Source organism: Sesamum indicum, linkage group LG8, assembly GCF_026168435.1.
Source record: "Sesamum indicum cultivar Baizhima isolate 11 linkage group LG8, ASM2616843v1, whole genome shotgun sequence".
NCBI classification, from domain to species: domain Eukaryota; kingdom Viridiplantae; phylum Streptophyta; class Magnoliopsida; order Lamiales; family Pedaliaceae; genus Sesamum; species Sesamum indicum.
In genome coordinates, this window is record NC_142664.1 from 19,837,844 (window position 1) to 19,955,790 (window position 117,947).

General features: G+C 34.3%; 12 protein-coding genes across 26 annotated transcripts; 7 read left to right on the forward strand and 5 right to left on the reverse strand.

Annotated features, from left to right (window-relative positions):
• Positions 1–13,676: 13,676 nt before the first annotated feature.
• On the forward strand, positions 13,677–26,045 carry LOC105168187 (paired amphipathic helix protein Sin3-like 3). The gene is made up of 24 exons (XM_011088145.3): positions 13,677–13,982; positions 14,122–14,164; positions 14,282–14,458; positions 15,127–15,282; positions 15,392–15,578; positions 15,671–15,769; positions 15,860–16,033; positions 16,108–16,300; positions 16,715–16,851; positions 18,088–18,163; positions 18,478–18,752; positions 18,831–18,985; positions 19,305–19,432; positions 19,505–19,759; positions 22,720–23,388; positions 23,496–23,554; positions 23,706–24,329; positions 24,450–24,550; positions 24,643–24,781; positions 24,880–25,032; positions 25,130–25,296; positions 25,373–25,484; positions 25,574–25,740; positions 25,822–26,045. Exons 3-23 carry the CDS (start codon positions 14,385–14,387, stop codon positions 25,709–25,711), a joined length of 4,071 nt encoding a protein of 1,356 aa, XP_011086447.1. The 5' UTR covers positions 13,677–13,982; positions 14,122–14,164; positions 14,282–14,384; the 3' UTR covers positions 25,712–25,740; positions 25,822–26,045.
• Positions 26,046–37,172: 11,127 nt separating this feature from the next.
• EMB25 (DEAD/DEAH box helicase) lies at positions 37,173–46,791 on the reverse strand. The gene is made up of 16 exons (XM_011088146.3): positions 46,191–46,791; positions 44,928–45,103; positions 44,732–44,845; positions 44,257–44,365; positions 44,098–44,184; positions 43,525–43,643; positions 42,674–42,821; positions 41,991–42,590; positions 41,638–41,916; positions 41,328–41,534; positions 40,494–40,850; positions 39,088–39,324; positions 38,208–38,428; positions 37,920–38,019; positions 37,698–37,844; positions 37,173–37,528 (listed from the first exon to the last, which is right to left on the reverse strand). Exons 1-16 carry the CDS (start codon positions 46,704–46,706, stop codon positions 37,430–37,432), a joined length of 3,516 nt encoding a protein of 1,171 aa, XP_011086448.1. The 5' UTR covers positions 46,707–46,791; the 3' UTR covers positions 37,173–37,429.
• Positions 46,792–49,807: 3,016 nt separating this feature from the next.
• LOC105168190 (pyruvate dehydrogenase complex E1 alpha subunit) lies at positions 49,808–55,259 on the forward strand. The gene is made up of 8 exons (XM_011088147.3): positions 49,808–50,667; positions 51,342–51,421; positions 52,629–52,706; positions 53,546–53,641; positions 53,723–53,794; positions 53,997–54,050; positions 54,152–54,217; positions 54,885–55,259. The coding sequence occupies exons 1-8, from the start codon at positions 49,977–49,979 to the stop codon at positions 54,927–54,929; spliced, it is 1,182 nt and encodes a 393-aa protein (XP_011086449.1). The 5' UTR covers positions 49,808–49,976; the 3' UTR covers positions 54,930–55,259.
• A 2,621-nt stretch (positions 55,260–57,880) lies between these two features.
• Positions 57,881–68,998, forward strand: EMB2758 (Tetratricopeptide repeat (TPR)-like superfamily protein). Of its 11 annotated transcripts, none has more exons than XM_088883634.1 (8): positions 57,881–58,091; positions 58,817–59,112; positions 60,077–60,141; positions 60,217–60,397; positions 64,393–66,943; positions 67,225–67,789; positions 67,987–68,040; positions 68,642–68,998. In XM_088883634.1, exons 4-5 carry the CDS (start codon positions 60,357–60,359, stop codon positions 66,842–66,844), a joined length of 2,493 nt encoding a protein of 830 aa, XP_088739760.1. In that variant the 5' UTR covers positions 57,881–58,091; positions 58,817–59,112; positions 60,077–60,141; positions 60,217–60,356; the 3' UTR covers positions 66,845–66,943; positions 67,225–67,789; positions 67,987–68,040; positions 68,642–68,998. The 11 variants fall into 11 exon arrangements, with proteins under 11 accessions (XP_088739760.1, XP_088739763.1, XP_088739768.1 ...); XM_088883637.1 differs by having other exon boundaries at positions 58,912–59,112; XM_088883642.1 differs by lacking the exon at positions 58,817–59,112 and adding an exon at positions 61,019–62,380 and having other exon boundaries at positions 60,217–60,437.
• A 4,728-nt stretch (positions 68,999–73,726) lies between these two features.
• On the forward strand, positions 73,727–75,203 carry LGT8 (glucosyl transferase family 8). The gene has a single exon (XM_020695693.2). The coding sequence runs from the start codon at positions 73,823–73,825 to the stop codon at positions 74,981–74,983; it is 1,161 nt and encodes a 386-aa protein (XP_020551352.1). The 5' UTR covers positions 73,727–73,822; the 3' UTR covers positions 74,984–75,203.
• A 388-nt stretch (positions 75,204–75,591) lies between these two features.
• On the reverse strand, positions 75,592–76,539 carry GLP7 (germin-like protein 7). The gene has a single exon (XM_011088773.3). The coding sequence runs from the start codon at positions 76,439–76,441 to the stop codon at positions 75,776–75,778; it is 666 nt and encodes a 221-aa protein (XP_011087075.1). The 5' UTR covers positions 76,442–76,539; the 3' UTR covers positions 75,592–75,775.
• Positions 76,540–78,025: 1,486 nt separating this feature from the next.
• On the forward strand, positions 78,026–82,999 carry LOC105168193 (neurofilament heavy protein). 2 transcript variants are annotated; one of them, XM_011088159.3, is made up of 8 exons: positions 78,026–78,173; positions 79,036–79,815; positions 79,927–80,328; positions 80,452–80,516; positions 81,050–81,124; positions 81,909–82,005; positions 82,101–82,169; positions 82,536–82,999. In XM_011088159.3, the coding sequence occupies exons 2-8, from the start codon at positions 79,036–79,038 to the stop codon at positions 82,581–82,583; spliced, it is 1,536 nt and encodes a 511-aa protein (XP_011086461.1). In that variant the 5' UTR covers positions 78,026–78,173; the 3' UTR covers positions 82,584–82,999. The 2 variants fall into 2 exon arrangements, with proteins under 2 accessions (XP_011086461.1, XP_020551531.1); XM_020695872.2 differs by lacking the exon at positions 78,026–78,173 and having other exon boundaries at positions 78,326–79,815.
• Positions 83,000–83,445: 446 nt separating this feature from the next.
• On the reverse strand, positions 83,446–86,483 carry FH8 (formin 8). Its single transcript, XM_011088160.3, has 2 exons — positions 85,010–86,483; positions 83,446–84,923 (listed from the first exon to the last, which is right to left on the reverse strand). The coding sequence occupies exons 1-2, from the start codon at positions 86,131–86,133 to the stop codon at positions 83,606–83,608; spliced, it is 2,442 nt and encodes an 813-aa protein (XP_011086462.1). The 5' UTR covers positions 86,134–86,483; the 3' UTR covers positions 83,446–83,605.
• Positions 86,484–93,560: 7,077 nt separating this feature from the next.
• Positions 93,561–96,072, reverse strand: LOC105168196 (two-component response regulator ARR17). The gene is made up of 5 exons (XM_011088161.3): positions 95,565–96,072; positions 95,383–95,462; positions 95,197–95,274; positions 95,007–95,077; positions 93,561–94,215 (listed from the first exon to the last, which is right to left on the reverse strand). The coding sequence occupies exons 1-5, from the start codon at positions 95,734–95,736 to the stop codon at positions 93,894–93,896; spliced, it is 723 nt and encodes a 240-aa protein (XP_011086463.1). The 5' UTR covers positions 95,737–96,072; the 3' UTR covers positions 93,561–93,893.
• A 4,186-nt stretch (positions 96,073–100,258) lies between these two features.
• LOC105168197 (zinc ion binding protein) lies at positions 100,259–104,295 on the forward strand. 4 transcript variants are annotated; one of them, XM_011088166.3, is made up of 11 exons: positions 100,263–100,427; positions 100,529–100,645; positions 100,742–100,845; positions 101,011–101,057; positions 101,139–101,239; positions 101,446–101,533; positions 102,089–102,197; positions 103,304–103,374; positions 103,590–103,624; positions 103,712–103,825; positions 103,907–104,295. In XM_011088166.3, exons 1-11 carry the CDS (start codon positions 100,323–100,325, stop codon positions 103,997–103,999), a joined length of 984 nt encoding a protein of 327 aa, XP_011086468.1. In that variant the 5' UTR covers positions 100,263–100,322; the 3' UTR covers positions 104,000–104,295. The 4 variants fall into 4 exon arrangements, with proteins under 4 accessions (XP_020551255.1, XP_011086468.1, XP_011086466.1 ...); XM_011088164.3 differs by having other exon boundaries at positions 100,264–100,427; positions 102,095–102,197; positions 103,304–103,472; positions 103,553–103,624; XM_011088162.3 differs by having other exon boundaries at positions 100,265–100,427; positions 103,304–103,472; positions 103,553–103,624.
• Positions 104,296–105,502: 1,207 nt separating this feature from the next.
• Positions 105,503–110,300, forward strand: LOC105168199 (zinc finger MYND domain protein). Its single transcript, XM_011088168.3, has 7 exons — positions 105,503–106,082; positions 107,043–107,183; positions 107,267–107,632; positions 108,375–108,617; positions 108,996–109,088; positions 109,575–109,775; positions 109,860–110,300. The coding sequence occupies exons 1-7, from the start codon at positions 105,753–105,755 to the stop codon at positions 110,070–110,072; spliced, it is 1,587 nt and encodes a 528-aa protein (XP_011086470.1). The 5' UTR covers positions 105,503–105,752; the 3' UTR covers positions 110,073–110,300.
• A 21-nt stretch (positions 110,301–110,321) lies between these two features.
• On the reverse strand, positions 110,322–112,056 carry LOC105168198 (non-functional NADPH-dependent codeinone reductase 2). Its single transcript, XM_011088167.3, has 4 exons — positions 111,580–112,056; positions 111,074–111,317; positions 110,791–110,970; positions 110,322–110,687 (listed from the first exon to the last, which is right to left on the reverse strand). The coding sequence occupies exons 1-4, from the start codon at positions 111,900–111,902 to the stop codon at positions 110,463–110,465; spliced, it is 972 nt and encodes a 323-aa protein (XP_011086469.1). The 5' UTR covers positions 111,903–112,056; the 3' UTR covers positions 110,322–110,462.
• Between the last annotated feature and the right edge of the window lie 5,891 nt (positions 112,057–117,947).

The window sequence follows — 117,947 nt, forward strand, 5'->3', positions numbered from 1 at the left end:
TATCATAAATGTGAAGAAATAAAGATGGTCGAAAATAACAAAACAATAAACACATTTATAATCAACGTGAAAAAGAAAAATCAAATTGCTAAACTAAAGATTAAAAAATATGTTGGATTGAGATTCACATATATTATTTTTTGTATATATTTTGCATTCTAAGGCATAAAACATATTGACTTGAATTTTTGTTTGGTTATAAAAAATAATATTAATTGATGTATACAATTAATATTTTTTAATAATTGATAAATTTTTATAGCGTACGAGCTTTTTTAGTTTTACTCGTTATAAAAAGTAATATTAATTGATGTATACGATTAATATTTTTCAATAATTGATAAATTATTAAAGTATACGAGCTTTTTTAATTTTACTCCTAATTAGTGGAATATTTCATTTATTTTCATCATTTGTCAATATTCACTGAATACGAGTATGAGGGAGGAGATCGGAAGAAATCAATTACGTGTGTTGGACATAAGATCGTAAATGAATCGAATTTAGTTCAATACCTTATTTTTTAAATTTATTTTGATTATTATTAAATTTAAAAAATTATATTTAAACTTAATTTGATTATTAATTCAATCAAATTTAAACGAGTTTAAATAGAATTAAATGTGTGTTGAACTTAAGTATTTTTTATATTTTACAATATATTTTATTATTTTATATTAGTTGAATCGGACTCGAATTGAGTTTGCAAGTTTATCGAATAAAAAAGTTTAGGTATATTGAAGCCAACACGGTAATGATCGAGTTTAGTATAATATCTTATTGTTTAAATATATTCTACTTATTATTAGATTTTTAAAAGTTATATTTAAATTTAATTTAATTATTATACATTCAGTTTTATTGAGGTTTGGTGCAATTATAAATATCCCATGTTTAAGAAATGATTTATATGACTTATATATTATTTATTTATTTTAATAATAGATTATTATTAAACACCATTACATAGTGATACTTATATTTAAATTGATATAATTATTAATAATTAAAATTTATATTATAATTATAGTCGATTCACAATAAATAATTTATTTGTAATAAAAAAGGAATAAAACATAGACAATTTCGTGCCATAGAAGAAAGTGAAGGTATATAATATTTATACTAATATAAAAAAAATTAAATCTACAACGATTATTAATGACATCATCATATAATTTTTTTATAAAACTCCTTGAAATTAATTATATAATTAATTTATATATTAATTAATATTTTTTTAATAATATATTTTTATTTTATAATATATTATAGCGAGGGCTCTGAATGCAGAGCATGTGAGGGGGAGATGGGGAGGCGTTTGTATTCAAGAATTTTCACCTCTTTATGTGGCAGGGCGTCACGTGACACTGCACCTCCACATTCATTGAACTCATTATTTCAGATTCCACAGTTGAATCATCCTTTTTTTATTATTAAAAAATAATTATATTTACACTTTTTTATGATTTTTTTATATAAATTATCATTGGCTTTTTTACGTAAGGGATAATCCGTTTTCTAAGATTTGATATAATTATATCTAAATTTTTTTGTAGTTTGAAAAATTACATTTATCACCCTGAAGTTTGTTTCTGTCTAATAGACAAGTGTCTCTATTAGTTAAAATTAACTGAATTTGATGAAAAAATTTAATAAAAATTGATATTTACCCTCGATTGACTTATTGTAGGTCAAATAATTTTTTTCGACTAAACTACTCTTATAACGGTTAATATATACATCCTGACACGTACTAATGCATGAAGATGTATGAGGGTTAAAAAAATTTATCTGACCTGCAATAAATCAGTAATAAGTCGATTTTGGGTAAATATAAATTTTTTTTTCTGCTTTCTTTGTTAATATCAGTAAATTTGATAAATTTTATCTAACAGAGAGACTTATTTGTTAGACGGAAGCAAACCTCAAGGGTGCTAAATATAATTTTGGAAATCACAAAGGGGTTTATGTATAATTACACCAAATCTCGGGAGTGGAGAGTGTAATTATTCCTTTAAGTAATTACAGAAATTACTCCTAACAGGTAAAAAATAGGTGTAGTTTGTATAATAATGTTGATATTTTTTTGGATTGTATGTGTAATGTTTCAAAATGCATAGATAGTTTGTGTAAATAATTCGTAGATTTGGGGGGTGAAAATGTAATTATTTCTATTTTTAAATACGATCGGCCTCATTATTATATCTTTTTTACATTCAACTCAAATACTAATTCAAGAAATTGATATTTCTAAATCAACAAGCATATCCAAAACAGATAAAGAAACAAGGCACTGTTACGAAAAATAGACTATAAATCCACATTCGTCGGACTCGAACCGACGAACTCTTGGTTGTGAGACCTCCACATCAAAAACAAAGAGATTGAGGCCATATGGCATAAAATCGTTACACAAATAAAGTCTGGTCGACTCCAATTAATTTTGTATAATAAATATAAAATATGATAAGTTACTCTTTTAGAATTGTACACCAATTATAGACCAAGTATAATATATTTACCGTACAATTAATTTAAATTTGACCTAACTCAATTTGAGTTGGAATTTCGCATATATAAGATAAGTATTGTACTAGATGTCTTTGTTTACATTCAAAAAGAGAAAGATTGAGAAAAATAATGTAGAGTTTGTGAATTTATACATAATTACGAATACTTTCTCGTTGTTTGAATAATTACCAATCTTTATGGTATTTGATAAAATTGTGTAACCCTTGAATAGATATTTGGAATTATCAACTTTATTATTATTATATTTTTTAAAAAAAATTAAAAAAATATATAAAAGAAAAAAAAGACGAAGTGGATGAAAATTTTAAAAAAATATAAAATAACCCATTACTCCATTAAAAAAATTCATAAAATAAGTAAAATCACAATTCACAGTTCAAAAATATCATTCTTATCAATTCGGCACAAAAATAAATAAAAATCCTAAAAAGACTAATAAATTGAACTAATGATTCAACAATTAATAAAATTATATAATACTAATAACCTCTCAAATAATAAAAAAATATTTTTTAGTTATACTAAAATTACATGAGAACTTGCCGTAATTTATCCTATTATTTATTTAATGCAACATATATATTATACAAGCGAATAGATGGATGGATGGATGGATGGATTATTGTTAGGACAAGACGAATTGGCTATTATGTCTGGACGTACACGTGGCATTTGCTTTTCTCTCTGTAAGAAAAAGGATAACATGGGCATGTGCAAATCACATGCTCCCAACCCATAACCAAATTGGACTGTACGTACCATACTTAACTGCATAATCCCATGCTAACATGCCACATTAATTTAAAACTCCCAAAATTAGGGAATTTTTTAATTTTTTATTCTCAATTCATATTATATTTTTGTATTACATTTAGTATATATTATAGTTATAAAATAGTTTTTTTCAAAAATAAATTAATGGTGTAAGTTTCAAATATTAAGATGGTTTGTGCTTGCCCTTCTCCATATTTACAATTTTTTTTAAAAAAAACTAAATAGCAAATAGGCGATGTACTCTTTTTCCGTGCGCGTATTTTTCATTAGTTCAACTATACTGATAATATAAACAGGCGTTTCAAATCGATTACATAAGATAAGCTAATTTTAATGACAAAATTATGAGATTCATATAAAACCAGAGTGGATGATACATCATCCAATAGAACATCGATTGCACTGCACCCCCATATTATATTAACATCATCTGTGAGAATGAGGCCATGTGTTCATCCCAAGCCCCTTATTCGGGATTGATAATATAAACAAACGTTCCACATTAAATACAAAACGAGGAGCTTGAGAGACTTATAAATCCCAAAACATCATCTTTCTAACCTAACATTTTTTAATAAAATCATAAAATCTATATGATGTATAATCGAACAGTACCTAATGCAATGGGATACCCATCACATATTACACAACATTTAATACTAACCAATTATGCCATATTCTGTCATTTGAAAGGAACAGAAAAACGACTGGGCATGTGAAAATAATAATGGAGGGTGATGAGCGAAGGTCAATGTGTGTAGCGGATTAGACCACATACATACCCTAGCCACCAGCCATACCATACCATACCATACAATCATTCATCCCCTCGCATAACTTTCACCATAATAAATTACAATGATTTTTTTTTTGACATAATTATAAATATATTTGTATTATTTAAAAAATTTACTAATACTTCTGTAATTTTAATGGCCATCAAATTGGATTTTCATATATATACTTTTATGGTGAATTGATCAAAATATCGTTGCGAACTATAATTGATGATCTAAGTGGATACTTTTTTTAATAATTTTTAAAATTTTCTATTCACCTCATTCGATTTTCTTTTATGATTAATTTTTCAGATTAAAAAGAAACAGAAAGGATAAAATTGATAATTCTAAACCTTCATAAAAAAATTACATAATTTTATTAATTTGTTTTAATAACAAAAAAAATCATAATTATAACAAATTAAACTCATTCTAATGTACCCTAAATTTGAATAAATGTCCCCCGTGACCTAAATCGCAAACGCAATAATTCCTGCGGCTACACTTCTACTACTCTTTAGAAACTTTGAGAAATATTTCATGTGTTGAGATTGCTTTATTGATTAAAATAAGACCCTGTTTGGTATATTAGATTTATGATTGCTATGAATAGTGATTTGATTTTAACATTTCGATGGAGTTGTGATCATCGGTTCATTTTTTCACTAGTAATTATGTCTCAAATTAGACTAAAAAAAAATAGTAGACTTATAACTTAATTTACAAAAATGGTTTTGGTTCATTTTGTATATTTATGGAGCTATCGTGGTGCGCTCTTCTTTTAGGGTCGTGTTTGGATTGATCTTGAACTTTATGAATTAATGCTCAATAAAAAATATTTCAAATTTAGATTTGAAATTCTTTGAATTTAAGATTATTCAAACAAATTCGACGAATTTGTCATTAAGAATTTGAAATCCATTCATTCAAATATAACATTAGGTAATAGTTATGGTTCAAATCGAATATTTTTTACAATATTAAGTACTCCTATAATCAGTTTTATAGGGGGAGGGGGGAGAGAGACACACTTCTTGAATATTTATGGAGTTATTGTAGTGTGTTCGTTCTTTAGGTAGCAGGTATGGTTGAAACGGAGCATTTCACAATAGTGATCGGCGACGATAGGGATGGCAACGACACGAATTTGAGATGGATTTGTCAAAATTCAGGACCCATCGAATTGGACCCAGTGGGCCACCCATGTTTAATGCATTAAAATATTAAAAATTTTAGAATATGTAATATTTGTATAAACAATAAAATATTTACAAACTGTTTATATTATTATTTTAATTTATAAAAAATATTAGGTTCATGTACTATATATAAGTATGCATATATTTTTTTTTTATATTTATGTACAATACATTTTATATAAATATATAAAATATACAAAATAATAATAATTGGATCAGATCCCAATCCAAACCAATAGGACATGAACTTGGTTGGAATGGGTCCGAGCCCAACCCATACCCATTGACATTCCTAGCGAGTATTCCTACAGTCAATTACATACTCTTTTAATAGTAATTATGATTCAAATAAAATATTTCACAATAATCTAAAACTGTTATAAATCACATATAATAAGTGTTGCTACATCAACTGCTATTTCCCTATTTTTTTGAGAATTCATGTTATTCCCAGTGAATTATCAGACAAATTATTGGTTGGATTATGATTGTTGATCATATGTATAAAAGAGAAAAAACATTGATTTAATGTTGTAATGATTGTAACTTGTTTGTAGTTTAATGATTTTCTCCCTTAAGGGAACATGGCAAGGAAGAGTATCTACCATTTATCTATATACTATTATTTGTGTCCTCTTATTGTTTGGATTATTTGGTCAAGTGTCCTTTCATCATTCATCATTAATGTTGTCTCAAAAAAGCAATTAAGTACTTTGAGGACGACGTGGATCTTTTATCACATATATAATTAATATGTTGGTATCACGTCAATATTTGATTAATTCGTATTTTTTTTTTAAAAAAAAATATAAATTAAATTAAAATATAATTTTAAAACGATAAATTACAATCACCTCTATTAAGGTTTGACATAATTACAAATACACCATCATTATTTGAGAAATTACAAATATCCTCTTGATCTTAACGTTCGTCAAATTCTTGTGGTTAAATGCCCTTTTGAATTATAATTTTATTTATTTTGTCAGATTTATTAAAAATATTTTTATGGACCGATATGCCATCTGGATCATTAATTTTACCCACCCTCCATTTTTTTCAATTTTTTTAAATTATTTTTCAGTAAAGGAGAGTATATTTAATTTTATAACCAACAAGGAAATATTCACGATTATGTCAAATTTCAGAAGATGCAGCCGTAATTTACCTTAAATTAACTATACTATTAATTTGAATTTTCATCATTTTTTTTTTCAAAATAAAATTACCCACTAACACAACCCGCACTGCATATAAATATCTCAATCAAATCCATATATTATTCACATTATTTGATAGAATTTTCACAATTATCATTATAAAGTTAGGAATCAAAATGTATTAAACACTCCTATTTATGCAACATAGTTAATTTAGGCCTCAAATAAGCTATAAGCTCTCTAAGTTGATACCCAAACACCAATTATTTAGAGTACAGCTGCTACAGCATATTGGGTGTCTTTCATTCTTTTTTCTGAGTTGCCAGCATATCACACATATATTCAGCTTTTTTTAAGCTGACCTAAACCATTACAGCTTGTGGGCAGCTTATCACACTAATTATTTGAAATTTCCAGCAAAGATATATTTTTAAAATTGGAGAAAACAAATTAGATAAAAAGAGCAAGCACCCTTCCAGATTTGTGTTTGCTGGATTTGTTTTTATTCAACTAATAATTTTCGAAATCTTGTTTGGAAGTCGTTCATTTTGTTTGAGCGCTTTTAATAAGTCGCAGAGCAACTTAAATTTGTTTATAGAATTATAGTAATAATATTCAGGTTTCTATGATTTTATTGGTTATAAATTAAAATTATGATAAATAATTATTATTAATCATAGTTGAATAGAATTTTGACATTGACTGACAGATTAAGACTTCATCGTTATGTAATTATATATTGATATAATTATTATCTATGAATTATTGATTTAATTTATTAATTGGTGAATAACATAATATACAATGATTGCTTCATTTTACAAATAGAAAAAAATGTTTGCATTGACAATTTTCATGTAAAATCTGGTCTCTCATAATTAATTGGCTGTTTATGATCGGACTAGACATATAAATCTTACATGATTTTTTTTTTTAAATATGAAAAATAAAAAATTAGATGACTTCACTTTCGATCATCACTACGAGTCAAAGGATGTACTCGATACTAAAAGTGGCATATAGAAGTATTTACAGATTATCCATCAACACAGTCATTATATTAATAAGAAAATTCGAAATCGTAGTCATCTCAGTGAAAATGACTTGTTTTTACTAATAAGTAAACAGATATTGTCATAAACTCTACGTGATGTATGAGGGAAATTTCTAATCCAGGTCAGGTCTAATCAGATTTGAATTGATTGTATAGCAAGTATAATACACTTGTCGTTTGATTGGTGTACATTTTAAGAAAAATAATCAATCATAGTATAAATATATTAGATTTACTGTGTGATTAATTTGATTTGAATATACCAATTTGAGTGTAAATTTTACAATGCATACGTATGGTGTATGTAAGGAGAACCCTTCATTCCAAAAGATGTCTGATTTTAATATCTAGGGCCCAAGTGCTAACTCTATGTTCGTTGACTATGAGACAGGAACGAATATTCGTGACGGAATTACATTAGTGCCCACGGATCTATTATTTATTTACATAAATTACTTATATCTTTTAAAAAATTTAATATATATCAGTTCGAAATATCAATATAATTTATACAAATCACCGATACTTTTTTAAAAATTACACCCACACTCCTAAAAAACGTCAATATCTTTATACAAATTACCCCATTTTTTGTCTACTTGAAGTAGTTTATGTAATTGTACAAATAACAGTAATAATTTGCATCAATAAACAATAAATCAGGATATGACTTTAGAGTCATGGGTTCGAATTCCACTATTTGTGTGGGAAGTTGTTTCTACTGTATAGTAAGTATTGTCTACTATAATAATATGTGTTTGTTAGAATTAATTTCTTTGATATTATTGATTAGGATACAATTGTTGTAATAATTTGATATTCGACATGAATGATTGTAATCGATTTATTTTAATTAATAATAATTTATCGCTCTTACTTAAAAAAAAATCAGGGGTGTAAATATAATTATTTTTACTCATTATTATTGAATTTTAATAGCTCAAATTGTGGGAAGGTCCAATTTTCACATGGATAGACGCAAATCAAATAAATGCATGAATCTTGATAACCAATACATAATTTATTTCCCTAATTTTATTTCTCATAAATACATTTTTGTGCAGAGAAATTAAAATTTTTGACCTTATATTAATTTAATTAATCTTGAAATTTCCATCCATATTATAATATTGTATGTTTAGTGGTGCAAAATAAATGAGATGAGAGTGTTATTTATCGATTACTCACTAAATTTTTATTATTATATAATTTAAAAATAATTCACTTATTAAATTAATATATTTTTTTTCCATGAAGCATATCCTTTATGGGATAAGGGGCCACCCAAAATCAAAACGACATTCTCTTATTTCCCTTCTCCTTCTCAATATCACGTGATGCCTTCCAATTTCGTCCAATCAATTTTATGCAATATTATGATATGTCCCTATTATAATTCTTATCCTTTTGGCTTTGAGATATGTAAATTGGCATATACATTGGATCTTGCTTCCAGATTTTGTGCTCCCCATGACATTGAGTGACCAATGAGGTGTTCATTTCTATGATTGGAATTGAGGTTTTATCAAATAGTAAAAAGTTTACCATATTTTTTTTTTTGAAATTTATCATAATTATAAATATTTTTTTAATTTAAAAATTAAGTAACACTTGGAAGTGTTAACTTTATGTTTATTGTATTTGATGCCGTGCAATTTTAGCAAGGGTCCAACGAGTTTGGATCTTGATAATGGACTTGAGTTGATTAAACAAAAGAACTTGAAAAATAGGACCTGCAAAACAACACGTTAGCACTCCGACGCTCAAGTTAGTTATGGATTTAGGAGAAAATAATTATAAAAATAAATGGTAATGAGAAATTTAGATATAAATAAGAAATTTGTGAGAAAAATATGGTTAGAATGCAAGTTGATAGCTGCAACAAGAGTAGAAAAGCAATTTCTAGATTTAGGAAGGTATCCCCATTGGGGGATGGTACTTGTATTTATAGATGGGGCGTCCCACACAGTGGGGACTCGACATATTACCTGTATTTTTGGAAAAGGGGGCAAGATACATGTGGATAAGGCATGTTTCGATCTTATCTTCAGTTGATAAACACATCTTTACTTGGGAGAGGACTCCTTTCATGTAAGGACTCCTATTTTGCACCTAGTCCTTCTAGGTTAAAGAGTCCTGAGTCCTGAGGACGCCTCCCTTCTCCTGGGCTATTTCAAATAGGCTTTGAAAGGCAAGTTTGTGGTCTGGCAAGTGTTATATTGGACTTCCCTCTTGGTCGAGTTTGGGAATCCTCTAGTGGACTGCTTTCATCATGGGCTGATGGACTTGACTCGAGCTTTATAATCTTGTTTGGGCCAAGTGTTCTTGGGCCACACACATCAGTATTTATATAATTAAAAAATATAAAAATTGTAGAAAAGTCAGACATGGTAGATGGGAAGTTTAAAAAATTGTAAAAAAAATGGTTATCCACTTTAATCCATAGAAATAATTCAGACAATCTTGAAAAATAAGAATTATAATTCCACAATAACATTTTGGTCAGTTTACTACAGAAAATGGATGAAATAGACTAGATCGGGCTAATTTTTTAGACGGTGGTTAAAATTAAGGAAGTATCAGTAATTTTTCAAATAATAATGGAATTTGTGATTATAACAAATTTAAGGAGAACTCGTTGTAATTTATTCTAAATATAACTTTTAATACTTAAGTTACATAATTGTTAAGAGGTAAAAGTTTGGAAGTATTAAATATAAAGTCAAAAGAATATACTTCATCTTTGGAGAGTGAGTGTTTAAAGGTGTGCCCCATTAAATACAATTAGGAAGTCGTATGTGGGCCTTTTAGTAATTCCACAAGTTTGACTGTGGTCACTACATCAGATTAGAGTTCGTTTAATTACACAAGTTTGAGTGTGGTCCCTACATCAGATTAGAGTTCCCAACGAATATATTAGTATTTGTTTTGTTATATGTAGATTTATTGTAGTTTGTTATTTTATTATTAATTCTCTTAAATTTGATGTAATTACACATAAATCTCATGTGGTTTCAAAAATTACATTAAAAGCCTCTAAAGTTTGCGTCTGTCCAACAAATAAGTCTATTCGTTAATCAAAATTCACTGAATTTGTTAATATTAACAAAAAAACTGAACGAAAATTGATATTTACCCTCGATGGACTTATTAATAACTTATTGCATATCAAATAATTTTTTTTCCCCGACTAAACTAATATAACAAAAACGATATATCTCTTCACATGCATTAGCATATACAATAGTATGAAGGTAATTTGATTATAAAAAGATTTATCTGACTTGAAATAAATTAGTAATAAGTCAATTGGAGGTAAATATAGCAATTTTTTTTGTTAATATAAGTAAATTTTGACTAATGAATAGACTTATTTGCTAGACGGAAGTAAATTTTAGAGGTGCTAAATATAATTTTTTAAATCACAGAGGGTCTACGTGTGATTACACTAAACTTCATAAGAAGGTGTGTAATTATTCCTTAATTTTACTCCTACAATAATTAAGCTTGGGCATTATTTCAACGAGTTTCGTGGTATCGATATGTTCTCATGTGATTAGACTTTAATTTTTCTTATAGAAATAAATTGTAAGAGTATTCTTACTTATGTGTTGATTCAACATTATTGTACCTTGGTTAATGCGTGACAAAATGTTAGTTATAAAACTTTAACCATCACACGATTAGAGATGTCGATCGATTCAGATTGGATATGGACTTGAATTCAGTGAGTATTGAAGTCTTAAATGGGTCTTAGAATCGGTTTGAGTGTTAGTGGTTTGGACCCAAATCCACTCTGAATCCATCTCGATTATATTTTTTAATTTATTTTGTATTTTATATATGTCTATGTAAAATGTATTTATACATATATAAAAAATATGTATAATTTATTTATATTTACATATAATATGTAAACTTAATATTTTTTTTATAAACTAATTGTATAAATAGTTTATAAATATTTTAATATCTAAAGTTTTTAATATTTCAATATCTAAAATATGCCCATATAAATTTATAAAGAAAAATCTTAACCTTTGAAGAATATTATTGTCTCGTATTTATTAAATTATGATAGTATTATTTTTTTAAACAACCTAATCTATCGAGTCCAACCCAACGGTCTTGTGTCTAGGGCAGTCCAAAATTTTCTTGGCAGGTGGATTTTGGGTTTTGACAAACCCGTTCTGTTGCCATCCCTACACACAATGAGTAGACACAATCCTCTTTTTCGGAGCCTACTCGATTTTTTCATTTTTGCCATCTATACTATATTTTTCTCTCCCAAACGGCTGTTATGACACTGCAACACAAATTTTATTATTATGCCAATAATACCCATAACTTTATTTTCTTTTTTTCTTTGTTGCTTTCTTTCTTATTTTTTTTAATTTTTCTTTTTAAAAATATGATGTGTTTGGTTTATATATATATTTTTATTCATAATATATTTTAAAACATAAAGTATTATTTATTATATGCACGTAGAGCGACGTACCATGGTAACTAATAAGAAAAAATAATAATAGTAGTAGAAATTATAATATTTTTTATGTTTAAATACACAAACAACATTATTACGCATAAAATCAAGGTTCGAACACAAGACCTTCTATAGAAAATCTTAAACCTAATCCGTTCGACTATTTCCAGATGACAACAACAGTTGTAGTTTTTAATTAATAGAAAAGTAAAAATATTCTCTTTGCCATACTCTTTCTAAAGCGGAAGTTCTCGATTAAAGCCCAAGTCTAGGCCCAAATATTTGACCAAGAGTTTAGTCCAATGTTTCAACTCTAAGCCCGTTCCCTTAGTTAAAAATATTTCTAAAAATTATACATCGAAGCCCAATTAGTTAAAGCCTCAACCTATGCATTTTGGATTGGCCCATGAAAGGCCCAATAAAGTTTACATATTTTTTTGGCAACTTTACTATCCTTGTTGGCTAAATATTACAAAAATATTGCTAATATTGGGCTTACTATTCTTGATTTAAATTCAAGGCCCACTAAGTGTTCATTCATTAATGTTAGTTATTAAACATTATTAATCTATATTTCAGAATTAAAATCTGTAATTCCTTCTCTTAGAAGTTGAAATCGAAAGACATATCGGTCGAAAATGAGATATACATCGAGTGACAAAATATCAAATGACACAAAATAACGACCATTACTGAAATAATTTCATCTTGATCCTCAATGAATAAAATAATTTTTTTAAAATTTTTAAAGTCATGATATGGGCCAGCCCAGCCCAGCCCAATTGCATAATAGAAAGATTTTAAAATTAAGTTCCCATTATAAGACCAATTTTGCTTATGTCAAGTCAAACTTTAGCTATCTTATCACAATAATTGTTTACAGAACATATATATATTTATATATAAAAGTAAATATTCAATTAAGGTATATATATGAGGCAGAGAGCAGCACTTGCTACCCACCCACAGACTCCCACTAAGTGAATTCCTCCTACTACACCACTCTCACAATCTTCCATGTTTAATCCACCACCACCACCGCCGCCGCCGCCGGCCATCCTTTTACCCTAAGTGAATTGGGCATTTTGCAACTCTAATAAGATTGTGTAACAAATTTAAAATCGGATATTTTGCGACACAGTAAGTCTGTGTGACAAATTTAGTTTTTAAAACGATGGTTATTGCTCGAATGGGGCACACGACAACCCCAATAAAAATTAATACACTGATCGACTCTCCACCACCGTCTTTTAATTATGAGAAAAATTCTAACAGCTTTACGAAATAATTCAAATTATATTAAAATTTACAAGAGGTAAAAATTTAATTAAATGCGGAACGTCTACTATTGCCATGTGTCAAATATTAATATTGAAACACAGGAAGTGAGTCATAAATACATTGAATATCCCCATGCCACATAAAATATTTTCGATAATGTCATCAATGATTACCAAAAGTATATTTACCAAAAAATAAAAATTACCTGAACATTTACCCTCAATTTTATTTATTTATTTTTACCTAAGTTACAATATGATGATACCCAAAAGATAAAAAATAAAATTTTAACCTAAGTTACAAATTACAAATGCTAATGAAGGTCAAGAATAGTTCTCTCTCTTTCTTGGTCTCCCCTAACACCCCCCCACCCCCACCCCCCACCCCTCCAATCTCCACTCTCCTCCCCCGCTGCATATATAAACGAACCACACAGTGTCTATATCCTCCCCCATAATATATATATCTCTCTGTCTCTCAAAAAAACACACACACACACACACACCATAAAACTCTCTTCTCTCTCTGGTTCTCTCTTCTGAGATATACGAAACCACTTTGCAATCTTTCTCATCAATACGATATATAATATATGATATACGCGTATGTGTGTATGAGTAATATACATACGTACAAATTATGCATACACAAACCCAACACGTTATTTCGGGCGCAGCTGGGATAAACTGTCTTCTGCTGATTCGTTCATTCATTGTAAGAGGCCTAAAAGATCTCTTGCTGTAAAAATTCTGGAGCTTTATGGATTTTTTTTCTTTTGGTGGGTTGGAGTATTGCATTCCGTATAATTCAAGTAATGTGTATTCAGTGCTTGCGATTTTTGTTTATTTTGTAGGAATTTTTTGATAATAAGGTAATTGGAGGTGATCTGCGTCGAGGTATGGATTGAGGTTGATGTATTTACGTCAATCACTGTTCGGACGTGCTTAATAGATCTAATTATCGTTGTTTTTAATGTAATTAAGTTTAGTGGTTCGGTAATTACTCTTTGGCAGGGCTGTTGGATCACAATTTTTCCCAATTGGAGTGAATAAAGCGTGATTTTTCTGAAGATTAAGGGAGGTAACAATAAGACAATAGGAATAATAGCGTATTGGGATGAAGAGGTCGAGAGATGACGCTTTCGTGAGTTCTCAACTCAAGCGGCCCGCCATTTCTCCTCTTGTTGAACCGTAAGTTTTTTTTCTTTTGCTTGTTTATCCGTTTAAGTTTCATAATTCCAATACTTTTTGTTATCGACTGTGGTTTTGTGGTTTGGTAGTTTTTTTTCTAAAATGACTATTGATCCTTTTGATTTTGTTGACACTGAAATTATCCTGCTTTACTGATTCTTTAACATTTGTTGTACTTAAACCCATTCTCATCATTGAGTTGGATGCTTTCTGCTGTCACATTGTCTCAAATTTCAGTGATTTTTTATTCTGCCAACTCCATGTTTTCCTCTATTGATATTATTCTTGTGTCAATCATCTATCTAGTCAGGTTTCTGTTGATCATTCTATTTTCCTTTTCTTTTCTGTTGCTTTAGGTTGATGGCACAGTATTATGATCATTTTACATAAAAAGTAAGCGAAGCTAGAATTAATTCTGTTATGATTTTTCTGATTACATGAAAGTTATAATCTTGTAACATTTAGGCCATCAGTTCATGGGCTTTGTCAATGTAATTTGAATTCCAGGGATATGAAGGGTTCATTCTTTTCTGTTGATTTAGGTTATGTGCCTTTGTTGATATCATTTGAATTCCAGGGGCTATGAAGGGTTCATTCTCCTTTTTAGTATCATAGAGATAGTTACATCTTCTTATTGATTTGAAATATGCATTTTGGGGATAATGAAGGTCCGGGCAAGCCCAGATGTCAACTGCAAGCAGCGCTCAGAGGCTGACAACAACTGATGCCTTGTCATATCTCAAAACTGTGAAGGAAATTTTTCAAGACAAAAGGGATAAATATGATGATTTTCTTGAGGTCATGAAAGATTTTAAGGCTCAAAGGTAGAAGTTTGTTCTTCTTTTCCTTGTTAACTGCAGATTTCCACTTATATTTAACTCATATGGTTGTATTTTTAATGTTTGTCCATTCTGTTTGCATGGTTGTTTGTAGAATTGATACATCTGGTGTTATATTGAGAGTGAAGGAGTTATTTAAAGGTAATCGAGACCTAATTTTGGGTTTCAATACCTTTTTGCCGAAGGGATATGAAATCACCCTCCCACCAGAGGATGAACCATTTCAGAAAAAGAAGCCAGTAGAATTTGAAGAAGCCATCAGTTTTGTAAACAAAATCAAGGTGCAACTGCTAAAGCATAATGCCACTGGAGTTTGCTATTCTCTACTTGTCTATTAGAATTATAGGCTAAACCACTTTAAAACTAATTGCAGACTAGATTTCAAGGTGACGACCATGTGTATAAAGCTTTCCTTGACATTTTGAATATGTACAGAAAAGATAATAAGTCCATAACAGAGGTTTATCAGGAGGTATGCTATGATGATTTCATATTCATGCATATCCTGTCATAGTCTTTAGATTAGAAATTAACTATGTGACTGGTTAATGTTTGCTTGTAGGTTTCAGTTCTTTTTCAGGAACACGCTGACCTACTTGTAGAGTTCACTCATTTTTTACCGGATACCTCTGGCTCCGCCTCAATCCAGTACCCACAGCCTGGTAGAAATCACACACTAAATGGGGATGATAGAGGCTCTCCCATGACAGCGTCAAGGCCCATTCAAATTGAGAAGGTAGTGCCTCTTTAGTGATTGTGTGGTTATTTTTCATAATGGTAATATGTGATGCTTCTCCTTACTTGCTTCAGAAGCCTGCTGTGTCATATGCTGTTCGTGACCAGTACATCAATCACCATGGTTCAGAGCAGTGGAATCATGTTGAGAAAGAAAAGGAGAAGAGAGAAGACAAAGAAAACAATGAGTGGGAACGTGATGATAGCTTAGATCACAAAAGAAAATCTGCTCGCCGAGATGATTCTATGACAGACCTGTTTCATCGAGGTAGGACAGATGTAGAGGGCAGCGTACACAACCTTAGAATCACCTGCATATGATGATTTGCGTCCTTATGTAGCTGTTTGTCTTGCATTAAGAGATCAACTAATTATCCCATTCTTGCTCTTATTCTAGATTCATTTTAGTGAAACCATCATTTAATAATGTACAAAACCTTTTTCTGTTTCTATTTTAGTCAGTTAGATATCAACCAGTTTTATCCAAAAATCCTATTAGACTTGGAAGAATATGCCCATGATGAATACAATTGAAGATCAGGAAATGAAATTTCCATTTTGGGATTATTTTGCAGAATAAATAAATGTCTATGGGCTCCAGGCTGCAGGATTAGATCCTTGGGTAAAATCAAAACAAGGCATCCTAACAAAGTTAATTAACATCAATTATCTTCTTGTTCAGGGATGCAGGACCCAGAATCAGCTTTCCTTGAGAAAGTGAAGGAACGATTACCAGATCCTGAAATTAACAAGAAAATTTCAGATTGTGTTCGTCCCTACAAGAGCAAGTTTGTCACAGCAGCTCAATTTCGGACACTGGTGATCTTTTTTGCAATTACCTCTGACTCTTATTCTATTGCTCCAAATAATATATAGTTTTCTCTATTTTTATCCAATTTTATTGTTCAAGTGTTGCCTTATCATCTCATCATTGCATTTTTTAGCAATATGAATATGGTTCAGTAGTCTACTTTGAGGCTATAAGAATGAACTCCCTTTCTCCAAGTTATTTTGCTTTTTGTTGAAATTATCCTTTCTCAAATTGAGCATGTGGATTCAATTCTTATGAAGTACCTTCCTTGAGTTTCACCCAATAATGGCAAAACCTTTCCTCTTTCCCTCTGAAAATCTAGAAACCTTTTCATCCTTGGCTGCTCCATGGGATTACATGGTCAAAGACAGAGGAGAGTTGAATCACTATGTTAATTATTACTAAACTAGATAATAAATCAATAAAAATGAGAGCAAGACTTCTATAGGCTGTTCTTCTCATTGGTACACTTTGCTCTCTATACTTGTTGATATAGAAAATGTGCTGCATGCAGTATGTTAACCTCTTGGAAAACACTTCCATGAAGACATGCAATGTCAAAGTGTTATCTGAAACACCTGCCAAATACCCATGAAAAGTTGGTTAAGCAAGTCCACTTGTGTTTCCAGAATTGCCATATGATTTTGTGATCTTAAGTCTGTTATCTCACAGTATTTGACTGAATGCTACATGTAACAGTGCTAGAGAAAAAGACATTACAGTAAAGTTTTAAGAAGACTCCATAAAAGAAAAGATCTGGTGCTCAACATGTACAATAAAAAGTAAAAAACAACGGCAAGCGCACTGTTGGAATAAACTTTTCATGATACTCCATTTTCGTTTACCTGCAAGGTTGTATTAAGCTTCTTTTTATTGCTTGATGATCATTACAAATATCTCTAATGGTTAGTATTGATGATAAAACCTGAAAAAGTATGATACTGAAAATCTGACTAATATTTCAAAAACATAGAACAGCAACATATTTCATGTGCTATGGAAAAATATCAATCCTATAGTCAAGTTTTACATGATAACCGCATTTTTCTCAAATTTGGTAAGTATCATAATCAACAGCCAGTAGAGTGAATTTCATGGTCAACATGTCCACCTATACCCCCTTCATTATTGAAACCGAGGATCAGAATTCGGAAGCATAGCTAGCCATTAGTCATTTTTTTTGGTTACTTGTATTATGTCCTTTGCTGGGCCACTAATCTGGACTGACATTTTTATCATATCAGGTAGCTAGTTTACTTGGAACACATCCAGAACTTATGGAGGCATGTGAAGATTTCATCACTTACATTGAGAAGACTGGTAATAGAATATGATAGTAACTTGTTACTAGTACTTCCTTTTTCCCTATGCATTTGTTTATCTGGCCAGCTATTCAAGTTGACTGCATCAGATGTCTTATCTTTTAAGCCTTCAAGCATGAAAGTTGTTTCTTCATACTTCTATGGAAAAATGTACTGAAAGAACATTTATCTGTCATGCTGATAGTTATTTGTTATGTCTCTTCTGAACTATATATTACTAACTCGTGGAATATATTGGAAAGTTGCGATACATTTTAACTGCCTTATGAATGATGAAATCTGTAAATTTGTAATCGATTTATCTCAATCCAGGAAGCTTGCGGAACAATAAACAAGTTTTCAGATCTTTAAAAGTGGATGGCGATGGAGAAGACCATGATAGGGAAGACAGAGAAAAAAATAAGGATCACGATAACAGAGAAAGGGAAAGACATGATAGAGGTCTGGCCTTTAGCAATAAAGATGTCCTAGGACAGAAGATGCCTTCATATGCGAGCAAAGAGAAGTTCATGTGGAAGTCCATTCAAGACCTCGATCTATCTAACTGTGAGCGCTGCACACCAAGCTATCGACTTCTTCCGCAAAATGTAGGTTTACCTATCCAATTTTACACAACTGAGTATTCAGTATTTTTTACTCATCTCATTGGTATATCCATAATACAGTACCCAATCCCATCAGCAAGTCGTAGAACCAAGATTGGTGCTAGAGTTCTGAATGACCATTGGGTGTCCGTTACTTCAGGAAGTGAGGATTACTCATTCAAACACATGCGCAAAAATCAATATGAAGAAAGCTTGTTCAGATGTGAAGATGATAGGTAAAAATTTTAAACTCGCTCAAGAGTTTCTAACATGACTTCGCTCCATTTTGAATGTCCTATCATCTATCTTTACCTCCTCTCTGACTTGTGTATGCATTTCCTCCTATAGTGTAAACCGCTTCTTCTGCTGTATTTATGTGTATTGAAATATCTTTCCTGAAATTGCATTTCCCCACATGATGTTAATAGGTTGTTAAAACCATGTCCAACGTTTGAAGCTTCTTTCCTCCTTTCCATTTTCTGCAAATGGAGACTAAACAGGGGATCTGCTGTATTTATGTGTATTGAAATTTTGGAGATCTGATTATGATTCCAGGTTTGAACTTGACATGTTATTGGAATCTGTGAACGCAACAGCCAAGCGAGTTGAGGAACTCTTAGACAGTATGAATTCTCATACAAATAAGACAGATAGTTCATTTTGTATCGAAGATCATTTGACAGGTTAGTGAGTTTTTTAATGATTCCTCATAGTATATCTCATGCAAAGTTAATGGTACATTTCCTTTTTTCCAGCGCTTAACCTACGGTGCATTGAACGTTTGTATGGCGACCATGGGCTTGATGTAATGGATGTATTGAGAAAGAATGCACCTCTTGCCCTGCCAGTTATATTAACCCGGTTGAAGCAGAAACAAGAAGAATGGGCAAGGTGCCGTGCTGATTTTAATAAAGTTTGGGCCGAAATTTATGCTAAAAACTACCACAAATCACTCGACCACAGGAGCTTCTATTTTAAGCAGCAGGATACAAAAAACTTGAGCGCTAAAGGTAATTAGGTTATTTCACTTGGCTCTTGTGTTAAAATTTAGGAGATATATTTCTCTTCATTCGAGAAGTGATGTTGAGTATTATGATTGATATGATCATTGACGCAAAATTTAGAATCCAAGTGATTGCAAAATTTTAAAGATAGCCAACCCAGTGTGGAGTCGGTGCAGAGCATAGAAAATTGCTAATTTTACTTGTCAGTTTAATGTATGCAAGACAGTCACAACATCTCATGCAGATTCTCTTTAATGCATTATCTTTTCTTGCTAACTTTGTGGTGGCGTTCATTCTCTTTGCATTTCGTGCTTGGCAACTTCTTAAGAAAATTTCTCGTGTTATGATATGTAATCTGATGGTTTCTGATGTCCTGGCATCCTGTGTTTATATTATGCGTAGTTTGGGGTTTTTGGGATAACTTGTAAGTGATGGAGTTTGTTCCCCTTCACTGTGAACTTGGTCAAACACGTCTTTACTGGTGTGCATTTGTGCTAGCTGGAGTTCCAATGTTTATTGTTGGTGACTTTTTTATGTGACTAGAAGCAGACTATGCACATCATATGGGAATGTCACGTCAAACTGTACATGCCCATAAGACCTAATATGAATGAGCCTACTTAGGAAATCTCATGGCCGGATTTGAATTGTGATAGAACAAGCCAACTTGCCCCATGTTTAACTTACATTACAACAATGTGGGGGCTCAATTTTGAGCGGAAATGGACATCAGCTTGATAGTGGAAAAAGAAATCCACTAGCGCTTGGTATCTTACCTCTGTCTGTGAAAGGCACGGGGCCTAACACACTAGACCAGCCAATTAAATGCTTTTTGTGAAAAATTTCAAGTTCTCATTCTTTAAGACAAGGTCCATCTCTAGCATCGATAGTAGTGTCAAGTTTTTCTGGTCAATGTAACGTATGCTGCTTTAAATAGTTGGTAGCATCTTGTGCGGATTGCCTTTAATGCATGCTTTGTTCACGCCAATTTGAAGATGGCTCTGTCTCTGTATGTTCTAGAACTTATTGTTTTGGTGTTAGAATACGTATACTGACGGTGTTTGATTTTCGGGCTTATTTTGAATCTTTTTGTTTGTAGCTTGTGCTTTGTGGGTCTTTTTTAAGTGACGGTGTCAGTACACCGTTAGCTGTAAACTTAGCCAGTGCCACCTTTTCCGTGGTTTGTCCTTCGTGCTGGCCGGAGTTTTAGTGCTTCTTGTTGGTGAATATTTTGTTTATATTTTCATTGCACAATTACAGTGCCAACTACGTATACGTTTTCATTATTTTCCCTTTCTGTCCTTTAGATATTAATTATATTTCACCTGCTTTGCTTGCAGTTACACGCTATATGTATTTGTCGTATTCAGAGCCTTTGTCATTTAAGTTTCTCTCTCTGTCTTTGTTTTCATCGCCTTCTTCTACCACCACCACCTCCTCTTCTACCTTGTTTCTCATTCTCTTCTTATCCCATCTCCTCTTACTTGGTTGCACTGGCTCTCCCTTTCTCATTATTTATGGCAATGCTATACATCCTCGCCACTGATTTCTCAGAATCAGGTAAAAGTGGTACATATAGTTGTTATTTCTATCTTCCAGTTGTTTCCCTCTTTGGTTTCACCGTGATTCCATAGTAACTTACCTTTTGTTTTGGGTTTAACTGGAGTTCTTTTAGATTATTAATTGACAATCTCTGAAGAATCATACACTGCAATAGTGTTCCTGAATGTCGTTTCTTTACTTACCTATTACATGGATTTGAAACATCTTGATCTGCACTGTCATTTCTTTCTAACAAATAACTGTGTTTTATTGTAGTAATGTTATTATAGGTTATGTGAAAAAGATCAATTTTTACCAAAATATTTAAATTTATTTTTCTCTATTTGTTTAAGTGTCATGTTTTTGTATTGTTTTTTATTGAGTAAAAAGATTTGATCAAGAATATATCATGAGTTCTTATTCTGAAACTCGAATGAAACGGAAGGAGCTTTGAAAACTGTATTAATGACGCCTACTTTTAAATTTCCACCACATTTTCAATTAAATGGCAGAAAGTGCCAAAGTAGTTTCATAAATTGATGAAATTTAATAGAAATGATGTGATATATTCAAGTACTTGGTTTATTATATTTTGAAACGGAGTAGACTTATACTAATTTTTCTTCCTACACACTAAATCCTTCTTAGGCATGCTGCAATCATATATTTGATAGTGATATCACTAACATTTTGCTAGGCCCATGTAGAGGTTATCTTAATTCTTTTTAATGGTTCAATACAATTGGAGTTACTACTGAGAATTTGCTCAACAAACATTTAATGTTTATAGATTTACAGTTGTCTTTTTGCTCTGTACCTATGAAGAGTTCTTTTCTTTTTACTTTTCCTCTCCTTTTTTATGTCACCTAGATGCATCAGAGTCAATTTCATATACTTTTTGTATTCACGAATTTATTTCAAAATGTGGAAAAAAGAACCTCATTTAGCAGGGGAAGCTGTAGCTGAGGTTTCTTATCTCATCAGGGTGACTAGTTGATTTTTCTCTGGTTGCTGCAGAAATCATTGTGTTTGTATTTTCTGTTTTTATATGCTTACTCGCAATTGGTGTTGTTGATGCTTTCACTTATTTATATATATAAATTTACTTATGGATACTTATTGATTTGTTTGTTTTAATAGATACTTCTTCTATAATATTATGTTTTTTTTTTTTTTTGATTCATAATAAGTATAAATACTGTGTGGGACACGTCAGCCACTGAGTGGCCGTCAGAGGACCTCTCTTGAATTGCAGCATGAATAAGTAAAGTAACTATAGTATTTGGCCCAAATTGTTGAATTTCTAGAGAGAGTAGACTGTGCTCGTTTCTATTACCTTTGTTATTTGTTTCTCTTATAATTCATAGAAAAGTAGTAGGTGTTTCCTGTCCATTTATCTAACTTTATAATTTTCATCGTTTCAGCATTGTTATCTGAGATCAGAGAAATGAGTGAAAAGAATCTGAACGAAGATGAAATGGTCCTCTGTGTTGGTGCTGGATATAAACAGCCCATTAGACCTCATATGCAATTTGAGTATCCTGATCCAGAAATCCAAGAAGATCTGTATCAGCTCATGAAATACTCTTGTGGAGAAGTTTGTACACCTGAACAGCGTGACAAAGTCATGAAGATCTGGACAACCTTCATTGAGCAAGTGCTTGGTGTTCCTCCCCGTCCTCCCAGTTCAGAGGGCAAAGAAGATGCTTTCAAAGCTAAGAATCAAACACCCAAAAGTGTGGATGATATTGGTGAAAAGAATGGTAGTCCTGTTGATGAGGCTGCTCACTGCAAAACATCAGACTTGTCCAAAGCCAGAGATGAACGCCTTCCGAATCCCTGCTCCAGCAGAGTGAGGGCAGCACATGGTAATTATGGGGTTAATGCTGATGGTTCTCCTAGTGCAGATAATATTGCTAGTAAGAGTGAAATATTATGCAACGTTCCCCAAAATAGACATATGCAGACTGATGCCAGTATGATGTCTGCTAAGTCATGGGCTAGCAAACAAGCTGGTTTCTTAGAGGAAGTTGCTCAAAAAGCCTCAGGACAAAAGAGCATCAATGATGAAAATGCTTCAGCTACATGGAAGGGTAATATTATTTATTTGTTATATAGCTATATCTGGTCCTTCATCCAGATTTTTCTGTTGAACTTTTAGATAATTGTCTACTTATGGAGCCCTTTTCTCCTCTATCAGGACCTGACTATGCCACTGCTGATTGCGGGATGGAGGCAATGCCTAGTCAAAAATCACAGGTACGTTGGAGTTTTTGGGTAATGTTGACTTGTTCACATTCCTTAAGAATTGTCTTAAGGGATATTGTGAACTGTTACTTGTCATCCTTAAGTTTGTCCAAGATATTTATTTACTGTTATTTCATTACTGTAATACTTTTTAATGCTGCAGGACGGTGTTATTACAAAACCGACTTTATCTTCGATTGGCACAGTGCCCGAAGAGGTCAGAGCTCAGAAATGCCATGAAGAAATTATAGCTCGCACTAAAAGTGAACGAGAAGAGGGTGAATTGTCTCCTAACAGAAATCTTGAAGAGAACAGTTTTGCAGCATTTGAAAATACCGGTACCAAAACAGAGCAGACTCCTCGTAAAAGTACTCCAAGGACCACAGTAATTGGAGAAGGAATGTCTGTTGAGGAGGTAGGGGAAGAAACTGATGCTATTGCTGATGATGAAGGTGAGGAAAGTGCTCAGGGCTCCTCAGACAGTGAGAATGCTTCTGAAAATGTAGATGTATCAGCAAGTGAGTCTGCTAATGGAGAAGAGTGCTCTCCTGAAGAGCCTGATGACGACGGAGATCACGAGAATGATCACAAGGCTGAGAGTGAAGGTGAGGCAGACGATGTGGCCGATGTCCACGACGCTGAAGGAATGATGACATTATCTGACAGATTTCTGCAGACAGTGAAGCCTCTTACGATGAAAGTCCCAATGGCACTACATGGCAAAGAGAAGAATTCTCAGATCTTTTATGGAAATGATTCCTTCTATTTGCTTTTCAGGCTTCACCAGGTGAGGTGTTTCTGCACTCGATGTTAACTTAGGGAATAGGCTTATACTTCCAGCTGAACTTTTGCGGTTTCTATTACAATCATTAAATTCGATCGCCTAACTTATTGTCCTCATTAACAGATGCTGTATGAAAGAATGCATAGCGCCAAGTTGCATTCATCATCTCATGAAAACAAATGGAAGATACTGAATGATGCAAAACCAACTGATTCATATGCTAGGTAGCTTATCAAGATGTCTCTTTACTTTCAATTGTTGGGATGAGACTCGTATAAACACTAGCTAATAAGCTTGAACTGATGGTTTTGAACAGATTTAAGGATGCACTACACAGTTTGCTGAATGGATCCTTTGATAACGCAAAGTTTGAAGATGAGTGCCGAGCTATTATTGGTGCTCAATCGTACATCCTTTTTACGTTAGACAAGTTGATACATAAACTTGTCAAACAGGTTGTTGCACAAGATTATTTTAGTTATCTTTTCCCTTTTCTGAGTACTTCTTTGTTGTTCATGTTGACTAAAGGGTCTCTTGCTATTATTTTCTACAGCTGCAAACAATTGCAACTGAGGAGATTGACAACAAACTCCTTCAGCTCTATGCATATGAAAGATCAAGAAATCCTGAAACATTTGCTGATGCAGTTTACCTTGAGAATGCCCGTTTTCTTCTTCCAGAAGACAACTTGTATCGAATAGAATGCGTACGTTTTTTTTGCTTTTGTCAAAAATTTGAAAATGATCATTCTCTTGGGTGAAAACAAATGGTGTGCTAACATATGAAGATGAACTCTGTTGCAGTTGCCTTCTCCAATGCGTTTGACCATACAGCTCATGAAAAATGAGCATGACAAACTTGAACCAACTGCTGTCTCCATGGACCCCAATTTTGCAGCTTATTTGAATGATGAACTCCTCCGCTCAGTTGTTCGTGAACGAAAGGATAAACCTGGTGTATTCTTGAAGAGGTACGACATAACAAAGAAAGTTATCTTAAATTCCTGTGTGTCCAAAGATATGTTAATAATCCTCCTCACTTTGCAGAAACAAAAGAAAATTTTCAACTGGAGATGAAATTGCCGATACTTCCAAAGCCATGGAAGGACTCATTATTCGTAATGGCGTGGAGATGAAGGTGAATTGCAGTACATTTAAGGTAACTTTTCCTGAACTACATATTCTCCCTTTGCTTATAAACTTTGTTGCTGGAATCTAAATAACCTTCCAATCCCTTGAACATCATAGGCTGCTTATGTTTTGGACACCGAAGACTTCTTGTATCGGAAAAGAAGTAGGAGAAGGAATTTGTATCAAAATAGTGGTCCTAGTGGAACTTCCAGCAGGTCCTCCCATAGAGCGAAACGTTGCAAGTTGTTTACTTGATGGTGAACTTTTCCAGTGGCAGTGTGGAGGTACGTGTTGCAGGCTCGTCTACTCATTATCATGCCTAGCTACTTCTGGTTGGTGGTGAATGGACTTTATTTGATATGCAGGGGTCGGAAATGAGTAGTAGTTGGACCCGTAAGATCGACTAAAGTTCCGTTCAAGTGATGCAGTGCGCTCTTTCCAGTCTAATAAAGGTGATGAAAGGAGAGAATTTGAGCATCATTGGAGTAGACTGAGTTATTTTGTAATGTAAAATAGGGAAGTGTGTTCCTTTCGTTCACTGTAATGAAGACCAACCTTTTGTTAATGCAGTTCAAGTACTCTTTCCATATCTTCTCTGCTGATCTGAATGTTGTTTTGCTACTGATTCCCTTGTCTACTTTCCTGTAAGTCTGGATTTTAGATTTTTGCAGGAATATGCTAAAGAATGAAACACCAAACAAGAAGTATGATTGGGCTAAACACCAAACAAGAAGTATGTTTGCCTTCATAAAGAAATATCATATTTTGGTATTTTTATCTCATTTGGCATAAATACATATATATAATATACACACATATATAAGTATATGTAAAAGAAAAATGAATTGACTATGAATAATCATTTTTGTCTCCTAAAACACAACATTAGATATACACTTATATATATACATATCTATATATAAGTATATATTAATAATTTAACAAATGATCAGTAATTTTTGTCTCTCAAAACACAACGTCAAATATATAATACTTATTTAAAATTATTTTAAATTAGCCCAAAAAATAAATTCAATCATACACAGTTTACCTCCAATACATATTTATTTATCTTTTTTTCTCTTTCTATCTCCACAAAACATTCTAACAATGAATCCAAACATAATGTTAAAGGTTTCAAAATTTTCACACAATAAAAGGACAATATATGAACTATAAAAAAAAAAGATAGTTACTACTTATAACGTAACATGACTAAACTTGTATTACACGTCATTTCTAACTAATGACAAGTATATTAAAATTCATTTGCTAAATTCTAAAGTAAAAAATTCTACTAAGTATCTAATAAAATACTATATTTATCAAAATAATTCATAAAATTTTTAATGCTCTTCTTGAACGAACATCAAGCTTGCAATCAAATTTTCTATATTTGTTGAGAGATAATTTTTTATCTTTATTATTTTTATAACACAAGTTGTAATATAAAATAAAAAAAAAATCACATAAAAATATCAAGTAAATGACTAAATAATTTTAAATAAAAATAATAAACATGTGAACTTGTGTGTGTGCGCGTATGGAGAAAGAGAATTATGGGTGCGTCCGACGGGGATACAGTGAGTTTCTTTTATTTTACTTTTTGGATTGAATCTATTAAAAACTCATGTTGGATTCATCAATAATTTACATTGAGCTTACAACAATTCATACCGACCCATCTAAAATATAAATTTATTTAACTTCTACCCCTATAACTCCATTTTAAAATATAACCCATTGGTCTTAACCCACCTTGACGCTCCTACTGACAAAATCTAAATCATTCATTTATACTAGTATTTATGGCACACAGTGTGTGTAAATTTTATAATACTGTTTAAAATAAAATATTTTTAAAATATTTTTTATTTAATAAAATATATACAAATTGATAAATTTATAATAAATTATTGTTAAGAAGAGATGGATGGAAAAAGGAGGAAGTAAATATAAAGAGCAATGGGATAGTAGGAGTTATAAGATGAATAAATAAAATAAATAAAAAATAAAAAACAGACAAAAAAAGGAGAGATATCAAAAAAGTATTCTCTCCTAATAATAAAGTATGGATGAGATGAAAATTAACGGTGTATAAATAAGGATAAAAACATCATTTAATAGTTAAAAAATAAAAAATAATAAAAAAAGGACACGTGTGATACACCTAATCCAATAAAATGAACATGAGGGAGAATTTTGAGAGGGTGACATATTTTAGTATAACTCATTAACTCTGTGGTAAGAGCCCAGTGGTCATAGTCATAACTTTAGTCTAAATTGTCCATTTCAAATTCTTATTCCCATGCAATTACTTTTATGTAAGAAGTCCATCGTTTCCTAATCAGGTGAAATCTATAGCACATGAAATGCAAGCACCAATTCAGAGTCCACAGTTTGAGGGAGCCAACAATATATATATATATATGTGTGTTGATAGGGATAATACCCATTTATCAAGGAAAAGGATAAAAATACCTTCATTTGGGGCAAAAATATGAAAAATACCACAGTATCTGCACACATGGCTTTGGGTCGGGTTGTTGAACGTGACCAACTCCAACAAACAAACTCGGAAGACGTTTCTGTTGTATCATCACACGATCTTTGACAACACTTCCTTCAAGATAACGTGACCCACTTAACACAGTACACTTGGGCCTATAAATACTCCCATTTTGGAACAGTAGAGGTATGTTACATTTATTGCTTTCAGCCTCATTAATTACTTGAGATCTTTTCCTTGCATCTCTAACTAGAAATAGAATTAACTTGAGTGCCAGAGGATCTTAGTTGGGGACGCATCCGACGAGCCTCATATTCTTGTTTCTTCTTAGGGACCCCTTCGATATTTAGGAAGAGTAAAACGAACTCAAGACCTACTCAGAGGGATCGAATATATCGACCCAGATCATCTAGCACTACATGTGGGAAATTCCTGTGAAGCGCCTGTTGAGTTGAGGCAGAGGGAGCCTCAACGGTGAAGTGTCTATGAAAGCAATGGAGGATACACAAGGACAGGGGGATCAAGTGGTGCATTTGATTAGAGGTGAATTACAGAGGGTAATGGAAGAAAGGGGTAGAAATGCATTGATAAAATAAAAGAGGAAGATGGCTACACCAATTGCATGAGAGATTAAAACACAGTTGTTTAAGGAAAAACGAAGTAGAAAGAGAACCCCAAGAGGTACCAAGTAAAGAGGAGCCTAAGAAAGACCACAAAACTGAATTTTCTGAAGTAGGATCTAGTGAGAAAGTAAGAAGAGAAGAGAACCAGGCATCTCAAGAGTTGAAGTCAACGATGTAGGAAGGCGGATCAAGTAGTTGGGTAGGCAGATCGATGAGCTGAAAAGGAAAGGAGAAATGGAAGGCCAAAATAGAAATTCTCCTTTTTCAAACAAGATACTAGATGTGGTGGAAGACCCTAGTTTAGAATGCCTGACCTACCCAAGTATGATGGAAGGAAGGACCCTCAGGAACACGTGGTTGCATTCGAGTTGGTAATGAATTTGTATGGTCAGTTTGATCCTATTAGTGCTACATTGTTTGTTGCCACCCTTACAGGAAAAGTGCAGGAATGGCTCACCAGCTAGCCGAGTGGGAGCATAGAAACATTCAAACAGTTGGTGAAGATCACTTTTCATTTCGCAAGTAAAAGAAAACAGAATTACTCTACCATGTACTTAGTCAATATCATGCAAAAGGAAGATGAATCTTTGAAGAGTTTTATAGGTGGATTCAACAATGAGAAATTGGAGGTGCAGGACCTCAGGATAGATATAATGGTTAATATCCTTACTCATGGTTTGAAGAAGGGACCGTTCGCATCGGCCTTATCAAAGGACTCGTCAGAAGATTTGAAACAGTTAATGAGGTTGGCCGAGAAACATATCACTGAGGAGGAGATAAATGCAATGAGAGATAGAGAATAGTAGCATGCAAGAGGTCGAGATTGCTTGAAAGAAGAGAGAGATAGACACGCGCGACCAGAGAATGACCGTGAACTGCCATACCAGCCCAAGTTTCACAAATATACACCTCTAGCAACCACGAGGGCTAGGGCGTTGATGATGGTAGAAAATTTAATTTACTCCAATGGTCGAGACATACTAGATTTACACACGAAAAAAAAAATTCTAGTAAGTATTGTAAGTTCCACAGAGAGAGGGGTCACGATACGGAGGATTGTTATCAATTAAGAGACGAGATAGAGAGGTTAGTTAGACAGGGATACTTCAAAGAATATGTGCTTGAGTCGGGAAAAGAGGAGAAATATTATAAAGTGGATAATAGAGGGATGAGAAGTACGTCGGGAGCAAAGAGAGATTTAGAAACAAGGAAGAAAGGAAAAACATGGGAGCTAGAAAAAATGCGCCTGTAAAAAGTGTGATACATGCAAATGCGGGAGGACTGATAGAAGGAGATTCCAGAAGAACAAGAAAAAATATGAGAGGAGCACTCGAGGGGATCGACGAAAAGAGTTAATAATGAATATGGAGCCCGAGGAAGAAATAACGTTAGTCGAAAAGATATAAATGCAGAGGTAGGATCACAACGACCCAATGGTCATAAGGATGGACATAGCAAACTTTTCTGTGCATAAGGTGTTGGTGGATGATAGCAGTTCAGTTGGTATCATATACCGAGATGTGCTGAGAAGGATGGGACTGGAGGACGCAAATTTGAACCCAGTGCAAACTCCATTAGTAGGGTTAAGAGGTAGCGAGGTCACATCACTTGAAACTATTGATCTTCCAGTATCAATAGAGGATGAACCAAAAAGAACAACCACAATGGCTAAATTTTTAGTAGTGGATACCCCATTTGCATATAATGTGATTTTAAGGCGACCAGGTTTAAAATTTTTTTTAGCTATGGTATCTACTTATCATCTGAAAATGAAGTTCCCAATCAAGAATGGGAATAGTGGAAGTGTCTTATGATCAGAATGAAGCTCGGCAATGTTATAATTTGTCCTTGAAAAACGACATGCAATAGGAGAAAATGAAAAGACAGGTGAGCGAAGAAGACAAGATCGCAAATGTTGATGATCAGAAAAAATTTAAAACAGATCAGATCGAGTGAGCGGAAAAACATAAGACAATATAACTGGTAATTGGAGAACCTTATAGAACCACAAGAATAGGGTCGCACATGAATAGAGCACTGGAACAATGATGTTCGAGCTCTTGGAGGGAGAATGTGGATACGTTCTCATGAAGTTACTCAGATTTCAAAGGTAAATATTCGGAGGTGATTGTCCATAGGTTAAACGTTGACCTAATGGCACAATCAGTAAAGTAAAAGAAGAGATCATTTGGTGTTGAACGGAACTGCATCATTGAAGAAGAGGTGAGCAAGCTCTTAGAAGCAGGGTATGTATCTGAGGTGCAGTACACTGTATGGTTGTCAAATGTCGTGGTCGTGCCCAAAGCTTCAGGAAAGTGGCATATGTGTACAGATTTTATTGATTTAACTAAAGCTTGTCCTAAAGACCGTTACCCACTGCACTAATTGATTTGTTGGGGGATTCTACCTCGGGATGTGAGCTGCTTAGTATGACGGATGCGTAACAAGGATACCACCATATATTCGTGGAGAAAAAAGAAAGAGATAACACTTCTTTCATCACCGAGAATGGTATTTATTGTTATAACATGATGCCTTTTGGTCTAAAAAAATGCAGGTACAACTCACCAAAGGCTCGTTAACAAGATGTTCAAGGATTAGGTCGGGATATCCATGAAAGTCTATGTCGATGACATGCTCGTAAATACCAAGAGAAAGGACGACCACTTGCCCCATTTGAAGCAAGCGTTTGAGGTGATGCGAATTTGTGGAATGAAGTTGAACCCGACTAAATGCACCTTTGGAGTTCGAGGTAGAAAGTTCCTAGGTTACATAGTCAGTGAAAGAGTAATCGAAGAAAATCCAAAGAAGATCGAGCAATTATGCAGCTCCCATCTCCGAAGACGCTGAAAGAGGTGCAGAAGTTAACAGGTAAGATCGCATCACTTAGTTGCTTTATATATAGATCAACAGATTGAAACTTGCTATTTTTTAAAATGTTGAGTAAAACAAAAGATTTTAAGTGGACAGAAGAATGCAAGCAAGCGCTGAAAGTTTTGAAGCAATATTTGACTTCACCACTGTTGTTGGCAAACCCCAGAGAAAATGAGCCACTATATCTGTACTTAGCGGTGTAAGAAGATGTTGTGAGTTCGGTGTTGGTCTACGAGAAAACAAAGGTATAGAATCTGGTATACTATGTTAGTAAAATGCTCCGCGGGAGGGGGGTAAGAAGAAACACGTAGATAGAAAAATCAACACTAGCATTGGTTGTCACGGCCCGAAAGCTATGACCATACTTCCACTCCCACAAGGTGGTGGTACTTACAAACCATCCTCTAAGGCACATCATGGCTAGGCCAAATGCATCTGGTCAGTTAGTTAAGTGATCTGTAGAATTGCGTGAGTATGACATTGAGTATCAAAGCAGAACATCCACAAAAGTGCAAATCTTGGCCGACTTCATTGTGGAGTTCCCAGGCGAGTAGGTATAGGAGAAAAATGAGGATAGGTTACTGCATGTGGATGGATCTTCGAACTCGAGCAATGGTGGAGCTGGAATTTTATTGCAAGGACCAAAAAAGATCGAAATTGAGGTAGCAACAAGATTGTCCTTTTCTACCACTAATAATGAGGCAGAATACGAAGCACTAATTTTAGGGTTAGAGTTAGCACACAAGGCATGTACAAGAGAATTGGATGTATATACCGATTCCCAACTAGCGGCAATGCAGATTGAGGGTGCTTATGAGATTAGAAAATGGACTGTGGTGCAGTATCTAAAAAAGGTGAACGAGATGATAGCAAAATTTGGCAGATGCGCGATTCAACAAATCCCGAGAAGTGAGAATGAAAAGGCTGACGCTTTGTTTAAGTTAGGAGCGATGGCTGCAAGTATTAAAGACAGGAAAGTGAAGATAATCATAAGAGAAAACCCAACAGTGATGGAGGTTGCAGGTGTACAAGCCTTGGAAGAGGGAAGGTCGTGGAAAGACGACATTCTTAATTATCTAAAGAACGGGGTCGTCCCTAACGACCCAGTGTGGGCTAATCGAATAAAATTAAAGTAACAAGATTCACAATATTGCAAATGAACTTTATGATAGAACAACGGATGGGCCATTGTTAAAATGTCGAAGCGAGGAAAGAGCTCAATATGTTGTAAGAGAAACCACAAGGAAAGTTGCGGAAACCACTTAGGAGGGAGGTTGCGACCTTGGTTAAACATGCAATGGAATTCGCAAAAAGGTGTGAAGCTGCCAAAGATATGCAACTTTGATACAAACACTAGCGACTCCAATGGAGCCAATTAAGATAGAATGTCCCTTAAACCAGTGGGGAATTTATACTTTAGGGCCATTCCCTCCAGCACCAGCTAAGAAGAAGTTTATACTTATGGCGGTTGAATATTTTTCTAAGTGGGTAGAAGCAGAGGCCTTGGAAAATTTTTTGAAAAAGGAGGTGATAAATTTCATATGGAAAAACATAAGTTGCAAATTTGGTATTCCAAGGGTGTTGATCTCGGACAATGGCACCCAATTTCAAGGAAAGGGGACCGTAGCTTGGTCCAAAGAGCTCAAAATACAACAAAATATCACGGCTATAGGGAATCCCCAAGCGAGTGGACAAACGGAAGTGATGAACTGTACGCTGCTCCAACACCTGAAGACAAGGCTAGAGAGAGCTAAGAGATTGTAGGTCAAGAAACTACCAGGAATGTTGTGGGTTTATAGAACGATCTTGAGGTTGGTGACAGGTGAGAGTCCTTTTGTCTAATTTATGGAACTAAAGCAATTATTTCTGCAAAAATTGGAAAAAAGACACAAAGAATATCCCAGTACTATCCTACAAGGAACCAGGAAGAGAGGGCATTCGACCTTACAATGATTGAAGTGAAGAGAGATCGTGCATATGCAAGGATCTACACCATAAGGGGCTTAACGATGAGAAGCTATAATAGGAAAATAAAATCGAGACATTTCCAAGTCGGGGAGTTAGTTTTAAAAAAAGGTGGAAGTATCGAAGCATGTGGGCAAGCTAGACCCTGGACAGGAAGGACCATACAAGGTGGTTGAGATTAAAAAAGCTAGGAGCATACAAGCTTCAATATGGAAGGAGAAGATCTACTGCGAACTTGAAATGTTCACAACTTGAAAAAATTTTATGGCAATTAGAGGTGTGAGGTCACTTGTAGAGGAGATTAGAAACTTTATTTTGATTTTTTGTTGATCGGAAAAGATCATGAACATAATTGAATGTAAAGACGTGGTTAGGGATCTAGAAAAGATCACTTTTTGAGCTTACGAAAGGCATATTAAAAACCTGAAAAAGGTTTCTACATACGTGCATTTGAAAAATCTCAATTAATCAGAAGAATTTGATCTAGAAAAGATCGAAATTAATTAGAAGAATTTTATCCGAAAAGATCGCAATTAACCAAAAGAATTTGATCTGAAAAAAATCACAATCAATTAGAAGAATTTGATCTAAAAAAAATCGCAATTAACCATAAGAATTTGATCTGAAAAAAATTGCAATTAATTAGAAGAATTTGATCTGCAAAATATCGCCCAAATTAGATCTGGAAGAGGCTATATATCTGTCGCGCCAATCAAAGATTCTAACATGCGAGAAGGTTGAAATAAAAATGCGTTGATAAAAATAGAGTGACTAAATGCGTAAATCTGGAATTATTCTTCTATCCAAAGATTACATGAAAAAGATTGAAGGGCCATCTACTTAGCATATTCTTTGAGTCTACCGCAGGAGGTCGTTCGATATTGGAAAAGGGATCATTAATAGTTTCTAGACAAAAATTACTAAGGGGATCTAAAAATCAGCCCATATTCTCTACTTCCTCTATCAATGCAGCAAATTCATCTTCTCCTTGGTGCAGTGGGGGTATCTTCCTTGGGGTTGAGGCGATTCTGATCAAAACCATCAACAAATCCATGAAGTTTGGCCACTTGAGACTTGCATTTCCCAATGCCGTCATTTACAAAGTTGGCTGCTTTGATTTTGATGGGGACCTAGAATGCGGGAGCCTTTAGAAAATAGCTTGTTCCTTGGAGATGTGTAGTGGAGATCGCGGTTCTGAACTCCTCAAAATGAATATACCCTTGCTGATCTTCAACAATCCCCTCGAGCCTACTAGTTGCTCGTCCTGCGGAGAACCCTTCATCATTTCCCTTCTTGAAGTCATCGCCCTTCGCCTTTGCAATTTTAGCTTGAGATTGTGCTAGCTGGCTCTCTAGGCTCGAGAGTTTAGCTTCTGGGGTCGCCTGGCGATCCTCAAGCTCTTTCTCACGAGATGCAGACTCAGTTATCTTCTCACGAATTTTGCGATCAGATAGAATCTGCTTCCGACGAAAACCAGTACACTTTAGGGAGAGACTACGATTGAAAGCAGGAGCCTATGAAAAGAAATAAAATCAATACACGAGCAAAAATCAATATGCGAAGGGAGGAAATGAAGATCACCTGCATTAGAACATGGGCGTGGTGTTCCTTGAGACGAGTGTGCGGAGTTTTCAGAAGTGCAGCTTGATCGCAAGACAAACAACAAGCATTATACAGTTCCCACGAATCTTGCTCGGCGTTAGTGCACAGTACCGAGCTGTTATTTGAAATAGGCCAATCGAGAACTAACTTGTCACCCTCATTTCTACAGTTTGACTAGCAAGAGTTAATCATATCACCCTCCAGCCCCCCTTATTTTGTTATAGGTTCTGGTTTCGAAGCGCTCCAATCGCAGTGGAAGGGCCACTCTTGGCTTGAAGGGGGTCGAATGAAGATGAACTTTTCCCTCCAATGACCCATATTGGATTTTAACGTATTTAAATCTAAAATCCTTGCAGGCAGACAAGTATAAAAAAAGAACCCTAGCGCCTAACCTCTTCAAGGTCATGAAGGAATATAGCGACCAAAAATTATCGAAGCTAAGCTCGTGGTGGAGAGCTCGCATTATTATGATAAAAAGAATGATGTGACTGATGGAGTTAGGGGATAATTGCATGGGATAGATCTAGACCACGAAGTATACTGGCTACAGGGATGGCTAAGGGAAGACACAAGCTAGCCTCAAAATGTAAAAGAGAAAAAGGGCAAAATCCTTGAGGATGATGATGCATGCAATCAAAAAACCTAGGAACTATTATTTCATAATCATGAGAAATTAAGTATCTCTCTCGGATACGATAAGTAGGAATTTTTATAGTACTAGTAACACTGGCCCAAGGATTCTTATTTAACATTTCTTGGTATTTAACATGTGTATGGATTTCCTCGCGAGTTGCTACTCCTAAGGAAGATCTAAGTTTGCTAATCTTAGAGGGACCTGCCATGTTACCAGGTTGAGGAGCATCGTGAATAACTACATACCCAGATTGAGGAGAGGTCGCTGACGACCCAGAAGAGGAATCGGAACTAGAGTTGAAGTCAAAGGAAAACTTGAGTACCTTATGGGTGGTGATCGAGATCGAGACATATGGGAATGCGAACTCGTGCGGAGAACTCTGACAGCGACGGTCAAAATTCAAAATGACCCATATTATAGAGGATGTGCATGAAAAGGAACGCCAAGCAGATTCCCTAGATGTGGACACGTGTATCAAAACTAATGGATGCGATAGCTCGGGCTAAAGGTAACGACTGTTCCACTTCTCCTAGTGCAAATTCTTACACTAGAAGAAGTGGGGGAGTAATAATAGGGATAATACCCATTTATCAAGGAAAAAGAACAATATACCCCCATTTGGGGCAAAATTATGAAAAATACCACAAGATCCGCGCAGGTGGCTATGGGTCGGGTCGTTGGACTTTACCAGCTTCGACAAGCCGGTGAACAGACCTAAAAGATGTGTTTGTTGTATCATCATATGATCTCCGACAACGCTTCCTTCAAGATTACGCTACGTGGCCCACTTAGCACTGTAGGCTTGAGCCTATAATACTCCCATTTCTGAATATTAGGGGTATGTTATATTTATTGCTTTCGACCTCTTAATTACTTGAGATCATTTCCTTGCATCTCGAACTTGAAGTCGTACTAATTTGAGCATTGGGGTCTTAATTGGGGATGCACCCAACGAGCCTCACCTTCTTATTTCTTCTCATGGCCTATTTAGATATTTGAGAGGAATACAACGAGTTCATGACATACTCGAAAAGATCGCATATTTCTACACGAATCATATATATTAGGTTTATGATGCCACATTAGCAGGGTTAATTAAATTTTTAATTAGATTGGTCACTGCCGCACTTAACTATTTATTAAGGAGAAGACTCCTAAAGTAAGTGTTATGATTGCAAATATGTTTTTGTTTATACTTACTTCTTTCAACAACAAAAAGCTATTTTTTCCTGATTCATTAGTCTTGTTAATAATTTTTTTATTTGTACACATTTTGTTAGTTTTGTAATCAATTATTCATTTTATTTTTTTGACTCAAGTAAATAAAAGTATGATAAAACTTTAAATTTGTGCTTCAATTACTTGACGCTGAGTCCCAAGTAAATCTTTAAATGATGTTCGTAAGTTTTTGTGTGCCTACTTCATTTGGTGTGTCTCTGTATTTGGTTCATTTGCTTGCATTGGATTACAACATCGCTGATAATACGTAACCAAATTTGTAACAGAAGATTAAGGCGTAACCAAAATTGTAATCGATAAATGTTATCATTAAATTACATGATGTAGCCCAGATGATTAGCTTCACTTTGGAAACAATGATATTCCTTTATCTGCTATACAAATATTGGTATCTTACTTACATTGCTTTGAATAAATAAAACTAGTTCTCTTATCAGAAGAGAACAAAAAATATTGTATACCTTACGGTATATAAGAATTTGGAAGTTAATACCAGTGGATTCGGCAATCGTTTGGAGGTAAAACTTTCATCCTACTAACTCACTTATGGGTGGTCGGTCCATGACGCTGGATGCTTTCACTGCATTGCTCTGCAGCAGTGGGTCAATATCAGGCAGTTTAGGTACCTGCAATCGGTTAAAAGGACAAGCATGAGGAGAAGTTGGAGATGAGATGTGCGGAAATATAAAGAGTACAATTGAGAGTTCTTGATAGTTTAATAGGAAACATAAACTAGAAGGCGTTTAGGGTGATCAAATTACTACAGGGCATGCGTAAATCAACAAACATGCCTACCTGTGCTAATAGGTCAATTGTTCGTCGTAAAAGACGAGCTAAATCTCCTTCATCCATGGCACAATCCATCATAATCTCTCTCCAAGTTAGACCAGAAGCCCAGGCTTCAACCATGCCTGAGAATTGGCTATCCAAGCAGCACGGGATCTACATGAAAACGCATATTTCAGTTTAATTATGCAACAGAATTGCATGTAATTCCCTTCAGTCCATTAACAATACCTTCACCCCATGTTTTTCCTGGAGTTGTAAAAGTGAGCTCCTTTGTTCCTCCAAAAAGGCTATCGTATTCATAACAGTAGTGGAGGCTTCATATATATAGCTGCCAAGAGAAACGAGAAAATGCTTAGCATCTTATAATTGGAGGTTGGAGTATTTGTTTTGTTCACCAAATGTGCGGTTAAGTAATATAACTCTTAGTAAGTGGAACTTCAGAGCAAATCTAACATTACTGATTACCCTATAGAAATTGGGAAAAGAAAACTACTAACAAAAAATAACTACATGTACCTATTATTTTTCCACGGCCGAACTTTAATTCCTTCAGAAACTAGACTTCCACAAACAGCAGCAAGCTGTGCAGGTTTCAAATTAAAGAGAATTTTATTTCGAAGAACCATTGCTAGCCAGAGTTCGTTCTCTCCTCGAATTGCAGCAGCAGTTTCACCCAGGGGAAATATAACATGGGAGTTGATATCCAATGCCCTAACTTCACGTATGACATTGCTGATCTGGTAGACAATAGAAATTGGTTGGCATTAATTCAGGTCAAAAGGCAGATGAGAATTTGTTGAAGTACCCGAATCAGCACTGTTCAGAACAACTGGTTTTTTTCTTTCCTAAATATCAATGTTTTCACCTAATCATTATATCCCATCAAAATGATTACAAACCCACTTCCAAGCTGATCAAATATAGGAGGTCGAAATTCTTTCTAACACATAATGGTTGACACCCTGTGCTGTGACTTAGTGTGCGAAAACATATTTGTACACACCGACATGGACTGATGTTGACATATATATATATATATGGATATATGTGTATGAAACAAAGAGAATGTAAAATGCAGAAATCTTGAAGTAGAAACTCAGACTAAGAGTCAGCAAAAGGAAATTGTCTTTTGGATCTTAGAAGACTCGATTTACTTTGCAATATAAAAATTTCTATTCAAGCTTGGAAAAATTTGGAAAGCAGTAGGAAGAAAAATCTGAATTTGAAACAGAAATCAGAACAAAGGAGAGTTCTCACAAAACATGATCAGAACGTCCACATTATGGAAACTACTGAGCCAACTTTAAAACAATGTTTCAGCTTCATATGCCGGATTTACTTATAAACAGTAATGGCCATCCTATATGGGAAAGTTCGATTATGTGTTTGCAATTACCTGCAGAAACTCCTTCCAGCCAGATGGTTCAATCTGCTCAATACGAGTGATCAAACGTCGTGATCTAGTCTTCAATCTCCTTATCTTCTCTTCAGTAAACTTAGCAACATCTATAATCTTCTTATATTCTCTGAAGCCTTCTGTACGTGCTATCTTTTTCTTCAGACGTGAAACCTTGTTTCTTTGGTCCTTGTAGCATTCCACAACATTTTGATATGTTTCAGAGAACTCCAAAACCTAATAAGAGAACACAGAGAAACAATTGTGAACTGTATGAGAGATTGAAACTACAAATAAACCCAAATACAATTAACCATTGATTTCACTGACATGTTACAATTCCAACATACAGCTTAGAGTGACAAACTTCCCTTGCAATTTATAAAGTACAAAGGTCAGCGGCCATTCAATGGCATTGTAGAAAACGTAAGATTGTGGCTCAAGAATGAATGAGATACTCCATGTTTGAATAATATGGAACCCAAACTTGTGTTTCTATATCACACCAATGTGCCAATCATGAGGCTAAAATATATAAGTATGGCGATTGAGACCATGAAAAGAAAATCATAGAGAAATATGAGTGAAGCCTGCTGATTTGTGCTCTTTAACAAGTAATATACCAACAAGTGTGAAATGACTTTTATAATCCAATCTCATTTCTTGTTCCACAATGAACAGAGAATAGTGAGATAGGAGGGAGGGAGGAGGGGTTAGAGAAAGAGTGAGGAGATGTGAGCTTCGACTTTTAGAAGAGCTGTAGCACCTTAGAGCATCAAGATAAATAAAGTAATAAACTTGCACGTCACTGTTTGAAAATGATTTTTGGCATAACGAAAATGATAATCAAGAGACATTCTACTGGGGAATAAATGATGAGGTAAAAAAATATATCACAAAGAAAATTCTTAGATGGGTTACAGAATACAAGAATACAATTAAACTATTTCATATCACACTGATTTTTCCAGGTACAACTCTTTTCCGCTGCTTTCTTATGTAAATATATGTATTTGATATACATAGCAAAGTAAGGTGGCACTGGGTCACTATAATAGGTGGATATTAAGGGTTTGGGACTTTGAGGCACCTTTTCTGGGCCCAACAATCGATAATGATCCGTTAGTGAACAGCTGGAAACCGCATGCCACATATCTGATAAAAATATGATGTGGATTACCCAGATCTTGTCAGAGAAATAAATTGCATATTTTTCCCTTTGCTTCAGGAAAATATTCAAGATAATTAGTGTGTTTCCACCTAGCCTGTTCCCCTATTTAAATTAAACGCTTTTGCGCTGCTTTGCCAAAGTCATGTTGGCGCACATTTACATACTAAGCAGTTAGAGCAAAATATTATGTGTTAAGAAAAAACACGAAAGGAAATGTACCAGTTACCAGGATTACCTCATCATCTTTAGAAAGACTACTCAACACTGGCACATTTAGACTCCAAGACCACGTTTCAAGAGATCCTTCCATGGACCAAAGACCACCAAGTTCTGATTCCGCAACCTTTTGCCACTGCACATCTTCCTTGTCAAGCAGAATTGTCATTATTTCACGAGGCAAAGCATCCCCCGGAGCCAAGGCAACATTGGGAAACCCAGTTTTGTAGACTGTTTTTATCCACTTCTCTGTGAAAAGGTACCAAGAGTTATCTGAACCGAGAGCTACATGGTAAGATGGCTCAACGGCATGTCCAGACTTAGCATCGCTTGAAAAAATGTCATCATTTAGTGCAAAAGAATCAGATTCATGAACCTGCAGGTGAGGTGGAAACATATTAGAAAATAGATCTCAACAAAGAGAACGAAATGCAACCAAATCATTCCAAAAAAACTTAATACTCTTTCACTCTAACTTGCAATATCATGCACTGATACCGAACTTCATTGGGTTACACCTACAAGGGAAAACGTATGCTTCATTGCAAATGATAATACAGAACTAACACTGATTTCTTCAATTTTCATCAGCTGTAGAAACCTTTTTCAGGATATTCACCCTGTGAAAAACAGTAAAGAAAAAAGCTAAAACTGGATACAGGCAAACATTGAAAACGCAGACAGAGGCATAATGTGCTAGAGAATGTCTTAACGTAAATGCCTGCACTCAAAGGACCCAGGCTGTATACAGCTGACACAGGCCAGGGCAACATGCATTTTTGTAATTAATGACAAAACTATAGATTTCCAAGTTAATAGAAATGGAGAAGAAGGATGAACAGGCCAAGCTTACCGTATTTTTTACTTTTGAAGAGTTCAAAGAATCAACCTTCCCCAGATAAACAGCAGGAATTTGATGTTGAACACCATCTGAACCAGTATGCTGCAGGCACATAAAAGGTAAATGCCCATTTCCAAGCTCCTCGAGTAAAGGCTTTAAAGAAAAAATTCTCTCAAGTTCCATCCTTCTCCGAAGTTCAGTCCGAACCCGTTTTTCTGCCTGAGAAGAAAACTTTAATTAGATCATGCAGAATAAGGATATATGAATCACAACCATTCCGCAGCGGTCTTCAACTTAAGAAAATAATGAGCAAGTGAAATACCCTTAGTTCTTCCTGAAGATCAGCAATCTCCTTGTAAGCTGATTGCGACAAAAGCTTCCTGCTCTTCTTATCAATAGCTTCATCAGTAATTTCTGAAGCCAGTATTTGTATTTCATTTTGTATTCTAGCAAGTTCCTCTTTTGCAGCAAGCATGACATTGCTCCCTACATAATTTCCAAAACTTTGCTCAACCAACTTCCTTGCTTCTTCGAGTGTCCGTCCAGAGCGTGAGACATTTGAGTCATCTGATGCGGATGAGCTACTTGTAACTTTTGCCCCCTGCATATGATATTAGTGAGATCTTTATAAATCAAGATAAGTACACCTTAAAAGCCGAAGGATTAAGACCATACTGCAAGTAGATTAAGCACCATCCCATATGAAGCTGTAAACTGTGACACTAGAGGTTCAAGTCCAGAAAAGAGAACTTTGCAGCATTCTTCAGCCCCTTCGTATGGAGTCTGAACAAGAACAACATGACCCCTTTCATCAATGCCTCTACGGCCAGCACGTCCTGCCATTTGGAGCAGTTCATTTGAATTCAAAAGAGTACGGCCAGTTTCAGTCCTTTTGCTTAGAGATGAAATAACAGCTGTTCTTGCAGGCATGTTGATTCCAGCAGCAAGAGTTTCCGTGGCAAAAACAACCTTCACAAGCCCCCTTTGAAAAAGTTCTTCAATAAATGACTTCCAAAGGGGAAGACAACCAGCATGGTGTGCAGCAACACCTCGAAGGAGGCCTTTTGCAGAGGACTCCCTTACAGCATCAGGATATTGAATGCGAAACCTCTTTAGCGCCAGCTCTACTTCAGTTATCTCGCAGTCATCCAATAGCTGGCACTCTTCAAGATACTTAACAGCCGCATCACAACCTTTTCTGCTAAAGATGAACCATACTGCTGGAAGCATATCTCTTCCTTTCAGATGCCACAATGTATCTATAACTTGAGGGACCTATAAAAAGAAAAAAAAATTGGAAAAATGGTTTTGATTGAAATATAGTTTCAATTGAAAGATCAATAAGCATCAGCTCATACTTGTGAACGACGAATAGAGTTCATGTCATTCCTTGAAAGTGTAGGCACGTCAAGCTGATGTTTTCTTGATTTTCTTCTTCTAGACCCCTCATCCTTGTAAGGACTAGTTCCTGATGAATCAAGTTGTAACTGGTTGAGAGATAGCTTCCTGTCTCAGCGAAAGATGTAAGAAAGTTTATCAGAAAACAATTCAGGGTGCATGGAGTTCAACCCATGATAGGTGGTCAATAAGTTAGCATTCGACTTACATTAACATAATGATCCAGATGTAAGAAAAATCCCAACTAAGCTCACTTCAGGTCTCTCTTTTCTTAAAGAGAAGACCTGGAAAGACTTTCTTATAGCTACTACTAGAATCTAGCTTCCAAAATAGGATCTTTAAATTCCTGATGGTAAATGCTAATCGAAAAGTTCTGAAACAGTTCACTTTACAAGAGCCTACTTGTTCCAACATCAAAAGATGGAATCTAAAGAAAAAAGAAAGCAAATTTATCAATCAGGGAGCTGCCCTTAGAATAAAAATATCCTCGATACCGAAGTTCACTGCAACCTCAAACACAACGACAGAAAGTTCAATTCATTGTGAGAAGAGGTCAGACCACAAACTCTAGAATGTGGGTTATAAACTTTTGCTTCATTTTAACAGCCCTGAATACTTTCTAGGGTCTCTACGATGGTAAGGGGAGCAGTTTACCATAATGAAATGAAGGGCATCTTGTGAAAAATTTTACAACCATGTAGACTGGTCCTGCCGTCCAGTATTTACCAGTAAATTGGTTCCGTATAGACAATGAAGGAGAACATCAGAGCCTATTATTATAAAAGGAGTTAATCCAGTTATAGAGAATCACCTGTTCATGCCAGTGCCTTTCTCATCAAGAAGTGGTAATAGTGCTGTCTTTGTCGAAAAGTGCCAAGTCAATGGAACTGGACGCTTTGATGATGTTACTAACTCAGTTTTCCCGTGAATCTTGAAGCATCACAAAGGAACAGAGGATTAGAAACAGAACAAAAAAGAGCAAGAAATAAAAGATACAGAAAGAGAGGAGAACAAAGATGGGTAATGAATGCCCATTCATCCATGGTATAGTTCTTTAAAGCAACATTGCTATAATAATCAAAACACAAGGTCAGAATTGTCAGATTAGTAAAGTATAATGACAAAAACAAAGAAAACATAATCAAACTACACATACAAACAAATTGGAACATAAAGGTGCTTTCAAATTTTTTGCTAACACCACAATGAAAAAAGATGGCACTCAATGATACTTAAGTTCACACTTTTTAATCAAAATCAAGATCTAAAGCCAACATTGGTAGCCGGATATTGAACAGTCTCAATCCATAAAATTCCAAGGACTTCAGGAAAGTTCCTTTCTATGCACCAAAGCTGCGTTACAGGGCAACAGTAGAAGCAGTACCTGGCCAATCCAACCTGCCAACTCATCTGGGTTTGCAACAGTTGCTGACAGACAGATAAGTTGCACTTCTTTAGGACAATAAATTACCTACATAAGCACCAATTAATAACATATGCAAATGCATAAACTTTCATTTTCTGTAGGTCCAGAACTACTCACAATCTCCTCCCAAACTGTACCCCGAGATATGTCACTCAAGTAATGTACTTCATCCAAAATAATCACGTCCACATGGGCAAGTGCACTTTCAGAGGAAGCCATTCCAACACTGAATGACAAACTTATGAATTAGAACTAGAAACAAAAACCAGGCTCATTTATGTAAAGCCAAAAAGAAAAAGAAAACAAAGGATCAAACGCTTGATGAGATATCAAATACTCACAAAATGCAACAGCATAAAGATTTAATTACTAAAGAGTAGCATGTAGAAAATAATGCAGAAGAAAACTATGAAACAAATCATATTAAGAGCAAGATAAGTCTTCCAAGGTTGAGGAGTTAGCTATTGGCTTACCAATATCAACAATATACAAGAACAAATTTGTAAACACAAACTTCCATACTATCCCTTCAAGTACGAATTTGAGTGCCCAACAAAAGATAAAAAGAAAAGCCATCAAGTTCTACAATCACCTTTGATACAGCATGTTGCGCAAAATCTCTGTGGTCATTATCAAAATTTGAGCATCTTTATTAACTGCAGAATCTCCAGTAAGAAGCCCAACATTACTATCACCAAATGTCTCACTGCGAAAACAATGCATAACAATTGTACTTAGAAATACCTAAGTTTTATCACTAACAACTCCATGAAACCAATATTCCTTACCGGAAATCGCGAAATTTCTGATTCGACAAAGCTTTGAGAGGAGTAGTGTAAAACAATCTCCTTCCACGGGCTACAGTGGCGACTGCTGCAGATTCAGCAATCAAAGTTTTGCCACTACTAGTTGGTGCAGAAACTACAACTGAAGAACCTCGCAAAAATGCTTGAATAGCCAGTCGCTGGAAAACGCAAAAATAGAAATTTCACAATATCAACGTGCATTGAACAAGTTGTGATACTCATTTAATCCCTAACTTACAGATATATAATTTTAAGAAAACTTGGAGCAATTTGCTACTATCCTCCTTGGTATTCCATCAAAGTACAACTCCAGCATACCGTACCTTAGATTTTTGAATGCATACTTGCTCCACAAGTCTGACTTTCCTCATACACTCACAAGCTAGAAGATCTTATGTACCTCATTGTTAATAACTGTGCATTAGTTTCCAGAAGGGCCCTTGGGTTAGAATTTCCCAAGGACTAATTGGTTCAGATTAATGACTGAAGCTGATACCTTATCTTATGTGGACTTTTCAGTCAAAACTACATACTCAGGCCCAATGAATGATCTCATGTTGATCCACATATGTATCGAAAAGCATAACATGCACGTTATTTGAAATTTGGTCAGAAAGTCGTCCAATCAATTAACTCACTACCTATATTTGTTCATTACGTACTTATACTGCTCTCAGATTTCTCATAATCAATACTTATAAACACAACCGAGCTGCAGTTCTGCATGACTTCAAATTAGGAGCTACTAATCTGTTCATTCACGGGATTATGTGCTCGACATGCAGACATCTACCAGCACTTGGGATCTGCTATCTAGTGGCAGAAAGTAATATTGAAACTCAGAAACAGTGAAAAAGGTTTTCCTTCCAAACGAAATGAGAACCAAGTTGTAAGAGAAAATAAAATGTAGATGAAAGATCATGACATGAAAACTAGACAAATGTATAAAGTAATTTATGTCTCTCATAATGAAATCGATACCCCCATCTCATTCGGGGTCTAACTCTCCTTAAAAGTTATTCAAGCAGACATTCTCATGTACTATTTTCTTCACCAAATTCCAGAGCGCCAAAGATAGCCTCGGACATTTGCTCAAACACGTAATTCGCTAATGAAACTTAGGACAACCCAAATACATGATTAATAGTGCTATACACTAGAGTTCCTTCACCAAGAAAAGAAACACTAAGTCGAAGCGAATCACAAATTCAACTTATTCCTAAAGTTCGGAGCACCAAAAAATACCTGAAATTTATCAATTCTGAAGTTGTAAATGGAGGCCAGCTCCTCGACATCAATGATCTCCTCACCAAACTCCCGCACTTCATTCCTAATCCTCTCCACTCTCTGCCACTTCAACTCCTCAAATCTCGAATCATTGCCACTAACACCAAACTTCTCACCAATACCGTCACTGTCCTCCGAAACGCCGTCATCGTCTTCCTCCTCCTCCTCCTCTCCTTCACTGTCTCCACCGATTTCACCTGAAACAGCGCCGTACTCTTCCGCCGCGACATCATCCTCATCGTCTTCCTCATCAGATTCCGCTTCGTTTTCATCTTCGGAGAGTTGAGAAGACGATTCAATAGGGAAAATTGAGTTTGGAAACTTGTAGGCAGCTGCGAAGTGAGAGTGGTTCCTGGCGTGGAAGAACTGGAATCGGAGAAATGGTTTGAGCAGAGGAAGCGGCGAGAGTTTGTCGGTGCTGTGTACTGTGAAAGGAGAGTAAGAAAGAGAGGAGAGAACAGAGAAGGCAGTCATGGCGGGAGAGGATTTGAGCAGCACTTCTTCTTTCTACTGTTCAACTTAGATACTTTGCTCTCTCTACAGATAATTCTCGCCAGTTTTCAGCTTGGTTTGATGAATGTTTGTGATAATACAAATTTGCCCTTCAAATATTCCATCTTCCAATACTAATTCTGAAAATTCTTACCCAAACTCAATTTAGTCAATCAAACAATTACAAAATAAAATTATCACGTCATTGATCGCTTTCATTCAATTGTACTTCAATCAAATCACAATTATATTACATTGATCATATAATTGATTAAAATTCAACTAAATCCCATCTGAATTATAATTTCCCTACTAACTTAAATTTAATATTATTGTTTTTTTTCATGTAAAAGTGATAATTATATAATTAAATCAATCTATAAATTTTGATTTATATATTAATATAATTGTTGACACTAAAATATTTTTGAATAAATTACAAATTATAAGTGCAAATATATTGGCTAAAAACTAATATTTTCAATTAAAATTCATAATAAATTCGGGGAGTTACATATATTCAAGATAATAAAGTTTACAATTAGTCCGAATTAAATTTGGGCCTAACGCTCCTTGATAAATCGATCCAAAATAAATATAAATTTTCTTTTTATATTTTCATTGGCTAATTAGGTCGAAGTATATTCGATGGTTCAAGTACAGCCTTTTAACTAACAGATTCATATCGAAGTCTATGATGGTCAAGCCCAAATTACCTAATCCCATGCACATCTTCTATACTAATTTAAAAAAGAAGACAAAACTCCATTTTTACTCACAATAGCCACTTTCGCCCGTAGTTTCCACGAACATGATATGATTAAGTGTAAATTTAAATAAATACATTTTTAATTAGAGTATATACAATTTACATACGCACAAATTCTTATGCTCTAATTCATTTTTGAACTAATATATCATTATTTATAGTATAGCAAATCCACTGGATATAAAATTTACTAATGACTCATAAGATAGAACAACAAAAACGACATTTAGAAATTGTTAATGTCAGCAAATTCGATGAATTTTGATTAACGGCTGGGCCTATTTGTTAGACGAAAGCAAATCTCAAGAATGTTACATGTAATCTTACAAATCACGAGATATCTACGTGTAATTACACCAACATCAATAAAGAAGAGTGTAATTATTCTTTAATATATATTATTTATCTATCTATTAAGAGAGAGCACCTATTTAGTGTCTCTCACTTTTTTTATATTTAATTTTTATCTAACTTCCCACCCACATTATCTTTCTATAGTTATCTTTTAAAAATTTCGTCCATCTTTTTTTTGTCGTTGTTTTTTTTATGAATTTGATATTAACTTGTTATTTTGTATTATTACATAATAACATTTTATTTTTAATAATATTTATAATAGTTGCACATATATAAAGCGCGCCGCAAATTACTAATATACATAAAAGTCGAAGTTGTATGATACGCATTGTTCACAAAATAGGTAATTTAGCCCACAAACTCATATATGCCATTTATGAGTAAAGAGACGTACGGGGATAGTGATGCTTTTTTCACGCAACACTCGTGCTTATTACTAGTAAATCTTGTAAACAAATTAAACTAATATCTCAAGATCTTAGTAATTAACTTTATTTATAAAATGATACAAAAATAATTACTAAATGATTTTTATTTTTTAAGTTTTTTTGTTTCTAAATACAACCATACATTCCAAGTCAATTGTAAATAATAAGCTTGATTGATTTATAAATTTCAAAATTTATTTTCTCAGCGCAGCATCTTTGTAAAGATAAAATTATAAGGTTCACATGAAGTCAAAACGGATAATATATTTTGTAATGAAATACCGCTCGCCTTGTTGCATGAGGCCATGTACCAATCCCAAACCTTTCCACAATGTTTGGTTTTGTGTTTTGTCCCATTTTAGAGATGGGCCAAAACACAAAACTTTGTTTGTTTTTGTGTTTTGCACACCTTCACTAGGTGTGCAATTGTAATTTAATTTTTTTTATTACTTTTTTTTATTATTTTTTATTCTTCTCTTATCATAAATATATATATTATATTTCACTAACAAACAAAATACTATATATACATACACATATATATTACTAAATATATATATTAAAATGCATGATTTGACAATGAACAGTAACTCCTGTCTCCCAAATTTCAACATCAAACCTACACCACTTATTTTATATTATATCAAAACACAAATCCAAACATACCATCTATCTCAAAACACATACTTACTTATCTGTATTTTTTCTCTCTCTATCTCCAAAACACCAAAACAAAAACATCCAAAACATGAATCCAAACATAGTGTTCGTCTCCCACATTGTAGATGAAGACTTTGAGTAGCTCAAAAGCCTCCACGATGTCTCATCTCCTTACAAAGACGTATTTTCTAATTTTATATAAAATTAGAGCAGACAATATCACGAAAAGACATATGTTGCAACCAAATGCCTCCTCTCTGTACAGAGCCGCCTACCGTGAAGCTCTAACAAGGCGTCCCTCTATGAGTGACAATAGCTCGCACAAATTACAAACTCAAGCTCCCACATATAGACCTTGAGACGTATACAACCGGCCATGTCATTTTCAACAGAAAACTTGAGTGGCTTATAAGTTTCAAAGTTTTAATGTTCTCTTCTTCATAGTGTTGCATCTTTTCAAAACAAAATCGAATCGTGAGACCGGCATGGAGCCAATCAGATAATATTCTATAAGAGTTTAAATGACTTATAAACCTCAAAGTCCTAATACATCATCTTTGTAATGATGCGTTTTTTATAAACAAAATCAAAACGTGAAGCTGGTATTAAGCCTATTAGATAACATTCGTCCAATGAAGTAACGCCGCATTACTTTTTAATTTTCATAATAATATAAATACAATTATTATTACTAATTTGTTATATAATCATAATATTATTATCTATTTGAAATTTAATAGTAAAACATGGAATGTGGAAGATGGTTAGATAAATTTAGCAAGGTTGGTAGTAGGAGTAATAATTGACAGAAAATCTTTTGTTATCCGCACTCAACTGCTGACTTTCATTTTGTTCCATTTAGACCCCAACACTTGACATTATTTATATATTAGTGTTTTCCTTCCGAGTATTCTCTCGGCCGTTGTCACCTCTTCTTTCTCACTCACCAAACCAAACCACCGTATCTCGCCCTTTCGCCATCTCAACAGACGCATATTACGCCACCTACCCAGCAGTCAACCAAATCCAGCGCCACGAATGGCTCAGCTGACTCAACGCGCCGCCACCTTCCAGAGAACCCTCTCCGCCGCGGCCTTCTCGGTTTCCTCCACGCGCTGCCTCAACACCGCCTCGACCTCCCCAATTACTGTTGAGACCTCACTCCCGTTTACCGGTCACAAGATCGATCCCCCGTCCCGCTCAGTTGAGACCACCCCTCAGGAACTGCTCTCCTTCTTCAGGGACATGGCTCTAATGCGCCGCATGGAAATCGCTGCCGATTCGCTTTACAAGGCAAAACTTATCCGCGGATTTTGCCATCTCTACGACGGTCAGGAAGCTGTCGCCGTCGGGATGGAAGCTGCAATCACAAAAAAGGATTGCATAATCACCGCATATCGGGATCACTGTATCTTCTTGGGGCGTGGAGGGACGCTTTTGGAAGCGTTCGCGGAGCTTATGGGGAGAAAAGACGGGTGCTCAAAGGGGAAGGGAGGTTCGATGCATTTTTATAAGAAGGAAGGAGGGTTTTATGGCGGACATGGGATTGTTGGCGCGCAGGTTCCTTTGGGGTGTGGATTGGCTTTCGCACAGAAGTACAGCAAGGACGAGAATGTGACGTTCGCGATGTATGGCGATGGTGCTGCGAACCAGGGGCAGCTATTTGAGGCGTTGAATATGGCGGCGCTGTGGGATCTGCCTGCTATATTGGTCTGCGAGAATAATCACTGTAAGATGTTTGAAAAAAGTTTCAGAAAATCTGCATTTTCATTTGTATTGATTTGAAATGCATTTTCATCTCTAATGCTTTGAAATATTGAAAAGAAAAAGTTGTACGGATTCTATTGAAAATGAAGTATACAAGATTCAACTCCGTTGATCCTTGATTCTGGGTGTATACGAGAGAAATGCATTATTAACTGTGGTACTAATTCTGAGATATGTTTTAAATGCTGTTGTTATTTTCCTATATGTTAGTTACTGCAAGAAAAATCAGTGTAAGATGTTTGACTAATGCGAGCTTTTGCATTCTCTATTGATTTTTGAGTAAAAATGCTATGAGGATGAGTGCTTGATTTGTTTTGTACATTCAAAGTATGTTTTTGTAAATACTTTGTGCATGATTCAGCCTGATTGATAGAATTTTGTTACCTGGATGTGTTGTTAAACCCAATACTTGGATACATATGACATTCCACTTTTTTCCCTCACTTTCATTTGGGATAAGGAAGGAAATCATAAAGACTTTCTTAGTGATGCTCTAAAATCTTCAGTTCACGAAACTCAATTGATTAAAGTATATGCTGTCTGTATATGTTTGACATTGGAAGTAATTCTGGAGCACACAGATATAATTGTATGCGAGTTCAGACGTTTGATTTGCTTAATTGGATTGGCACACAGATGGAATGGGCACCGCAGAATGGAGGGCGGCGAAGAGTCCAGCATATTACAAGAGAGGAGATTATGTTCCAGGATTGAAGGTAAAATGGGATTTTCCCATTCTTATTTACACAATACCCTCTGGTCCAGTTTGACCAGGCATAGATTCTTAGTCAAAATCTGAGACGAGTAACTTATGTGTGCTTTTACAAGTGTTCTTAAAAGTAGTAGTTGAAGTTACTGATATTACATTATTGCTTTAATTGAGAGGAAAATTTTGAAAATTAAAGGAAATGGGGAAGTGTGAGTGGTAACATCTAGGACAAATGGAGCATGTATTCTATTCCAATTGCTGAAATGCTTTATGGGACGACTTAGGCTTGGAATAGACTGTTAGAGAGAATTAGTCCAAATTTTGTTTAGCTTGTGCTTAGGGCTATTTTCCTGTTGCCCTTTCTGCCATGCTATGCTGAAATTATACCTCTGCACATGCTAAAAAATGATGTGTGGTAAACCAATAAACCTTTTAACACCGGTTTTTTTCCCTCCTCCATGTCTGTTGGCGTTTCCTTAATTTCTATGACATATCCATAGAAGATCGATAATTTGGAGAAGGCAGGGGATGCAATAAGCTGATAATGAATTATTAAGCCTGAGTTTGGTATATTTTACTTCTATTTATTCTGTTGCTTTCTATTTTTTGAGAATCCAAAATGTTTTCTGGTTGTTTTGCGATTCTTCACTTCATGGAAGTTCAGTTCTAAAGGTATGAAAGTACTCTGCTACAACTGACACCAATTGGGAAAAAATACTTTTATCCTATTCTAGTTGTTGATTGCAGAATGTGTGACTTCATAAGGATGGTCTCCTATGAGATGGACTAATCCATTGGTATTTGAATAGCACCATCTTTTGCTTATGGTGATAAATGGACACCTCGAATACATGAATATAAAGTGACATTTGATGTCTGCCTCTATCACCTTTTTGAAAGCCACATTTGATGTCTGCCTCTATCACCTTTTCTGAACTTTACTTCTTGTATCCCCTGTATTTGTATTTAAACAGATTCGCACATGCAATCTGTGGAAGCAGTGCTAAGATCAGATCCGCCTTACAACCTAAATTATGTGTTATCTTGACTCTTGATGAAATGTTTTGTGAAAACAAGATAACCTATATGTTAAGCTGAAAGAATGTTGACTTTTGAAAGAAGTATTGTTGATATGAGGTGATAGAAAAGTTAGTTGTATCCTAAACACATAAATTTCTTTCTTTTTCTAATGAATTGCATATTTGTATCCACAGGTGGATGGTATGGATGCCCTCGCTGTGAAACAAGCTTGCAAGTTTGCAAAGGAGTATGCCCTCAAGAATGGACCAATTGTGAGTGCACGCATTAAGATTCTTCCAATTTTAATACATTTATGTACCTTTCATATGCCTTTTTCTGTAGTCCCCATGTAACTATTCACTTCTTTTATTGGGCTTTCACAAATATTTATTTCATATACCATGTTTAATACTGTTGGCACTGATACGCTCTATCAGGCCTAGAAGCCTAGAACAGAACAAAAGCTTTTCCTAGATTAATTTTGGCATATTTAGGGGAAAACAATAAAGCTTGCATGAGTCGACTAAATAATATGTGCTGCATTATTTCTGGTTTTGTTATGATGGGATCCACGAGCGTCTTCTTTTAAGGTTTATAAATTAATATGACATGTCTGAAACTTTTCATCAGGATGTCAAGACATAATGGTGTTAGTTAGATCTTGTCTGCTTGAAGTTTTAGCTTAGGAAAGAAGTACCATCCATCTTAATGTTCGAGGACTTGCTTACATAAGGAATGGTTGAACCAATCTGGTTCAACAGGTGGTTCTTCTGGATCATTTTACATTTTTAAAGAAAGTCCTTTTTTTAGTGCGCTTTTCCTTGTTGCTAAGCAAGTGAAATTGGAAAAGCAGATGACACATTGCAGATGAATATCATCTCTTTGTAAGCATTGCCATTTTCATTCATGAGTTATATAGCCATCCTTTATACTGCGCCGTATCTTTGTTGCTGAAGCTCCTGCACTCCATAGTCATTATATTTAATGGCCTTTCTCATTGATCTCAAGTGAGCAGGTGGCTCTGTCCTTTGACACTTAAATTAGAACTCTGTTGTATTTCTTCATTTTTACTATGTAATAAAACTAATATATACCCCTTGGTTCTGTTCAGATTCTCGAAATGGACACCTACAGGTATCATGGACACTCTATGTCTGATCCTGGAAGCACCTATCGTACGCGTGATGAGATTAGTGGTATCAGACAGGTAATATAGTTTGAATACCTCTCATGATTATAAGTATTGTACTCTTCATATTATGTGTTTGTTCAATTCTCCTCTCTACAGGAACGTGATCCTATTGAAAGAATCAGAAAGCTTATACTATCTCATGATCTAGCCACTGAAAAGGAACTGAAGGTAACATAATAATATCTCTTTTTTACTTCTGTGCCTGGAGGATCCAATTTCTCCGGAATCAGCTCTCCTTTTTGTTTCTTCTGTTGCATATTTATTGGTTTTCGATTGTGGACTTCCTAACTGAATGAATAGTTTGACTGAAGCTTTTCTGCTGAAGAATGAAATCATGGTGAGATTACGTACTGTTTTTGGTTTGTCTCAGGATACTGAGAAAGAAGTAAGGAAAGAGGTAGATGAAGCCATTGCACAAGCTAAGGTTAGAACTGCTTCATGCTCATGTTTATTCAGAATGGATCTACAATAGCACTTCATGGTATCTTGGTTTGTATGACGACATATATCCATCTGGTTCTGCAGGAGAGTCCCTTGCCTGATCCGTCAGAGCTTTTTACTAATGTATATGTCAAAGGCCTGGGGGTTGAGGTACAACTGCTTTTACCATCCTCATTTATTTTTTGGGAGACACTGAGAAGCTTAAGTGCTGACATTCGTCTTTTGCCTGTAAACTACTTGGCTAACTCTTTAATTTCATAGTTTGAGCTTCTGTATAGGGCATTTACTCTACAAACAGGACCGGGACGATATTATCTTGTCTCCCATGATCTGTTTTAGTTAAGGATGAGTCTACGAACTATAGATTTCACAGACCTCGTCTGGTTAGGCTGAAAAATAACTCCTTAAATTTGTGAAAAAATAAAATCTATTGCAATGTCAGAAGAAAAAAATGTATTCCGTTGAATGACCTGTAGCTTGACCACTCTGGATTATGGGAGAAAAGCCTGCTCTGGTCACATCTCGTCCACCTTCCTGCTTACATTCCATTTGTTTATGTTATGGCGTTTGTATTTCCTAATTTGGTTGATGCCTGCTTAGAAGTATTACACATAGTATAGCATAACACGGACTCTTGGTGACGAGGTGGGCCAAAGATTATAGCTTCCATTTCGAGATGTGATATGTGAATACTTAGTGTAAAAACATGTACTGTGATACTACTAACAATTGCTGCAAACAATGTCCTGCTGCTGATATTATTCTAAGTAGCAAGCCAATGTGGTTCGTCATTTAACTGAAACATGTATTACTGCAGGCATTTGGAGCAGACAGAAAAGAATTGAGAGCTGTGCTTCCATGAATAGGAAAAAACGTAAACACACCTTCCACCAGACCCGATTCATGGACCAACAGGCAATAAAAACAAAGAGAAGTTGAGACAATAAGAGCTTCTTTTGAGAATGTCGCTGAAGAAAGCTTCCTCAGTTTTGATTTTACTATTCTTTCCCGTTTACTCACTTTGTGCATGTCAGAAGATTTCTCTTTGCTGATACTGTAACAACATGTAATTTAAGTCTGTTTTGTTGGGAGGCTCAACTTTTGCTTGTATTGTTTGTTTCACTTTCTTACCCCACTGTAACTGATTTTGCAGTTTGGTGATTTCTGATTAGATTTGCACTCTTACTACAAAGGGCAATTTGTTTTAAAGTGTGACCAATTAAAATAGCAGCAAAAGGGTCATCTAATCTTTTGACGTAAGTATTGGATAATAATTATATAGTTTAGGGGGTAAATTACAGTTAAACATACGATTGGTATAAAATTTAGAACATGGGAGTAAATTGGCAAGTTTAAATATAGTAAGATTGTTTTACTCTCAAAACTAATCTTTATGTATCTAAATCTATATGTTAAGGTTCATGGCTCAGAAAAATTACTTTTTGTAGGCAATGTATATGGATTGATTAGAGTACTATACATTTACTTTTCTCTCCCACAAATTATCATTCTTTAACTAATTAGTTTTATCAATTATATATGAATAATATATATTCAAATTAATATATCTTATCATTCTTGGTAAGCAATTCATTTAACTTTCTTTTAATTTATTTAATTAACTAAATATAATAAAAAATTAAATTGTACATATATAGTGCTTCAGTTTCCAATTTTATTTATTCTTTCTATTCTGTAATCCAAAGTTAAAAATAGTGCAATTGGGCCAGGTATGTTTACATAGTTTTAGGTTTAACCTACCCAGATCTATTCTTAAAGAACAAAAAAGAAAAATCAAACACACACACAAGGGATACTTACATTTTTTTTTTTTTTTTTTTTGGGATTTGATATAATTATAAATAAACTTCATATGATTTGAAAAATTACGTCTAGTACATTCAATTGAAAAAACTGATTTGTTGCAAATCAGATAAATATTTCTATAACCAAATTATCCTATATATTTTCATGCATTAATGCATGAGATGATGTATATTCTCACCGTTATAAACATATTTTAGTTGGAAAAAAATTATTTGACATGCAATAAGTTTGTAATAAATGAATTGAGGGTAGATATTAATTTTTTTTTATTTATTTTTGTTAATATCAACAGATTTGGTAAATTTTGACTAATAGAGGAACTTATTTATTAAATGAAAGCAAACCTCATGAATGCTAAATATAATTTGGGCCTTGTGGGGTTTTCAGTACTATACTTATTTCTTGTTCCAAAGGCAAAAGTGCATTTTTTATCGCACTCAACATAATATCTTATATTTTTGGTTCTATAATTTATGAAATTATCATATTTATAATAGAGAATTATTATTTTTTATTTTATAGAATAAAAATTGTGACAGATTTAATTCGATTAGACAAAAATTATTATATTTTATGGTTCCAAATGCTATACTTTTTTAATCTTTGGACTAAATGAGCAAAAGTACAATTTTTTTGCTCTCCAATATACAAGAAATGTACGCTGTGTGAGTATTAGTCTATTCTAATGATAGCTAATGATCTATTATAATAGTATATATTATTCAATTATACATATTTGATATCAATAATTGGAATATACTGATTGTGATTATTAAAATTAACGATTTAACTATAAACAATTCACTAAAAAAAAAGCACAGCAAAACAACATCTTAAATATTTGCTTATATCTTTATAAAACACACAATTCAACATGCTTTAACTTATCTTTAATTATCATATAATAATATAAGGGTAAATTTATTATCCTTTCCTAAAATTGGTACAATAATAAATACAAATTTCGTTTAAAAATTTACAAATATCCCCTCATTTTAATGTTCATTCAATCTTTCTTTCCTTTTTTTTATGAACCCAACAAAATGACATTTTAAATTATGAATTATAATTTTATATATTTTTTATTATTTTAAATTATTTTTTATGGACTAATATACGATATGAATTATTTATTTTAGACATCCTAAAATAGTTTACAATTGTCAAACCATTTAAAAAAAGATATATATCAACAAGGGTGAGTAGTAATTGAGGTTATATTTATAATTTTTCAAATAATAATAAATATTCATAATTATATCAAAATTAAAAAACTATAGCTATAATTTATCCTTAATATAAAATACAAAATCGAACTTTTTAATAAAGAAAATACATACACTTATCTCTATCATTCTCTCTCAATCTACCATGAACAAAGAAAGACAACTTGAAAATATAACCAAACAACTATTTATTAATTGTTTGTTTGAAAATAAATGAAAATAATATTTTTTTATTAAATTAAATTATTTTAAGCTTAAAGTATAAGTAATTTTCTACCATTTTGTACAACTTATTATTATAATTGTACATATTAAGTTGAGACGCTCAAACACTTCAACTCTATAATTTTTTTCTTTTATTTTCAAATATTTTTAGTTTTTACTGCAAATAAATTTATAATTTTTTAAGATAAATAGCAGCTACCTTTCATGAGAGTTGGTATAACTACGAGTATTATTTTATTTTAAAAAATAAATATTCTCTCAAACAAAAAATAATTATGTAAACTGTAAAGGATGAGTTAAAAATCACTATGTTAATACTTTAGAAAAAATAGTCTAAAATTTTAATTTATAATTTAAAAGGTTATTTAATTTGCTCACCATAAAAATTTGATGAATTTCAAAAAAATGAACAGAAAAAACTATGATTAAACAAACATTAAAATATTTTTCTTATAATTTTTAAATAATAATAATATATTTATAATTATATCAAATAGCAAATGCAAAAACGAGCAAAGTCATTTCCATACCCCCCCGGCTCATATAAATTACCTTTCCATCACTGCAACCAAACAGAGGATATATCTTCTCTCGTTACCATAAACCCCACTCTCTTCCTCCCAAAACCTCTTAGTCCACTGTGAATCTTGCTCACATAAAGGTTTTACATCATTTCCTTGTCGGAATCCCTTCGATATTCTTGGCCCATTCTTGCCTTTCTGGGGACTTGAGGATTCATCTCGAAGGTACATTTTAACAAACACCTAGTCTCCATTATTTTTTCTTGGGTTTGAACAGCTTGTCTTTATTACTCAATTTCTTTGTGAGTCTTCTCATTTCTCAATTCTCACGACTCGGGACTCACCATCACCACCAGTCAACTTTTTTTCTTTCCCACCAACTTTCAAATCTAACCCTAACCCCACAAACCAAGCCCCAAATCTATCTACCAGCACCGTTTGCCATTACATCTCTTAAGGTCTCTTTTTATTTTATACGAACTTCAAGCGAAGCCTGTAAAAGTTCGAAAATCATAGCTCTTAGGTTCTTCTGTATATTTGACTTCATATTTGCCCCATATTTTGTAACCCCATATTTTGCTGTCGAAAATCATGGCTCTTAGGTTCTTCTATAACCCCATATTTTGCTCTTGATCTTTTTCTGTTTTTTGTTTTGCTTCTATAAGTTTTGCAAATTTTCATATTGCAATTGTTGAATTAGAGTTAAATTTTTTATTTGCTCAACTATTGAAATTATAGTTTAAAATATGTGAGTTTATTGCTGAAATATTGCTTGCATAGTGCAAAGAATTTTAATTTGCTGAGATAAAAGTCCATATTAGTTAATTAAGTGCTGAAATTGTTAAGACATTGCTTAATTTTCTGAAATAAGTGTTACAATTTAATTAAGTAATGGCTGAAATTTGTGGGACCCAAGGTCTCCTCTTTGTAATAATTTATATTTCGCACAGTAAGTCAGTGTGGCTCGAGCCTGAACTAACAAATGTGCTGAACTCGAGCTCGAGCTCGAACCATAAACCGACTAATACCCATACTGAGAGTTCAGGTCAGGCGTCAAATTGAGATTGTGAGAACTGAGAGTTGAGTTTCTGAGACCACCATCACTTCTTCCTAAAGAGACGACAATCCCCTCCTTCCGTGAATCCGCCGCCACGGCCGAGCCCGTCTCACCGTGGTGCCCATCTCCTTTTCCGCCTTCCTTGATAGGTGCCCGCCTCCTCATCTCGCGTTGGCGTCACCCGATTAGGTAATTTTAGTTTTCAAGAAATTTGTTGGGATTTGAATGAAGGGATCACTCTGCATTGCTCTATAGTTTGATCGGTCGTCCTTCCATATATAGTTTTATTCGTGCAACAAAATATAGTTGTGACCAAAAGCCGGAAGACACCTGAAAGTTCAACAATTAGGAGGAAGTGTTTCTTGGAAATTTCTATTAGTGCTACAACTGAGAATGAAGGTTTGGGATATTTGAGACACATCATTAGATGTATTAAGTGATGGTAAGACAAGAATGTTGAGATGAAATTGCACTAAAATGAAACAAGATAACAGTAAGAATTCAACTCTCTTGTGATGCGGCCCACCAAACATAAATTGCTGAACATCATAGGAATATTGGTATATGCACTATTTGAAGTGACAGGTGTTTGATTTGATGTTAGGAAATTGCTAGATAGAACTGAAATGTTTGATTTGATTTCATCTTAAATGAAGCAGTTTACTAATACACAGCTCAGTTCATCCAAAAAGCTGAGAGGCTGAAAGCTGAAGCATTTATACGAGCTCATTACTCTTGTGCTTCATATAGTGCTGCCTTGACTTGCATCAATAACGTGTGTGGATTTCTGCCCTTTCATAAGAAAATTGGATTGAATTTCTAAAATTGTTGCCATGTATTCTCTACAACAGGATTCTCTCTTTCTCCTTTATGAAATCCATGGGTTCTTGTGCTGTATTTTGATATTTCTTTGCTTAAACTTAAGTTTGGCATCTCATTCTATATCATATATGCACCCGCATGGCCGTACTTGAACTGAAATAGGTCTGCAATGCTTAAGTAGTGATCTTTGCTTTCTAGTTCTGGTGAATCTGGTCTATATATCTAATTTTCTTCTTAATTTAAATTCAGTTTTATTTGGTCTGTATGCTGCTTTAGTTCTCCTTTGTGATTGGTTTTCTTGGTTGTGAACTCGATGTTTTGACTATTGTAGTTGTTGATAATGTGGAATCATCTGGAACTGAAGCACTGAAGCAGATAAAAGCTTAAAGTTACGAGGTTGGTGGTTGTTTTCTTTTGCCGCGTTTGATTTATATATGTTAACTACTTTGACCATTTTCACTTTCATGATAGGTGGTGATATGATATTACATGTCTGACTCTGCTGAGGCTACAACCAGACTTGATGGAACTGTTTCAACATATATACCTTGTCTTAAGAACTATAGAAATCTGCCTGATTTTGAGTGGCTCAAATCCACAAATCTGATACTATGATGATAAGACTTTGGCAGACAACATTGAGGTCTAACTTGTGAGTTTCTCGATGCAACTTTCTTGGCCCATCGAATCTTGTGAGTTGTTATTTGTTTGTCTGAAGTTTATACTCAGCTTGAAAAGTAAAATCCTGTTTGAATATCTAAAAACTTCAGACAGATATGGTAATTTTGTTTATATTTGAAAACTCTTTAAGTAATTCAGTGATGGATTGGCTTATATAGTGGATCTTTAGATTTTTTCTGAAACTGTAATGCAGCCAGATTCTTGATATTTTCCAAGTTATATATTGAGTTTCCAGAAGATCTCAGATATCAGTATTGAATTACCAAGATTGTCCAAAGTTCTAATTAAGCTTGTATAATTTAGAGAGTTGAAAAGGGAATTCAGCTGCAAACATTTGTGTTCATGAATTTGGATGACTGCATCTATTTCCACAGAAGACTTCTAGTTGGATATGGTGCATATGTGAACCTTGGTAGTTGGATATGTTAGACACGTGATAATACTCCATATAATTACTTGATGGTGCTTTTACTCAACAAAACTAAAGATTACTACTTTTATTGCTTATTCTCCATACTTTTAAATTGTAAAATAGTCCATACATATCGAATGTCTTCGCTTTTCAATTAAGTTGCTTTTAATTGTTTTTCAGGTATGAAAACTTTCACCTTATATCTTTATTTCTAGAGTAGATACAACATATTCAATCATTCAACATGAGGAGGACGGAATTCAACAAACTATGGATGATACAAATCCGTCTACCAACTTAAAAAGACATGAGCATAGACACAACTGAGGTTGATAAAGAAGAGGATACTTCATTGCCGAAGGCCAAAAAAAAAAAAAATCAGCGGTTTGGTTAGAATTTAAAGAAGTCAAGGATGTAGACGGCACTATAAACATCCCTTGTAACCTGTTGCAATACAATGTTTGCGAAAGGCAAAGGTAATCTAACAATTTAGTTGCACAAACACTTGCAACACCGCCAACCATTATAACAAAAGCTACAAAGGAGAGAGGGATTCAATGCAAACACAACTTGGTTTTATGCCAAGCAATGTAGATCTAACATTTTATCTAGCTTTGCAAGATTGGAAGTTTGAAATGGAAAATATGAAAGACTCACTAGCTCATTGGATAATAGTGATGCAAGAGAAATCTTTCTCTGAAGTAGAAAACTAGAGATTTGATTTGTTTTGTAGAAGGGGAATGCCTCGGTAGAGATGAGTTTCAAGACCAACAAGAAGGTCATATTGTGTCAATTTTTATAAGGAATCAGAATCCTTTGTCAGAAAGTTGTGCAATTTCGTCTTCTCGGCCTACACGATAATGTCTTTGTTGTTCTTGAAACTCCTCTCCAAGCATTCCTCTTTTGCAAACAAATTAAATCTCTGTTCTTCCACTTTAAAGAAAGATTTCTCATGCATCATTATCCAATGAGCTAGTGATTTTCATATTTTCTATGTCAAACTTCCCATCTCGCAAACCCCTTGATAAGATGTTAGATCTACATTGCTAGGCATAAAACCAAGTTGTGTTTGCATCGAATTCTCTCTTTCCTTTGTAGCTTTTGTTATACGATGGTTGGCACAATGTTGCAAGTGTTTGTGAAACTGAGTTGTTGGATTACCTTTGCTTTTAGCAAATATCTTATTGCAGTTGTTACAAAAGATCTTACAGTGTCGTCCGTGTCATTAAATCTAAACAAACATTTGATTTTTTTGTCTTTTGGCCTTCGACAATGAAGTATCCTCTTTTTTATCAACCCCCGTTGTGTCGGTGCTTATGTCAATATCATTTAAGTTGGTAGACTGATCTTTATTTGTTGAATTCCATCCTCCCGAGGTTGAATCTGTTGAATTTACTCTAGAGATATAAGGTGAAAGGTTATCATTTGGCGTCTCATGATCATGATCAGATATCCAACTATCAAGTTTCACATATGCAACATATCCAACTATCAGTGCAAATAGAAGCACTCATCCAAATTCATGAACACAAATGTGAGAAGGTGATTTCCCTTTTCAATTCTCTAAATTATAGGAGCTTAATTAGTACTATGGTAATCTTTGTAATTCAGTGCTGAATCATGAGTAGATTTTCTCTGGCAACTCAATAAATACACTTTGAAAATAATATCAAGAATCCATATGCTCTTCAGTGAATTACTTCAAACATAAACAAAAATACCATATTTGTCTGAAGTATCTAAAAAAAGAATGTTGGGCCTGGACCCGAACCGAATAACCGGATCTGGATACTACCCGAAAAAACGGGTCTAGTAGAAGGGTTCGAGTCTGGGACCAATTGGGTTTTGGTAGGGGTGGCAGATGAGTCGAGCCGGCTCGCGAACTCGATTTTAAGCTCGACTCGAGCTCGAGCTCAATATACTCTGTTCATAAGCTCGCGAGCTTTTTCTGTTCTTTTTTTATAAATATTTTTATTTTTCAAATTTTATATGTTTACTTCCATGTTCAATACTTTATCAACTTTATTTCCAAAATTAACCATATAATATAATTATTAATCAATATCATACATTTTAAGATACTAATAAACTATGGTACTTTTATTTATACAGTTAATCTTTTATACAAAAACAAGCATAATCAATAATTAGTAAGTTTTAATATTTTTAGAATAATTATTTAATATGACACATAAATTATGATATATTTTAATATCTATTTGTAATCTCTTATACTTTTTTAATTTGACAAGTCCTAACAATTAACTTATAATTTTTTAGATCTATTTGTGAGTTTTATATATATATCAAGATACATAGTATGCAATCTATTTTATGACTTATAAATTTATGTCAAAATTTGGTGATTCCCATGAATAATCTAAAGATCATCATCATCATCATGATAATAATAATAATAACAATAATATTAATAATAAGGATGATGATGGTTGAACAATTTTAATTATTTTTATTGTTATTTTATTATATGTATAATGAGATCAATCATTATTTTGTACTTTGGTTTAAAAAATTCAACTCTTAATTTTTTCTTGTATATAATAAGATCAACAACCTTTAGAAAATAACTTATGTTTATTTTTTTTACTAATATTAATAACTATACAAAATTATTGCAAGTAGTTTGATAATTTGATTTTTCTATACTTTTACTAATTATATTACTACTAAACTAATTAATTGTTTATATTTATAACAATAAATTAAAATATTGTACCATATGTTTAATATTTTTATAATTAATAAAATAATATTTAATATTATTTATTTATAACAATAAAATTTTATTAAAAAGAAATAACAATTTGCATAAGCTCTAGTTCGAGCCCGAGCCATAAAACATAAAATCTAGCTCGACTCGCTTACCCCCCTAGGTTTTGTACTGAGTCGGGTCCGAGTCCATACAATAATTATTATATTGGGCCTCTTAGGGTATAGGCCCTACCCATTGAAGGCCTACTTGGAAAACATATAAAAGTCGGCCCATAACGTTTTACCTTGTGCACACGTCTCTCACTCTATCTCCTGAAACCCTAACACCATCTCTCTGAACCCTAAAATTCAAAATTATTGTGTCAAAGTTACTATTTTGCATTGCATTTGATCTTAAATGAATATTCAGGTATGTCGATTGCGTTTGTGCTTAATATTTTCTATTAATTACATTGCTTTTCTTTGTATGAGTGATATACATGTCTGCATGCAAAACAATCATCTCTTGTAGAATTTTGCTGATTTTTCTTTTTTTAATTGATAAGACGATGGGTTCAAAATATTCCAATTTCATGGTGGAGATTCAGTTTCAAAGTTCAATGGTGAAGTTTAAATTTTTTTAACGAAAAGTTTGAATTGGGTGATTTGAAGCTGATTAAAGGTTCAATTGTCCTTCAAGTTCTTAAGTGGAATGCTCCTGATATTCTCATTCGGATTGCAGTAATTTTTTTTCGTTCCGCCGCTTCAAATAGTATAGATGAGTACTGTTATGATGAGATCACGCTTTGGTTATGGAGTTCAATTATTTATTTCCGATGCAGATTGTTCCCCACCTGCAAAGGTGTGCCCTTTTTGAAGCTTTGGTTGTCCACAAGCTGTTACCTCTTACATTCTCATGAAGTGAGCTGCATAGGCACCTTATCACATGGCACTTATGAGAGGAACAGAGAGATTGATTTTGAGATTCTATTTAATGCTTGCACAACATTGGAGGTTGCCAAGCGCCTTCATGCTCTTCTTATTGTGTCAGGGGAAGTCCAAAGCATTTTTGTTGCCACCAGGCTTGTCAACATCTATTCCCATCTCGGCGATGTTTCCTCATCTCGGGATATTTTCAATGAAGTTCCAAGAAAAGATGCCTATACTTGGAACTCAATGGTATCAGCTTATGTCCGGAATCGACGTTTCAGTGAAGCAGTGGAATGTGCATATGAAATGCTGTCGAGTGCTGATGCTAGACCTGATTTCCATACTTTCCCCCCTGTGTTGAAAGCATGTAATTCTTTACTTGATGGGACCAGGTTGCATTGCTGGATTTTGAAATTAGGGTTGGAATGGGATGTCTTTGTGGCTGCTTCCTTGGTGCATATGTACTGTCGTTTTGGCTTTTCTGGTAGTGCCTATCTAATATTCAAGGATATGCCAAACCGTGATATGGGATGTTGGAACTCTATGATTTCTGGATTTTGCCAAAATGGCAATGCTGAGGCGGCATTGAGCATCTTGGGTGACATGGGATTGGCGGGAGTAGAGATGGATTCGGTGACCGTTGCAACTGTTCTCTCTATCTGTGCACAAATGAATGATATATTACATGGGGCGTTGATCCATTTGTTTGTGATAAAACATGGTTTGGAGTTTAACGTCTTTGTTTCAAATGCCTTAATTAACATGTATGCCAAATTTGGTGAACTGAAATGTGCCCAAAATGTCTTTGACCACATGGATGTTCGAGATTTAGTGTCATGGAACTCCATAATTGCAGCATATGAGCAAAATTATTATCCATATGATGCGCTCAAATTCTTCCATCAGATGCAATCAAATAAAGTGAAACCTGATTTACTGACAATAGTGAGCTTGTCTTCCAGTGTTGCTCAGACCAAGGACTTTATAAGCAGCAAAACAATTCATGGATACATCATGAGAAGGTGTTGGATTATGGAAGACACTGTGGTTGGAAATGGAGTTGTTGACATGTATGCTAAATTAGGCATTATTGACTCAGCACTCAAGGTTTTTGAGGAACTTCCTCGTAAAGATGTAATCTCATGGAATACAATGATCACAGGTTATGCTCAAAATGGTTTTGCAAGTGAGGCCATTGAGGTGTTCTGCAGGATGAAAGAAAACAATGATTTGACACTTAACCAAGGGACATGGGTGTCTATTATACCGGCTTATGCTCATTTGGGAGCTCTCAGAGATGGAATGAGAGTTCATGGTCATGTTCTCAAAGAAGGCCTTGACTCGGATGTCTTTGTGAGTACTTGCCTTATTGATCTTTATGGAAAATGTGGGAGACTGGGAGAAGCTCTGTCTTTATTTTATGAGGCATCTAAGGAAACCTCTGTCCCTTGGAATGCGATAATATCATGTCATGGACTTCATGGACTTGGTGAGACATCTCTGAGGCTTTTTAGGGATATGTTAAATGTAGGTGTCAAGCCTGATCATGTGACCTTTTTGTCGTTGTTGACTGCCTGTAGCCATTCAGGTTTGGTTGATCAGGGCAAGTGGTGTTTTCATGTGATGCAGCAAGAATATGGAATCAAACCTACTTTGAAGCATTATGGCTGCATGGTAGACTTGTTTGGTAGGGCTGGCTTATTGGAAATAGCATATAATTTCATTGACAGTATGCCTTTGAGACCGGACGCTTCCATATGGGGAGCTCTGCTTGGTGCATGTAAAATCCATGGAAATGTTGAAATGGGTAGAAAGGCCTCGAGTCACTTGTTTGAAATTGATTCAGAAAATGTTGGATACTATGTTTTGTTGTCAAATCTTTATGCAAATTTTGGGCACTGGGAAGGGGTGGGTGAAGTGAGATCATTGGCTAGGAATAGGGGTTTGTGGAAGACTCCTGGGTGGAGCTCAATTGAACTAAATAATAGGATTGAAGTCTTCTATACAGGCAGTCAATCTCACCCGCAGTGTGAAGAGATATATAAGGAATTGGCAATACTAAATGCGAAAATAAAAGGCCTTGGTTATACTCCAGACTATAGCTTTGTACTGCAGGATGTTGAGGATGATGAAAAAGAAAATATCCTTGCTGGTCACAGTGAGAGATTGGCGATTGTGTATGGGATTCTCAACACACCCCCTAAAACTTCCATTAGGATATTCAAGAACTTGCGGGTATGTGGAGACTGCCACAGTGTAACAAAATTCATATCAAAGCTTACGGAGCGGGAGATTATTGTAAGGGATTCTAATCGCTTTCATCACTTTAAAGACGGACTTTGTTCCTGTGGTGATTATTGGTGACAAGTTCATTGCCATTTCTTGATTGAGAAATTGATCAACAGTATCGATGCCATTCAGAGGAAATTCTGACTGCCTGGTGTTTTCTCTGTTGGGAGTGAGGTACAGGAGCATTCCTATTTCTTATCTTCAAGTTTTTGTATAATGTTTATGCAATCGTATGCACTTGAGTTTTTGTGGTGAATTCCTTTGTATAAGTTTTATGATAGTGCATTATTAACATTGAACAAATAGTTTAATTATCTATATTAAATTGTTAAATTGAGAAGCATAAATGTTTTAGAGATTCATTTTACTTAATAGATTGTGATATTTGTTGTTATCAATAATAAATATTGAATGAAACTAGGGTTAGTATTCTCATTTTTATTGTCTTTTTTCAGCTCTATTCTTCAAATAAAGATGGAGTGTCTTGGACAAATCCCCTCTTATCTTTTTCATGTCACTAACGAAAATGGAGAGCAGAGGATGAGTGGCTGAGGATTATCTATTTGCCAAACCATGTCCACTTGATTTTGGAAATTATATGGACATACTATATTGTGGAGTGAACTTTCTTGCTAGAAGCTCATGCACTATGTGTTCTGGGAGTTTCATGTCCTTTCTCATTCATCATGTGCCAGATGGCTACATCTCTTTGATACTTACAAGAATTCTGTTTCTATTTTCACTTTTACACTGTAAAAATTCTAATTTATCTCCCTTGATTCTGTACAGATCCTTGCAATAGACACCTAATTACACACTCTTCATGTCTGATCCTGGGAGAAAATATCATCACATTGGTGGTGTTACACTGGTGGTTATATTGTGAATATTCTCTGTTGATGAACCTAAATCTTTAGGTCATGTGTAAGTGCGATGCTCTTTCCTGCTGGAGCATGATCCAACTAAAAGAATCACAAAGCTTTACAATCTTAGTGTCTAGCATCAGAAAAGAAACTGAAGGTAATATGGCAATACCTTTTTCTTGACTTCAGTTCCAGTCTGTTTCTCTGTTTCTTGAATCATGTCTCCATTTAGTTTCTTTCAGTATGTGCTTTCCTTGAGTTGAGTTCTGGAATTCCTGAATTGAATGCATGTCTAGCTAAAGCTTTTTTGCTAATCATAATGAGATATTCAACTGCTCTTGTTCTCTGTCTCAGGACACTGAGAAGAGACTACCTGCTGTGTTTCCGTCTCAGGACGCTGAGAAAGAAGTAAGAAAAGATTGCAAAAGCTAAGGTTAAAGTGTGGCACTTTCAATGTTCACTGGAAAGGAATTTTCTATGTGTAGAAATTAGTTCATCAGCTCTTTCATTGCTTACTATATCCATTTTAATGGCATCTTGTTTTTCCTTGTAGAGGTTTTGAAAATTTTCCTCATAATTAATGTTCCTGAGTAAATCGAGCCTAGATATTTCAAATATGTGGTCCTTGTATTTTGCTAAGCTGGCTATGGCATGCCTCAAATATTACTGGTAGTCTTGCATTGGACTTGCTATCTGTTATCAAAAGTCTGAAAGATTCTAACTTCATCTGGAGATATATGATATGCAAACATGTATGTATGCATTTGTTATGTGATGTGAAATCAGTTACTGCCGAAGAAATTCTAAGTCATCCTGCTCCTGCTATTATTTCCAGATATCAAGCTAACGTATGCATTTGTTATGATATGCAAACATGTATGTATGCATTTATTATGTGATGTGAAATCAGTTACTGCCGAAGAAATTCTAAGTCATCCTGCTCCTGCTATTATTTCCAGATATCAAGCTAACGTTGTAGGTAATTTGACTAAAGGTTTTACCATTGCAGGCAATTGGAGCCAGCGATGGAAAAGAGTCAAAACTGTGGTTCCATGAGGTGAAAAACCAAGAAAACTTCAAAGTGCCATCCCCCCTCCACGGACAAACAGGTAAATAAAACAGAGACAACTTGAGACAATAAGAGTTGCTGCAGAACTCAAATTGTTAAAACTTTGAATTTGTACAAGTGGTGTTAAGCTTTTCTGTATTCTGTGGATGCTGGAAAATCCTCTTGTATCAAATTGTTGGCAGAGCTGCTGCAAATATATAATTATCAGCAAATTTGTTGCTGCCTGGCTTGTACTTGAACAACTGCGTTTAACACCTTGTAGATATGAAATTATTAGTATATATCTTTGATGGAAAATTCTGATCCTTGGTTGAATCTACTCAAATTATGCTAGTTGTATTAATGTTATGGTATGTTAAAATGTTATTGCATACGGGGTGTGTAGTGACCGATGCACGGCTCACTTTAAAATCATAGGTTGTAAGCATTACATTTTTTCTTTTGCTGCATACAAGACATTGTAATTGCAAGTCTGAGCAGACTTAGTTCGGATTGGAGTTTCATATTACTTATTTTCTTACTGATGTGTTGTGAAGAAAGCCAACCTGAGGAATCAGACAGATATTGTTGAACAATGGCAATCTGCTTTTTCCCCTTTATTATTAGTAGTACATCTTAGTGTTACACCTATCCTATTAATTGAAACCACAAGTTTGGTGAATGACATGAATGCAAATTGGTGCAGATTGACAAAAAGCAATTTTAAATCATTGTCTTAGAGTTAAGATATGCATATAGTATTTATTTGTGGTCTGTTTTCTGTGTCTAAATTGTCTTTCCCAAATTATTGATATATTTAATTAACTTTTAATATTTTAATGTATTGAAAGACGTAATAAGTGATCAGTTTTATACACAGAAACAGTGCCCAACAGGGCAATTTTGCCGTTTCTTGAACGGTGGACAAAGAAATGAGACCGTCTTGACTGACAGGTTCGCCGATGGCAGTTAACTAAAGCCCGTGGGCCTAATTAATATATTGCAAGAATTCCGGTGCCGAATGTATATATATTTTCTGGGAATCCTGAGCAAGCACTGCACCGTCACTTAATGCATTTTGCTCTTCCCAATTTCTTACAATCACTTAATTGCAATAAATATAAAAAAAGGTGTTCACTGTTGTACTGTGATTTCTGAAAATATTTTATCCAAAAAAAAAAAAAAAAAGTTGGTCAGGGTTCAAGAATGCTACGATGTAGAGATCTAAATTCGTATTCGAATATGGTAAGTAACTATTTTTAATAATAAAATTTTCAGAATTTTCCATTCTCTCTGTTGAGTAGGAAAATATTGGGAACGTATGACTAAATGTAGTAAAACTTGATTGGAGGACTAAGTTTATCAATGTTATAATTATATGACTAAATGTATTAAAACTTAATAGTCATAGGACTAAATCTATTTTTACAATAGAAAAAAGGACGAAAAATGAAATTTTGCGGACTATCAATCAAGAATTAGTTATACAGTAACAATCATAATTAAATTTAAGACCCCATAATTATTGGATACCACAACTTCAACATTATGATATGATTTAGCCCTCTACAAATATACCAAAATAAGCCCTAATTGACATTGACATTGACATTGGGGCTTCCCAAAAATCAAAATCTTGGAGTTGGTTCCACATATTTTTACCTGTATATAAAGTGTCCTGCAGTTTTAGTTCAGAATAGGGCAACTTGGTACTTCTTTAAGACAACAACATGGAAATGCATGCCCTAATTTAAATAATTAATTGATCACCAGAATCTTAACTCAGAAAATAAACAACTTTAGGATTTCATCTTTCTCCATGATTTGTTGTGATAGTTCATAGTATCATAGAAGTTGCCTCCTGATTTTTTTTTAATCTTTTATTAATTAATTGTTAGGGTTATAACCACAACTAAATTAAAAAAACAATTGGCCTATTTCTTTCTTATACATGACAATAGTTCATTTGTTGCCATAAAATATTTAATTTGACACTAATAAATTACATTGATACCTCCTGATATTATATCAAAATATATAAATATTTCATATCTTTTGTGAAATTACAGCTGCACACCTGCACCCTTCGAGGGACATCAATGAATGCATCTTTTTTTATCGGACATGTCCGTTCAGTGATATTTTTCCAACTTCTATAAATAGGTTCTCTCATTTCATTTCATTCGATAGCATTCTTAAGCAATAAAAGCATTTTCCAAGCATAGTTTTAGTAAGAGCGTTCCAAAATATTTTTTGGTTCATTGTTCTTAAAGTTTGTAGTGCTGCTACTTTGAGATTTTAAATCGTTGTATATTGGGAGATAAATTTTTATTTTGGTGAGCACCAGAGTGGGGCAATAATTATTTTAAAGAAAAAGAGTCAAACTCTTGTCTCGAGTTCATAATATATAAATTCCGTATATATCCTTTATTTTTTTCTAAGAATAATTATATTAAATTGAGAGAGAGAGAGGTTTAATTATCAGTATTTTGAATTGAAGATGAAGATTTATAAAACAAATGAATCGACCCAAAGAATAGAATTTGGGTAAGTTAGGGTTTTTTGAAAATGGTAAAATGCGCTGGAGATATCATAGGGGGGATGTTGGAAGAACAGGGAGCACGTGATCACGTGGCAGCAGAGTTGTGCGCCAGCAAACGACAGACTGATCGCAGCCGTCAACATCAACTCACCACTCACACTGCATAATTCCCAGCTGGCATCTCATTCCTTCCCAGCTGGCACGCACCATTTTTTATTACCGCACCGGATAATTATTCCGGCTCCTTCATTGGTCACTCCTCTTGTTATTTGTTTTGCATAGGATACACACGCCATGATTTATGTCCACGTCAGCATTAATACATATATACTTTTATTTATTTTATTATAATAATACGTTTATTTAAATTATGCTGGATAAATTATTATATAATTATTTGCTGGAAATTTCACATTCTCATTCATTTTATATTACTATTTTTAATATATTAATTGGAATTTAGTGTTTATTATGATTAACATTATAAAAAAAAATTAAATTAATATTACTAAATTTTTGCTATTTCTTAAAGAAATAGTTAAATTGATTAATTAAAAATTTGTATCTAAATATGTTTGCAATATGATGTACAAAATTATCACAACGTGATTGATACGTCGAAATAAATTTGAGGATGATTTTGGTATATTATTTTTATATTTGGTATACCAAATGAATGAAAAAAGGAATTGAACCAAAATTTGATTTATATGATTTGTAAATAATGAAATTTAAAAAATTAAAATAGAAAAACAACATCTCATTACATAAGAAATATTATTTTAAAGTGTTAAATTTAATTATGAATTTATAAAATATATTGTTGGATGTTTTCATACATTGAGATTATTTCAATAAATACTTATTATTTACATACTTCAGCATACATATAAAAAATACAGAATACAATATATGGTATATATGCTATTATATGATACTTTTTTCCGTATAGTAATATTTAGTAAAACGCATATAAAGATGTTAATAGTGTTATATTATATTTAATAAAATATTTAAAATTTATATTTTTTTACTTTATTTTTGGTAATATATATTTAAATATGTTTTATATTAATATTTATTTTATTTAACCTATTCAAAATAATAAATAATTATTTGACTATAAATCTTGCAAGTATAATTTTACATAAAATCTATTCCGAATCAATTGGGAATAGAATGCCTAATCCCGTACTGGAAAAAGAGAATGAAATTAAGGGTAAATTACATTGTCACCCCTAAAATTAAGTTAAATTACACAAATATCTATTATTTTTGAAAAAATTATAGCTACATCGTTTGAGGGGTGTTCATGTAATATTTTTCAATGGGCGTTTGTGTAATATTTGCCTCTAAATAAAGGATATAGTTGTACTTACACTATAACATTAAGAGGTATAGCTATAATTTAAAAAAAAAAAAAGAAAATATTGACGTAATTTACCTAAATAAATAAATAACATGTATTATATGAATTATTCAAATGCATTCATATTACTACATATCAAATTTTTGGAAAAAATTTATAATAATTTAGACATGGAACTTGTTTTCCCTATTAATAATTTCTACTCATATGCATATAAAATATACGAAAAAATCAGGAGTTCTAATCGATTATTTTATTTTAATTTTGTGCTCTTTTATATGATTAATTAAAGGGTGAATTACAATCGATCTTTCATCAAGTTGAATATAATTATCAATATTTTTTTATTATTTAAAAAATTATAAATACGCTGTTGTGGTTTGAAAAATTACAAATATCCACTCGAATGAAAAATAGTTATGTAGTCCCCTCAAATGACTGTAAGTTATTCTTAAATGTATGTAATTAAAATTTAAAATATCGATAATAATTTGAATTATGTTGATCATGTAGTTCATTTTGCCGGCGTGTTTGGAAATGAAGTCTCATATTGCCTGAAATAATTTAGTCTGTAGTAGAAGTACCATGTGTCAATGCGGTCTAATTCAAATAACGAAGTTTAGGTTCCACGATTTTAGAAGTTATGGATTCGAACCCCACCAACGTGTGAGAGGTTGTTCTATTGTATAGTAGGTGTTGTCTTTTTACTGTGATAGTAGAAATTTTTTAAATATAATTTATCTGATATTGTTGATCAAAATATGATTATTATAGTTGTTATAATTTTTTTATTATGTTATTTAAATATAATTTATTTGATATTATTAATTATCTTTATTAAATATAAATATTCAAGATAAATAATTATAATTAATTTTTTTAAAATAATAATAATTCATCAATTTAACCTAAAAAATAAAAAAAATAGAAGTACCATCCAATTCCCATTAAACAAATCCACGTTTTTGCATACACATAGATAGATGCATATAGATATAGAGAGAGAAACTGCGTACATACAAATATATGAATGTTGAGTGAGTGAACTTTTGTTGCTACCATTTCATACACAGTGAAACCCAATCTCCCTTTCTTTTTCAACAAAATATACTCCCAATAATAGCTAGCTAACCTCCCCTCCCCCCCCCCACCCATATATATATATATATATAGAGAGAGAGAGAGAGAGGAAGAGAGTCCCGTTTCCATTTCCTTCTCAAGAAAACAAGATATGGGTCTTTCAAGATTCTGTTCGGCCCTAATCCCTGCCGTTGCCTTCTTCCTCGTCGTCCTTCACTCGCCGTTGATGTCCCTCGGAATCCGTTCCTTCCCCAACACTGGTGGGTTAACGGTAACGGACTCTCACTTCAGGGATCACTTTGGGTTCGCCGAGGCGCCGGACTATCGCAACGGCGTCGACTGTCCTTTGACATTGACGTCGTCGTCGTCGTCCGGCGACTCAGTGACTTCATGTGACCCGTTGCTGGTTCACGTGGCGATGACCCTCGACTCCGAGTACCTCAGGGGATCAATGGCGGCGGTGCACTCAGTCCTCCGTCACGCCTCATGCCCGGAACACATTTTCTTCCATTTTATCGCTGCAGAGTTCGACCCGGAAAGCCCCCGGGTCCTGACCCGACTTGTGCGCTCAATATTCCCTTCTCTCAACTTCAAAGTCTACATTTTTCGGGAAGACACAGTCATCAATCTCATCTCTTCATCCATTCGGTCAGCACTGGAGAACCCGCTGAACTATGCCCGGAATTATCTGGGCGATATCATCGACCCGTGTGTGAGCCGGGTCATTTATCTGGACTCCGACATTGTATTTGTAGACGATATACTGAAGCTGTGGGGAGTGAAAATGGGAGAGGGGAGGATAATCGGGGCCCCGGAATATTGCCACGCGAATTTCACCAAGTACTTCACGGACAGCTTCTGGTCCGACCCGGTTCTGACCCGGGTATTCAAGTCCAGGAACCCGTGTTACTTCAACACGGGGGTTATGGTGATGGATTTGGAGAAATGGAGGGAGGGGCATTTCCGGAAGAAAATAGAGAACTGGATGGAACTGCAGAGAAAGAACCGGATATATGAGTTGGGTTCATTGCCCCCATTCTTGCTGGTTTTCGGTGGGAATGTGGAGCCCATTGATCATAGGTGGAATCAGCACGGGTTGGGTGGGGACAACGTCGCGGGATCATGTAGGGCGTTGCATCCTGGTCCAGTGAGCCTGCTTCACTGGAGTGGAAAGGGTAAGCCATGGGTGAGGCTCGATGAGAAGAGGCCTTGTCCGTTGGATTACCTCTGGGAGCCTTATGATTTGTTCAAGGGTTTGAAAGGGAAGGTACAACATCATCAGCATCAGGAACAATACTTGCAATTTGCCTAGTCATCTGGTTCAATTCTTTGATTTGCTGTGTACAGATTGAGGGTGGGTCATAACATTTTGTTAATTCTTTTTCTTTTATTTCTCCCCCATAAAAAAATATTACCACTCATCATTTGATTGATCCACATTAAATTTTTAGAGTCAGAGGAACCAATTTTGGATTTTACATTCATTCATATTGTACCAAAGATGACTACGAATAACATTTAGTTGTTCGATATTTACTTTTGCACCCGATGGTAACATTGTGTACAACTCGAATCCTTTACTTTGCTCTAATAATTTTATTTAATATTTTAAGTATAAATGTAACAACAAAATATTTTTTTAAAAATAAATTTATTGGCAATGATTTCAAGAAGTTAACAAAAATTATATTCAAATTTCAGGAGGAGTGATGCTATTATTCAAATATAAATGAGAAAAAAGAATAAAGAAAAATAGGCACATGGTAGAACCTGTCTTTTGGTGTATTCAATTGGGCAAGTGATGAAAATTTTTAAATATTTATGGAAATGCAATTTTATTTATTTATTTTTGAATTCTTGATTTGGTGTTGCATCACATGCATTTCCCGAATAGTCACAGCAGCCATGAACACTGTGGTGTGAGTAAAGAAATTCAAACAAATTATGACCGTTGGCATGTCCATTTATACCTATTATTTATGCCTATTCAATGCACATTGTCCTACCAAACTTTATTTTCTAGAACACTAAATTACAATTATTAGACAAATTAAAACATGGGGAGTATCAATATTTCAAATATAAAGGCATAAAAATGGTTGTTTTATCCTCCTAGGTTCCTCCTAATTTTAATGACATCTTGGCCAGTTACCTTGAACCCCTTCTTCAAAACATCGTCAGGCATTGGAGGGTTCGATGTGAATGTGGCAACAGACGAAATTTGGGCACCTGGGTTTTGGCTGCTCAGCCCCGATACAGCAAGTGCTGGCCTCATAAAGTCTGTATTGTACAAGAAATGAATTAGGCCTTTTGGGAATACGAAACAATCACCAGGACGGCGTAGTTGTTGAGTGTGGAGGCGATTCGAGGTGTCTACAAAACCGACCAAGAGGGAGCCCTCGAGCAGAATGGTCACCTCCGAGGCTCGAGGGTGGGCGTGGGGTGGGACGAGACCGTTAACTGCAATGTCGATACGTGCTAGGACTAAACCAAGAGTGTTGAGCCCTGGTAGGTTGTTGGTGTTGGTAAGAGTAACGTTGAAGTTAAATTGATTCATATTACCAGGCTCGGACAAGGCAGACGTGGCAAAATGGGATGCCAATGCGTGATCTGGATTGATGCATGGTACACCATTTGAGAAGAAATCACGGGGATGTTTTGTATCCGCGACGCAATAATCATTAAGCGGCTCCGGATCAGCTCTTCCCAAACTTGAAAAAGAAAATAGGCCCAAGAGGAGTTTGAGCAAGAAAACATAGTTGATTTCCATGATGAATTTATAGACCTTAATACGAGGAAAGTAGACAATTCTTGTTTTGGGACATAAACATCATCAAACAAAGATTATAACTTTATATATAGTAGCAAAAACCAAGTTACATTTTCATGAAGTAGCTATTGATTATTAATCCACAATCATAATGTCTATTTGAGTAGCTTTAGAGCATTGTATGAGGAGGAAAGAAGGCAAGTCATTGTGGTGGTCTGAAATTGACAAAAGAACACAAAGTGAAAGTGAGGTTTAAGCACTAGATTTCAACCTTTAATTGGGTATATTTGTCCAAAAAGTTCACTTTGTTACCACTCTTGAAGAGGTTATTGGGCTATGGCCCATTGATATTTAACTGGTCTTCAAAGTTAATCTTGGGCCACACTTACAATTGTAGGCCCATAATGAAAAAGATGTTCAAAGAGTTGAAAAGTCTCTGGAACTTTCTAATTCACCTGTAAATCCACTCATCCACATGAACTGGACCCTTCAACCTCATCTCATAATGAATGAATGAAACAAAGTTCAATGAACCAAGAAATCACTCTCAATCCTAAAACTCTAATAACCTTAATAAAATCAAGGGTAAATTATATTCATATTTTTTAAAATTATGTTAAAATATATAAATATTTCTCATTTTTTATAAAATTATAACTACACTCACTAAAAATATTAGTATAATATTTTTCAATAAATATTCATGTAAGTGGTCTATTTCAATCTAATTTCAAAGATCATCAATATAATTTATCGCAAAATCAAAGTGCCAATAATAATTCTTATACTTGTAAATGATGACTTAATGTTCTTATAGAGCCAAGCTTGTTTAGACATTTATCATTTTATTATTATTATTATTATTATATGAAAATTCCATATAATATATATAAATTGAAGGGTAAAGTATATTGACATACCTTAAAGTTAGATCCAAATATATAAACATTTCATGTCCTTTGTAAAATTATAAGTACAGTCCACATAAGATGTCACTGAATGTACCTTAGGGGATATTTGTGTAATTTTTTTTCATTAAATATAAAAAATACTTGTAATTACAACTGAATCGTACTTATAATTTTCTAAAAAAAAAAGAGATGTTTGTCTATTTAAATCTAACCTCGAGTGATGCCAATGTAGTTTACCCTAAATTTATACTACAAATCTTTTTATGACTAAATGAACGAGCTTGGATGATAAAGAACCAACTGCAAGAATATGATACTTTTATATATATATATATATATATATTTAAATTTATGACGTCAGTTCGAACTGATTTTGAAAATATTTTTTATACTAAATTCTAGAATTTTCAAGATTATAACAAATTTATGCATACACAAAATTGTAGTTTTTAGCAATTGTAAAATAATGCATAGTTAGGAAGGAATATTTAGCAAATAATTTGAAATTAGTGTAATGAAAATGCCCTTTTTACCATTAGTTCCATTAAATAAATTTCCAAGGAAAAAGAAATAGTTTAGTCCAATTGAATTCCAAGTGCAAGGGGGTCCACACGTGTCCCAACTCCACCTCCATTATTGATCAGAAAGATCTCGCACGTGCCAACCCATCTCTCTGTTTTTCTCCCCTCTCTTGACTGGCACTGCACTTCACTCTTTTCTTTCCTAGTGGGCCTTGAAAAGCCATCTCTATCTACCCACCATCTCATCATTATCTTCCATCTTGACTCTCTTTCGAGTGTTTTCATTACAAAAATCTTTAGGTAAACACTCAATCCAACTCACCCATTTTTCTTTATTTTCTCGTCAGTTTAGTACACTTTATGTCGTAGTCTGTGGGTTAAATATTTTGTTTTTTTGGTGAAATGTGGCATTTTTTGTTAATCTTTTAGGCGTTTGAGGTGAACCCATCTCGTACTTTGTTCATTTTTTAGATTAGTGTTCAAAGATAGCACTTTTCGAGCTGTGAGAGAAAGATCAAAGGCAAAAAAGCCGCATTTTTTGTACTTTGTTGTATGAGTATTATTGCAACTTTTTTTACTGTGTGTGTTCTTTTGTTTTCCCGTGCACTTGTTTCTGTGCTGATGATTGAGGTTTATCTGTTTCGGACCTTCCAGAAGAACCAGAAACAGACAATTGTCTTTTTTAACTGCGAAAAGTTGTAATTTTATGGATGATTGTTGCAGTGGACAAACATAGCACATGCGTTTGTTTTCAGTGCTTGCGTTTTCGTCGTCCCCTTTTGGTCTTCATTGGGATATCATTCCTGTTCTTGATTAGTTCTGTGTGTTGATGATTTCCCCATACTTGGGCTCAGCCCATGGTTTTAACTTTGTGGTTAGATTTCTGATTGGTCTCTATGGATATCTGAAAGTTGATGGATGAATCTTTAGATTAAACATGTCACATGGAAGACGAGGTGCTCCATCTATGTCCTTCAAGTAGTTAGGATTGGCCCGTTTGGTTAAGTTTATCCTCCCGATTGGTTGTTCCTTTTAGATTTCGTCATAGATGTTTAAGATACTACATCATAGTTGCAACATTCCTGAGCTTGTCATATTCAATGCTGTAAATCTTTGTTAGTAACAGTTCTGATTAAAGTTGAGATCTCGTGTTACGAAACAGATGGGTGAATCTGTGAAATCTGGTGCTGCTAGACTGGAAGTTTCAGTTTCATTTGGTAGGTTTGAGAATGATGCACTTTCTTGGGAGAAGTGGTCATCATTCTCTCCAAACAAGTATTTGGAGGAAGTTGGAAATTTATCGACGCCTGGATCAGTAGCCCAGAAGAAGGCATATTTTGAAGCTCACTACAAGAAGATTGCAGCTAGGAAAGCTGAGGAACTGGAGCAGGAAAAGTCGACGGACCCCGTTACTCCAAGGCCAGATATATCAAGCAAGGAAGATTATGCTGAAACTACATCAGAGGTAGATACTAAATTTGGTTTGTCCAATGGAGAGAAATTAGTTGCAGTTGTGCAGGAATATGAAGCCAAATTTGGTTTGTGCAATGGTGAGAAATTAGTTGAAGGAGTTGCAGAGGAAAATGAAGCTGGTGCCGATGAGGCAAAAGATGATGCTGCTAGGTCATCTGAAGGGGATGATCAGAGTGCCTGTACCAATGCTTCAATCAACGCAATCACTTCAAAGGAGGAAAAAGAGGATGATGCTGTTGCTGTCGAGTGTGAAACCTCTGCAATCGAGGAACCCAAGGATGAGTTGAATGGTAATTTGGATGAACCGGAATTAAATGTCAGAAAAGAAGCTGTGTTGGTTGGTCTTGAGACTCCTCGGAAGGGCTCTCAACCAGTGGAAAAACCTTCAGAAAGAAAAAAGGGCAGAGAACAATCAAGCAAAGTGAAAAAGGAAAATTCTAAGTTGAATTCACGGCCTATTGCTCAAAAGGTAAAAATATGAATGTATTTGCTTCTTTTAGTTAGAGTAATCCAGTATTCAACCTCTGTAGTATTCTGTTGGTTGATTTTGGAAATTGAATTATCGGTTTCTGGTTTTTAGGTAACTCCAGCAAGAAAGGAAAGAACTTTGGCTGGGACAAAGAAGAATGCTGTATCACCTGCAGCTAAACCATTGCAAACGTCAACTCCTATATACTCAAAGCGAGCCTCAACTTCCACACCGGTATCTGCCTCTCAGTCCTTGAAAAAGAAGGTGAACGGGTCACCAATATCAAAAAGTAAGAATTCTCCTGTTGGAGAAAGCAAGAGAGCAGCTCCTACATCCTTGCACATGTCTCTTAGTTTGGATCCCGGGAAATCTTGTGGTGCTCTCTCCATGGATAGGAAGTCATTGATAATGGAGAAAATGGGAGATAAGGATATTGTTAAGCGAGCTTTCAAGACTTTCCAGAATCGTACTAGTGTATCTACAACTGAAGAAAAACCAAGTCCTGTGAAGAGTGTACGTAATTTAGTTTTGATCTTTTAACCTTTCTTTGTCATCTACTTGTGCTATTATTCTTTCTCTTCTGGGGGTGGATGTGACAAGTTCTGATGTTCTACTTGTACATGTACATACTGACAGGTGTCGTCTACTGCATCTGAGCCAAAGATTTCCACTTCCCACACTCCTAGAAAGGGGAATGAAGGGTAATCCTTACTCTCATCTGTTAGAAAACTATCAATATAGGCCATTAATTTATTAGATTCAGACTGAGAACAATAGAAATACTATATTCTACATGACAAGTTTTTCATTTCAGTTATAAGTCCATTTTTACATTTTACGAGGTTAGCTCAACCAACAGGGTTACAAGGAACTCACCCATCTATGCAATCATGATTATATCTCCTTCATTTTCGCACTTGTAATTTTTTTTCACTTGATACATTGAAAAACTATTATGATAGCAAGATGCTTCTATTAAGTATTCTTAGTAGATAGTTGTTGTTTGGAAATCTCGCGTAACTGGACCTCTTTCTTTTCTAGTGACAGATTCTTTTTTAATACTTAGAATAATTCATTTTAAGAACAAATCATAAACTTGTATTTCTGATACACATATTGATCTAGAAAGTCTAACCGTCGACTTTAATCCTATGATCAAATCATTTGGTCTTTTCCTTTGCACTGGTTCAAATCTTACTTTGGACGTGTAACTCATTCATCATTTGAACTGTAGATTGAGGAAGGATGCTGAAAAGAGGGCAACTCAAAGGAGTCAATTGGGAACTAGATCAAATCCTCTGCCCACAGGGTGAGATTTTGAGATCTGTTCTCTAACCAATGATCATGCAAAAATTCATTTGTGTTTGTTTTGGGTCAGTAGACATAATATTGTCACCTTTCTTCCCCCCTACAAGCTACTTGTGAAATTACACTGTCATTTAAAATTTCACACAAAAAGCAGTTTCTACTGACTGAAATGCTGCATCAATGAACTAATAATCAAACTTCTTTACATGTAATATCTGTTTCCTCAGTATGTAAAAGTATGTTTTCAGTATGTCTTTAATTGGCTATGGAATTATTTAAGTTTGATAAGTCCTAACTGGAATGGAATGGTCAATTGCGCATAGAGTTTAAACAGAACAGGGTTTCTCTAACTATAATTTAAAGCACAAGTATTCATTTTTCTACAGTACATGCTGCAACTAGTTTGCTCAATAATGCAGGCAATGCTACTAGAAGTACCAATTTACAAATTTTGCCTGTTTGTTTATGGTGGGGGGAGGGAGGTGTTAACTGAACTAGTTAGTTGGTGAAAATAATGCCTACAAGGAGTTGACGCCCTCAGCTACGGCATGGTGCAGTTGTTTGCTTCTTTTGTACTCAATCCTTCCTTTAGTTTCTTCTAGTTGTGTCTCAGAATTTATTTTCATGATCTTCATACTCTTGAGTTGTTGTATTATAGTTTTTCGTTCCCAGTAGAATGTTATCTTTGGTTGAATCTATTATGAGTATTCTTATCCAGAATGTATTATTTTATTCCTTATTTGGATTTCTATAATTTGATAATCAAATTTTCAAGTTAATAACAGATCACATACAGTCTCTGGACTGGAAAGGAAAAATACAAAGGCAGTCTCACCCACTACTGGCTTGAGAAATGATGAGAAAGCTGAAAAGCGGAAAGAGGTATTTCCAACAACCCTGCCCTTCTGCTTGTGGCTTCTGCATGTGAATCTGGTGTCATTTTGAGTTATTTATTTAAGTAAACAAACTTGAAGCAGTTTCTAAAGAAGTTGGAGGCAAAATCAATCGCCAGAGAGACAGAAAAAGCTCAGCTTAGTAAATCAAAGGTATGCTTTTATTTCTGCAGTAAGATCTAGAAGACTACACCATTGTCATTTACTTGACCTTTGAACATGGTAAATATCAAGCTCTAAGACATAGTTCGTACTCCTGACATAAGCTTCATATGAATCGTGCGCCATGTGTATTAACTTATACAGAAGACAAATTTAAAGGAGTGACAGAGAATTGGCGGTGTGGGGGTATCTTGGTATGGGATTATTTTTGCCAAAAATCATTCAGATCTTGAATAGTCTGACTAGATAAGAAACAAGAAATCTATTATGAGATGCTTATTAGAAAGAGACACATGCCGTTAAAGTTTGTATTTGGTAAAATCACAGATTGATTTTCTTTCTTAAATGAATCTGCAGGTGGGTGTTAGCACGAGATCTGTCAACGGCCTGTCCCTGAATCGGTGAAGATTGTCTTCAAACATTTCCAGGTTGAGGAGAATCACATCTTCACAGAGAACATTTGCTGAACATGCTGGAAAGTCAAGCACCTGACAAGAACTGGCTTCTTGATGGAATCCAGACTTACTAATGAGCAGCAGCAGTTTTTGCAGTAAGGAAGATTCATATCCCTCCTGCCGTGAGGTCATATATCTTGCTTAGGAGATTAGAGCTTAGGATGTACTAGTTTCTGCATATACCTGCGTGGAGAAACTCAATTCTGTTTATCTTATTCGTGGGAGATCGTTTGTATATAGAAGGTTATATTTGTTTGTGTATCAACAGAGAGTTTTCTCATCAAAATGAGGCACCATAATGTGTATTGTACTAGCACATTCCAACCCTATTAAATTTGATTCCTGGTAGAACATTTTCGACGCTTATTTGATGGTGAGATTGTGACTCGCCGTTGCAGACTAAAGATGGTAGAAGAGCAGCAGTGACTGCTATTGAGTAATTCTGTGAAAAGAAATGTCTTCTTGTACCACTCATCCAAGACCGTTAGATGAAAGGAGAGTAGGTGATGAGAACTGCCCTTACCAATGATATGGAATTGTTAGAACATGTCAGTTTATTGCAAATGTTGTATATTAATAAGATGCTGTGCTTTTACTATAATCTGGTAATCTGTAGGCAGCTATTGGTAAAATATGTAGGGGCTGTTTCATTGCCTGATGCAAGATCCTTAAGAGATCATCTTCAGTTGCATATTTCAAAATAAATTATCTCCATGAAATATAAGCCAAGAGAATAAAAAATTCTGACCATTGTTCTGAGATATGATCTTGTCAGGACTGCAAAGATGTAAAACAAAGCAGGTAACTAATGATTGGAAAAAAAATGAACTCTTTTCCTTTCTATACAAATCAGAATAACAATGGAAAAGAATCTTACACTTGAAGAATTAGAACAACAAATTAAAGCATTTGCAGTGTCAATTTTCTTCCTTTTTTGTCTATACAAAACTCAAACTCCTGTCGCTTTCATTATCATACCTCTGAATCATTATCCGAGTCATTAGAACTGCTCATGGAACTCTCTGACATAAAATTTGCTGGAAGCTTTGGGAACCTGAAAACTCTGGGAGATCCAGGTGATGACGATCCAGCAACAGATGATACAGGTTTTCTCTTCTGCACATTTCTTGCAATGTCTATACAAACCTGATCAACCATTCCCAGGAAATCTCTAACTATGACAAAAAGCTGAAAAGGATTCGCTCCTTTATCTTTGGACGATCCCGCTTGATAGTAATCTGTTGTTTTCTTGACGATCTCCATCACTCTTGTTTGCTCTTCCTTGAGTACTTTTACTTCTAATTCAGCGGTATCAAGAAAACCATTCATCTCGCCTGCAAATCCTCCATCAGGTCTGCATTTCACCACTATTGTTCGTGTTTCCACCACTTGAGCTGCTAATGCGGAGCTTGTTTTGACAAGGAGATCGAAGTCCAATGTGGCTGCCTTTTTCACGTTTGTGAATTCGGCGCTTAGGCCACCGATCACTGGCAAACCGAGCATCATGTATTCCCTTTCTTTATCATCTTTGGACGCAAACTGATCGAGGCTTTGGCTCCCAGAATTGCTGCTCTGACTACTTGTCCTGCTCAAACTACGGTTTCTGTTAAGCACACAGCGTTTGCCCTCTGCCCTGACGACTTCTTGGACGACAAACTGAAGCAGAGTTGTTTTTCCATCAGAGCTTTTCACATCAGATAGTTTCCTCAGAGCAGTAAGGTTGAAAGCTTGTGCATTTCCTCTGGATGTCCCTGCATTTAACCGATTCCCAGCTTTAAGCACTGCTTCCAAGAGTTTCAAGAAGAGCCCTCGAGTTCTGAGTTCTTTGCATGCTGATTCAAGAGATTGTAAGGATCCCTTGATCTGTGAAACCTCAGTGTCATAGTTTAATCTGAAGAGCATGGCACTGAAACGAGCGAAGGCAGATGGAACGGCTTTAAGGAGATGATAGAGGAAGGATTCAGCATCAGCAAGTCTTGTGGGATCTCCATCGAATGCAAGGATTTCAGATGCTTCTTCATTAGTTGGAGCTATTCTTGAGAGCTTTTCTATTGTATCGGAGTTTAGGCCATGTCCCTCTATTAGTGCATCAATAATTTCTTGTCTGGAGATGCCAAGAGACTTGAGCACAATTGCTGTGTTTTGGGATTTACGGGTGTCGAGAATGAAAATCTGAGAGGGGGGACCTGATTTATCTCCACTTGGGCTCGCTGATCTCCCGTCTCGTTGAGGAGACTTTCTGTTCGTGGCAACGTATCCGAAGAGTGCTTCCATAAGATCACCATCAAACCTGCATTCACATAAGGTAAGTTGGACCTCATATAAGAATAACAAATAAAAAGAGGTGAACAGAGTATAGTAGTTGAGGGTCATTACTTGAAAGAGCCCTTATCAATTTTGTCCCACACCATGGAATGCTCTACATTTGGATTCACCTTATCCCAATGCAACGGCTTGAGTTTCACCTGTCCATTCCCATTGCTCGATGTGTCTTCTCCAAGTGAAGACGAGCGCTTGCTAGGCTCTCCCTTAGGCACAGGTGGTGGTTTCAATGACGAAGCTGCGGAACCAGAACTAGGTGGCGGTGGTGGTGGTGGAGCAGGACCTTTGTTTGATGGAATAGGTGGTGGAGGAGGTGGTGCCGCCACTTTCCCTTTCGGAACCGCCCCAACAGCCAGCGGTATCTGCGGTGGCACCAGTGGCAATGATGACAGAGATTGTGGTGATGCTCCTGGTGGTGGAGGTAAAGTTGCATTTTTGACAAGTTGAACTGATGAATATTGTTTTCCCTCAACTCTAACAGCCATCTGAGTTGAAACTGAAGGTGTTTTCTTGAATATCTGCTCTTCATTGTCTCCCCAAATAGGACTTTGAGAAGTTGAAGACTTTCCCCTAAGCAAAGGAGCTTCTTGTACTGGTGTCCTATACCTCCTCTCTCTGTCACTAACCGTTCTCTTCTCTTCCTCTTCTTGCTCATCACTCAAGTTCTTATAATACTGTTTCTTGAAACTACTCCTGTTTTCTCCCTCTTGTAACTTCCTCCAGTACAGCACATCCAAGCCATCCTCATCAACAATCACTCCCTTAACGTTACCGTTGAACCGCATAAAATCACCATTTTGGGGCGCCACGGCGTTAGTCCCTCCATGAGCAGCAGCAGCAGCAGTGCTACCGTTCTCCCTCTTCCGTCTCGAGTACCTTAGCAGGAAAAAGAAGAGAAGCCCGGATAAGACCAGAGTGCTAGCAGCTGTCACACCGATGGCCTTCCCCACCGCCGACCTTGTTGATGATCTACGTTGCGGTTGTGGTGGTGGGATTGAGGTGGTTGGTGGAGGGATGTTAGGCTGATCATTTACCGGAGTAGGTGGCGGTGGAGAAAATGGATAGTAAGTCTGGATGTTTTGTGGAGAAGTTGATTGAGAAAAAAATTGAGGAATATCAGAAATGAAGAGGAGAATGAAGAGACAGAGAATTGTGGGTGGGTGGAAATGTGCAGCCATGATCACCAGCAGCTTGTAAAGAATTGAAGAGTTTCTGAAGTTGAACCACTTCTTTTCTGATTTGTTTTGATCATTGCTTAATGATTTTGCTTTGAGGAATACTGCTTTTCTTTTCTTGGTTTGGTTTGGTTTGGTTGCTGAAAGTGTCAAAGGAGAGCAGTTGGCTGTTGTTTTGGGTATATTTAAGCCTTCCCGGGCTTCTTGGGCCGAAATGACTAAAATGCCCTTGTATCGAGTTTTTCTTACAAAGCCCTGACGAAGAAAAATGACGAGAATCAGGGTTAATATTGGAGTTAATTCAGACCCTCTGACTACTACATTCAATATTTTGTGCACTGTACGTATGATCAAGATATATATGTTGAACGTGTATTTTACTAATTAAATTATCGTTAATACTCGGTGATTAAGGGATGTGGAAATGTTCCTCCATCCCTCTTCATGATTTAATCTTCAGTTAAACTTCCAATGGCGGAATTTGTTGAATTAGTGTGATCTTACCGAGTAATCTTTTTGTTTAAGAATTAAACATAGGATTATTATATTATTAAGGGAGGATTAAGAACACGACAGCGATGTCTTACACGGAATAAGGGGAGAAAGTCAGAAGGAAGACTCCATCAAATAAAGACACAATTCTGCGATTTTAGGTCATGAGCCATGGAAGAAAGAGTCATTTGTAGTCCACAAGAAATAGTCCAAGTCTTTTGTATGGTTCTACATTGCCAAGATGCATTGAGATGGACTTCTTAAAAATATCGCAAGCTGCTCACGATGTCTTAGACTAGTGATTAAGGTTGAGATTTTATGAACAAATTCTAGTTCCATCGAACGTGTGAGTATTTATTTGTCTTCACTTTGCAAATTTATTGTAATTTGCTCAAATGATCATAGTGATACTAATGTATTGATTGAACTGATATATCAGTGTTGCTCAATTTATTGAAATATAGATATAATCATGTAATTACCATTTCAAAAGAAAGAAAAGAAAAGAGCACAATCAAGATTATTATTAATTAATTTAAAGGGCAAAATTTGGGAAATTTTAATTTAGATCAGGCTCGATCATATTAAATTTAGTCAATTGTTGATTGTACTACACTTGCTATGTAATTGATGTTCAATTTAAAATGAGAAATAAAATGATCATTCACGTGATAGGTATAATAGGATTGGCAAAAAAAAAAAAAAATAATAATGGGGATGGGTAAAATGGTCTAATTAAAGAATTTGGACAAGATTGTCTTGTGATGATAATTGGAATTGAGTGGAAAAAGTAAGAATTGTTCTCATGCAAAAAGATGGAGGTGGTTCACCTAAATACTTGCCCCCCACCCTCTAAAAAAATACAAATGGTCAAGAATCCAAGAAAATAGTTCCAGAACAATTTTTAGAGAGAAACAAGGAATTTTTACACAAAAAAAATTTAAAAAATAGAGAGAAGTACGGAAGAAATGTACCATAATGTTTGGATTTGTTTTCTCAGTATTTTGTTGTGTTTTATGGAGATAGAAAGGGAAAAATAAAGATATATGTGTGTATGTTGGAGATAGTATGTATGTTTGATTTGTTTATGGAGATAATTTTGAATAAGTATTGTATGTTGAGTATTGTATTTTGAGAGACAAAAATTACTATTTATTGTCAAATCATGTCTTTTTTATATATATTTATGTATATGTATGTGTGTATATATATATGTAGGTATTTATGTTAAAACAATTTAAAACACCTAAATAAAGTAATTTTAAATGATGACAAACATTGAGTATGTTCTGACTCGCCCTGAAAATAACTCAAAAATGAAAACAAACATAGTGTACATATTTCAGCCTATTTGTTAGCGTATTTGTTGTCAGGTCGTTCTTGTAATTCAGAATCCAAATAATTCAGCATACTAATAAGAGTTGGACATTTCAGCAACCTCCAACCAGACTAGCACAATGCGAATACAATTGAAAACAATGAAGTGGTTGGAGGAAATGGAAAGGTTAATTTAGGCAATTTGCACTATTACAAATTGCACGATGATGATGAACGGAATTGACATTTTGGATGGTTTGAGGTTAGAGAAGTGTGTGTGTGTGTGTGTGTGTATGTGAAGTCAACCAAACTAACACAGATCTGAATTTGGAATTGGAATATGTTATAAAATTGCAAAAGTGCTTTTCCTGATTTCTCTGACTTTTTGCTTTTCTTCTTCTTCTGGGCCACATTTAATTTGTTATTATGACTTCAAATTCAAACTTTGGGATGGGTTGTTGACAATTTATAGTTTTCATAACTTTGGTTGGCGCCATTCAATGCTGTACATAAATAATTCTCATTCATCAAACTCAATTTATCTTTGGTGAAATTTGAAAAGTTGAAAAAAGAAAATCATTATAAAAAAAGAATTCATGAAAAATCTTCTTGGTATTCGAAAAATGATGCAATTTGCCTCCTTATCTAGACGGGTTTTTTGTGTTATGGTTGTATTTTCTTTTTTGTAGGGATTTTTTTTGAATTTTTCTATTTTTGTAGGGGGTAAATTGCATTTAACTCGAGTAAGTTGTAAAGAAAGCTGTAAGTTAGGCAATAGTAAGAGTTGAGTGTGTTTGAAAATAAAAGTTAAAACTGAAAAATGCTGTTTGAAAAAATAATTTAATATTTATGGTTTTATTAATGAATTGTAGCAGTTGGTCGAGGGTTGCTTAAACTTTTGACTTAAATCAACTTAAGTTAAATAATTTAAAAACAAAAACGGTAAAGAAAAGACGCTTATTTTTTTATAATAAGTTGAGAAGCGCTTATTTTAAATGCTTGCAAGCACCCCTTTTTCGTCAAATTATGAACTTGTGCAAAGATTATGAAAAGAAAGATAATCATAAGATATGAGATTTAAAAAACTCGCGTTGCTCAAAATCGATTTCTACTAAATTGTTTTGAGTGAAAAATAACAATAAAGGTCACATATCAATTATTTATAATAAAAAGTATTGGAAATTACAACTTTACCCTGACAAAGGATTTTTTTTTTTTTTTTTTTTCACGAGTGCAGAGTTTGAATGTAATGTTAAGTCAAATTTTAAATAGGAACATCCATGTCCTGATCGATTTGGATTTTCTATTTGTAAATTACAAGGGGTTTTCTTTATATTTGTCTTGATTATAAATACCTTTTCATTGTTTGAAAAATTACAAATACCCCCTTGAAATTACAAATATCCTAATATATACCTCCTGCAATGAGTTGTTCTAAAAAGGTATTTGTTACGATATTTATAATTTTATAAAAATATTTATAATTTTTCAAATAAAATCTCAAAGGAACTCATTGCAACTTACGTTGACATATAATATCATAGTACATAAATTTCAAGAAAAAGTTTTATTACCTGATAATTATGTATTAAATGCAATATAATAACAATAAAAGATCCAAATTGATGAGGACATGACGGTTGCTATTTAATTCTTCCCGTGAATTCATTTACTGCAATGGATAAGAACAAAAAATATACAAATCTATAAATATAGGGTGTTTTATTTAGGGTAAATTACAACTATTTTCCTAAAATTTGGCATAATTATGAATACCCTCGTTATTTAAAAAATTACAAATACTCCCCTCAAATTAAAAGTAATTGTGTAGTTCCTAGTGGTGAAGTGAACATTACTATTTTACCCTATTTGAATTTTTTTAAAAAATAAAAAAAAGTATTTGAAAAAATATAAAAAAAAATTAAGGATAGATAAAATAAATAATCTAGAGGGAATATTAATTTATAAAAATATTTAGAAAATTATAATTTATAATCCAAAAGGGCATTCTGGTCAGTTCACCATTAAAATTGGATGGCAACCTAACGAAATAGGTTCGTAGTGAGACGGATGTTAAAATCAGAGTATTTGTAATTGTTCAAACAATAAAAAAGTATTTATAATTATGTCAAATTTCAGGAAAAATGGTTATAATTTATCTTTTTATTTATTATATATGAGAGCGTCCATTTATTGACATGGATGGTATGATGATATATTGAAGGTGAAGTTATTACCTATGTTGTCAGTTAAAGACGAGGTTCTATTAACAAGTTTGAGTCGATAGAATTGAATTTATTAAAAAATATAAGTATTTATCTTATTTTATGTGAATTTATCGAATACAGAGGTTTATAACTGTCCTAAAACTTACTGGGAATCATCATTTTACCTATCATCAACTTTCACAATCCAAGTTTATATTTTGGGGTAGAAAAACAAACTAAAAATGTTAATTTTATTTTCATATATTTAAAAAAGTTGAGTTTGAGTTTAATTTATTACTAATTTCAGTTGAATTTGCAAGTTGTGCACTATTGGTAAATAGATTTAATTTCAAATTCAAATTATAAGTTAAGTTGCCGGCCAAATGATGAGGTTTGTAATTAATATATATGAATAATTAAATTAAGTAGAGATTATAAGTAATATTTAATTTTTTTCATTATTATTATTATTATTATTATTCAGTGAGATTGGAATGGGGCCAAAATGGGCCTATTTGAGATGGGCCAAATTTAAATAAAAAATTCCATGGATGGAGTTACATAAGTATAGGTCAAATCATACTAATTATTTTTTATTGATTTTTACTCCTCGGCCCAATATATCTTTGTAATATAATATTATCACAATTAGTTAACTAACAAAAAATATTTAATTGAAACTATATATATATGTGTATATAATCACTTATCATGAAAAAATAAAAGTAAAAATGAAGAATTGGTCAACCACTCCACAACATGCACATCTCATACCATTCTTCTTTAATTTTGTATTCAATCAATTTCAAAAATTAGATCGGAGCCCATACCCTCCCCCCCCCCCCCCTCTCAAGAATGATATAAATTATCAAATACTTTTAAGGATATATGCACTTTTTTATAAAATGGACTCAATTCGATCATATCATTGCTTGTCTAAACCGTCCAATCTGGTCCTCAATCTACAATGTACAACTATTCACATCATATTGATATGACAAGTCCAAATAAATCAAAAGCGATAAGTGCCTCGCTGCTCCATTGCTAGACTTGTTCAATTGAGTGTTTTTGTTGCAATACCGAATATTATCGGACCAAACTATCTGACCTTAGTAACATAAGGTAATAAGTGGAGCCCATCAATGTTCTTCCGATCTTAATCTTTTACTACTGGTTTTGGGGATCACCAATGCAAATTGAAAAGATACTTGAGAACAACAATCTTGATAGAACAACCTCGTCATCAATCCCATATCACTATATTTGGTGTCCCATTTGTTTTTGGTCTGCATAAATATCTTTTGGTGCTCTTTTTTTTCATAAAAAAGAAATTATGACATTTTTCTCTCTGAATATGTTTATCGTTATCTTTTTTTTATCAAAAATTTGTTATTATATATAAGGTAAAATATACTTTGCTCCCCTGAATTATTCGTAATATAACATTTACCGTCCTAAATTAATAAATGTAATACTTACTCCCTTGAGTTTGTAAAGTATAATAAATTTTCAACTGTTTAGCTCACTAATTATATTATAATCAAAAGATACTTTTTTCAATTAAATGTTTTTTTATTAAACTTAAAATGCAAATTTCTTAAAAAAAATTCTTTGAACTAAATATATATATAATATAAGAAAAATACTGTTAAAAAATTGTAGGGGGTAAGTGTTATATTTGTTAGTTTAAGGTGATAAATATTACATTAATAATAGTTAAGGGGGCAAAATGTATTTTATTCTTATATATCAACCTTACTAAAAAATAATAAAAAAATATTTTATTTTAAATAATTTTAAAGAATTCCGCACATATATAGAATTTGCCACAATCTAGTTATTGAGCTCCAAGAATGAGGATATCAACACAACATATCTTGACATTTTCCCAATTCCTGGAGGGTATATTTGTACATGTTGCCGGTTTCATTATTGGTAAGAAGGTAATAACAATAAAATTACTATTTGATCCATTTCTCCACTTTCTCTATATGATTAGAGTTTGCCCAATGAGGACCCATATTTGTAATTTTGGATCTCCATTCTCAACCTTTCTTATAAGTGAAATTTCTCTATTACCCTTAATTATTATTCTATTTCCGGGTCAACTATTTATCCTATTTCCTCAAGGACAAAAATCAGGTAAATTTCATTTTAGTCCCTTATTTTTAATTTTAACCTCAAAATAATTCATATCTTTTCAACTCACTTCGAATTAGTCCTTCCGAGTCCGATGAGTGATTTTCTATATTACCCTTATGAAACACTTCTCTCTCTCTTTCTCTCTTCTTTATACATAAAATCACTTGTCATTCACTTTTTATTTTTAATTACAATTTCATTTTTCTTTTAAAAACTTAAAAATATATAACCTTTTAATTGAAAATAATTTATTTTTGGTCAATTATTCAAATAATAAATTGATTAATGATATATTAATATAATTATTATGAATTTAATGAACTTACTGAAATTTTCAAATAAAAAAAATTGAACAAATAAGTTGGAGAAAAAAGTTTGAATAAAAAAATAGAGCAAAAATATTTAAACAAAAAACTTCTAAATTAGAACATAAATAGGAAAATAAATATGTCGAATAAAATGATGAAGAATGGGTATATAAAACCCATATTAATTCGTATTTTTCTCTCTTCTCAACTTCTATTTTTCTTTTTCTTCTCACTCTTTTTTCAATAATTTCTCATAACTTTCTTCTACTTTTTTTTAATAATTTATTACTTATACAATTAACATATATATTTTTTTAAAACAATAATTTATCCAATATTTTATATTTTAACAAACACATTGTTACAATCAGATACATAGGTACGTTGTCTTCTTTTCTAGACTCATCGAATGTGCCGGACTACTAATAAGAGAAATTGACAATTTTGACCCTGACTGGTTTCCATCCCCATCATCTTCAATATATATATATATATATATAGTCCACACTCAATGAGTGTATGGCGACAGTGAAAATGGGCAGACAATGTCATATTATCGATCCCACTAATAATGGGAGGAGGTGTTGTGAATGATGTTGTTGGGGCAGCTCAGCAACTGTACTAAAAGATGCTTTGTTTTTTAAAATGTGGGATGACATGTAATGTGTTTTGGCTGCCACCAAGCCATATTTTTGGCATGTAATAATAACATAATAAATAATTAAATTAATTACATAATAATTTTTCTATATTTATTATCTAATTAATTATTTTTAAAAAAAATATTATATAATTAATTGAAATTTAATCAAATTCATGTATTCAGAATTAAGCCCACCCCACCCAACACACAGGACAATAATAGGAAAAACCCGAAAGGGAACACATCAAAGGATGTCTAGTTCAAATCCGAATCCAATATTCCCTTTAGCAGACAAGAATTGACATTAAATAAAGACCCGTATCCGAATCAAATCAATCTAAATCCGCATATCTCCAATTCCAACCACAATGGATCTGTCATCAAAGATTTTCTTTAATTACCATATCTCAGCCACAATCATGATGACAAAAAGTCATGTATCAACAAGATCAAAAAAAAAATTAATAGGCTAATGAATTTTTGACTTTGTATTCACATTCTCTGTGGGACTTGGACTTGGTGCTGTGGTTGGATCAAGAACCATCTGTAGGGCCAAAAAATCGGGACTTGCCGATGGGCCGATTGGCTGGCTGACTGGCTCGTCCGATAGGAAGGGAACAAGGGACTCAAAAACTGTGTTTCTTGGACAGGTTTTTACTTGTCGTTGCTTGTTTTGAACCGTCTCGTGGGAGAATCTAGGGACGGAGGGGAGCACGGTCTGGATGGCAAGGACAAAAATGATCTTGGCGAACATGGGGATGAAATGGACGGTGGCGATGGACTTGAGGATGCGTTGTCTGGTGAGGATGAGGATGAGAGTGAAAAGTCGGAGTTGTCTTGTAATTTCCTCTTGTTGAAACCTCCTCCATCTTGTCTCTGCATTCGACCTTCACCGAACATACAGCTCTTCAGTCGTTTAACGTCCGACAATTTCACAGGCTTTACTATGAAATCTTCAGCTCCTTCTTCCAAACATCTGATATTGAACAACAACAACTAATCAGACACAAATACTACCGTTAGGCAATCAATTCAAGAAACGGACAGATACTGCAGGTGCTCGTCTCGAGCACAAGAATATCCAGATATAGTAACTTTTCATGTTCTTGTCTGTCATTCCCCTTCATATTGTACTCAAAGAATTGTTCTGCCTTTAAACCTAAACTAGAAAAGTGGGACAACAACAGATTAAACAATCTAAAACAGAAGGTCATTGCAAAGTCGTTCCCACGAATTTATGGACTATGGTTACTCCAACTACTTTACACATACTTTACCAAAAGGATCCTATGCTATTTCACACCAGACATTGTTTATCTTTTGACCTGGATAAGATTTAATATTGCTGCAAACTAAATTGAGTTGAATTCTTCCAAATTTGGCTTAGATATAAGTGTTGGTTGTCGATTCATTAATTGTAGTCGTTTGCGAAGGCTAGTTGCAAATAAACTATGATCAAGCATATGCTGAAGTCGTTCGCGATGACTAGTTGCAAATAAACTATAATCAAGCATCCGACGGTGACCGTCCTACCTCAACTAAATTATCATAAACAGCAACACTATTAAACAACAAAAAACAGTACCAAAAGCATATTGAAACAGAGATATTATTGTTATTTCAGCAGAACAACTTCGCAATAGTCCAATCAATATAATTTAGTATATTTCTTGCAAAGAATTTACGCGAATTGAACTTTGAACAAGCAGGAACATCCGTGGAACTAGAGGAAGAAAGGCATTGGCAGTCAAGACAAATGGGATTCACCTGTCAATCCTAGCTAAAATGTTCTCGGATGACATGATCACAACTGGGATTTCTCTGAAAGTAGATGAACCCTGTTCAAAGAGCAGCAATCAAGAACATTTTAGCTCATTCTGTCTTTAAATTACCAATGATTTGCAAGCAAAAAAATACGAAGGCAAATTAGAGGAAGTTGGGGATCAGCAATATCAACCTTGATCTTTTTCAACAATTCATAGCCAGTCATTCCAGGCATGCAATAGTCTGTAATGATCAGATCTACCTTTAAACCCTGAAAATCAAATCAAACTATCCATTATCTCAATCAACTTCACCCAAGAAAAGGAAAAGGAACCATCAAAACACAGACACAAATCAAACAAGCATTCCCCTCACTTACATCATCAAAACCAACAGAAGTTTCCTCCTCATCCAATCCCAAGAACTGCAAAGCCCTCATCCCACTATCCACTGCTGTCACTGCAACATATATACCCAAATTGTCAGAAATCACAGAAGACACACAAAAAAAAATGAAAGAAACACCCCAATTTAATTCAAGAAAAAGCCCATTTCTCTCACCTTTGCAACAAGTGATCTTGAGCAATCTCTCAATGACTTTTCTATCAACAAGACTGTCATCCACAGCAAGAACATGAACCTCATGATGGGTATCACTATATGCTGACAAATCATCCACCCCTTCACCCTTCTCCAACCTCCTCAATCTAGAAAACACTCCATTTTTAGCCATTTTCCAAGAAAATCTCAACAGCCCAGATGAAGAAAACCTCAAGACTTTCTATAACACTCCTTCACCAAGAATCTTCAGCTCAAAAGCTCACACACACACACACACTACAGCTCCGTATAAAAGGCAGAGGAAAAAGAGGAGATGGGCAGAGAAAATGTGTGTTGAAAATGCACATATAATGGTCAATCTGTCTGCATCATCATCAAAAATATATATGATATACCACACGTCTTTTCCTTCCACTTAATTTATGTAATAAGAAAAAGAAAAAATGAGTCTTCAAAATCAAATCTGAAGAAATCTACTTTTTAAATACACAAAAAGCATACGGCTGAGATTCTGAAATCCACTTTGTTGGTGATCTGATTTTTTCATATCCGCCACGAGAGAGAGAGAGAGAGAGAGAGATTTTGGAGGTTTTCAAAGCTGCAGTATTTCGCGGGATTTTGAAGGGGTGAATTTGTAATAGCGCCGTCAGAATTAAAAGTGCGGACAATAACTGACGCCGTTGGCGCATTAAATGAAGCTGGAATTAGCAGAGTTATCTCTCGTGGTAATAAATGCTTGTACTTTGCGCTAATAGTGTAGCACACTTCAATCGTCAAATTAGAATGGATAAACATACAAAAAAAATGCAATTAATACCTTATGATATTATAAATAAGTATATATTTTTATTAAAAAATAATTTATCTTTTTATATTTTAAAAAATATAGCAATTGAATCTCTTGTATTTTTTGAAATGAAACAATTTACCTCCTTGTGTTTTTCAAAATAAAGTAATTTACTTCTTTAGACAGAGAAGTAAATTGCTCGTTTTAGAAAACACATGGGGTAAACTAATATTATTTTTTTCATATAGGATAATTTGCTCATTTGAAATATCACAAAAAGATAAATTGCATTAAACTCAATAAATTATATCAGACTACATAGAGTTTGTCATAATTATAAATACTCCTTTATTATTTAAGAAATTATAAATATTTACTGAAAGTAACAATCATTTTTAACAAATACCCCTCATGGGAGCCCATTATATAAGATAATTATTAAAAGATTACGAGTGATATTTTAATTTTTCAAATATCGAGAGAGTATTTATCTTGTTTGATTGGTGAGGTTGATATATTACGGTTGAAAATTTATGAGTTCGAGTTCCATGAATGTGTATTTATATCTACTTCTTTATTAGTTTATTATTTTTTATTTTATTTAAATGTATTCGTTGATTTGTATTAAAAATATAATAAATTATATATTGTAAAAAAAAATAGTTGGAACTTTAATGACCAGACAAGCATGGTGGTGGTAAATTTGGGTTCAATTTGATTTAAATAAATTAAATAAATCAAATCATATGGAGACAGTTAAGTTTGACTTTGTTGAGTTGATTAAAATTTTGTTATATAATATAATAATAAAAATTGAGGTGCAGCACAACAATGGAAATGCATTGTTTGATTTGACTCTCTCATGTAATTCATACTTAATTTTGACACTTTCTTTAATTTTGCAAATGCGATTTTGTCAACTCTAAGACCCATAACATATTGTTGTTTCCACGCAAACACGTTTCATGGTTGCTGTTTTTGAACGGCTTAAATTAAATTAATTTAAATCAAAAGTTATAAATAGTTATTTATTTATTTTTATATTTATTAGTAAAATTTTAAATATTATGTTTTTTTTCCCTAATTACTATGAGTTCGTAACTTTTATTGTCAGATACTCTTAATTTTTGCTACTGCTTAACTTATAATATTTTTCTGTAACTTATTCTTACCACAAAACCAAAAGCTATTGCAAAACACTCGTTGAGTTATAGAGAAAGTTGTAAGTTAAGCAGTAGTAAAAATTGAAAGTGTTTGAAAATAAAAATTAAAACTGAAGAAAAACTTGAAGATGGACTGTTTAGAAAAATAATTTAATATTTTAATTTTACCAATAAGTTACGGAAGTTTATAGAAGCTATTTATATCTTTTGATTTAAATCAACTTAATAATTTAAACAATTCAAAAACAAAAAAATACTGTTTTTAACTTATTTTCAGTACTAATCTGATAAGTGCCGATTTTCGTTATTTGCAAAACACCCCCTTAATATAAATGAATTGCTATGATGGTATGATGAGTATAAAATTCAAACTTTTAGTATTATGGAAAAGAAAATCAAAGAATCAATATTTGATAATAAAGAAATTAAAAGATTTAATTTTACATAACAAAAGAAGTCTTTATTTTAGGATAACATTTAATATATGTCGTCGATTTATTCATTATCAAATGTTATATCATTTATTATAAATGAATTAAAATACAAAAATTTAATTTCAAGAAAATTTTCTAACTAAGTCTGCTTACGCTATAATCCCTTTTGCTTCGAGGGGGTATTCTCAAACGACGAACCCTTATATTCAGTGAAAGTCCGTTGTCCCCGTCTCTTTATTTATAGACGATATAGGGTTGTGAAATTGCATATATGATCACAAAAGCTTTATAAAAAGTCGACTGCGTGACTTTTTGTGTTAGAACGATTTATTTAAAACAGATCAACAAACGAAAGATAAACAAAAACATTTCAAAATAAAATAAAAGATGAAGTACATTTTAAATGTTTTAAAAATTCCAAAAAAAGAAAAAGTCAAAAACATGATATTTTATATTAAAAAAATAAACAAACAAACAATCCCCAAATTGGAAAAACTAATTAACAGTTTGCATTTTAAAACTAATAAAAATGAAAAAGAAATATTAGTTGAGAAAGAGAGAATATCTTAATTGGAAAAGACAAGAAAGAGATAGAGAAAGAGGAGAAGATCTGGGGCTCCCCAAAGGAAATCTTTTGATGGGCCCTACCAACATATACCCCCCTCCCCCTTTCTTTTAGCTTTGGACTTTTCCTCTCATCTCAATTTCTCCTCATATTTGCATCAATTTCTCATCTCCTCTCTTTCCTACCAACCCAATTTCTTTAACTCATTCTTTATTTTATTTTATATTTATAAGTTACAGTGAATTTTTATAAAATTTGGTATAATTATAAATATTTTATTATTTTTAAAAATTATAAATATTTTTAATTTTAATGATCGTCTAATATAAGTGAAATTCATTAATTTTTTTAGTTTATTTATTTATTTTTTATGATAAATTATAAAAATAATTTTTCGAACTTTGAATTATAATTTTATTTATTTTTAATTTTTTAGAAATTAAGTAGATATTTTTTATAATCTTTTAATTTTTTTGTCCACAAAACCTTTATGATTTTTTTGTTTTTCTAAAAAAAATACAGTGAGAGTGGAGTTGATAATTCTAAACTTACATCCAATAATTATATAATAAGTAAATTATATTTTGCCATATAAACTATACCTATTTTTGCACTTTGTCATCGAGATTTTTTTTTTTGCATTAACTTACCATTTCAACTCTACAAAATTTATAATTTGTCATATATGATTTTTTTTCTGTTGGAAAAACGTCACATGATGTGCATATGTAAAAAAATATTACATCACATGACTCTTAAATATTATATGTGTACTGCAAAGATGTTTTTTTGACAAAAAAACTTGGTTGAAAAACAATTACATATAGCAAAGTGCAGAAATTTTATAAAGTTAATATGATAAGTTGACACAAAAGAAAGTTTAAATACTACAGTGTGAAATGGACATGGTTTGGATGTAAAATGCAATTAATCCTTATATAATTTCTTCAAACTGAAGAGAGTATTTTTAAATTTTCAAGCAACGAGAAATATTTATAATTATGTCAAATTTCGTGAGAGCCCTCTGTGGTTTAGCTTTACTTTTTATTTTTCCCTCTACACACAACTATTTTTTTTTTTTGCCTTTCTTTTAACAATTTTCTTTATACTTTATCAATTTTATTGTGTTGTAATTAAGAGCGTATTTGGTTGGGGTGAAAGGTGAGAATATAAGAAAAGTAAAAGTATAAGATATAATTTGGTGTTGATTAGGGGGAAGGCATGGAGGTAAAATAAAACAGATATATATAAAATTCCTCCGAAGTTCAATTTTGTTTCGATTCAAAATTATGAAAAAAAATAAAAGTACAAGGTCAAAAAAAAATTATTTTGATTTACTCTATTATCCATATATATATAGGGTAAACAACAACCTCCCCTGATATTTGATATAGTTACGAATACTTCCTTATTATTTGAAAAATAACAAATACCTTATGTAATTCTTGGATGGAGTTGTGAAATTGTCAACTTTGCTCTTACTGTATTTTTTCTAAGAAAAATAAATTTTTTGTAAAAAAGTTAAACGGGGTGGATATAAAAAATTATAAAAAATGATCCACTTGTTCATAAAAAAATTATGTTTAATTTTTGTGAAAATTTCATACTAGTGAAACAAATATGTAAACTCCCCCCAACCAAGACAAAAAAAAAAAAAAAAAAAAAGAGAGAGAAAAATAGAAGGGTGTACAAATTGTGTATATACGCACTAAAGTCGCTTAATAGTGAGAAGACGCAATATTATGCAGTCGCGATTCTGTCCGAACACTTAAAAGCGCAGAGAAGCATTTATTATTTCTTAATGAGAAGATGGAGTGCGCCGGAAAGGGAAGCCGAACCCCATGCGCCGGCGGTCCACCCACCAGAGGCTGCCACCGCTGCCGAGCTGTCGCCTACTGCTCCCTCTCTCACCAGGTCTTTGTCCTTTTTATCGTTTCTGTTAATTTGTGTGAAAAATCTCTTTGTTATGGGGTATGTTTTTAGGCTTTGCTTATTCTTTTGCTCCGCGATTAAAGGTTTCGCACTGGAGTGTGCATAGGAGCGAGTGTAAGAGGTTAGAACAGCAAATGAAGCGTGCTGATGTTTTGAATGATTTCCCTTTCACTTTTACTCGAGAAGCTACTCAAATTCAGGTTTTTGTTGTTCGGTGATGTGTTTGGGTTTTAGCTGCTTAATTTTGGTCGATCAATTTTACGTGATTATTAGGTTTTAATTAGTGTTGATCGTAGGGGACAAGGTGTTCCTTTTTAACAAGGCACGGGATTCACTGTCTAGGAATGTGGAAGTGTGAGTGTAGCTGTGGAATCTCAACTACAAGTTTTGATAATTTAAGGTGCTCCACTTTCTCCAAGTGTTGTATGATATATGTAGTAGTATTGCGTTTCTGGTCGAAATATTGAGCTTTGATAACATGCAAACAGGTTACATTTATAGGTTGCTGGGTTAATTGGAAATAGAAGGTCAACTAATGTTGCTATCTTGACTATATGATTCATAGGTTGGCAGATGGTTGGAATCTTCCGAGTGAGTTATGTCCTTGTACAGGTATGGGTGTTTCCTTAAAAAAGGTTTTGCTCTGCTTGATGTATAATTCTTATAAGTGCTGGATGTGCATTAATGATTTAGGACCTTCCTCTCCAATACCCAAACGTCTAACTACTTGGAAGGACTACTGTGAATGGAGGTGCATCCCTCTTTATTCTCCTGCAGCTTTACTTCTTCATTGGGTATGTTGTATCTGTAAGTATGCAAATATGTCTCTGCCTGTGATGGTTTTATATAAATGTCAATGTATTTTCATATTCTAAACTTGTACAATACTCACCCACTCACACCCACACACCCTGTTTGTGTATCCCTCTGAATTATGAGTATTAATGTTACTTGTAGAAGTGATTCTGGGCTCCGAATTAAGTGACTATTCTTGTTCCAGCCACTCACTGTATATCAGGCTATTCAGCTTGCAATTCATCAATGCTTGCTTCCACAAATCAGTAATGAACTGCGAATACATTACCTAGGTATCTTATCTTCTCCAAAGTTTAACGTAGTTGCGGTTCTGAAGTGAAATTTGTGCTCAATAGATCTTCTGATTCAATTGTGCAATTGACGCAACAAATTGGTTCCTTCACCATATGCCATAGAGATGATATGCTGAGTGAACTAAGGAAAACAATTTAAGCCTATCTACATACTCTAGACTTGGCTATGTTGTTTTAGCTTTTATTAATACATTTTCTTGTTCTAAATTGTTTCTTCCTTTTTGCTTAATAATATATGTCAGTTGAATGCCACATTCTTATATATATATATATATATATTTCTTTCTTTTTTTTTTTTTTCTGTAACAAATTGATGGTGAGAGCTTATGGAAATCTTTTGTTGTTTGTTTTGGTTCTTTCTGGGACACAATATACATGACACAATACACATGACATGTGTTGGCTTTGCAGTTTCATTGTCTCTCTTGCATAAGTTAGCTGTTTCTTCTCTGATGTATAATTTGCTTAGGGTTATCCTTGACTAAATTTGCTTGTTATAATTTAAGCGTTGCTTCATGAATTAAATTCTTGAAGGACCAGAAAAGGAGCTTCTTCAGCTGCCAGTCTTTGGAGAACTGCAAGCACTTTTTCCCGGGGTACGGATGCACATTGACCTTGTGGGACCTGCAGTTCCACACCACAGGTAATGTTTACAGTACGTTTTATAATTCTTTTTGCTTTCACATTGATTACAGGTCATGTTTAAACTTCTCTACTTTGAAATTCAACCAAAACAGAGACCTATATCCTGAATGCAGGAATGTGATCTTCTTTTGTCTTTTTCAATTGGTACTGGTTTACTTTTCTGTAGCTTCTCATGCAAGTTTGTTTATATTTCAGTTACGATATCCAAAATTACAAAAATAATAGCTGTTAAGAAACTACTGGCTATGACAAGGAGGATAAATATGGAATATGGTAAAATCGACTATTTGTACATGATACAAAATTTGTCCAAAGAGTATCACTGTAAAACCAGAAATTGACTTTATCATGTATCATCCATTTTTTTTTTTCCGGCCAAACTGATAAAATTAGAAATGAAGTCAAGACAGGTTCGTTGTTGAAAATCATACTTTAACCATCATTCTATTCTGTTTTCCTTCAATGTAACTCCATACCAGAGTTTAACCCACTTTGAATCATGAATTCGTGTTGACAACTAAAGTCAAATGTACGATGAGCTTAACTCCTAAAGCACCATGGCCTGTCCTATAAACAGAAATGTAACGAACATCTTTTGCTAGCATGGCACTGCATTTTATAAGTGTTTAATGTCTATACAGTGTCGGAGGTTACATGGATATTATTGCCCTGGAGAGTGATTGTGCTTCTAGTCTCTGCGGTCATCTTATTGGTTTGGTTTTACGTGCCTGTCATGAACGATAAATTGGAACCCCAAATGTTTCCAGGGGAAACATGGGAAGACTGATACTAATAACACCTTTTTACAAGATTATTGCTACTACTGATTTCATTGCATCAATTATCGGAATAATAGATATTTTTATGATCTTGATACATGTTCAATTCTTGGAACATTTAAATATTATCCTCGACCTATGCATCTTTTTCCTTTGATCAAATTGTCTTTTGTTATCCTATCAGCATGGCACGACCATCAAAATTCTTGGTGATGCTTGATTTTACTTGTATCAAGTTTTGAAATACAAGTTTCTTTGGACCTTTTCTGCACATTTGGCTTACTCATTATGTATAATTTGAATGATTGCATCATCTGTATCCCAGGGATGGTGAACAAATCGATCTGTCCTATGCTCGGTGTAGTCAGATGGATTGTCGCTGTAAAGATTCTGTAGGTAATCATACAGAAATCCGAACAACTTCTGCTCCCTGTGCAGTCACATTACAGCTTCATGCTGGTTGTTACCACGACTGTTACGGAGAATTAGTAAAGGTTGTTCCAAGCTTTGAGATAACTGACCACGCATTCATGATTTTACCCATTTCTCATGGGATATCTTTTTTGATCTGCAGGATTCTTTTCCTCATATAATCTTAGCCCTGAATGCAGGTATTGCTGCCTACACGAGCTGGTTACCAACTCTGGTAAGTTTCTGAACCCAAAGGGTATCTAGTGGAAAATCTCTCTATGTATAAAGACACATCTAAGTTCTGAAATCTAATTTCTCATAGGAACTAATAAAGGAGATCAAAGTTCCAGCCTTTTTTTCTGATTATTGCGAGGAAGCTTCTTATCTTGCAGTTTGTTGCATAAGTTCTGCAACGGGCACTGCTCCCAAAATTCAAGTGCGCCTCTCTCTATTTTTAGCTGAACTGCTGCAGTCATTAACTTTAATATAAATTGGAAATGTGTTACAACTTTTGCAGATACAGATGAATCCGTTCAGGCAACCTAGTCGTGTCGAAGAAAGTGCTCTCTTTCTCCCTTGCTATTCTAATTGCTTTCTCTTCGGCCTATGAAATTTTGCACCAGATCTCTCCTCTCATGCAACTATATGTCTAATCAAGACGATATGGCTCTTGAGTTGCCAGGAATGACCACGTATGCATCTGTCGTTGGGTTGTAATCTCGAAGTCCTGTATAATTTCCTATGCCCCGAAGGAATTATGACGAAATTAGACTAATAATGAAATGAAATTTTTATACTTGGACTTTGATTCCAGAACTGTCTTGATGTCTCCGCTTATTCGGCTGTGGTAATGATATTTGTTGAAAACTAAGAGGTAGTGAAGTACTCGGGTACCTTTGTCGCTTTGATTTATTTTGGAAGATATTATTTTGAGGAGATGGGGATATCTTAAAGTGGAGACAAATCGGCGCCTCTGATTCATATGCTTACTCATCTAATTTTCGACCACTGCAGAAAGCAACAGTTTCTTATCTGAAAGCATTGCCTCTTACGTCAAACCCGAAAGTTTTACCATTAAAATAAAAATAATTAGGGATAATTACACTCTCTTTTTTATAAGATATGGTGTAATTACATCTAAATTCTTTGTAGTTTGAAAAATTATATTTAATATTTCTGAATAACAAAAAATTTTGCCGTTAGTCAAATTCATAAAATTTGTTGATATTAATAAAAAAAATTGAATAGAAAATTGATACTTATCCTCAATTGATTTATTAGTGACCTATTGCAAGTTAAATAATTTTTTTTTTGTTTAAACTATCCCTGATAACCGTGAAGATATACTTCCCTATATGTATTAATGCGTGAAGACGTATGAGTGAAATTTGGTTATAAAAAGACTTACGTAACATGCAATAAATCAATAATAAGTCAATTGGGGCTGAATATAGATTTTTTGCCCTTTTTTTTTTTATAGTATCAGCAAATTTAATGTATTTTGACTAACGGATCAACTTATTTATTAAACATAAGCAAATTTCAAGAATACTAAATATAATTTTTCAAATTAAAGAAAGTCTAGGTGTAATTGTACTAAACTACAAGGAAAGAGAGTGTAGACTCTCCCTTTTCCCATCATCTCATTCCTTAGACTTGACTATAGGAATCTCACTATTATACCAAATAATTATTATAAATACATGTTTTTATTATAGATCATAGAATTATTAGTTAGATGCTCAGTGAAATTTCAATCCATAACTTTATAGTTATGTGGTTTTATCATTTTTATTTTAATAAAAAATATAATTTAATATTAATAAATTGAAATATATTTCGATTCGGCCAATAAAATTATTTTACAATAAATTGAGATTACCAAAAATTAATTACATAAATATTCAAACGCATAATCTCAAATTCATTTACGGGATTTCAATCTTAAGGCTAAGACATTATTGGTTTCTTATATTTGCGAACTGAATTAAGTGATATTTCTTGGAGTGGAATTCCTTAGTTACATTTTTGACCACTCACATTTACTCACTTCACCTCAGTAAAATTCATGGGGTTAAACCTTTTCACATTCACCATCGTTCTTCTTCACTCTCTTTTTCACCCTCATGTAAACGTCAATCTGCATTTTCGTCCTTCACAATCCAGGCCGCCTTATCAAATTGGGCACCTACACTTCAACGTAAAAGTTCAAACCTATCAATTTCTCCATACAATTACGGGAAAAAGTTTCTAATCACAACTTCCATCAAATGACACCCTTCCCTTAATCTCATTGTAGCTGAAATCGAAGGGGCAATCCCTCAAATTCGGGTTGAATTTCTTCTATCCGATCATCAGAAACAATGTTATCTACTCAGGAAAGGAAGTTGAGGTTGCTGAGACTCGTAATTTATCTGGGGTTGGGGTTAGGGTTTGGATTTGGATATGGGGATGCGTTGAAAGTGCCGTTTAGAGTGAAGGACGTGCTTCCGGTGTTGCCACGTCAGGTATCGTGGCCTGTGATGAACAATATTCATAGCGCCGTTGATTTGCTGCCGCAGTATATTGGATCACTGGCGCCCAATAATGGGACGATTAAGTGGAAAGGGGCGTGCTTTTTGGATAACGAGGCGAATATCGAGTTTACTGCTGCGGGTGATAGGGGAATCGGGGGTGGCATCCTTCATGTTTCGGTCTGTGATCTTGATTCTATGGTTGTATATATGTTTTTTGTGTTTTTCATCGTATGTGTAGCTGTGGGTGGAGATTTCTCTGTCTTTCTGAATTGTTAGTTGGGTTTTTGGCTTTTGTGAATATCTAGGAGCAATTTGTAGTAACTAAATGGAAATACATCTAATTTGGTAATAGGTTAGTGGAATTAGTAATGGTCTGAGTTAACTGACTGACTGATAATGGACAAGAGGACTCAATGTGTGATGAGTTATTTGTTGAATGCTTTATCTGGAGGATGGAACAATGATAATAAAGATGAAAAAACAGAAAAGAGAAAAGCCTGAAAAAACAATTAGCAATTTATTCGTTTTTTAATTGAAATAAATTTTTTTCCCAAAAAGGTGTTTTCAGGTTGTGTTTGTTGTTTTTTTTTGTGCAATATCTATGGTAACCCTTGATTCCTACTGGCTAGATGTAAAGACATGTGAAGGATACCTGTTTGAGGTCACTGATTAATCAAGTTAAATGACAGATGCGGAAACTGTCATCTGTAGAGCATAGAAAATAATAACCTTTATCTTTATGTTGATATCGCTATTTTCTGCGTGAGATGGTTGTTATTAGAACAGTGAAAGCATTTTCGGCCCAATAAATTTCTGACTTCTAGATGGTTGATGCATTTGCTTTTTAACCATTCATGCACCAGTTTGAAGAGCATTGGAAGAACTTATTTGTTCAATGCAGAATTTTGTTCTCTTGTGTCTGTTATTAAGTGGAGAATTTAGTACTGGCGTATCTGTTGGAACTGTTAGTTTCGTCCTGATAAGTTGCACATGTGGTTATGTTTGCTTGAACTTAATATTTTATTCATCAGAAGATGATTTTTATCCATCAAAAGAGTTCTCCTTACTTTTCTTTCACATGGATCTCTAGATTTTTATGCTGCCACCTTTTAAGCAGTCTACTACATCTCCTTTCAGACTGCAGCAGCCCACAGCTGGACGTGTATGGATTTATATGTATTTGCCACTCCCTATAGGGTCACTTGGGACTATTATTTTTCAGCTCGAGACCATACGTTGAGAATTGAATCATGGGAGGAACCCGCGGAATTAGAATATGTAAGCATGGGTTGTTGTAGTTTTTTGTATAATAGGTGATGACTTTAAGAAGTAAAAGTTGACATATGGAGCACCCTGAGCAGGTAAAGCAGCATGGTGTCTCAGTTTTTCTTATGCCATCAGGAATGCTTGGGACATTCCTTTCCTTGGTTGATGTCTTGCCTTTGTTCTCCAATACTGGTTGGGGTCAGAGTGCTAATCTAGCTTTTCTGAAGAAACACATGGGTGCTTCATTTGAAAAACGTCGTGCACCATGGCGTGCTACCATCAACCCAGAAGATGTGCATTCTGGTGATTTTTTAGCTGTCTCAAAGATCCGTGGACGTTGGGGTGGATTCGAGACACTGGAGAAGTGGGTCACTGGTGCATTTGCCGGACATACAGCTGTATGCTTGAAGGATGAATCGGGTAATCTTTGGGTTGGTGAATCTGGACATGAGAATGAAAAGGTATGTGGTTTGTGGTTTATAGTCTATATACCACTTTGTATCTAGATTATTACATGCTTGGCTCCTATTCTTATCTACTGGCATGCATTTTATAATATCTTAACAAAGGTAATTGCATCTCTTACCCTCTTAAGCTCTATATAGAAAATTTTTCTTGAACCTCCTACAACATTACAACTTGAAGGAAAAACAAAGTATAAATGGTTACTCGTCAAAAGCATTTTCTCAATTTTTAGTTAGCCAACATGTTGAGTGATGTTCACTTGTTCCTTCGAAGATGACCGTGTCACGAATTATCATGGAGTTTAGCTCTCAAATCTTACCATTTTGACTGTAAATGAACCAGAAAGACATGTATATGATGTCCGATCTATATTTCTAATATTATATTTGAAGAAAGGAATATTTTCAATGTACTGGTAATTTCATAAATCTGATGGACCTGTTACTTTGCAAATTTTTCCAGGTTAAGCATGCCTCGAAAATTATTTACCATCTTGTGTATAAAGTTTTCTGATTGAGCAGTTCAGAATGGTTTTATTTTTGGTTATAGGTGACAGAATTTGATAATATATCATATTTTAAATTTCTCTTTATATGGGTTTTTAGCTTGACCTTGGGCTCCGTCACTCTGAGGGTGTTTACGAGGATTTGTTTTAGAATCTTATTCTGCTTTGAAGCCGTTGCATACGCATGCAGATTGGTGTTTGGATGTTAACTTGTTTCCTTGCTGCTTCTACAGGGTGAAGAAATCATTGCGGTAATTCCTTGGGATGAATGGTGGGAATTAGCACTCAAGGATAGTTCTAATCCACAGATAGCTTTGCTGCCCTTACATCCAGAAGTACGTGCTAGGTTTAATACTACTGCAGCCTGGGAGTACGCTCGGCAGATGGCAGGCAAGCCATATGGTTATCACAACATGATCTTTAGTTGGATCGACACTGTCGCTGATAATTATCCCCCGCCTCTAGATGCTCACTTGGTACATCTGCACACCCTATGGGGAATGAAATTTTCTGTGCTCTATCACTTGCATTAGCATCTGACATCTTATTCTTTATGCTGTCCATGATTATCTACTGTGTGCCTTTATTCCAAAAGCTTCAGTTTGGTTTCAGCCATGTTGGCTTTGGATGTGCATTTTCACTTGCATTAAGATTCTTTTGTATGGATTATAGATGAAATATTTGTTCATTTGGTGTCCCTCTTGCTCCCTCTTTTTCTTGCGTGTGTGTATTAGTTCCTCTTTGTTTGTACAATTATTAAGATCCAAGGTGTACAAAAACTTGCAGGGTTTCATTGTATTTCTCAAATTCAAATAAGGATGCGGACTTTTTACTGACAACTGCACTGTTTGCAGGTCATTTCTGTCATGTCTATGTGGACCAGAATGCAGCCAGCATATGCTGCAAACATGTGGAATGAAGCTCTTAATATGCGGCTTGGGACAGAGGTGACCTTTTTTCTTGTCAAACTTCTCTCTTTAACCTTTGATAATTATCTCCTGCATTTGGGTCTATGAATAGAGTGTTATTCATGATAACCAAAGGACTTTGAAGCTTGATCGTAATTTATGTTCTCTGTGGCCTGCATATGCCCTCAAACCAACGACACACCTGAAATGAGTGTGTAAAGAGAAACTTTATCATTATGATGGATACATTGTGCAACATATTAAATATGAATGCGGTGCCCATCATAAATGATAATATTTACTATAATTGGACTAAATTGCAGCTTGTGGTTTTTCCTCCTAGGTTCCGTAACTTTTGTTAATGTAGCTGGTGAAAAGTTTGTATTAAGCAACCTTCAAGTATAGCTTTGTCTTTGGTTCTGTTATTTAACTCTACGTAGTTACACTTGTCAGAACCACTATAGATTCGTATATGACCTTTTAGTCGTAAAGGTTGATGATTCTATCTCTTTTATTTTCTGGTAGGGTTTGGACTTGCATGATATTCTAGCTGAAACTGAAACGCGAGGTGTAACTTTTGATCAATTACTCACTATTCCCGAACAAGATGAATGGGTCTATAGTGATGGTAAGTCTACAACATGTGTCGCCTTTATTCTGGCCATGTATAAAGCAGCTGGAGTATTTGGTCCACTCTCTAATTCTATTCAAGTAACTGAGTTTACGGTGAGTGTCCGTGCTTTTGGGTTCCCATATAGACAATTTATTTATCTAGTATCTACCTACAATGACTTCCTTTACTACTCACAGATCAGGGATGCCTACATGCTTAAAATATACGAGAACAATGTGACACGTTTGCCAAGTTGGTGTAATAACAGTGATGATCAGCTCCCGTTCTGCCAGATATTGGGGGAGTATAAGATGGAACTGCCATATTATAACACTCTAGAGCCATACACCAATATGAATGAGAATTGTCCTTCTCTGCCTCCAACTTATGAGAGACCCGTTCGTTGCTGAATACTTCGACATTTACTATTTTACGTGTGGATTTTCCCGGACAATGGGTTTTGTTCTGCAGCCCAAGCTTGTAATATATTGTTGCGTTTGGTCTAAGAGACATGCTTCACGTGGTCTTCTCCAGGTTAAACTTTAATCAAAATGTATATATCTCTATCTTAGGTTTCTTGAGAACATCCAGTATGTGAAATAAAATGAGTTAAGTGCCTTCTCTTTTCCTGAAAATAAGATTAAGGGGGAGATCAATAATATGGTAGACTCATAATATGGATTTTATATACTGCAGTCTGGAAATGCACTCTACATTGGCAACAATAGTAAAAGTCTTGAACTTTCCGCGGAAGAAAAAGAAAAAGAAAAAGAAACATCTGGCTAGTTCTTGAACTCAAATCAAATTTCTCCATCCCAGAGTTCTTCAATTGTCCTGTAAGGTCCATAAACTGAGGTATAATCAATTCCGAGACATACTCTGCCCTGTGGAATTTCACTTATCCTGTCAACTTCTTCACTGCTCAATGACCATTCAAATATATCCATGTTCTCTTTCATCCTCTCTTTGTTAAAACTCTTGACCACAATGCCGATCCCTTGCTCGTAACCCCATCTCAGAGCCACCTGCGTAAGATGTTGCATGTTATCTTTACACAATAAGAGAGCTAATAATGAATCAATGGATTCATCGAATTGATTGATTGATATAATCAGATCCCCACGTCACCTGAGCCACAGTTCTCCCTTTGGCCTTAGATATTTGCTTTAGCATTTCGGATCCTGTAACCTTATTGGTACCATAAAAAGTCCCTACTGCGCCTAGAGGAGAATAAGCAACCACAACAATTCCTTTCTCCTTGCAGAATTCTATCAGCTTCTTTTGCTGCCAACACACGTTTACCTCTACCTTTCATATCAAATAGACGACATTAATCTTTATTTTGTTTCCGTTTCATTTGGATATCACATACTTCTCCCAAAAGCTTAATTAGGATATAGCTGAAGCTCACTTGATTGACAGCAGGGTGAATTTTGGCAGTAGCCAAGATTTGCTGGAGCTTCTTGCAGGTAAAGTTGCTGACTCCAATTGCTTTTGTGAGGCCAATTCTCTGGCACTCTTCCATGGCTGCCCACACTGACTCAAGTTCCATGGCGACAAAGTCCTCTGCCTTAATCGGATACTCCATTTTTCCAGGTCTAGCGCTCACCGGCCAGTGTATCAGATACAAATCAACATAACTCATACCAAGATTTCTGCACAACCATTTCACAATTACTCGAATGGGAGTAGGCATAATAAAAAATCTTTAATACTCCAGAAAACTTTTAAAACATTAGCATCAGTTCAAACGGCATGTAACTCTTGATAATTTTGATAAAAGCACAAGGTATAAACAGACTAAGTTCTGCTACAGAGTTGCTAGTTCAATTTCATGCATAACAAGAACAGTCAATTTCAAAAAATAATAATAATAATGGAATTTCCAGTCACATGAACATTGAACAGATACTATACTTGAGGGTTGTCTTGAGCGCAGGAAGAACATGTTGAGGATGCGCATCGCTGCACCAGAGCTTCGAAGTGATGAAGAACTCGTCTCTGGACTTAGCCAGACCCCGACCTATCGCTTCGGCTATGGCTTCACCGAGAGGCTGCTCTGAATTATACAAAGCAGCGGTGTCGAAATGGCGATAACCAACCTCAATTGCTTCTAACACAGCCCTCTTAGTGGTTTCTGAGTCGACAGGGGGATCCGCCGCCGTTCCGAATCCCAAAACAGGTATGCTTCCACACCCTGATTTCAGGTTGATTTCGGGGATGCTGAAAGCGGAGGCCATCGGCTGAGTTGCGTGGTTGAATTCGGATTTTTCGTCGTTACGTTACGTTTGCGGTGCTTGATTTTTCCAGGTTAGGACAAACCCGCAGATTTTTTATTAGATGTCAACTTCATCAAAACAAGGGCTCGTTATATTTACAGATAAAAATGTAAGTAATTCTCTTATGATATAAAAAATAAGCAAACTATCCCTTGTGATAAACTAAATAACGATTTATTTCTCATATTTTTTAAGATACAATATTTTACCTCTTATAATTTTTAAAATGAAGTAATTTAACTCTATATATAATGAGGTAAATTGTTTAATATAAAAAGTATAATGGGATAAATTGCTATTCACCCTATATTTATATATTGGTTAAGACAGTGCAATTCTGATATTTCTAATACTATGTTTAAATTGATCTATTATACGCCGATGAGTTAATCTTTCAAATAATAAAATTGAAATCATCATGTTCTTGTAAAATAAAATTGAATGTATGGTTTCGATGGATTTGATCGATTTGACAGTTTACAGGTATGATTGGTTGGTCTTTTTTATTGTTTATTAAATGTAAGAGATTCAAAATCCCAATTTGCTGTTGCCACGACCCACGAGCTCTTCTCCCTAGTCTCGAGGTTTTTCTACCTAGTTGTAAGGAAAAGAGCCGACGACATACTCCCCTTCCTCAGCCTACACCTTCTTTCTTTAGCCTCCGCTTCTTGTAATGGGAATTCACCTTATCAGAGACTTTAGTATAGACAAAATGCTCTCCAGGCCCTGTAATTGAAAGGGTAAGTTGGTTAAACATGTCGGCAACAACTTCATTCTCCCAACCAGTTATATATAATTCCACATTCTGAAAGAATTTCGACGTCCCTTGAGGAATTAATGAGGCTATCCAACAATGTCACATAGCCCGTCACAAAATCGGGTTGAGCCGTATTTGGAAAGTATTGCTTGCTCATATGCGACGAGGTTTATGAAGAAACACTCCCTTCTATCTTCGAATTCCAAGTTGAAGAAATCATCGCATTTCCTCTTCTCAAACGTCGCGTTAGCGTTTGTCATCTCTGTCGAGGGGTGCATGAATAGCCATTCCCTCGTCCTAGGAATTTCGTCTACTTGTACCAAATCAAGTATATGCTTTATCTCCTGTGGACTCCTCTGCTGAAGTTGCTGAAGTTATTCAAGTCTTGAAGCAGCCTGAACCAGCTGATGTTTTGCAGACTTGCTGTAATGTTTTGTTCGCTAAAGGCGCATTTTAAAAGTGGCTTTTTACTCTCCTTTTACTTCTGTTATTTTAAGTCGTGAGAGTAGTTTTTTAGGTTGTTAGGATTAATCAGTTTATTTGTTAATTAGTTAGTCAAACCATTCATTATTTAAGAGTTGTTTAGCTTATGTAATACTTAACTTCTTCTTTTCTGTGCATTCAACAGCAATTTGTGCATAGAGCACTTAGTTCAGTCTTTTGTGTGATCTTAGCATGGTACCAGAGCAGTAAAACTTCATACTGCTGTTTCTTTTTGTTTTTTTTCTTCTTCTTTTGAATACTTTGAATCAAGAATTCAATTCTTCTAGACTCTACTCCATTATCTTCCAACACCGTGGGGCATAAGAAACCTTCTAAAAGTACTCGAACGGGGGATTCCAAATCGCATCCGATTTCAGAAAACATGAAGCTGCAAGGAGGTGATCATCCTGAAATGAACTTAGTCTCAATCCCTCTAGACGGAAACAATTATTTCTCTTGGGTCAGATCTATCAAATTCGCACTGGGAGCCAAACAAAAACTGAGATTTACTGATGGCTCTCGTCAAAAACCAATTGATGACAAGAACGAGGTTGAGCAATAGCAAAGAACCTACTGCATGGTTGTGTCATGGATTCTAAATTCAATATCCAAAGATATTGTAGAAGCTTTTCTTTATACAACATCTGTAAGAAGCCTCTGGCTTGAACTAGAATCAAGATTTGGAGAGAGTAATGGGCCTTTACTATATCAGATTCAAAGAGAAATAGCATCCACGACACAAGAAAACATGTCTTTAGCAGTTTACTTCACGAAGTTACAGAAATTATGAGATGAATTGGCAAGCTTAGACTCCATGTTGCTATGGGGCAAGTAAGAGGATAGGAGAACATACTGCTTCTTACCAGTTAATGCAATTTTTGATGGGCTTGAATGATGCTTATAATCATGTACATAATCAAGTACTCCTAATGGATCCTTTACCCACTGTTGGAAAGGCTTACCCCATGTTCTTGCGAGTAGAAAAACAAAGAGAGGTTTATGCTGGAACGTCTGGACTTGACATAGGAGTAATGGCTGCGTAGTTTGGAGATTTAGGAAAACATATGCCCAACAAAGGACCTGTCGAGAAAAAGGGATTTGTTGACAAGAAACAGCTGCGTTGTGATCACTGTAAGAAATCGGGACACTCTAAAGAAAATTGTTTCGAATTTACTGATTTTCCAGATTGGTATAGGGAACTGATGGAACAAAGAAGAAGAAATACAGACCACAAAATTCAAGGGCTTTCAATGCACATCTAGAAGATGGAGAAAATAGCATATAAGGAACCTCAATGGCAGAAACGCAGAACAACTTGTCTGAAATGATTAGGATTGAACTGAGAAGAGCACTACAAAGCCAAGAATTCACCCAACAACACTCCAACTTTGTAGAGTATCAAGACTTTGCAGGTACTGCTTTTACACATACTAGAAACATGACATTATACAATGATTTTGGAATTATAGACAGTGGAGCATCAACCCACATGTGTGTAAATGCTGAAGCTCAAATCTCTGAAGGTAAATAACTCCATCAAATTACCTGATGGGACCATACATGAAGTGAAATATGCAGGAAATATTCATATCTTTAGAGACATCACACTTATAAATGTCTTATATGTACCTACTTTTAAATACAATTTATTGTTAGTGAGTAAACTATGTGCTGATGGACCTTTTCATGTAACCTTCACATAACGCAAGTGTTTTGTGCAGGATCTTCGGACTAAAAGGGTGGTGGCAGTTGGTATACAAAAGGGAATACTTTACACTCTAGATAAATGATTACCTTTTGGGAACAACACAAAGACCACTGATGGCCTTAGTAATCAGAATTTTGTAGCTCTTTGAACTAACCAAGAAAGTGATCTGAAATATGTAGGTGCTGGAAACCTCTGGCATTGCAAATTAGGGCTTGCCACTAAGGATGTACTCAAACATTTACCTCTTCCTGGAAATAAAATTACAGACTTAAGGAATTGTGAAATCTGTCCTCTAGTTAAACAACATAGATTGCCTTTTCCTTTAAGTGATTCTCAAGCTACTGCAGTATATGAGTTAATTCATGTGGATGTTTGGGGACTTTAGAGGCAATTTTTTTTATCACTCATTGCAATTATATGCTCACCATAGTAGATGACTATAGTCGAGCCACTTGGACATACATGATGTTGCATAAATCTCAAACACAACGGAGATTAGAAAGCTTTTGCAATTTGATTGAAACAAAATTCAATGTTAAAATTAAGAAAGTAAGAACAGATAATGGAACTGTCATTTGCTAATGAGCAATGTCAAACTTTCTTTCAAGATAAATGCATTATACATCAAAGGACTTGTGTTTATGATCCATAACAAAATGGAGTTGTTGAGAGAAAACATCAAAATTTACTTCAAGTGGCAAATCTCTCATGTTTAATTACCTAAAAATTTTGGACAGAAGCTTTGCTTATAGCAACATATCTAATTAACAGGATGCCCCCACAAATTTTAAATTGGAAAACTACATATGAGATGTTATATAGAACTCCACCTAGTTATGACCATATAAAGGTTTTTGGTTGTCTATGCTTTGCTACGAATGTGACTCCCCATAAAAGAAAATTTGAACCTAGAGCTTTGAGGTATGTATTTCTAGGTTATGCTCATGGAAGAAAGGGTTATAAAGTCATGGACTTAGAATTAAACACTATACATATTGCTAGAGATGTGACCTTTCATGAGGAAACTTTCCCTTTCCATAATATTGAAAGATCAGAATCCTCTTGTCTTCTACCTATGGTTACTGAGAATGAAGCAACAGAAAAATTACAAGATATTGAACAACTGGAAGAAGCTATTATCCAACAGGAACAACCTATTTTACCCAAAAAAACTACTAGACAAGTCATAAGACCTCTTGGTTGGATGATTTTGTCTGCAGTGCTGCTGATAATATATCTCACCTACTGATATTACTTTAACTCATGAACATAGTTGTTTTGTAGAAAAATTGTCTGTATTACAGGAACCAAGAGGATTTGCAGAAGCCCAAGGAAAACAAGAACGGAGAGAAGCTATGCAAAAAGAAATAGATGCACTGGAAAGAAACAAATCCTAGGAAATCTCCACAGTATGTCCAGATAAGAGCACAATAGGCTATAGATGGATTTACAAGGTCATGCTCAGACCAAATGGCTTAGTAAAAAGGTATAAAGTAAGACTAGTGACAAAGGGGTTCAGTCAAGTTGAAGGCATAGATTACAATGATTGCTTTGCTCTTGTGGCAAAGACAGTCACTGTAAGGTTATTTCTAGCAATTTCAGCAGCAAGAAATTGACCTTTACCTCACTTAGATGTAAATAATGCCTTTCTTTATGGAATCTTGGATGAAGTAATTTACTTGGATCCTCCAGAGGGTTACAAAGTTCCACCAAGAATGGTCTGCAAGCTCAAGAAATCATTATATAGCTTGAAGCAAGCTTCAAGGCAGCGGAATCAAGAATTTACAGAAAAAGTTAAAGCTTTTGGTTTTAATCAGTCAAGCCATGATTATTGCCTATTCACCAAGGGAGCAGGATCTCATTTAATTGCCCTTCTTGTTTATGTAGATGATGTCTTGGTCAATGCAGCTACAGAAGAACTTATACAAGAAGTCAAAAAATATTTGGATGCTCTGTTTTCTATTAAGGATCTTGAAACAACTAAGTACTTCCTCTGGGCCTTGAGTTGGCAAGATCACAACAGGGGTTGGTAGTAACACAGAACAAATATGTTCTTGACATACTGAAATACTGGACTACACAAAGGAAATACAGTCACTACACCACTGCCTCCAGGCTTGAAGTTTTCTGCTGATTCAGGAGGAGCTCTTTAGGATCTATCCAAGTATAGGAGGTTAATAGGCAGGCTGTTATGCAACACAACAATTAAGCCATTTTGTGTAGCATCCATGCCAAGAACACTGGGATGCAACTATGCATTTAGTTAGATATCTCAAAGCCAGTCCATTTACAGGTTTGTACTTTCCTTGACATAATGATTAATTAAAAGCATACTGCAATGCAGATTGGGCAACTTGCCAGATCACAAGGAGATCATTGACAGGATATTTCATATTTTTGGGAATGAGTCCAGTCTCATGGAAAACGAAAAAACAAACAATAGTGCTAATGTCCTCTGCAGAAGCAGAGTATAGAAGTATGGCCGCAACAATTTGTGAAATTACTTGGGTTACTTATCTTCTTAAGGATTTAGGGGTTGAAGTGCCCACAGCTGTTCCATTTTTTCTATGACGAAAAAAGCGATACTTCACATTACAGCAAACCCTGTGTTCCACGAGAGAACCAAACACTTAGAGATTGATTGTCATATTGTTCGGGACAGGTATAAGGAAGGCCTTATTCTGCCGGCATATTATCTAAAAATCAAGTTTAAACAAATATTTAGTATATTTTGATACTTTTTTATAAATAAATATTTAATATAATGCACATGAATTTTATCGTTATAATTTCAATATACACTACAACTAAGTATTTATTTCAAAATTAACCATATATTTGAATTGTTAGTCAATATAAAATATTTTAGTTTTATATGATATTAAAATATGGTATTGAATTATTAGTCAATATAAAATAAATACGGTATTTTGGTTTATATTATCTAAAAATAAGCTTAATCAATAATTTACTACATTTTGATAATTTTTTATATATAAATATTTAATATAATACATATAAATTTTATTATTATAATTTCAATCCATTACAACAAAAA

Coding starts and splice junctions, on each gene's coding strand:
- LOC105168187 (XM_011088145.3), top strand. CDS start 14,385: ATGAAGAGGTCGAGAGATGACGCTTTCGTGAGTTCTCAACTCAAGCGG. Junction 15,579..15,670: donor GTTTTGTAAACAAAATCAAG/GTGCAACTGCTA, acceptor AACTAATTGCAG/ACTAGATTTCAAGGTGACGA. Junction 19,433..19,504: donor TATCGAAGATCATTTGACAG/GTTAGTGAGTTT, acceptor CCTTTTTTCCAG/CGCTTAACCTACGGTGCATT.
- EMB25 (XM_011088146.3), bottom strand. CDS start 46,706: ATGACTGCCTTCTCTGTTCTCTCCTCTCTTTCTTACTCTCCTTTCACA. Junction 43,644..44,097: donor TGGCAGGTTGGATTGGCCAG/GTACTGCTTCTA, acceptor TGATGCTTCAAG/ATTCACGGGAAAACTGAGTT. Junction 41,917..41,990: donor TGGTGCTTAATCTACTTGCA/GTATGGTCTTAA, acceptor TATCATATGCAG/GGGGCAAAAGTTACAAGTAG.
- LOC105168190 (XM_011088147.3), top strand. CDS start 49,977: ATGGCTCAGCTGACTCAACGCGCCGCCACCTTCCAGAGAACCCTCTCC. Junction 52,707..53,545: donor CCCTCAAGAATGGACCAATT/GTGAGTGCACGC, acceptor GGTTCTGTTCAG/ATTCTCGAAATGGACACCTA. Junction 53,642..53,722: donor AGATTAGTGGTATCAGACAG/GTAATATAGTTT, acceptor TCCTCTCTACAG/GAACGTGATCCTATTGAAAG.
- EMB2758 (XM_088883634.1), top strand. CDS start 60,357: ATGATGATAAGACTTTGGCAGACAACATTGAGGTCTAACTT. Junction 60,398..64,392: donor ACAACATTGAGGTCTAACTT/GTGAGTTTCTCG, acceptor TTTCCGATGCAG/ATTGTTCCCCACCTGCAAAG.
- LGT8 (XM_020695693.2), top strand. CDS start 73,823: ATGGGTCTTTCAAGATTCTGTTCGGCCCTAATCCCTGCCGTTGCCTTC.
- GLP7 (XM_011088773.3), bottom strand. CDS start 76,441: ATGGAAATCAACTATGTTTTCTTGCTCAAACTCCTCTTGGGCCTATTT.
- LOC105168193 (XM_011088159.3), top strand. CDS start 79,036: ATGGGTGAATCTGTGAAATCTGGTGCTGCTAGACTGGAAGTTTCAGTT. Junction 80,329..80,451: donor AACCAAGTCCTGTGAAGAGT/GTACGTAATTTA, acceptor ACATACTGACAG/GTGTCGTCTACTGCATCTGA. Junction 80,517..81,049: donor CCTAGAAAGGGGAATGAAGG/GTAATCCTTACT, acceptor TTTGAACTGTAG/ATTGAGGAAGGATGCTGAAA.
- FH8 (XM_011088160.3), bottom strand. CDS start 86,133: ATGGCTGCACATTTCCACCCACCCACAATTCTCTGTCTCTTCATTCTC. Junction 84,924..85,009: donor ATTGATAAGGGCTCTTTCAA/GTAATGACCCTC, acceptor ATGTGAATGCAG/GTTTGATGGTGATCTTATGG.
- LOC105168196 (XM_011088161.3), bottom strand. CDS start 95,736: ATGGCTAAAAATGGAGTGTTTTCTAGATTGAGGAGGTTGGAGAAGGGT. Junction 95,275..95,382: donor CTTCTGTTGGTTTTGATGAT/GTAAGTGAGGGG, acceptor TTTGATTTTCAG/GGTTTAAAGGTAGATCTGAT. Junction 95,078..95,196: donor AATTGTTGAAAAAGATCAAG/GTTGATATTGCT, acceptor CTCTTTGAACAG/GGTTCATCTACTTTCAGAGA.
- LOC105168197 (XM_011088162.3), top strand. CDS start 100,323: ATGGAGTGCGCCGGAAAGGGAAGCCGAACCCCATGCGCCGGCGGTCCA. Junction 100,646..100,741: donor GAGAAGCTACTCAAATTCAG/GTTTTTGTTGTT, acceptor TGTTGATCGTAG/GGGACAAGGTGTTCCTTTTT. Junction 103,826..103,906: donor GCACTGCTCCCAAAATTCAA/GTGCGCCTCTCT, acceptor CAACTTTTGCAG/ATACAGATGAATCCGTTCAG.
- LOC105168199 (XM_011088168.3), top strand. CDS start 105,753: ATGTTATCTACTCAGGAAAGGAAGTTGAGGTTGCTGAGACTCGTAATT. Junction 106,083..107,042: donor GTGGCATCCTTCATGTTTCG/GTCTGTGATCTT, acceptor ATCTCCTTTCAG/ACTGCAGCAGCCCACAGCTG. Junction 107,633..108,374: donor CTGGACATGAGAATGAAAAG/GTATGTGGTTTG, acceptor CTGCTTCTACAG/GGTGAAGAAATCATTGCGGT.
- LOC105168198 (XM_011088167.3), bottom strand. CDS start 111,902: ATGGCCTCCGCTTTCAGCATCCCCGAAATCAACCTGAAATCAGGGTGT. Junction 110,971..111,073: donor TTCACCCTGCTGTCAATCAA/GTGAGCTTCAGC, acceptor TTGATATGAAAG/GTAGAGGTAAACGTGTGTTG. Junction 110,688..110,790: donor AAGGGAGAACTGTGGCTCAG/GTGACGTGGGGA, acceptor CATCTTACGCAG/GTGGCTCTGAGATGGGGTTA.